This window comes from Pseudonaja textilis, chromosome 13, assembly GCF_049901715.1.
Source record: "Pseudonaja textilis isolate UNSWEBS1 chromosome 13, rPseTex1.2, whole genome shotgun sequence".
In the NCBI taxonomy this organism is placed as follows: Eukaryota; Metazoa; Chordata; class Lepidosauria; order Squamata; family Elapidae; genus Pseudonaja; species Pseudonaja textilis.
In genome coordinates, this window is record NC_142002.1 from 17,112,261 (window position 1) to 17,256,439 (window position 144,179).

The 144,179-nt window shown below is 44.6% G+C and overlaps 1 protein-coding gene across 5 annotated transcripts; it reads right to left on the reverse strand.

The window, feature by feature from the left end:
• Window positions 1–502: 502 nt before the first annotated feature.
• On the reverse strand, window positions 503–69,248 carry INSYN1 (inhibitory synaptic factor 1). 5 transcript variants are annotated; one of them, XM_087941507.1, is made up of 3 exons: window positions 68,584–69,248; window positions 67,050–67,978; window positions 503–1,222 (listed from the first exon to the last, which is right to left on the reverse strand). In XM_087941507.1, exons 2-3 carry the CDS (start codon window positions 67,209–67,211, stop codon window positions 524–526), a joined length of 861 nt encoding a protein of 286 aa, XP_087797633.1. In that variant the 5' UTR covers window positions 67,212–67,978; window positions 68,584–69,248; the 3' UTR covers window positions 503–523. The 5 variants fall into 5 exon arrangements, with proteins under 5 accessions (XP_087797633.1, XP_087797636.1, XP_087797635.1 ...); XM_087941510.1 differs by lacking the exon at window positions 68,584–69,248 and adding an exon at window positions 48,382–48,460 and having other exon boundaries at window positions 67,050–67,138; XM_087941509.1 differs by lacking the exons at window positions 67,050–67,978; window positions 68,584–69,248 and adding an exon at window positions 36,829–36,905.
• Between the last annotated feature and the right edge of the window lie 74,931 nt (window positions 69,249–144,179).

Below are 144,179 nucleotides of genomic sequence, written 5' to 3' on the forward strand. Positions count from 1 at the left end.
CTCTCTCTCTCTCTCTCTCTCTGTCTCTCTCTCTCTCTCCTCCTTTAGTCAACTCCTCTATGTTAGTCAAGATCACACAATCATTAACCAGGGAGCAGGAAGGGGGAATAAGCTAGTTTGTCAAAACATGCTATTCTGAAAAACTTGGGGGACTTTGTGGATTTTACTCTTCCTCACATTCAATAGGAAACCACCACCCCCCACACACACTTTGTGACATGAAATGGGGTAAAGTGTGTTTCCTTTTGTGTATAAATAGGCGATGCACGAACCGGGAGAAACACAACATTCAACAAACAAAACAGTTTAAATTCCCTGAGTCCTGACATGACGGTGTTAGGTAGTTAGATGATATCCCGTTTCCGGTTTTTTTTTTCATCATATCATGATTATTTATTGACTTAAATATAGAGAGAAATTTATCTATCTATCTGTTTATAGATCTCTCTCTCTCTCTCTCTCTCTCTTGCTGCAGCTTCTTCTTCTTCAGCCCAGCCCAGCCCTCCCTTCACCCTGCTGGTCCTCAGTTCTTCTGGTTGATTTTCTGCTTGTTTGAAACATAAGGGAGAACTGTCTGAGTACTTTTGTCCGACACTGTCTGGGTACTGCTGTTGCGAGTCACCTTCCGCAGCTGGGCACTACCAAGATGAGGGGACCGCCGCATTGCTGTCTTGGCCACTAACGTGCCCCCCTTCGGAGTTGTCTCGTTGGGCTCTTCCGGAGGGTCATCCGGAAGGGGCCCGCTGTCCGCCTCCTCATCGTCATCGCAGCACAAAGCATGGTAGAGGACTTTGTCACTAAAACGCACCCGCTCCCTGGTGCCCGGCGTCCTCGGATGGGGAGGTTTGTGACTTGGTATGGAGCTGAACGCCTCCTCGCTGGAAGAGTCTGGCGTTTCAATCCGGGGTCCGTTGTAGAGCAACACCCCGCCATTCATCAGCTGATAATCGGGCTGGTGGCCCAGTGGCGGCTGGGGTTGGGGTGGCGGCGGCTGCTGCTCCGAACCGTCGCCCGAATCGGAAGGGGTGGAGGCCTCCAGGAAGGAGCAGAATTCCCAGCTGTCAGAAAGGATATCTGAGGTCATGAAATCCAGGTGCCCAAGGTCAAACAGGCCTCCACCTTTCTCGCTGCTGGAGGTGCTGCTCACCGTGGTGGTCGTCCAATCGTCAGGCTCCAGCTCAAACTCGAAGTCCGAGGTCAACTTGTCGATCTGGCTGACCACCTAATGGGTAGAGAGAAAGAGGAGGTTGTTAAAGACTCACAGAATATCGCGGGGTGTCCTAAGGATCAGTCTCTTTTTCTTTGCCCGACCAATCAGGCAGGAAAAATAGAGAGGGTGGAAGGAAGATGTTCACCCCCTTGAGTTCCTTTTACAGTAATAAAGTCCAGATTAAAAATTAAATAAAAACAACAAAATTCCTTTCAATATATTGGGATCACAATGCCCAGTTTTTTTTTACCAGACACCGTGGCACTGAAGCCCAATCCCCTCTGAGGACATCCAGAGCGCATCCCCCCAAAACCATGGCCTTCCCAGCCTTGATCATCATGGCATTTTTACGACCTCGAAATCCCTTTGCAGGAACGGAGTCCAGACAACCGAACGGAGCAGAGCAAATTATTGGCCGGATGCCCTTCCTGTCACCAGTGCAGAGTTTTGTTCAACAGATAAATTCTCCGTGTGTCCAGAGAGAGAGAGAGAAAAAAAATATCGGCCTCTATCTAGGATTGAACTCACCGCCTCCTGATTGTGAGGTGAGAGTTCTACCTCTAGCCCACTGCGCCACATGCTGTCCTAGCCTTGATCCATGGTTGCTATCCCGTCACTTTCCCCTAACCCCTTCCACTCGCCCCTTATGAGGGATAACTTAAAGCCACGCCAACCGTGGAGCTTTCTCACCACCCTTCTTCTTCTTCTTCTCTCCAGCATCTGGCGACTTGCAGGAGATGTGAAGTCACGCAGAGCTGATTGCTTTTTAAAGCAGGACTTAAGCTTTCGACAATCGCTTTGAGCCTACCCAGACCAAATTCATTTTGGCCATGAAGAATTTCCTTTTTTTGGGAGGGGAAAAATAAAATCTTGTACGCTTTCAAGAGGAGAGTAGAAAATAGGCCTCCAACCTCAACATCAGAGCTTTGCTCTCTTCTTAACAGAATGAAAGGGGAAGGGTGGCACCATGCTGACACGAGGGAAGGGACATGGCAAAGGTTGCCAGCGAAAGGAAGGGAAGACAAGCAATATATTTAACGTGCCAGTTTCCTATTAGGACATGATCAGAGGTGGTTTTCAGCCTGTTCTGGCCAGTTCTGGAGAACCGGGAGCGGAAATTGGGAGTAGTTCAGAGAACCAGCAAATCCCGCCTCTGACTGGCCCCGCCCCCATCTATTCTCCGCCTCCCATTGAGTCCCAGCTGATTGGCTGGATCTCCTTGGGTTGCCCTGAACAGAAGAACCTAGCTGGAAAGCAGGTTCGTGTGGTGGGGAGGGAATGGGGATTTTACAGTCACCTCCTCCTGCCACGCCCGCCAAGCCACACCACGCCCACCAAGCCACGTCCACAGAACCGGTAGTTAAAATTTTTGAATCCCACCACTGGATGTGATGCTTTAAGAAGCAACATCTCTTCATCCAGAGAATCTTTTTGTTTTAAATGAAGGGGTGTGTGTATGGAGAAAACCAATTTTGACGTTAATACTTGTCAACGCAGAATGCCAAGCTTCCGATAATGGGTGCCTTTTCTTCTTTCTATTTGTTTTTTTTTTAAAAAAGGTGCTGTGGGTTGCTACAAAATGGAGAAGAAGAAAAAAAGAGATGAAAAGAAAAGTCACAGCTTATCACTTTCTGCTCCACCACGGAGAACAGAGTTATGCAATTAACTGAACCATCAGAGAGAATTTAAATGATAGCTACACAAGTCAAGACAAGCTACGGGCCTCCTATGAAGAGACAGAATGCAGCTCTTCTCTAAGATGGAGCTGAACGGCTTTGGAAGGGAGGAGTGACCTAATCATCATTGTTATTGACAAGGAAAGCTTCATATAATACCAACAGAAGAGAATTCTCTTCATATATATTTATGTTCACATGTTAAGGTAAATCTCAGTCATATCTTGATGGATTTCAAAGACCAGTCATTGTGCAGGGTGCCAAAATGTCTGACTACTCACGTAGTGTTTAATCCTTTTATATGGTTTTCCACAAGTAGCAAAAGGCAACGTAGATACAACATTAGCATTGGTGAAGCCCCTCACCAATCCTTAAGAATAGTGATGATCTTAACAGGTGAGATCATTGCGCCAGTCCAGGACTTACCAGCCTGGGACAGGGAGTGAGATCATGCAAAGAGGCCCATGTGTATTAGGCACAGCAGTATGCTGCGTGCGCCCTCTACAGGATCTCTATTGCTACTACAGTATCTTCGGGTTCAAATATTATAGTAAAAATGTTGAGATTCTGGAAAAAGTGCAGAGGAGAGTAACAAAGATGATTGTGGGACTAAAGGCTAAAACATAGGAAGAACGGTAGCAGGAACTGGGTATGTCACATCTAGTGAAAAGTAGGACTGGGGTGGCATGATAATATTTGAGGGGCTGCCACACAGAAGAGGAGTCAACCTATTCTCAGAGGTGGGATTCAACTGGTGTTACTACAAGTTTGGTGATTATGTTTTGCTGCGTGCACGTGTAATACACCCTAAGCTGTGCTGCCTGGACAGCTGATAAGAGCTGCGTGCAGGTGTGCAACATTTGAAAAGCCACTTTTGACTGCTTTTTCAACCTCAGCTGTACTGCACAAAGCAGCTGAAGTTGAAAAACAGGAAATAAAAGACAGGTAAGAGCCCGGGCGGGTGGGTGGGCCAAACAGCAGTGGACACAGAACTGGTTTGGTGTCTGCTGCTCTCCAGAGCTACCGCCTCTATAGAACCGGGTGGAACCGGTACCATCCCACCACTGCCTATTCTCCAAAGCAACTGAAGGCAGGATAAGAAACAATGGATGGAAACCAACCAAGGAGAGAGAGAAGCAACTTAGAGCTAAGGAGGAATTTCCTGACAGAACAATTAACCAGTGGAACAGTTTACTTCCAGAAGTTGTAAGTGCTCCAACACTGGAGGTTTTTAAGAAGAGATTGGACAGCCATTTGTCTGAAATGGTATAGAGTTTCCAGCTTGGCCAGGGGGTTGGACTAGAAGATCTCCAAGGTCCCTTCCAACTCTCTTATTCTGTTAAAGCTGTCCCACGGGCATTCTCTATTTTTCCCAAGTTGAGCTGTCCATGGTAGTGAAACATAGTATGTCTCAGCGGATTAAACCTAGGATCTTCCAACTTGGCAAGTTCAACTCCCAGAATTCCTGAGCTAACATGACTGGAGGAGGAATTCTGGGAGTTGAAGTCCACAAGCCTTAAAAGCTGTCAAGTTTGAAGACCCCTGGAAATTCTTATGGATCAGGACACCAAGTCAAACGTCCCCCTACCCAACACCCAGAATGTAGGAAGAAAAAAGAAAAAGAAAAAAAAATATATATATAATTTGTGGCTGGATCTGTGAGGTTTGTCAAAACCTAACTATGGGCTGAACCGACTCCTCTGGTGTTCATCCATAGAAAAACCTACCCCCAAATAAGTGACGAGAGGAAGATGTCCATAAAAAGAGCCATATTTCCAAATGTGGCATTCAAAAATAGGTCTCTCTGGAGGGCCTTGCATTTTAATACGCATCTATCAGAGGAATTTATTTAAAGCAAGAAGTACCTATTAAAAAGGCTGTTTAAAAACAGTTCTCACAGGAATGCAGGTTACTTACCAATAGACACACACAAATATGCCACTCTGCCTTTTAAAGAAGGTCAGAAATGACAGATTATTTTAATGAATCTTAAAAACAATCACACGGAGAATTCATTTCATAAAACCCATGACCATAAAACCCAAGTTAGAAGGAACCTCTACGTAAACCAGGATGCAAACAACCAGAGAAGGGATTTCATCCGCACTTCCATGTCAACGCAGGATGAGATTTCCTGCATGGGATGGAGAGACACATAATCTTCTGCTAGAATAAATCTCTTTTTAGTGTCGCAGTCATCTTGGTTGTTTCTGCAGCACTGAAACAGCAGATGGCAGATAAAAATTAACCAAATGTCAGTCTGTTAAAAGTATAGATCAACTCAAAGGCATGAAATAATTCTGCGAGAAGGTCTGAATAACAAAGGAAGGTCTTGTCTGAAATCCTACAAGGAAATTGAAAGTATCTGCAAAGGCAAAGAGGTCAGTTTTGAAAGTAAGGGTTGCCCATTAAGAATATTAAAAATGGTGTTGGTGAACCTTTACAAAAGGCTATGGACATGAGAAGGACACGAAACCTCTTGAGCCTATTTACACAGAACTCTTGAGCAGATCAGTTGAAACCTGGCAGCTTCACAATATGCCAGAAGTGATTACTGTTAATCTTGGGTTTTGTTGGCTGGGCTTTCCGGATCTTTTTGGGTGATCTGACAGTTGTGTGATTCAATTGAGCAAAGATATAAATGAGTTGATCCCTTAAGGAGGTTCAGTGGGGTTGTGTAACCAATAGCACCCCTACCCCCCACCCTTGCCTATGATTCGCTTTGCGTCATTGCGAGGTGGTCATGCTTCTGAAACAGGCCAAGTGCTTCTGTAGAGCTTAATCAGACTCTTTGTTGAACACTGGATAGATCAGATTAGAAGTATTGCACCCAGTTCTGGATGCAACATTGTAGGAAGGATATTGATAACAGAGAGTATGTCCAGAGGAGAACAACCCCAAGGATAAGGAACTTGAAAACGAAGAGTTTAAGAGCAAATATTTGGCTACGTTTAGTCTGGAGAAGAAAAAAAAAATGCAAGGAGTCATGATGGCTGTCTTCAAGTATTTGAAGACTTGTCGTGGGGCAGAATTGTTCAGAGCTGTTCCAGAAGGTAGAACCAGAAACGATAGGTTTACATTAAAAGAAAACAGATTTTTGCCTGGACATCAGAAAGAATTTCCCTGTGGTTCATCAATGGAATTGATTGCCTTCCCAGGTGGTAATTTTCCTTCCGTTGGTGGTATCCAAATAAAGGGTGGATGTCCACCTATTGAGGATTCTGTAGGAACAAATTCGATCCTATTTTGATCAACAGCCACACGAAAAAGTGCCATTGTCCAATAGAATAGAATAGAATAGAATAGAATAGAATAGAATAGAATAGAATAGAATAGAATAGAATAGAATAGAATAGAATAGAATAGAATAGAATTCTTTTATTGGCCAGGTGTGATTGGACACACAAGGAATTTGCCTTGGTGCAAATGCTCTCAGTGTACATAAAAGAAAAGATACATTCATCAAGAGTCAAGAATAATCAGGTACAACACTTAATGATAGTCATAGGGTACAATAAGAATAGAATAGAATAGAATAGAATAGAATAGAATAGAATAGAATAGAATAGAATAGAATAGAATACTTTATTGGCCAAGTGTGATTGGACACAAGGAATTTGTCTTGGTGTAAATACTCTCAGTATACATAAAAGAAAAGATACATTCATCAGGAGTCAAGCATCAGTCCCTTAGATTTTGAATTTTTGATTTTAGATTTGAAGTCGCTATGTTCTTCTTCTGCCTGGACCTTCATCTGCCTTCAACCTTTCCTTGAAGTGAAGGATGCCATATGTCAACTCGTAAATCATTCCTATGCCTGTTTCCGAATTGCCATAAGAAGGGGGGGGGGAGAGCCTGAGGGAGCAGTGCAGCAGTTGAAAGCCAGAAGCACATTCCACACTTATCTTGTGGAGATTGTAGCCTAGGCTGCTGGATGATAGTAGTACTGGTGACAGTAAATTACGTGTCTTAGAGTTGGCTCCATATGGGCTAGTGCCAGACATGTTACTCCTAATAAATCTTTCGGATTCCTTGGAAGCTTGGCCAGAGGCTCATGATTTAATTAGGGCAGGAGTCTGCAACCTTAGACACTCAAAGAGCCATTTGGACCCATTTCCCACAGAAAAGAAAACACCGGGAGCCAATAATCTGACAATCAGTGTGACTGGGTGGGCATGGCCAACTCGAGGTCACACACTCCCACCCAGTCACCTTCTGCTTTGGAATATGGAGCGAGTCTGCATCCTCAGCCCTTACCCTTACCTTCACAGGCCAGGCGAGGAGTGACGGGGAGCAGCCAGTGGCAGGATCAGCTGATGGGGAGCTGCAGCAGAGGGTCAAAAGAGCCGCATGTGGCTCCAGAGCCACAGGCTGCAGACCCCCTGAATTAGGGCAATCATCAGAACCCTGACACCGTATTTTTCTGGGTATTGCATCACATGTCCAAACTATTCTAACTTTCCAAAATATTCTAACTTTTTAATGGTTACGACGATTCCCCTTGGCTTTCTCAGGCAGCTTATCACCTCCCCATTTCTGATTTTGTGAGGCACACTACTACTGAATAATATTTGCTGAGCAGAAAGTGTTGCTTTTCTGTTCTGCTTCGGCTCTGCCTGGATCTGGTAGGGTTCTCTCCTCCCTTACTGCTGGCCTTCACAGCTTTTTCTATAAGAAAACTCAAAGCGTCCAACCTCTGCAGCTTTTCAAAATCAGCCTTTGATCACCGAACCTCTTCTGAGTCATTTAGGTATCTCCAAAGTTGTCCAGCTTTGCAACTCAGGTCTCTGAATACAAACACATTTAGCTGCCCTTGTCATGTTGAATAATGAATGCCTACTTATGTCCTTACACATTTGGTTGGGTTAATAAATATTCATGCGTTCACTGCACAGCACTACAAGCATCGAGAGAAGGGACTCTTGAACTTTAGCAGGAGAGGAATGGTGGCTTGACCATGGAGCTGAGGGCAGGATCTTGCTTCGGGAATGGAAATGAAATAGGGGCTTCCCCAAGGAGGCAGAAGGATGTGCGGGGAAAAAATAGGAATCTGGCTAGGTGATAGCATCTAGCTGGCTTTGCTGATCTTCCAGGGTGTGATGACCCAGAGTGTAACACAAACGTAACAAAATCCAAAACATAAATAAATGTCCTTCAATGCCTCCAACTTGGCCCCACTGTTCAATAATTCTCAGTTGGAGATAAAACTTACTCAAAAATAGTCTTCAAAAGAAAGCAATACAGTCCGAACTTAATGAGCAGATAGAGGTGAAATAAAAAACCAAACAAACTATAATGATGAAATTTTCACAACGGACCAGGATAATTAATTACCAAATTCAAGGAGATAACAAGGCACAGTCTTTTGGAAGAATGCCAACCAAGATAACTTCAGACCAAAATAAAACATGCTTTGCTTCTGGCAATGCTGTGTTGTAATCATCTCTCTTGTATACTAGTCTCCCCAGCTGCAACCAATGAGGAGGATCATGGCCACTTCCTCTCTCATAAGCCAAGTTGTTCCCTTCTCCATTCCTCCCTGTGTGTCCTTGGATGAAGAGGGGATGGGCCTGGTTCTTCCTCTGACTGCCCTGCCAGCCTCTGCCCTTCCCCAGCCTCCTCCACAACCTCCAGAGCCACACTTCTACTCCCTGTTGGCTGTTCCTCCTCTCCCTCAGAGTCCGACTCTAACAAGGGCATGACACAGGGATTACCCACTCTCCAAGATCCCACTTTGAGAGATGAACCCTGAAAAATGACTAACAGGGACTACCCATTGTTTGAACAAGGGAACTTCCAAAGGAAAAATGTGCAAGAGAGGGAGAGAGATAAAATAGGATGAATTGGCAGCGACAGCGGCCAGAGAAAAGATGGGGAAATATCTATTTTTTTCCATCGAAGATTGAACCAAAACAACTGCATGCTATCAATATTTTAGTTAGAAAAAGTGAATATAGGGGGATTAGTTTGGTATGAATGGATTTAGCAGCTTTGCTTTCTTCTAGAATCTGGATGATAATGAAGAGGATGGAGGAAGAGGAGAAGTTTACATTCTACTTTTTCTACTTCTAATTCCTAACTAATCAATTAATTCCTAACTAATCAAGGAGAGAAGCAACTTCCTAACAGTGAGGACAATTAACGGGTGGAACAGAAGTTGCTTTCAGCAGTTGTGGGTGCTTCATCCCTGGCAGTTTTTAAGAAGAGGCTGGGCAGCCACTTGTCTGAAATGATCTAGTAGGGCCTCCTGCTTGAGCAGCGGGTTGGACTAGAAGACCTCCAAGGTCCCATCCACCACTATTCTGATTCTAATTTTTATCCCCAAGAGCTCAAGGCAGCATTCAGTCTTCCTTCCTCCTATTTTATTTTCACACCAGCCCTGCAAAACAGGTTGGACAGAGAAAGGTCATTGACCAAGGCTGGACCAAGGCTAACCTTCTACTCTTGCCCCAGGAAATTCCATTAACCTGTGTGAAACAAAGCCGCCCTACAAACACAGATTCTCAAATATTTGGCACCCCTTCTACAATTCTGCAGCTCCCTCACCAGCTCCCCACAAAAGACCTGGCATTTGCATTCAGTTCCCCCCACCCCACCCCCTGCCAAGTGTCTGTGGGAAATTCATTGCATCCAAAGGTGGCGTTGAATATTCATTTCTGCTCAAAGGCAAGATGAAACTCATTAGGGGTATGAAAATGAGCAAGTTGAACTTGGAACTGAAAGAATGATTTCCTCGGGGAAATAGAACACGTTCGTCTGCCTGGGGCTGTTAAAAGTTGCAGTCAGGTGGTCGGTAATATGAAAAATCATCTACAGGACAATTACACATGTTCAACACATTTTTAGCCCTCGCTGATGAGCAGGAGTGATATGGAACCACTTTTGGAAATGCAATGTAATTATAGACGTACAGCACAGCGGTGCATTGACTCTTGATAATGCCACAGGGATTTCAGAACCCGTGGCTGTAATTCCACACATGTAGGAAAAAGAAGAGGCAGAGACTGGGGAGTGGAGTCAAGAGAGGAATTAGCCTGGAGTTCATCGTGTTCCCACAAGTGATACCAAGTCCAACCCTCTTGAATTCTGTTAACTCTTATCTAGGCCCAATTTAGTGCTGATTGTCAGGAACCCTAAATTCTATACTTGCACTCAACTTGTTTTTGCTCTGCACAGGTCACTTTCAAGAAGTGAGGGGAGCCTAATGTCAACTTGTAAATCATTCCTACACTTGTTTCCAAGTTCCCATAAGAAAGAGGGTTTTTTTCTTCTTCTCAGACTAGAGAAGCATAGGCAAATGAACTTAGAAGCACATTCCAACCTTATCTTAAAAAAGATTGTAGCTAAGCTACTGGAGTTTTTGCCCCCGAAAAACTTTAATTGGAGAATGTGATGGATGACACCGAGCCTGTGTATGTGCTTAATTGGAGAAACTGATTTATGGCACACCCAGGTGGAAGGGGGAAGCAGCGTGACAGGTGAATGCAATTACGTATGCCAGAATCGGCTTCATACAGGTCATGCCAGTATGTCGCTCCTAATGAATTCTTTGAAGTTTTTTGAAGTTTGGCTCAAGACTCCTAATTTAACTAGGGCGATCGCTGAAATCCTGACACTGAGGTCAACCCTGAAGCTGGCCTAACTGTGGCCATTTTCTCCTTGTAGCTTTCCTCTAAGGAAGTTTCTCTTTGCATTGCTTCAGGGCTGACACAGCCTGGAGCGAAGGAGCCAGGGAGGATATAGCTGGAGTGTTGCAGCCAAACTAAGATTCTTTCCCCTGGGAATCAAGGACATTCATGCAGGTGTTCGAAAGGTGGAGACCGAGGTCACCTAGCAACTGGACTACATGATGATTGGACCATGTGACTGGAGACTCTGGGGGGGAAGTGACAAAGTTTTACTTTTAATTGGTATAAAACCGGCGGGAATTTAGAACAGGTTTTCCACCAAGTCTGTGCCAATTTGATGTGTTAAGGTAATGAAGATTTAAAAGCTGACCAGCTACTGTAAGGCTGGTGTAAATGCGAATGCAATGAGGATGAGTCAGCAGGGTTATTGCCGCTTTAAGACTGAGGATAGGTCAACAGGGTTATTGCCACTTTAAGAAACTGTCTATATGAGGGAGGCCATGAGAAGATCTCTCTCTCTCTCTCTCTCTCCTCGTGTTCTATCTCCATTGCAGTTCTCTGTGTAGAGTTGAAGATTGATTACTTGCCTGGTATGTGCCTAACACATGTATGTATGTATATAGCAGTCTTATATATAAGCCACTGTTAAAAGACAAAGCCTCTGTGTCTTGTGTTTTGCTCCTGGATTGTCTCACGATAGTAGTCACGCTGCAAACACCCTGATATGATACATCCCAATCAAATGTCCTTTGAGGAATACGACTGCCTCGGAGTTCTCATTGGAAGGGATGTATTGCTTGGAACCTTGATAGCTGATGTTTGACTAGATTCTTGGGTATAGTTATGAACTGGAGCTTAAGGTGTGGCCCTGACTCTTCTCACCTGACAACACAGGACTTCAGGGGTGGAGACAAACTGGGAATATAGCGGTAGAGTCGTAGCCTTGGATGGAGGCGTTTCCTGCTCTTTCCACACAGACCTAAGAAAAAGCCAAAGGGCGGCGATTGACATAACATCTTCCTTCTTATCTTATTTAATTCCAAACGTTCTGATCTGCTATGTCTGCTCTCCCACTCAGTGAGTGAGTCACATGATTTCAAAATTCTTGGTGGCTTTTTTCCTTCCTGAATTCAGGAAAGTACTTTGTCGAGGGCTTGACCTGATACGGTAAACGTTTAAGTGGGATGTGTATATATGAATGTTGAATTCCCTTTGGCTTCCATTTCCTTGCTTGAGGGATAGAAAATGTCTGTTTGCATCTAAAAATTGCTGCCTTGGGTAGGTGCCAGATGTTACACATTTAACACATTTAAAGTTGAACCAACATTGGCTTGGACTAAAAGACTTCCAAGGTCCCTTTCAACTCTATTATTCTTTTATTTTCTATTCTATTCTCTATTCCAGGGGTCGCCAACCTTTTGGACCTCAGGGACCACCAAACTCATAATTTTAAATCCCAGGGACCACTAACCGGTTCTGTGGGCATGGCCTAATTTGTGGGTGTGGCTTGGTGGTCATGTGACTGGCTGAGCATGGCTTGTATGTAAATATTATAAATATTTATATAAATATTGAATTTTTTATAAAAAAAAGAGAGCAACTTTTACCCAAAATCAGGCAAAGCAGGCAGGCAGATTGAGTTGCTCACAGAATCATTCAGTGATCTATTTATCTGCCATCGGCTAGTTCAGTCTGTCACATAAAATTTGCTTGCCGTGAGTCTGCGCTGAATAATAGAACCTTCAGTCCTAAGGGAGGTTCGGCGGTGCTTAAAAGCAGAGCCAAAGATCTAAAGACTAGCTAGAAAGCAAGAAATCCAACCATTTCCTGCTTTCTAGCTAATCTAAATCTCCCAGAATAGCATAACAGATGATGGTCGTAAAAAGGAAAAATAGCAATTTAGCAGGCAAGTTTGCCGGGTGAGGAGTGAATGAGCGGGAAGGGTTCCCGTGGACCACGTGGGCGGCGCAGCCTTGTGTTTCTGCGCAGCTTGGATTAATTGCTTTGGGGAGGTTGCTCTGGGCGTGAGATTTCTCTGCGGTCCACCAAAATTTTCTCAAGGCCCACCAGTGGGCCACGGCCTACCAGTTGGCGACTGCTGGACTAGATGATCTCCAAGGTCCCTTCCAACTCTGTCATTCTGTTAACTTGGGGTCTCTCAAGCTCTAATCCAGAGGCCCAGTTGGTGCTACAGAGATCACAAAATATAATTCTGGACCAATGGAAAAAAAAAATCACCTCCAGCTGCTAGAGGCCTGTGGGTACATGAGAAATCTGGATCAAAAATTGGCAGCCAAAGGAAGTTTGCAGCTGTGATACCGGCTTGTAATTCTGGTCATTGTGTCCCCACACAAAAGAACACTGGCCATTTGTGCCATTATTGTAATTGTGTGCACTCTCAAAAATAGGAGGTCAGGCTAAAGGGGTGTGTGTAACCATGATGGACATTGGTTGATATGTGAAAGAAAAGAATAGGGCATCTACATACCACCACCCTGGATATCAGCTGCCAATCAGCTATGCCTAAAGCGATCACAGTCAAGCGTTGCAAAATTGGCCTCTTTTGGGCCACTTAATTCTAGCTTGGCCCGATGTCGCAGTGAAGGTTTTGATTGAGAGGATATGGATCTCCCTCAGAAAATACGTGGTGTCTTTTTTTGGGTAGACCATCCATCAATTCATTTTATTTTGGCCACAGACCAGCCGAGAATTAATAACGCCGCAATTACTCTAAAATAGAAATACAAATAAAAGAGTCATCGCGACAGGATAAAAAGATGGTAAAGATTAAATTATTAAGGTAAAATTACAGAGGTCAGGAGTTAAAGCTGCAAAAGAATCCTATAAAATGAATTTTATAATGAATAATCGTAATGCTATAAATAACTAGCGGAGATAACTCTTCCCCCCCCCTCCTTCTGTTCGGTTGTGTCTGATTATCGGAGGCTGCCTGGATATGTTCCGGGGTCCAGAGGAGGACCCAGGCCCATCCCCTATCCATCCTAGGGCACGCAGGGAGGTGAGGATCAGGATAAAACATGGTCTACTCAGGAGGAGAGGGCCATGATCCCCTTCATGGGTTGCAGGTGTGATGTTTGCATAAGAGTTTGGACCTGCATGCTAACAGACGCTGGAGACAAATTAGTGTTTGATTTCTAAAGAAGGTTTATCTTGGTTGGCGTTCTTCCAACGGACTGTTCCTGGTTATCTTCCTGAAGTTGGCAATTATCTATCCTGGTCTGTCGTGGAACTTTATTCAGTGCGGTATGTTTTGGTTTTGCTTTGAATGTAAACTGTGTTTCTTGCCTTTGAAATGTTATTTTAAAAAATAGTTTATTCTTCCACTGTGAACAATTAAACAGTGAAGCCAAGTTGAAGGCATTAAAGGACTTTTAGTTACGTTTTGGATTTTGTTCTATTTCTGAGATACTCTGGGCCATCTCAGACCGGCCCGAGCTCATCTAATTGGCTTTGTATCCAAGACAATCCTAGAATTCACAGTCTCCCAGTTTCTAGCCTGACGCCTTAACCACCACACGAAACTGGCTCAAAAGAGGATATAAATAATACTAGAACTTATAAAACATTGAGAAGGTAAGTATGCCCTCATCGGAGCCTGGATCTGTAGAGGAAGACCAGCCGGAGATGGAGCCCGTTGGAGCCGACGGAGATCGAGTAGGCGGCTTCATTGGCTTCGGAGGAATGTGAGGAGGAGCAGGCTGAGAGAGGCCAGGGCCTTTCAGGATTGGGATGGCTTGCAGGCAGGGAGAAACAGGACAGGATCACCAAGAGAGGGTAACCAGTGAACATGAGTGAGAGAGATCCGGCGATGAGCAAGGACCACCCTCTCTTGATCCCTTAGCACGGAGAGTAGAGAGAAGGCAGGAACAGCGCAGGCTGACCTGACGACTCGGGAGGCGAGGGGCCCAGCCCTCTTCCCAAGGCAGACCTGGAAACTGAGCTTTGAGGAGATGCCGTGGGGAATGGTGCTTGTCGGGAACAAACACTGAATTCCTGGAGTTTTGTGGGCCGTTGCCAACGTTTGGAGTTTCCTGGGCTCCTTTCTTTCTTTCTTTCTTTCTTTCTTTCTTTCTTTCTTTCTTTCTTTCTTTCTTTCTTTCTTTCTTTCTTTCTTTCTTTCTTTCTTTCTTTCTTTCTTTCTTCCTTTCTTCCTGGATTAACTGCCTTGTTCCTTTGCTTCCTGGACTCATGGAATTATTCCTTTGCCTCCCCGGATTTCTTGCTTTGGAGCCTTTGTGGTTACAGCATTTTGCTGGACTACTTGTAGCCAGAGGCTGCTGGAGCGGTGTGTGTGTGTGTGTGTGTGTGTGTGAGAGAGAGAGAGAGAGAGAGACAGAGACAGAGAGAGAGAGATCTCTTTGCTCTGGGACTTAACGTGGAGCGTTTGGGGTAAAGTTGGAGCAATAAAGGGGTGATTTTAACTTTTTGAAATTCCAACATTGTCCAATTTTCTCTGCATCCTATGATTGCATTTTGGGCATATGGCAACAAATCCACATTTACGGCTATTTTGCAGGAGTCCACAGGCCTGTGACTTGATATACAGCATTTTTGGTGGAAACGGACATTTTAAGAATTATATTTATTTACTTATTTATTTAGAGAACTGATACGGTCTTGCATCCCGACTGACAGCATCCCGACCGACAGCCATAATTGCCAGACTCAAATACCGTTGTAAGTCGAGGGCTGCCCATCTTTGCCGAGATCCTGCGAAGATGTGTTGGGATTGGGGTTAAAAGTCAAGCAGCAAAAGGATCGTAGACCTCAGATTAGGCCAGACCGAAATAAAACCCATTCCTATCGTGGCTTCCACTGTGTGTTGCTTGTAGCCTGGCCAGAGAAGTAATATTGAAGATAAAAAGGCGATCGTACGCACAGCGGAAACTCCTCGGAAAAAGCCCGCGGACATCTATTAAAGGAATGCAGAGGAAATATTAAGCCCTTCTCTTTGAGCTGTTTCCATTCCAACTGTCACAATAAAACACAAGTCCTGGTTGTGTCGCAGAATTGCATGTTCATCTCAGCCTGGTCTCAAATCCAAAAAAGCATTAAACATTAACAGCTAGGCACTCGCGATTCCCTCTGACCTATTTTATGTCTCCTATTGGGTAATTTCAGTCGCAGCCTTCAGGAAAGCTGTGTGCCTTTTTCTTTTAATTGATCCAAAGCCAATCCGCAACTTATTTATTTATTTCCTGCTAAAGGGTAGACCTTGCATTGGTTCCCTTGCGTTGTTCCGGTTTCACGGAGGTTTTGTTAGCTGAGTGTATTTTAGTTTGTTTAAAATAAAATAAAGTTTATTCTTTTCTTCTTTGGGGGTAATTTTCTTTGTCGCAGAAGTGCAATTCTTTAAATTTGCGGGGGGGAAAAAGGTCTCGAGTTGTTTTGCAGCTGGCCAGCCTACAAATTAATTAATCAATTCAATCGCGTGGAAACCAGCAAGCAAGCAAGCAAACACTTCTGTAAAATGAAAAAGCTGCACGTGTTGCAAAATTATGTTAAAAAGGACACGTGGGGATCGCGAACCACCCTTAGGTTCATACTGCTGTTGTTGGAATGGGTTGTCCTCAGAAGTTGTGGCTGCCCCATCAGAGGTGGGATTCAGCCGATTCTGACCCGTTTCTGGAGAACTGGTAGCAGGAGTTTTTGAGTAGTCCGGAGAACCGGCAAATCTCACCTCTGACTGGCCCCGCCAACCCCATCTCTTCTCAGCCTCCCATTGAGTCTCAGCTGATCGGCTGGGTCTTCTTTGGTTGCCCTGCACAGGAGAACGGAGCTGGAAAGCAGGTGAGTAGGGTGGGGAGGGAATGGGGATTTTGCACTATCCTTCCCCTGCCACGCCCACCAAGCCAAGCCACACCCACAGAACACCACGCCCACCTGATCAGCTGATCGGCTGGGTCTCCTTTGGTTGCCCTGCACAGGAGAACGGAGCTGGAAAGCAGGTTAGTGGGGGTAGGGAGGGAATGGGGATTTTGCAGCGTCCTTCCCTGCCACGCCCACCAAGCCAAGCCACACCCACAGAACACCACGCCCACCTGATCAGCTGATCGGCTGGGTCTTCTTTGGTTGCCCTGCACAGGAGAACGGAGCTGGAAAGCAGGTTGGTGGGGTGGGGAGGAATGGGGATTTTGGCGTCCTTCCCTGCCACGCCACCAAGCCAAGCCACACCCACAGAACACCACGCCCACCTGATCAGCTGATCAGCTGGGTCTCCTTTGTTGCCCTGCAGGAGAATGGAGCTGGAAAGCAGGTTAGTGGGGTAGGGAGGAATGGGATTTTGCAGCATCCTTCCCTGCTACGCCCACCAAGCCAAGCCACCCACACGAACACCACGCCCACCTGATCAACTGATCAGCTGGGTCTCCTTTGGTTGCCCTGCCCAGGAGAACGGAGCTGGAAAGCAGGTTAGTGGGGTGGGGAGGGAATGAGTTTGCAGCGTCCTTCCCTGCCACGCCCACCAAGCCAAGCCACACCCACAGACACCACGCCCACCTGATCAGCTGATCGGCTGGGTCTCCTTTAGTTGCCCTGCCCAGGAGAATGGAGCTGGAAAGCAGGTTAGTGGGGTAGGGAGGGAATGGGGATTTTGCACTATCCTTCCCCTGCCACGCCCACCAAGCCACACCCACCAAGCCATGCAATGCTCACCAAGCCATGCCCAAAGAACACCATGCCCACCAACTGATCAGCTGAGTCTTCTTTGGTTGCCCTGCCCAGGAGAACGGAGCTGGAAAGCAGGTTAGTGGGGGTGGGGAGGGAATGGGGATTTTGCAGCGTCCTTCCCCTGCCACGCCCACCAAGCCACGGTCACAGAACCAGTCATGAAAAAATTTGAATCCCACCACTGTGCTCCAACCCTGGAGGCTTCTAAGAAGAGACTGGACAGCCACTCGCCTGGGTGTCCTGCTTGTACAGGGGGGGGGGGCTGGACTAGATGACCTCCAAGGTCCCTTCTGTTACTCTGTTATCCCGTATCCTCTATCCAAGGGGAAGAGGGCTGCATTCTGCTTCAGCTATCGTGCCTCTCTCTCTTCCCGCTCTCACCGGAGGCATTATCCAATTTCTCTTGCATTGATTAAGAGGGAGAATGCGCCTGAAAAGCAAGCATTATCCAGCTCTGTGGGCCTGGAAGGAATTAGAAAGACAAACCCAACTCTAAGTAACGTCTCTCTCTCTCCAACGTCCCCAGCGAACCCACAGCTGAGCCAGCGGTAACTTTATACCCAACTATAGCTTGTCAGAGAGGAAAAAAACCAAAAACAAAAAAGACCCAGCAGGTAGCAAGCAAATTATTCGGCCACGGATTCAGAGGTGAACTGCATTTCTTTAAATTCCCTTCTTCGCCAGATAGCTTTCATCCCAAAGATGGACCGATCGGGCTGCCCCACAGAGGGGCCATCCAGGAACGTGAGAGGGAGACGCGGTACGTCTGAACGAAGCGCGGTGACATTGCGGCACAAACGGTTCGGGTCACGGCATTCTCGTTCTTTGCACAATGATAACGCCGTTCCGTGGTGGGATTCAATTTTTTTTTTTTTACTACCTGTTCTGTAGGCGTGGCTTGGTGGGCGTGGCGTGGCTTGGTGGGTGTGGCGTGGCTTGGTGGGCGTGGCAGGGGAAAGCTACTGCATAATCCCGTTCCCTACCCACTCCACACTAACCTGCTTTTCAGCTCCGTTCTCCTGTGCAGGGCAACCAAAGAAGACTCAGCTGATCAGTTGGTGGGCGTGGTGTTCTGTGGGCGTGGCTTGGTGAGCATTGCATGGCTTGGTGGGTGTGGCTTGGTGGGCGTGGCAGGGGAAGGATACTGCCAAATCCCCATTCCTTCCCCCCAACCCACTAACCTGCTTTCCAGCTCCGTTCTCCTGTGCAGGGCAACAAAAGAAGACCCAGCCGATCAGCTAGGACTCAATGGGAGGCAGAGAAGAGATGGGGTTGGCGGGGCCAGTCAGAGGTTGTGTTTGCCAGTTGCCCGAACTACTCAAAATATCCGCTACCGGTTCTCCAGAACTGGTCAGAACCAGCTGAATACCCACCTCGGATGTCGTTGTGGTGTCATGGTGCCATCCTGTGATGTGGGAATGACCTTAGAAGGCAGGGAAGAGCCACAGCTGGGAGAATGGTCAAACAAGAGGCAACTTAGCCCCGCCCTCCCAAAAAGACAAAAGTGGACATAACAAACATCTAAGAAGGGACCATCCCTAGTTTCTTGTAAAGACAAAGGGCGAGTAGGGAATGGGGACTTTGCTACTTGCAAGATTGATATCGGGCTAGCGAAGCAGTCCAGACAGGAAGCATTAACCTATGGACTCATTCTATCTTGTTGTAAGGTTCCATTCACAGAATAACCTGTAACATAGTGGGAAGGGACTTTTGAGGTCTCCTAGCCCAACCCCTCACTGAAGCAGGAAATCCTGTATCATTTCAGACAAATGGTTGTCCAATCTCTTCTTAAAAACCTCCAGAACTTCTGGAGGCAAGTAGTTCCACCGATAGATTGTTCTAACGGTCAGGAAATTCCTCCTTAGCTGGCTCTCCTGTATCGGTTTCCATCCACGGTTCTTTGTCCAGCATTCAAGTGCTTTGGAGAATAGGTCGACGGGGACTTCTTAGATATTATTATATATTTCAATATTTGATATTAGAAGAGGGACTTCTTAGATATTGGAAGACTGCTATCATGTCACCCCTAGTCCTTCTTTTCATTAAACTAGACATACTCAATTCCTGCAACCGCAATTTTGTAAGTCTCAAAGTAGGCTCAAAATCACCTCTATAACCCAAGGATCCCTCCTGAAATATTTATTATACCTACATATTTTTTTTTTGAGAGCTGAGCTATTTCTTCTCTGACCCTTCCCCGGATTGTAACTTATTCCCCTGGTTTTTTGAGGTCATTCTTACATGCCATTACTCATGGATGATGTCATTACAGTTGGGCTCTTTCTGTCAGTTTTATATTGGTCCGTTCGTCAGAATATACCTCTCCTTTTTTGAATGTGATGCGTGGTTTTGGCTTGTGTCTCTCTGTGTGAAATGCTTGCACAAAATCTCATGTTTCAAATAGAGATTGTGGAACATTTCGTTCACCAAATGTGCATTTTTAAAAGGCATTGATCTGACAGCCTCTGCCGGAATAGTAAATAGCAGAGTGCAGATCAAATTAAATCTGGCTCCAATAGACGTCTTGTACATATTCATTTGTTATTCTACTCTATCACATTTCCTATGAGGGAGGAAGGAAGGAAGAAAGACATGAAACCAAAAAAGGAAGGAAGGAAGGAGGGAATATCTGCGTGCTTCATCAGAATAAATTCACCACGAAGCTGCTTTTAAAACGAGTGCTCCAAATAAACCACTTTTTAAAATTCAAATCTCTTTTATATCTTATGGTTATTTATAAGATCCATTTTTAAAAAGTCCCCTAAATATTTTTACATATACAATATAGTTATTTTGGGAAATGCTTTAAAAAAATATACATGGCTGTGTAAGGATTTTTTTTTTAAAAAAAAGCTGAGGATGACATATGCTAGCTGTATCCTTACACCAAATTGTAACTTGTTATTAAGGATGATATTCTGTGCCTTTCCTTTCTCCCTTCTGTTCCTGCCTTGTTACCAGCAGCAAGATCACTTTTCATTCAGAAATACACACACCACAGAGAGAGAGGGGGAGAGAGGAAAAGAAGGAAAGGGGGAAAGGGAAGAGAGAGTGAGAGAGAGAATGAGAGAAAGAGAGAAAGAGAATGAGAGGAAGAAGAAATGAGAGAGAGAGAGAGGGAGACTGAGAGAGAATGAAGAGAGAATGAGAGAGAGAGAATAAGAATGAGAGAGAGAGAGAGATGGGAGAGAGAGAATGAGAGAGAAAGAGAGAGAGAGAGAGAGAGAATGAGAGAAAGAGAATGAGAGAGACGGAGAGAAAAGAGAATGAGAGAGAGAGAGAGAGAGAAGGGGAAACTGAGAGAGAGAATGAAAGAGAGAATGAGAGAGAGAGAATGAGAATGAGAGAGAGAAAATGAGAGAGAATGGGAGAGAGAGAATGAGAGAGAAGAAAAGAGAGAGAATGAGAGAAAGAGAGAGAGAGAGAGAGAAAGAGAATGAGAGAGAGAAAGAGAAAGAGAATGAGAGAGAGAGAGAGAGAGAGAGAGAAATGAGAGAGAATGAAAGAGAGAATGAGAGAGAGAGAGAATGAGAGATAGAATGAGAGAGACAATGAGAGAGACTGAGAGAGAGAATGAAGAAGAGAGAATGAGAGAGAGAGAATGGGAGAGAGAGAATGGGAGAGAGAAAGAGAGAGAGAGAAAAGAGAGAGAGATGAGAGAGAATGAGAGAGAGAGATGAGAGAGAGGGAAAGAGAGAGAATGAGAGAGAGAGAGAAGGGAGACTGAGAGAGAGAATGAGAAGAGAATGGAGAGAGAGAATGAGAATGAGAGAGAAAAATGAGAGAGAATGACAGAAAGAATGAGAGAGAAAGAGGGAGAATGGGAGAGAGAGAATGAGAGAGAGCGATAGAATGAGAGAGAGAGAATGCAAGTGAGAGGCAGAGGGAGGGAAGGAGGGAGGGAGGAGGGGAGATAGAAGCATATGCTGAATTTAGCTCATCCTGATATTTATACATCTGTGTGTTCTGAACAAACCACACACCGAACATCCGCCGATTGCCAGGAACTTCCAGCTCCTCTTCATTTTGGCTCCGACCACCCCGTGTCCCCTGGACATAATTATCCAGCCAGCTTCTTGGCCCCCCCGGCTGTAGTCAGACCTAAATGCGGATCTCCTGACCTTGCTTGCCATATGCTGCGCGGAATGCAAGAGAGCGGTGGTGGCCAAGGAGGTTCCGATCCCCGTGCGAAAAGAGAGTCCAGATGTGGGAAAGGGGACCCGACTCCTGAATAGATCCGGCTGGATTTGGCCACCCACCCCCTGCCCCACCACCATCCCATCCTAATATCCTCCCTGATATCCTTCCCAAGAGCTCAGGAGTAGGAAGGTTTAAGGTCCCACACGGCGCAGGGCTCAGCGTTTTTTTTTTCAATGGGTTTGCAAGACTTTGATAGCACAATATCATTAAAACAACAACATCAAACAACACATACAGAGTGGGGTATTCTGTCAGTTCTGACCGGTTCTGAAGAACCGGTAGTGGAAATTTGGAGTAGTTTGGAGAACTGGCAAATCCCACCTCTGACTGGCCTCATTCCCCCCCTCCCCCATCTGTTCTCCGTCTCCCGAGTCCCAGTTGATCGGCTGGGTCAGTGGTGGATTCAATATTTTTTACTACCGGTTCTGTGGGTGTGGCTTGGTGAGCGTGGTGTGGCTTGGTGGGTTTGGTGTGGCTTGGTGGGCGTGGCAGGGGAAGGATACCGCAAAATCCCCACTCCCTCTCCATCCCACTAACCTGCTTTCCAGCTCCATTCTCCTGGGCAGGGCAACCAAAGAAGACTCAGCCCAGAGGTAAGTATTTAGCAGGTTCTGAGCAGTTCTGGAGAACCGGTAGCGGAAATTTGGAGTAGTTCAGAGAACCGCAAATACCACCTCCGACTGGCCCCGCCAAGCCCACCTATTCTCTGCCTCCCGAGTCCCAGCTGATTGGCTGGGTCTTCTTTTTCTTATTTTCTCTCTCTCTCTCTCTCTTTCTCTCTCTTTCTCTCTCATTCTCTCTTTCTCTCTCATTCTCTCATTCTCTCTTTCTCTCTCTCTCTCATTCTCTCTCTCTCATTCTCTCTCTTTCTCTCTCTCTCTCTCATTCTCTCTTTCTCTCTCATTCTCTCTCTTTCTCTCTCTCTCTCATTCTCTCTCTCTCTCTCATTCTCTCTCGTTCTCTCTCTTTCTCTCTCTCCCTCTCATTCTCTCTTTCTCTCCCATTCTCTCTTTCTCTCTCACTCCCAATTAGCTGGGACTCGGGAGGCAGAGAATAGATGGGGTTGGCAGGGCCAGTCAGAGGCGGGATTAGCCGGTTCTCCAAACTACTCAAAATTTCCGCTACCAGTTCTCCAGAACCAGTCAGAACCTGCTGAAGAACCACCTCTGGGCTCGGTTTCCTTTCGTTGCCCTGCACAGGAGAACGGAGCTGGAAAGCAGGTTAGCGGGGTGAGGAGGGAATGGGGATTTTGCAGTATCGTTCCCCTGCCACGCCCACCAAGCCACGCCCACAGAACCAGTAGTAAAAAAAATTGAATCCCACCACTGAACAGATCCCCGGAAAAGGCCTGGGCTCATCTCATGTTCACCTCTTGCTCAAGATTTGAATCTCCGACATGGGAAAAATAAATAAGCAGCGAATAAGGGAATTCAAGGACAATTGGCCAGAAGTTGGAGGAGAAAAATGAAAAAATTCAACCCAGCTCTTTGGTCCTCGGGACTGCGTCCTCGCAGTTGTATCGGACCCGTTTCAGAACAAGGACCTATAGTCCTCGAGTTACAACCGTTTGTTCAATGACCGCTCAAAGTTACAGCGGCACTGAAAAAAAATGGGACCGTTTTTCACAGTTATGACCTTGTAGGATCTCCACAATCACGTGGCCAAAATTCAGATGCTCGGGAAATGGTTCATACTTATGACCGTTACCGCGCCCCGTGGTTAAGTGATCCCCTTTTGAGACCTTCGGACACGCAAAGTCAACAGGGAAGCTGGATTTACTTAACAACCGGGTTACTAACCGAACAATTGCAGCGATTCACTTAACGACAATGTGGCAAGACAGGTCATAAAATGGGGCAAACCCCCCCTGGGACCACCGTCTCGCTGAACAATGGAAATTTTGGCTTACTAACTCACCAACGGCAGTGATTCACTTAACGACAGTGGCAAGAAAGGTGGCAAAATAGGGCAAAACTCACTTAACAACAGAATTTTTTTCTGGTCGTATGTCAAGGACTCCCAGCATATCCTTACTTCTCTCCCATTTCAGCCCGGAGATACCTCGACTTACAGCCATTCACTGAGTGACTGTTCAAAGTTACAACAGGCGCTGAGAAAAAGTGACTTAGGCAGCCCCCTTGTGGTCCCACGATCTAAATTCGGACGCTTGGCACTTATGCCGGTCATAATAAGGGTCACCAGATCCCTTTTTGCAACTTTCTAACAAGTGAAGTCCATGAGGAAGTCAGAGTTCACTTAACATCTTGTTACTAACCGAACAATTGCAGTCATCCACTTAACAACAGTGGCAAGAAAGGTCATATATCGGGGCAAAAGTCACCACTGAACCACTGTCTCACTTAGCAACAGAAATGTTGGGTTCCATTGTGGTCATAAGCCAAGGACCACCACCCCCCTGTATCCTCTTCGCTCCAACTTCACTGCAGTACCGATCAACGTGAGTCCAAAACGTTCTCTCGCCAGATTGCATTAGGAAGCCAATGTAGCATCAATAAAAGCTGGGTCTCATCATCGTTTAGCTCTGGAAATGCCAGCATCCCTCAGCCTTCCCTCCGCTCTCAGATTATTCCTAACAGCTTCTCCTTTGGATGGGAACGGTTGGTCCTACAGATGGTCCATGGCTGCAGCTTCCCAATACTGCCCCCCCCCAAAAAAAATTGCTGGGGAAAAAATAAAAATTGATCAGGAGGATGAGAATAGAACAGAATAGAACGGCATAAGGAATGAGGAATAAGGAATAAGAATAGAGTAGAGTGGAGTAGAGAAAATAGAATAAGGAATAAGAATACAGTAGAGTAGGATAGGATAGGAGAGGAGAGAGAGGAGAGGATAGAAATGAAATGAAATGAAATGAAATGAAATGAAATGAAATGAAATGAGAAATGAAATGAATAGAATAGAATAAATAGAATAAATAGAATAAATAGAATAAATAGAATAGAGTAGAATAGGGATAAGAATGGAATGGAATGGAATGGAATAGAATAGAATAGAATAGGATAGAATAGAATAGAATAGAATAGAATAGAATAGAATAGAATAGAATAGAATAGAATAGAATAGAATGGAATGAATAAGACAGGACAGGACAGGATAGGATAGAAATGAATAGAATAGAATAGGAGAGGAGAGGAGAGGAGAGGATAGGATAGAAAAAGAAATAGAAATGAAATGAAATGAAATGAATAGAACAGAATAGAATAGAATAGAATAGAATAGAATAGAATAGAATAGAATAGAGGAAAAGAATGGAATGGAATGGAATGGAATGGAATAGAATAGAATAGAATAGAATAGAATAGAATAGAATAGAATAGAACAGAACAGAATAGAATAGAACAATGAATAGAACAGAATAGAATAGAAATGAATAGAATAGAATAGGACAGGAGGATAGGATAGGGTAGAAATGAATAGGATAGGATAGGAATGAATAGAATAGAATAAGAGTTGGAAGGGACCTTGGAGGTCTTCTAGTCTGGCCCCCTGCTCCGACAGGAAACCCTATACCATTCCAGGCAAATGGTTGTCCAGTCTCTTCTTAAAAGCCTCCAGTGTTGGAGCAGCCACAACTTCTGAAGGCAGGTAGTTCCACTGGTTAATTGTTCTGTCAGGAAATCTCCCCATAGTTTGAGGTTGCTTCTCTCCTTGATCAGCTGCCATCCGTTGCCTCTTGTCCTGCCTTCCGGTGCTTTGGAGAATAGCTTGACTCCCTCTTCTTTGGGGGCAACCCCTGAGATATTGAATCACTGCTATCATGTCACCTCTGACCCTTCTTTTCATTAAACTATTAGACTATGCTTAAGGAAAGAACTTCTCCTCCCCTGAACCCAGACATGGAGCTAAATGCATCTTTCCAATGCAATTCTACGTGCTGTAATTCGTGTCTTTCTCACTTCTTGCTTTGACCATTTCCATTGTGTTTTTTCTTTCTCCTATAAACAGAATATATTCTGCCTCTTGACAGGAATAGATCCAAAGGAAACAAGGAAGGAAGTTTTTGTAGATCATGGAAAGGAATTGTTTCACCCAAAGGGACAATTTGGAGGAAATTCAGAATAATGTCGGTGAAGAGTTAGGGTAAGGGAACTGGGTATCCAGATGTGTTATTCAGCAGGTTCTGACTAGTTCTGGAGAACTGGCAGTGTCCTTAGAGGTTCAGGAGGCTGCAAAGGGTGCAAGGCATGGCTGCCCATTCCTGACCGGTGCGAGTGGTGTAGTAGGAGGACGCTGGTATGGTGGAGGTGCACCGGGGTCTTCCAGCAGGCCTCCAGATCCTAATCAAAATGCTGGTTGCTACCTACAAAACTCTTGGTGGCTCAGTTCCCGGTTCTCCTCAGAACCATCTGCCTCAGCTGGAAGCTTCCCATCCCATTTGCATTGGCCAAGGGGGCTTCTTTCGGCGGGGATCCGTTCTCCAAGCTACACGGAAGCTTAAAAGCAAAACAATTGTTCGGGTTAGGATTGGGTTTGCTTGTTGGATTGATTGATCGTTTCTTTCATTGGATTTAGGATTAGTTCAGGGTTTTCGACTCGAAAGAATGGTCCCTGCTGCTTAGGAAGGCTGTGAGGGTGCAACATGGTTAGGAACAATTGTTCAGGGGGGAATTGTGGAGGGAAGGAGGGAGGGAGGAGGAGAAAGAAAGGGGAAGGCAAGGGAGGGATTGAGGAAAGGAGGAGAGGAGGAAGGAAAAGACAGAAATAAAGGAAGGAAGGAAAGAAGGGAAAAGAGAGGGAGGGAGGGAAGGAAGGAGATGAGGGAGGAAGGAAAGGAGAGAAGGAAGAAAAAGACAGAAAGGAAGGAAGGAAGGAAGGAAAGAGAGGGAGGGAGGAGGAAGGAGGGAGAGGAGGTAGGAGGGAGGAAGGAAAGAAGGAAGAAAAGACAGAAATAAAGGAAGGGAGGAAGGGAAGAGAGGGAGGGAAGGAGGGAGGAAGATGAAGGGGAGGAAAGAAAGGAGAAAAGGAAGAAAAAGACAGAAAGGAAGGAAGGAAGGGAAAGAGAGGGAGGGAGGGAAGGAGGGAGAGGAGGTAGAGGGAGGAAGGAAAGAAGGAAGAAAAAGACAGAAATAAAGGAAGGAAGGAAGGAAGGAAGGAAGGAAGGAAGGAAGGAAGGAAGGAAAGAGAGGGAGGGAGGGAAGGAGGAAGGAGGGAGGGAGGAAGGAAAGAAGGAAGAAAAGACAGAAAGGAAGGAAGGAAAAGAGGAAGGAGGGAGGAGGAGAGGGAGGAAGTAAAGGAAAGAAGGAAGAAAAAGACAGAAAAGGAAGGAAGGAAAGGAACAGAGAGGAGGGAGAGAAGGGAGGGAGGGGAGGAAGGAAAGGAAAGAAGGAAGAAAAAGACAGAAAGGAAGGAAGGAAGGAGGCAGGGAGTATGGGAGGGAAAGAAGGAATCGGGGGAAAAGGGAGGGAGAGAAAGAAGGAGGGAGAGAGGAAGGGATGGGGGAAGAAAGAGGGAAATAAGAAAAAGACAAAGAAAGGAAGGCAGAGCAGATGGGAGGGAAAGGAAGGAAGGAATCAAGAGAAAGGAAGGGAGGGAAGGGAAGGGAAGGGGGGGAGGGGAGGAAGGAAGGAAGGAAGGAAGGAAGGAAGGAAGGAAGGAAGGAAGGAAGGAAGGAAGGAAGGGCGAGGCTTATACTGCAGGGAGGCTGGCAAACAAGACCACAACAAGAGCCGGTGAGGTCAGAATTAGAAAGGATTTCAGGACTCCCAGGAGGCTACAGTCTGATTTGCATTAACAGATGGCAGCAAATCATCCGCCTTGCAGAAATATGCTTTGGAGAATGAGTCCAAGCCACTGAGCGCTTCCCATGCCCAGGTTCCAACCAGGCGACGGCCCAAAAGCACCCGATCAGCTCCCAATGTTTTCAATGGAGGCTCCATTCAAACATCCCAAGGACTAGCCTCCTGCGTTCGGGCTTTTGAGCCATCACCAAGTCTACCCTCTTTTTTTTTCCCATGCTCTGATCTAACACGATACAATTACGGTTCGAAGCCAAGAGAGGAATCTAGAGCCAAGCCTAGGATAGTCACGATGTAAACCAGGAACCCCCCAAGAGGAAGGCCAGGGAGAAATCTATCCGAAGGGAGAATGAATGGAGGTACAAGCTGGACTACCATTTATTCTTTTGGCGTCCGCCGCACTTTAAGGTTTGGCGATGCATTTATTTTATTTTATTTTTTAAAAAATCACATGTGCCTTTGGAGAAGCGCCATGAGAAATTTGATGTATTGGGAAAATTGCAGGCCAATTGCACAGGCAAGGAGAAATTCTAGGCCCAATATGGATGGCCAACTTTGGATTAAAATGGCACAGCTTCTTATAGAAGGGAGAGAGGCGTCCAAGTTAATATTGTCCAGCCCAGAAATGAAAAAAAATGTCAAATCAAATAGCAAAGAGGCCACGGGAGGGATTAGAATTTCCCAGACTCAAATAAATGTGTCTAAAATTTGGCGATCTCCTCGATGCTCAGCTTTGATTCCATCTGCGAGAACCAATTTACAGAGAGGAACATGTTAGAGTGACGGAAAGGGAAGAACGTGCATACAATGATCTCTAGTGAGGAAACAGGAGACCCAAAACCAGGCAGCTATTTTTAAAAAGGCCTCATCAGAATATAAAACCCTGTTAAAACTCAGGGAACAGGGGATGTGGAGGGTGGGAAGGAGAAACGTTTGCAGCCAGCCCTGTCAAAGAAGATATAAAAAGGAAGAAGAGAAGAGGAGGAGGAGGAGGAGGAGAAGGAGGAGGAGAATGAGGCATATTTTGCCAAGAGGAAGCTGCAATTCACATGAGAAGCAAACCAAGGGATATTGGCATCCTCATTGTAACGGAAGGGGGGAAAAGGAGGATTTTTGTGTCACGGAGAGACTGGAGCAAAAAAACAACAACACAGTAACAAAAGCCCTATGTAGGGGGTGTGAATCACTCATGCTAAGACTGAACATTGAAAAGCCATGCATGGTGGTCCCACCCTTGCTTATTTGGCTCAAGGACTCAAATCCAAACAGGGGGAAGCAGAATTCAGAACCCTGGAGAGCTCCTGATGAGCTAAATGAGAGTCGGAAAGACTACAGGCATCCTTGACTTATGACTACACTCGGGAGGGGCACGTCCATTGCTAAGCGAGACCGTTGTTAAGTAAGTGGAGCCCCATTTTATGACTGTTTTCACCACAGTGACATCGCTGCGGTTATGAAATGAATCCAGCTTTCTCTATCGGCTTTCCTTGTTAGAAATTGGTTGGGAAGGTCCCAAGCCGTGATCCCATTGACTTCAAGGTGCTGCAATCATTGTAAATCCGTGTCAGTTGCCCAATTCTGATCACGTGATCATGGGGACTCTGTGACAGCCGTAAGTGTGAAGAGCAAATGAAAGTCACCTTTTTTTCCCAAGACCGTTGTAATTTTGAATGACCATTCAACCATTGAATGACCATCGATGGTTATATAAGTCAAGGACTATTCTGAATTTGGAGTTGTAGAACAGGGGTCTGCGACAGAGTTGCATGTCATGTTGTACTTCAAGGGCTTGAAAAGCCACCTCTAGCTACTCTCTGCAGAACCCCAATATCAAAATTCTAATAATAATAATAATAATAATAATAATAATAATAATAATAAGAAGAAGAAGAAGAAGAAGAAGAAGAAGAAGAAGAAGAAGAAGAAAGAGAGAGAGAGAGGAGGAGGAGGAAGAGGAGGAGGAGGAAAAAGAGGAAGAGGAAGAGGAAGGAGGAGGAGGAGGAGGAAATAAAGAGAGATGAGGAGGAGGAGGAAAAAGAGGAAGAGGAAGAAGAAGAAGAAGAAGAAGAAGAAGAAGAAGAAGAAGAAGAAGAAGAAGAAGAAGAAGAAGAAGAAGAAGAAGAAGAAGAAGAAGAAGAAGATGATAACAAAATACAAAGACCTACAAATAGAAGTAGAACAATTGTGGCAAAAGAAAGCAAAGATAGTATCAACAATACTAGGCGCCTTGGGTACAATCTCAAAAGGACTGGAGCATCACTTGAACACCATCATCACTGACAAATTCACCATCGTGTCAATTGCAAAAGGCAGCTTTGCTTTCCTCAGCTTACATCCTGTGACAAAACCTCTGTAACCCCATCCAACATCCACATCTGCCTATCCTGGGTCCTTGGAAAGGACTTGATAGGTAGACCAAAATGCCAAATCCAACCTGAACGTCTGGCCGACTGTGCGATGAACCAAAATAATAACAACACAAGAAACCCGGGGGTCTCATTTGGGGCCATAAGGACTTTCAGGGTCTCCGGAGAGAGGCTGCTCAATGACACCAGATGCCTTCTTGTCCCAAGATGAAGGATCCTTTGGATGAAATCTTCCTTTACAAAGAGGAACAAGGGAATTAGATCCCCTTTTTCTGGAATGAACCAGGTGGCTTCTTAAAAGCCCCCCCCCCCTTTGGTTTCAGTCCATTTTCTTTTCTCAAGATTGAAAAGGAGAAGGAGCTGCAGGAGATTCGTCTAAATTTATAAGTGAGAGGAGCGCAGGAAGGAATTTCCTTTATGGGGAAATATAAAAGTGGCTTCCATTCATATCTGTCTGAATGCAAACAGAAACCTCTATGCGGATTTGCAGAAAACTCTCTCGCACGCTCTCTTTCTCACATCTCTCTTTCTCTTTCTTTCTGTCTCTTTCTCTCTTTGTCTCTGTCTCTGTCTCTCTCTCTCTGTCTCGCATGTCTATCTCTCTCTTTATCTCACTCTCTTTCTCTCTTTGACTCTCTCTCACTCTTTCTTTTTCTCTCTCTCCCTCTCTTTCTCACTCTTTGTCTCTTTTTCTCTCTGTCTCCCTCTTTCTCTCTGTCTCTGTCTTTCTCTCTTCTCTCTCTCTTTTTCTCATTCTCACTTTCTCTCTGTCTCTCTCTTTCTCTCTTTCTCGCTCTCACTCTTTCTCTCTCCCTCTCTTTCTCACACTTTCTCTTTCTTTCTGTCTCTCTCTCTCTCTCTGTGTCTCTCTCTTTCTCTCTCTGTCTCTCGTGTCTATATCTCTCTTTATCTCCCTCTCTTTCTCTCTTTGTCTCTGACTCTCTCTCACTCTCTTTTTCTTTCTCTCTCTCTTTCTCACTCTCTTTGTCTCTTTTTCTCTCTGTCTCTCTCTCTTTCTCTCTGTCTCTGTCTCTCTCTTTCTCATTCTCTCTTTTCTCTCTCTGTCTCTCTCTTTCTCACTCTCTTTCTCACTTTCTCCCTCTCTCTCTGTCTCTGTCTCTCTCTTTCTTTCTCTCTTTCCCTCTCTCTCTCTCTCATGAATTTGGTGTCTTTCAGCTTCACATGGATTGGTCGTAATTCAGTTACATTTCTGAATCATTCAGCGATGAAGAAAGAAATAGCAAGAAACATTCTTTCATGTATTTCTGTGCCAAACATATGCAATCGTATGCAATTTCTGAGCCAAAATAACAGCGCACCAATCACTTGTAATTAATGGCTGTTGGTGGTCATATAAAACCTCTATCCTGCTCTTCATTAAAAAAAATACGGAAAAGCAGTGTGCAATAAAATGTGAAACAAAATTAAAAGCAACACTATATAAAAACTGACAGAGCTGTCGGAAGGAGATCAGAGAGAAAGAGGGAGGGAGGAAGGAGGAAAGAAAAGGAGGGAAAGAAGGAGAAAAGGATGGAGAGAGGGAAGAAGAGAAAAACAGGAAGGGAAAGAAGGAAGGAAGGAAATGGGAGAGAAGGAAAGAAAAGAAGGGAAGGAAGAAGGAAAAAAGAAGGGAGGAGGGAGGGAGGAAAGGAAAGAAAATAAGGAATTATATATAAACATTTAAAAATTCTCAAATCCCACCAGAATCGGGGGGAGGGGTGGTGGTGACGGGGGACGGAAAAAATAATCCCAGAAGCCTTTTTCTTAGAAAGATATTGATCATCAGCCCGTATTTCCTTAGATATCACAGAATCATATTATTTGCAGCATTGCCTGTCTGTCAGAAAAATCTGGCGTTTTTTTTTAAAAAAATTTATTATTAGTTTGGACAGTATTGACACATTCCGGTCCCTTCCCTTCGTGGTTGCCATCTAGCGGGACCTAAAAAAATCATTTTTCACAGCATTCTTGGCAGCCAAATGTCAAGGCAAAGAGAAGTTATGTATGACAACTGGAGGGTCTTGAACGAAAACAGAAACCGGAGTCAAGCCACGGGGGGAAATCTAAACTCCGTTAGTACAGTTCGATGGAAGATCTTGTATCTGGCCAGCTGGGCCTGGCTTGAGTAGTACGGAGGAGCTGCCGTCGGCCGGTGTGAATCGGATTCCAGGCTTCAGGGTTTGCATTTCTAAAACAGCTTTAAAGCTAATTGCGCTGGGAAATTGTGCTAGAGGCAGCCAAGCGAAGGACTGATGCAAAGAGGAGAACGGCACACACAACAACACACACATCCCAGGGACACCCACAGAGACACCCACGAGTCCAATGGAGCCAAATCCATAGGAAAGACTTGGCTGTTATAAAGGCGGCCTTCGACTTACGAGTATTAAAAGTAAGAACTACAATGTCTTCTTCTTCTTCTTCTTCTTCTTCTTCTTCTTCTTCTTCTTCTTCTTCTTCTTCTTCTTCTTCTTCTTCTTCTTCTTCTTCTTCTTCCTCTTTTTCCTCCTCCTCCTCTTCCTCCTCCTCCTTGTCTTCTTCTTCCTCTTCCTCTTCCTCTTTTTCCTCCTCCTCCTCGTCCTCTCTCTCCTCCTCCTCCTCCTCCTCCTCCTCCTCCTCCCCCTCCCCCCACTCCCTTCTAGCAGTGATGATGTTACCCAATTGGGTCATGAAACATCTGTAAGAAAACAACCAAGTGCAGAGGACACCGATGATCCCACAATCTTCCTCCTTCTCCTCCCCCTCCTTCTCCTTTTCCTCCTCTCCTCCTCCTCCTTCTCCTTCTCTTCCTCCTCCTCCTCTCTTCTTCTCCTCCTTCTCCTCCTCTTCTTCTCCTCCCCTCCTCCTCCTCTCCTTCTCCTTCTCATCCCCTCCTCCTCCTCCTCCTCCTCTCCTCCTCCTCTTCTTTCTCTCTTCCCTCTCCTCTTCCTCCTCCTCCTCCTCTTCTCCCCTCCTCTCCTCCTCCTCCTCCTCCATCCTATCAACTCAAGGTAGCTATCATAATATTCCTTCCTCCCGTTTTCCCCACAATCACAGCTGACCGAGAGTCGCTCAGCTGGCTGGGAGGCCTAGAAGTCACCGTCTCCTGGTTTCCAGCCCAGCCCCTTCATCGCTACTATCGGGTGGGCTCTAACCAGCTCCATGGACTAAAGTGGTGGAGTTTGGGTCTTCCCCGTTGAGAGCTCTACTAATCAGAAGGGTTCCTCGTCAGCCTCTGACCTCTACCCCCTGCCCGTATCTTGCTTTCTTCTATCCTCAAGGTTGGAAATGCTGCCAAAAGACGGCGCCGGGGCATCTTATTTTCCGCTGGCTCATGGGCACCAGAATCCCTTCCAGCCTTCTGCTAACCTGTCATTCAGCCCAGCAGAACGGATCTTTCCCTGTGCATTTGGCAGGCCGGCCCTGGCAGGGAGGGGCACAGCTGCTGGGTTTCTGAAGGAGGCTTGGGCACACGGAGCTGGCACATCAAAACATCCAGGTGCAAATGCAAAGACCGCAGCAGTTGTCTCTCTGTTTCTCTGTATCTGAATCTCTCTCTCTCTCTCTCTCTCTCTCTCTCTCTCTCTCTCTTTCTCTTGCATGTCACAGGCTTGTTTGGTGAAGATTTATTTCAGAGCAAGTAGGGAAATTTTGGTTTACAGTGACCTGTTTTCTCCCCAGGATTCCACCCTTAGAACTGAAGAAATGAGCAGGTTGTAAAGTAATTGTCAGCCCAACAAAATAGACCAGACTAAGAAACGATGCTCCTTGGCCAGGAGGACTTGGACTGTAATACTGTGTCTGTGGAGATTCTTCAATCATCCAGGTGAGGGTTGTCGTCCCAAAGGTGCTTTTTTTTCTTTCTTTTCCCCAAAGGCAACTGGACTTTCTTGGCTTTTTGCTTGAAGACATTTCACTTCTCATCCCAGAAGCTTCTTCAGTTCGTTTCAGAAGCTTCTTCGGTTCATTTCAGAACTGAAGAAGCTTCTGGGATGAGAAGCGAAACGTCTTCAAGCAAAAAGCCAAGAAAGTCCAGTTGCCTCTTGAAAAAGCACCTTTGGGTTCTACTGTAACAGTAATAGTAATAAAATTTGCAAAACTGAAGAACCAACCTTCCTTCCTTCCTTCCTTCCTCCTTCCTTCCTTCCTTCCTTCCTTCCTTCCTTCCTTCCTTCCTTCCTTTCTTTCTTTCTTTCTCTTTCTCTCTCTCTCTCTCTCTATATATATATATCTTTTTCTTTCTTTCTTTCTTTCTTTCTTTCTTTCTTTCTTTCTTTCTTTCTTTCTTTCTTTCTTTCTTTCTTTCTTTCTTTCTTTCTTTCTTTTTCCCCTTTCTTGGAGGAGCTATCTGAGAGCTTTTCTTGGCTTGGACTCAAGGCCCTCTTATCTGACTGTTGCCTTGGTAACCGCTCTTAATCTTCTCCTTCAAGGCCTTTCCCTCTTCCCTCTGGGGTGATCAAGGTGTCAAGAGAAGAGAATATATGTGGCTTCAGAGTTGAACCTTGGAGTCTTTGGGGCTTCTCTGAGTTTGTCCAGGCAGCCCCAAGGACTCCACAATCAAGAGGTCTCACTCCTCTGTGCTAACAAAGAACCAGATACACAACGTACAGAATACAATCTGCCCAAACCTGATGTGAGCTGAGCAAGGGTCAATATTATTAAACCAATGCAATACAAATCACCAAGGTCCAGAAAAGCAGAGAGAAGAAAATAATGAAAAAAAATATGTCGTCATAAAACAGCTAAAGCTTTCCTGGATCCTGTTAGCTTTGCTAGAATTCAGAAACCCATATTCACAAGGATACAGTATTATTGTGATGTCCCAGGGTGTGGCACAAAGGCAACGCAGTCAAATAATCAAGAAGAGTCATTTTATTATGTCCAGTTTTGCCCACAATGTCCAGGTTACCTTCTGGCTGGAGAAAAACTCTCCCAGGAACAACTTTTAACTGTAGAAAATTCAGTCTAAAACAAGGTACACACAAACTGTAACTAAAAATCCAAACAAACCAAGCTGAAGTAATTAACTTGACAGGGCAGGAGAAGGAATTTCAGACTTGAAAGCACGGCAAAACTCACACAATTGGGAAGACACCAGGAACACAGATAAGCCACGACAATACCAGATAAATTCACATTTGCTCCCAACAATTTGCTGCGCGCAGCTTCCTCTTTTATACACCGTGTTCCCAGCTGCAGCTAATGAAGGGAATCAGGGCCCTTTCCTCCCCCGTAAGCCATGCAACCCACATTGCTCCCTTCTCCGTTCCTCCCTGTGTGCCCTAGGATGAAGAGAGGGTGGGCCTGGGTCTTTCTCTGAACTCCCTCTCCCTTGTTCTCCCTCTTCCCTGCTCTGCTCAGCCAGACTTTGCCCTTCCCCAGTTTCCTCCACAGCCAACGGAGCCACACTCCCACTTCCTGTCAGCTGTTCGGCTTCCTCCTCTGAGTCAGATTCCAACAGGGGCATGACAACTATACTATTGACAAAATTATACGTTCAACCAGATCTTGTCTGCAGCCCATACAATACGGTTAGTCCTTGACTTATGATAATTAAGTCCAAAACTTCTGTTGCCTAGTGAGACATTTGTTAAGCGAGTTTTACCTCGTTTTACCATCTTGCTTGCCATTGTTGTTAAGCGAATCACAGCAGCTGTTAAGTTAGTCACAGGGTTGTTAAGTGAATCTGACTCGGCTTGTCATAAATATGAGTCAGTTGCCAAGCATCCACATTTTGATCTAGTGACCATGATGCAAAGATCGGAAGTGTGAAAAACGGTCACAAGTCACTTTTTGTCAGTGCCGTTGTAACTTTGAACAGTCACTCAGTGAACGGTTGTAAGTCAAGGACTACCTGTAGTGGATTGCGTTAAAAGCCTTCAAAACAGTATGGAAAAAAAAAAGCAAAACGATTCTGTTAAGTCAAAAGTGGAGTAATGGTGATACGCATTAACTGAAATGAGATGTTTCCCCAAATGTCTAGGCGAGAGAAAACAAAGAATTTGGGGTGACATGATAGCAGTCTTCCAATATTTGAGGGGCTGTTACAAAGAGGAGGGGGTCAACTTATTTAACAAAGCACCAGAGGGTCAGGACAAGAAAAAACGGTTGGAAATTGATCAAAGAGAGAAGCAACCTGGAATTAAGGAGAAACCTCCCAATAGTGAGGACAATTAGCCAGTGGAACAGCTTGCCACTAGAAGTTGCAGGTGCTCCATCACTGGAGGTTTTCAAGAAGAAATTGGACAGCCCTTTGTCTGAAATGGGGATAGAGTCTCCTGCTTGAGAAGGAGGTTGGACTAGTCCAGGGGTCGCCAATCTTTTGGACCTCAGGGACTGCCAAACTCATCATTTTAAATCCTGCGGACCAGAGACCCTGGGGAAATCCCCCCAAAAAATTCTGCAGAAAAATTCCCCCACCCCGTTTTCCTACCGATCGATTGTTCTTTATTTGGGATTGCAGGATACCGTCTCCAGCTCTGTTCTCAGAGGGAGAGAGAGAGAGAGAGAGAGAGACTTTTGGCTTCATGCAAGGAAAACAGCAGAAGCCGCAGAAGTCTTTCTTTCTCTCCCCCAAACTCTGCCAGAAATGAGTCTTGCCGGCGCAGCCTCTTGGAACAAGGAGGCCTTGCAGGGTCCCAAAGACTCACTTCTGGTGGAGTTTGGGGAGAGAAAAGAAAGACTTTGCTGCTTTCCTTGCGTGCAGCCAAAAGCAGAAGAAGAAAGAAGCGGAAAGAAGCAGCCCAGTGGCCAGGCCGGGCGCATGGGGCAAATCCCCGCCCCTCCACCCTTTCCCTCCTCCCCTCACTACCTCGTGTTGTTCACAATGCAAGTGACACAAGCCTTGTGGTCCCGCGGGCCGTGTGGGCGGCGCAGCCTTGTGTTCCCACTCAGCCTGGATGAATTGCTTTGGGGGGGGGGGGACAATTCTCTGCAGACCACCAACATTTTCTCACAGACCACCACCGGTCACCGGCCCACCGGTTGGCAACCATTGGACTAGATTGCTTCCAAGGTCTCTTCCAGCTCTATTCTGATTAAAATGCAACAACGCCGGCTGTGCAACTTCAGCTCTGGCAAAGTCTAGTTCATTTTATTTTTATCCTCCCCAGCTTTTAAACCACATCATTTGCTGGGCCCTCCCATTAAGGCAGCTTTGCCCATATCCCCATACAGTAATGACTGCTTAAAAATAATTAGATGAGCAGTTGGTGTTTAGGGAAGTCGCTTTAATGTGTTAGTTAATAGCCATGGGTGGCATTATTATTATTATTATTATTATTATTATTATTATTATTATTATTATTATTATTATCTGTTCACCACCATGTGAAGTCACAGCTGCGAGTTCATTAGCTGCTGTTGGTCTTCCTGGGCGCTGCCTTCAGCCCCCCAAAAGCCGAGGATACTGTTCTGTATTAACATTCTTGAAGACTCACATTCTGATTGGTCCACCCAGACCGCAATCCGATTGGTTCGCTGAACGCCTGTGATTGGAGCGCTAAGAATCCAGCGCGATTGGCCGAGCCGATCGCAGGAGATTCAAAGCGCTGCCATTGGCCGCAGAGCCGCCGGCCGGCTGTAAAAAGCCAAGCGGTTCGCACACTTTAAACTGTCCTTATTCAGAACTGCAATAAAGAGCTGATTGTTCACTTTCGCGTCTCGCCTCTTATGTGACCCGATCCACCGATATAACAGTTACCATCCTGCGTAAGTGTGGTACCTTTGCAGATCGAAAAATTGCAGCCTTTTGCAACTGGCGGATGGGACATTCTGTCAACTTGTCCTCGTTTTTAAATCCTATTTTTATATTCCATTTATATGCTGCTGCTGTTGGGCAACTCTGGGTGGCTTAACAATGTCACAAAAAACAATAAATGAGAATATTTTGTAGCTCAGGGTTGACATGAGCGGTCCTTAATGCCCTCTGAGCATGGGATGTTTTCTTGCAGACGTTTCAGGACCCAAACTAGGTAAACATCATTGGTACTAGACAGGAGTGGTTTGTTAACACTCTGTTTATATATCAGTGGCTTGCAAACCTCATGTCAGCTTTGGAATCGTTATTAAAAGCTGCCACATAGCTGCAGAGAAATGGAGGGGGCTGATATTATTTGAGTAGCTTTCAGTAGACAAAATAAATTCTTTAGTAATTCAAGGTCAATGTGGATGGCGCAGAGAGAATTGGAACTGAAGGGGGATTGGTTCACGTGACGTACGATGCGGGGAAAAGAGGAAGGGTTATCGGTTGGGTCATTGTGGGAAGTCCAGGGGACTAACACTGATGGTGTTCCCTAGTTGGGTCATGAAATGTCTTACATTAAATGATAATGTTATAATGATAAGATATATATATATAAGGTTGAGTACGTTGTAACATGAATGTAATTTCAGTGAGAAATGTATACAAAATATAAACATTTACACAAGGTATATGTACCCAGTCGATGCACTGTATAATGGAAAGATGGAGTTGTTTTAAAATAAAAATAAAAAACTTTTTGAAAAAAAAAGAATTGTCTTTAAGAAGACAACCAAGCTCAGAGACCACCAAGGACCCCCGTAATCTTCTTCCTCCTCCATTCTGCAAACCCCACTTCCTTCTAGCACTGAAGATGTTACCTAATTTGGTCATGAAAGGTCTGCAAGAAAACCATCAAGCTCAGAGACCACAAAGGACCCCACAGTCATCATCATTCTCCTCCTCCTCCACCACCTCTTCCTCCTCCTCCTCCTTCTCCTCCTCCTCCTGGCAAACCCTCCTCCCTTCTAGCACTGATGATGTTACCTAGTTGGGTACTGAAACGTCTGCAAGAAATGAGGAGAAGGACTAAGGGTGACGTGATAGCAGTCTTCCAGTATTTGAGGGGGGTCTCAAAGGGAAGAAAAGGTCAATTGATTCTCCAAAACACTTGAGGGCAGGACAAGAAACATATGGGTGGAAGCTTCTCTGAGGGAGAGCCAACCTGGAACAAAGGAAGAATTTTCAAACTGTGAGAAAAATTAATATTTGAAGTTGTGGGTCATTCATCACTGAAGGTTTTCAAGAAAAGTTTGAACAACCTATTGTCCAGGATGGTATGAGGACTTGGGCAGAAGGGGTTGGACTAGAAGACCTCCAAGGTCCCTTCCAACTCATAGACCAGCATGACTGTTAGATCTTAGTTTGTCTTTACTACATCCGCAAGGCTTACATTGTTTATTATATGCATAAGATTTATTTTACTTACTATTTACTACTCTATTCATAACTCTTTTGTATGTCTTTATTATATAAAATAGATGATTGAATATTTGTTTTTAGTTCTTACAGTAATCAACCTTGTTTCAAGATTGCCCAGAGAAATCTAGCTTGTATATCAACCAGCAGGTCAAAGAGATCAGCAATTACCTCCAAGACCTCAATTTAATCCAATCTCTTCTTGCTTATTTGCATTTTAATGTTATTGTCCTTCGATTTTGGTTCTTCTTCTTTGGAGTGAGTTGGTCTTAAACAGATCCTGCTTTTTATTTATATTTATATCTACATCTATATATCTATATTTCTCTCTCTCTCTCTCTCTCTCTCTCTCTCTCTCTCTCTCTCTCTCAAATTACAAACAGGTAGATGCTTTGTTCCTGCTTTTTTCTTTCTTTTAAATGTTCTTTTTCTTTTGAGCAACAGATAAATTAGTGTTATTTTACGGCTTAGCCAAACATCTAAGGAAAGAATGCAGTCTGAAAAAACACAGCAGGGCCTCCCAAATAAATAAATAAATGAAATTCAATAAGCTGCTGTAATTTTCTTGGAGATGTTGAAGGATCACATCTCCCATTTTCCTCACTCGTGGTCCATGTTGGATGTGTGTGTGTGTGTGTATGTGTGTGTGTGTGTGTGTGTGTGTGTGTGTTTGTGCGGGGCTACTGGGGATTGCAATTCGAGAGGCTGAAGGCACCAGGTGTTACTTACTACCTACATGACCTATTTAACGAAATGGAGAAGCAGCCAGGAAACCTGCCAAAACCAGCTTCCGAGAACAAGAGCAGCTGGTAATTGCAGACAATCTCGTATTAACTTTGTTCTTCCTCCTGTTAATCTTCCCAATTAAACTCTCCTCCATTGATCCCATCAGCAAGGAGCTGCGTCAAGGCATCAGCAGGAAAAAGCCAAGCTGGGCCTGGATTCATGCTGTAGGGTCTCCAAGAGCTAACAAGACTGGGGTCAGGTCAGACGGATTCAAATTGCCCATTTTGGCGGCTTGCATTTGTCTCAGGACAGATGTTGATCTGCTAAGGCAGGGGTCCCCAATCACCGGGCCACGGACCGGTACCAGTCCGTGGAACATTTCCTACTGGGCCGCCGGTTTGCTGGGCACCGCCATCTTGTTTGACGAGAAAGTGCTTCCGGGTGAGCTTTTCCGGTTGGAAAGCGGCGTTTGAAGGAATCCTCGCGCCTTAGTTTCATCGAAGGGGGGCGGCTTCGAACGAAACTAAGGCGCGAGGATTCTTTCAGCACCCAAGGCAAGGCGAGCCGAGCGACCGTCCCAAAGCCGTCCCGAAGCGAAGCCCATCGACAAAGGTACAAAGGAGGAGTTGAAGGTGGCGGGGAGAAGCGGGGGACGGCTGGCTGGCCGGTCGCTCGGCTCGCCTTGCCTTGTCATGCGTGCTGATGCCGGTACCGGGCCGCAGATCATTTTGTGATGCCGGTACCGGGCCGTGGCACAAAAAAGGTTGGGGGCCACTGTGCTAAGGCAAATTGTTCCATACTAGCAAGGCTTGTAGGCCTGCCTTCCTATTGGTCCGGAAAAGCCGGGCCGCGATTGGACAGAACTAAGCGTTCTGATTGGTTCTTATTCGGCTGCCGCGATTGGGTAAAACCAAGCGTGGCAAGCTCAAAGGCATGTCATAGGCTGCCTAGCCGCAGCCAGCTCTATAAAAGGAGCTGCCTCGGCTGGGAGTCTCGTCTCAGTATCTGGTTTCCTAATAAAGAGCTGTGGTCACTATTTCGAGTCCCGTCTCTCCTTGGGACCCACCGCCCAGACTTAACACAAGTGTTTCCAAATCAGGACTCACTTCCATCCGGGAAGTCCTATATACATATTAGTCCACCCCACTAACCTGCTTTCCAGCTCCGTTCTCCTGTGCGGGGCAACCAAAGAAGACCCAGCCAATCAGCTGGGACTCGGGAGGCGGAGAAGAGATGGGGGCGGGGCCAGTCAGAGGTGGGATTTGCCAGTTCTCCAAACTACTCAACATTTCCGCTACTGGTTCTCCAGAACTGGTCAGAACCTGCTGAATACCCACCTCTGATCTATATATATATATATATATATATAAGTGAAATACCATTCATGCACCATCACAAAATCTCCAGAACCATAAAGCCTACAAACTTGAAATCTGGCATGTTGCTAATTCTGTTGGCTTCTGCGCTTGGGAGGGAAAGAAGAGGACAATTTCCTTCACCCTCTTGCTTCAAAAGTGGGGAAAAAAAATGATATTCTTGAGGTATAGCTGCTTTAAGAGTCTCTCTAACTTTAATGGATGGCTTTCTAAAAGCAGGGACATATTTTTCCCCAGGTTCCAACAGCAAGCTGGAAACAAGAGGCTGTTTTAATGAACGAGGGCGGATGTCTTCAGTGAATTTCTGAAGCGTTTATATATCAATGCGCGTGCTCTGCTAGAATTGGTGCTAGAATAATAATCTGTGTGTATTTATGCCAGAAATCAGGAAATGGGGATTTCTAGCGCTGCTTTAGGCATAAAGGCAGCTGGGTGACTTTGGGCCAATCCCCAGGAGACAGTGAGTTCTAGTCCCGCCTTAGACATGGAAGATGGCTGGGTGACTTTGGGCCAATCCCCAGGAGACAGTGAGTTCTAGTCCCACATTAACCATGGAAAATGGCTGGGTGACTTAGCCATGAAAGGTGGCTGGGTGCCTTTGGGCCAATCCCCAGGAGACAGTGAGTTCTAGTCCCACATTAACCATGGAAAATGGCTGGGTGACTTAGCCATGAAAGGTGGCTGGGTGCCTTTGGGCCAATCCCCAGGAGACAGTGAGTTCTAGTCCCACATTAACCATGGAAAATGGCTGGGTGACTTAGCCATGAAAGGTGGCTGGGTGCCTTTGGGCCAATCCCCAGGAGACAGTGAGTTCTAGTTCCGCCTTAGACATGGAAACTGGCTGGGTGCCTTTGGGCCAATCCCCAGGAGACAGTGAGTTCTAGTCCCAGCTTAGACATGAAAGCTGGCTGGGTGACTTTGGGCCAATCCCCAGGAGACAGTGAGTTCTAGTCCCACCTTAACCATGAAAAATGGCTGGGTGACTTTGGGCCAATCCCCAGGAGACTGTGAGTTCTAGTCCCGTCTTAGACATGAAAGCTGGCTGAGTGACTTTGGACCAGCTACCAGGAGATGGTGAGTTTTTAGTCCTGCCTTAGGCATGAAAGCCAGCTGAGTGGGCCAAACACCAGGAGACAGTGAGTTCTAGTCTGACCTTAGACTTGAAAGCCAGCTGGGAGACTTTGAATCAGTGCCTCTCTGTCAGCCCAACCCATCTCACAGGGTTGTTATTGTGGGGAAAATAGGAGAAGGAAGGAATATTATGCATCTTTGCCACCTTAAGTTATTTCTAAAGTAAGGTAAAGGTTCCCCTCGCACATCCGTGCTAGTCATTTCCAGCTCTAGGGGGCACTATTCATCTCCGTTACAAAGCCGAAGAAGAGCCAGCACTGTCCGAAGACGTCTTCGTGGTCATGTGGCTGGCATGACTAAACGGCGAAGGTACATGGAACGCTGTTCCCTTCCCACCAAATGGGTACCTATTTTTCTACTTGCATTTTTTTGGACGTGCTTTCGAACTGCTAGATTCACAGAAGCTGGGACAGGTCATGGGAGCTCACTCCATCACACGGCGCTGGGGATTCGAACCGCCGAACTGCCGACCTTTCTGATCAACAAGCTCAGTGTCTTAGCCACTGAGCCACCGCGTCTCCTTTTTCTCTCCCCCCTTGTTCTTTTGGGGGGAATCTTCTTCTTTGGAGCAAGGTCTGGAGCAACCCCATCATCAGATGACTTGATCACAAAGATGGGGTCCTGGGCTGAGGCAGAAACTACCCGAACTCACTTTCCTCTGGGTCAAAGTGTTGTATGAATCTCAGAGTAAGTCAGGTTGAGAAGCCTTAAGTTTTGGCACATGGTAGATAGCAGGAAAAAAAGAGCATACAGTAGCAAAGGGGCTAATAGGTGATAGCACAGGTGATGTTACCTCATTGGGTAGTGAAACGTCTCACAAGCAAACTGCAAAGCTCAGAGGCCCAAAGACTCCACAGATCTGCAGTTGTTCTGTTTCAGTAACAAATCTTATATAGGGAAACAGTATTCAAAAGGTCAGTTATTTCTGTTCCTTCCACTCTATAGGATAAGTATTTTGCCTCCTCTTAGAAGGTTCCTAGTTTCCATCTCTCCATTGTTTCCCCAAATATTGGGCTCGCTTTACTGTAAAATAAAATATTACGGGTTTTACTGCCTGCGTCAGGGACAAGCTCACACATTGGCGTTGCTGCAACAGAGCCACAACTTTTCAAGGAGGTTCTAGAACCTCACCCCAAAGCAATAGGATATGGCTTGCAGCTACTTACTGGCCTCGAGGTTGTGCCTCCCCTCCCGCAAACTCCATCCGGTGTGGCATCTGGCAAACTAATCATCTCAACCAGCTGGCCTCCTTAACTAACTCCGAGTCTACATCACAGTGTCCTTAAGTCACCATCTGCCCTTCAATAAAACACTGTCCGGGCTGCGTGGGAAAACTCTGTTCAGAATGTATTAGGCTTCATTGAGCAAAATGGGAGTGGAGGCAAAGTCGCAGTGGGATCCTCAGTTTGCCTCTGCTGGTCGTAGATACACCCAGGCCAGGGGTGGGATTCTACAGGTTTGCACCTATTCGTTAGAACCAGTTGTTAACATTCTAAGTAGTTCGGAGAACCGATTGTTAGAAGAAATTACAGGGCTAATCCTGTAAGGAAGGCAGGAAGGAAACATTCTGGTGTTGCTTATAGAAACTGCCTCTCCGTTAACCCTTATTACATTCTTGGCAAGACTAGACTTCCTGTCTCAGGAACTTCTCTGGAGTTCTTTTCCCCTCCTTTGCTGGTACTTTGCTTGTGTGGAGTGACCATTCAAAGTTACAGTGGCACTGAAAAAAGTGACTTATGACCCTTTTTTCACACTTACGACTGTTGCAGCATCCCCACAGTCATGAGAGGCCAGGCGAGGAGATATGCATGCCTTGATGTGGGTGATGTTGAGTTGGCCACACCCAGCCAATAACATGACCACCAAGCCATGTCCACCCAGTCACATGACCACCAAGCCATGCCCACCACCTAAGCCACACCCACAGAACTGGTTGTTAAAAATTTTGAATCCCACTGACCCAGGCAGTGCCGAAACTCCTAATAAATCCTTTTGAAGTTTTGGAAGTTTGACTCGAGACTCAGGATTGAATTGGGGGTAACTGCCGGAATCCTGACAAAGCGTTCGGTAGCAGTAAGAAGCCTCTACACATATAGTGGATTCTTAAATATTTTAACAAGACATGTGACTGTGGCATTTCCTAGTAACAAACATCTTCATACCTAAAGGTGATACGCCACCTTCCTTACAACTGGGCTCCAAATTTATCTCGAAGCATGAGAGAGAAGCGGAAAAGAACCACAATTCCAAGAATTTTTGAAATGTTCTTAGAATCATCTTACGAACCAACGAGATGATCAGAATTACAACTTCTGGAGGCGAATCCAGATTAATTGTTCTCATTGTCAAGAAGTTCCTCCTTAGTTCTAAGTTGCTTTTTTCCTAGATTCACTTCCATCCGTTGTTTCTTGCCTTGCCTTCAGGTGCTTTGGAGAATAGCTTGACCCCCTCACCTTATGATCAACCAAGATTACTCTGATTTCATTTATCTTCTGGGGATCTGGAAGGAAGACAGCTTCACCTGTCTTCCTTAAGACCTTAGTTAGCTACAAGAGAAGAGAAGAGAAGCATAGCACAGCCCGAGAGCCCTTCATGAGTAATTTAAAAGAGAGACATGCAAAATGTTTTCCTTGCCTGGAGTTACATTTCACGCCAAGGAGCCTCGTGTTCAATGAAAACTGGGATTATTCTTGGTCAGTAGAAACCGTGAAATGTCCCTACTACCTACCTCCTACCTACCTATCTACCTACTTTCTTTCTGTCTTTCTGTCTGTCTGTCTTTCCTTTTCTTTCTTTTCTTCTTTCCTTTCTTTTCTTCCCTTCCTTTCCTTTCTTTCCATCCTTCCATTCCTTCCCTTTCTTTCTTTCATTTTTTCTTTCTTTCCTTCCTTTCCTTCCTTTCCTTCCTTTCCTTCCCTCCTTTCCTCCCTCCCTCCCCCTTCCTTTCATAGACTGGCATCACTCTGGCTAGCCCACAACACCTAAAATAGACAGCAAAGGCGAGGGTGCATTTATTCAACACATTTTAAACAGGTGGGGAAATAGGTTAATTTCCCGCCTTTGTCTCCTGCACACGTTTGAGGGTGGGAGGGTGGGTTGGAGTCAGGAGCAAACCCTGAGCCTCCATTGTCGGAGATCAGTAGTCTACCCTACACACAACTCTAGAGCACAATGCTTGAAACGCAGCTTGCACGGCAAGCTCCCTCCAACCTAATTATATACACAGAAGCACACTCAGGAGAGGCGAAGAAGGCGGTGGCAGGGAAATCAGGAAGAACGGGGTAATAAAAATACACACACACACACACACACACACACAAGAATAAAAGAGATGAAAGAGCTGGGTTGAAAAGGGGAAACCGATTGATCTTGGCTGGTTGGGCTCCAAGAGGTTGGACCTGTCCTTCAAGGTCAGCAAGAAGAGAAGAGGCCCAAAGAAATAGGAAGGCCATCTATCTAAAGCGGCGGTCTCCAACCTGGCAACTTTAAGTCTGGAGGACTTCAACTCTCAGAATTCTTGAATAGAATAGAATAGAATAGAATAGAATAGAATAGAATAGAATAGAATAAAATAGAATAGAATAGAATAGAATAGAATAGAATATGGAATGGAATGGAATGGAATGGAATGGAATGGAATGGAATAGAATAGAATAGAAAATAGAAAATAGAAAATAGAATAGAATAGAAAATAGACTAGACTAGACTAGACTAGAATAGAATAGATAGACTAGAATAGTATAGTATAGTATAGTATAGTATAGTATAGTATAGTATAGTATAGAATAGAATAGAAATTAGAATAGAATAGTATAGAATAGAATAGAATAGAATAGCATAGAGAATAGAGAATAGAGAATAGAATAGACTAGAATAGACTAGAGAATAGACTAGAATAGACTAGAATAGAGAATAGAATAGACTAGAATAGAGAATAGACTAGAAAATAGAATAGAATAGGATAGAAAATAGAATAGAAAATAGAATAGAATAAGGAATAGAATAGAATAGAATAGAATATCAGAGTTGGAAGGGACCTTGGAGGTCTTCTAGCCCAACCCGCTGCCTAGGCAGGAAACCATACACCACGTCAGACAAATGGTTGTCCAACCTCTTCTTAAAAACTCCCAGCGTTGGAGTATTTCCCAACTTCTGGAGGCCAGCAGTTCCACTGATGAATTGTTCTCCCAGTCAGGAAATTTCCTCCTTCGTTCTAAGTTGCTTCTCTCCTGGATGAGTTTCCACCCGTTGCTTCTTGTCCTGCCTTCTGGTGCTTTGGAGAATAGCTTGACTCCCTCTTCTTTGGGGCAGCCCCTGAGATATGGGAACGCTGCTATCACGTCCCCGCTTAATCCTTCTTTTCATTAAGCTAGACACACTCAGCCAGCTTTGTCGTGTAAGAATAGAACGGTATTGCATGAAAGAGGAATCTACCGAAATCAGCTGCCTAAGCAGGCCTCCTCTCCCTGTTTCATGGCTGCCAGACTTCAGAGCAACAGATGAATCTAGATCTTTTCCCCCCCTGCAGAAGAGAATTGCGGTATCGTAGAGTTGGAAGAAAGAGGCACCTCCGAAACAAGACAAGAAGCAATGGGTTCGTCTTCGTCGTGTCTTTATTTTATTTTTATCTTATTTGGTTTGTCAATTGCTTACTAATCAAGGAGAGAAGCAACGTAGAACTAAGACATTTCTTGACCGTGAGAACAATTCATCAGTGGAACCACTTGGCCTCCAGAGGTGATCTGTGGTCCATCGCCAGAGGCTTTTAAGAAGATCTTGGCCACTTGCCTGAACTGGTCTAGGGTCTCTTTCTGGAGCATGGGGTGGACTAGAAGACCTCCAAGGCCCCCTTCCAACTCTCTCATTCTTTTAATACTGCAGCAACACCAGTAATAGCCCCCTGGGGAAAGAGGAAGCGGAAAACCGACAGCGAGGGAAACGGGAAAGAAATTCTCAACCTGTCTGAGAACGAGGCAGAAAAACAGAAGCCTAATTCCCAGGGAAAGAGCCCCCTTGAGAAATTCCGCAGCCAATGTTGGCACGACATTATCTAAAACGCCAACCGAGCCACGAGGACCATTAGTGGCCACAATTTTCCCCTCTGTAGGTGAGTCACATTGTGTTGCTATTTATAAGGAGCAGCCACAGAGTTAATACACATCTATCCGCAAAACAACACACGTCGGCGTTAGAAATTAGTCACTCCTTTCATTGTCGGCTTCAGGACAATATACTTAAGGGCCCAATTGGATCCCTTTTCACAAAGGGGGAGGATTTACCAGGTGGGCCCCCTTATAACAGGAGGGATGGCACAGGCTCCCTGTGGACGATGCCTCCGCCGGGCAGCCTGTTTAGAACAGTCTGAATTTGATGGCAAATCAGCATCTTTCATACTTTGCTTTGGGAAAAGCAAATGGGGAGAAGAAGGAGGGAGGGAGGGAGGGAGAAATAGAGGGTGGGAAGGAAAGGAGGAAACAGGGAGGGAAGGGAGGGGAGGAAGGAAGGAAAGAGAAATAGAGGGAAGGAAGAAGGGAAGGAAGAAATAGAGGGTGGAAATAGAGAGAGGGAGGGAGGGAGGAAGAAAGGAAGGAAGGGGGAAGGAAAGAGGAAGGAAGGAGGAAGGAGAAATAGAGAGTGGGAATAGAGGAAGGAAGGAAGGAAGGAAGGAAGGAAGGAAGAAGGAAGAAGGAAGAAGAAATAGAGGGTAAGAATAGAGAAAGGAAGAAAGGAAGAAGGAAGGAAGGAGAGGAAGGAAGGAAGGAGAAATAGAGGGTGGGAATAGAGGAAGGCAGGAAGGCAGGAAGGCAGGAAGGCAGGAAGGAAGGAAGGAAGGAAGGAAGGAAGGAAGGAAGGAAGAGGATGGAAGGAAGGAAGGAGAAATAGGGTAGGAATAGAGAAAGGAAGGAAGGAGGAAGGAAGGAAGGAGAGGAAGGAAGGAGAAATAGAGGGTGGGAATAGAGGAAGGAAGGAAGGAAGGAGAGGAAGGAAGGAAGGAGAAATAGAGGGTGGGAATAGAGGAAGGAAGGAAGGAAGGAAGGAAGGAAGGAAGGAGAAATAGAGGGTGGGAATAGAGGAAGGAAGGAAGGAAGGAAGGAAGGAAGGAAGGAAGGAGAAATAGAGAGCAGGAATAGAGGAAGGAAGGAAGGAGGAAGGAAGGAAGGAGAAATAGAGGGTGGGAATAGAGAAAGGGAGGAATGAGGGAGGGAGGGAGGAGGAAGGAAGGAAGGAAGGAGAAATAGAGGGTGGAAAGGAAGGGAGGAAGGAGCATACCAGCACTCAAATCCAGAAACCTTTGCCAAATTGGAAGCTTGATGTCTTTCTTTTTTTTCCCTTTTTAATTAATCTGACTTGACTTCAGAGGAAAGAGTCAATTAAGATCCTGTATTTAACACATCTGAGAAATACTGGGAATATAAATCACACGGTTCGAAAGAACTGATGTTTGCTTTAGGCTCCGCGCCATGGTCACTGCAATCACTATGGCAACAGCTGGGAGAGAGGCCTGTCACAAAAGCAAAAGGAGAAACTGAATCAATGTCGGGAGTGGAAAAGCTGCTGGGGGAACAGAACGGGGGTGGGGTGTGGAGAAGTTTGGGGGGGTTGCAGAACTGGGACGCTTCCCACCGCCTCCAGCAGAGGGCGCCAGGCCGGAGGCTGCGCCCCGAGAACATCAAAAGGGGAAAATGCTGGAGGGGACAGTTCAGAAAATAAACTCTTGCCCTGTTCTTGCCCTGGATCACGTCGTCCCTCCTCTCTGGCTTCGGGGCTCCTTTGAATGTCACTGCCTTTTGCTGGGGACCTTCAGGCCTGGAGCCTCAGCCCCCCCACCCGCCCCTCCAGGAGGGTGCAGGCGGCTGGGCAGAAGGAGGCTAAGCCCGCTAGGTTCATCTGGGCACCCGATGGGTTGCTTCCCTTCTTCAGCGGAGTCGAGCAGGGGGCTTCCACTGAGAGCGCCAAGGCTCCGGGCCCAGGGGGATGGGGGAAGAGGGGCCTTGTGGGTGGGGTCCCTGGGCTTCTAAGCCAGAGGAGGAGGAGGAAGAGGAGGAGGAAGGGATGGGGAGCAACTCTCTTGCCTTCGAGGGGGAGGGAAAAACATCTCCCTTCCTGAAATTTCCCCCCCGAGTTCTGCTAAATGCTTGGAAACAAGATGGGAGTTGAAATCAGAGAGCCGGCTTAGATTCTTATCGGGATTTTTGATCGACCTATTTTTTTTGGAAGGAAGGAGAAGGAGAAGGAGGGAGGAAAGAAGGGGGAGGAAAGAAGGAGAAGGGGGTAAGGAGGAAGAAAGGAAGAGAAGGAAGGAAAGAAGGAAGGGGAAGGAAAGGAAGGAGGAGGAAGAAAGAGTAGGAAGAGGAAGGAAGGAAGGAAGCGAAGGAAGGAAGGAAGGAAGGAAGGAGAATGAGGAAGAAGGAAGGAGACGAGGGAAGAAGGAAGGAGAAGGAAGGAAGGAGGAGAGGAAGGAAGAGAAGGAAGAGGATGGAAGGAAGGAAGGAAGGAAGGAAGGAAGGATGGAAGGAAGGAAGGAGAATGAGGGAAGAAGGAAGGAGAAGGAAGGAAAGAAGGAAGGGAAGGAAGGAAGGAGGAGAGGAAGGAAGAGCAGGAAGGAGGATGAAGGAAGGAAGGAGAAGGAAGGGGAAAGAAGGAAGGAGGAGGAAGAAAGAGAAGGAAGAGGATGGAAGGAAGGAAGGAAGGAAGGAAGGAAGGAAGGAAGGAAGGAGAAGGAGGAAGGAAGGAAGGAGAAGGAGGGAAGAAGGAAGGAGAAGGAGGGAGGAAGGAAGGAGAAGGAAGAAAAGAAGGAAAGGGAAGGAAGGCAGGCAGGAAAGAAGACAAGGAAAGAAGGAAGGGGAAGGAGAGGGAGGGAGGGAGGAAGGAAGGAAGGATGGAAAGAAGGGAGGAAGGAACCAAGGAAATAAAGGAGAGAAAGGGAGAAATGGAGGAAGGAAGGAAGGAAGGAAGGAAAGAATGGAGAGAGGGGGGAAAGGGGAGTGAGAGCGGGGAAGGGCAGGAGAGAGAAAAGAAGGGAATGGCAGAATATCTGAATAACAGAATTGGAAGAGACCTTGTAGGAAGAGACCAAGCAGGAGAACCTACGACATTTCAGACAAATGGCTGTCCGGTCTCTTTCTAAACGCCTCCAGTGACGGAGCACCCACAGCTTCCAAAGGGAGGGAGGGAGGGAGGGAGGGAGGGAGGGGAGGATAGAAAGGAGAAAGAACTACAATTTCCCAGGATATCTGGCTGTAAGGCCTCAAGTTGGGGAAAACACGACTCATTTACCTCTTGAATTCCCCGCTTAACCTTACTTAAGTTCCTTCTACCGTTTTGCGAAGTGGCCCAGCATCCATTTTAGGAAAAGGGAGAACCAAAGAAGAAAAATGGATGCCACTCTTTTCCATATTTGACCTTTCCTCCTCTTGGATCTAACCTTGCCTTTGCCCTATTTCATTTTTCCTCCTGTTCCTCCTCTGCTTTTACTACCTTTCCATCTGTTTTCCCTACCCTATAATGTCCGAAATCTTGGAGAAGATCGACCAAGGGAAGAACGCCTCCTCCTCTTCCTCCTCCTCCTCCTCCTCCTTCTTGTCTTCTCTTAATGACCAACATCTTTGACAGGTTGGCTGCTGGAGAATCGTCAGGCCAAAGAGTTGAGAAATATTTTTTTGAAATGTGGGGCATAAATTGCGACTCTCTCTCCCCCCACCAGGTACGTCTGCTGTGATCAGCTTGTCACAATTTCTTCCTGGGTTTTGCCAAGAAGACTTTGGTTTCCTGGAGGAAGACATTTGTCAAAAGACAGAGAGAGATGTCCCCTTAGTGGTATCAAAGAAAAATACACATCACACGGGGAAAAGGGAGGCTGTTGGGCTGTCATAAAATGGGAGGTGTCCGCTGTAGACCTCAGGACGGGATAATTGTGACCACGAAAAGAGCAGAAAAGGATGTGTTCTCTGGAACACTTGCTCAAACGCAACGACACCAAAAACGGGGAGAAAATGACACGGAAGAAGCAAGGATCTCCTAAATTGTGCTACATGTTTATAGACATAGATGTAGCAGTGTTCCAATATCTAAGAGGCCGCCACGGAGAAAAGAGGGTCTACCTATTGTCCAAAACATCTCAAAGCAGGACAAGAAACCACGGATGGAAATAAATCAAGAATTAATCAAGAAGCAACCTGAAACTAAGGAGAGATATCCTGACAGAACAATTAACCAGTGGAACAACTTGCCTTCAGAAGTTCTGAATGCTCCAACACTGGAGGTTTTTAAGAAGAGATTGGACAACCATTCGTCTGCAATGGCAGAATGTTTCCTGCCTAAGCAGGGGGTTGATCTAGAAGACCTCCAAGGTCCCTTCCAACTCTGTTATTCTATTAAACCATATGACCTTTTTTTAGACACACTTGGATCGTAACCATCTTTTTTTTAAAAAAATGTTCTGCTAGAATTATTCAATAAACCAAAATTATGAAAATTTAAGAAGAAAAATGAAAAAAACCAAAAAAACCACCATAGAATCTTCATTCTTTGTTCTTCATTCTACTCCCTAATTGCCATCTTGTTCTTTCCCGTTTCTCTTTCACTCTTTTAAATCGCCAAATCAATTCCATCTTTCTGTGTTCAATGAATAATCCATATAAGGTTTCCAATCTTTCTTTTTTTAATTTATCTTTTTTTTTTTCCTCTGACCAAACTGGTCAGCTCTGCTATTTCTGCGAGCTCCATCAATTTTATAATCCAATCTTCTGTAGTGGGTATTTCATTATCCTTCCATCTTGGTGTGTACAATAACCATTTTGCCTCAGATGGCAACCATGTGTTACTGAATTTATAATGTATTTACTTAGTGGATGGCATAACAGACAGGGCCTAGCAATATATGTTAATGTTTCACTTAGATGAACAACAAAATATAAATGTTAAAAAGACCCAAGTTCAAAGGCCAATGTCTAGGCCATCTATCCATTGATGCGCAGCATCATTTATATTTTAAAAAAATATCAAAAACTGGACCTCAACTTAGAGCCAGTTACTGATAATGAAGAATTTATTAGAAATCTGAACTCATTGGTAGCCTCACAATGCAACAAACAAAGACATGCCTTTAATTTTGCAGCTACTAAGATTGTCGGACAAGCAGGTACAAAAACAGCCAGGTAAGAGATTGAAGCCTGGGAAACATCCATCAACAGGAGTCCTGATTTACCGCCGGCACATCAATTACTTAGGAAGCAAAGGGCTTGGCAGCACAAGGAAACAACAGCTTACTAGCCAATCATCAATACCCCAATCAACAACTAAAAAGCTGTACACAGCACAAGCACTGTATAAATACCACACACTGAATAACCGAAAGCATGCGCTCTGCTAGAGAGGAATTCCCTGAGGATCGCCTCCAGCCCGAGTCCAAATGAGTTCAGAAGACTAAATCTCTGGTCCCACTGACCGACCCAGAGTGGATCCTGCAACGTTATCCTGGGATAGATACGTACACCTTTATTCGCTATTAGAAACCTGCTTGATTAGATCATCTTGATGAGCCATGGTGGCGCAGTGGTTAGAGTGTTGCACTGCAGGCTACTTCTGCTGATTGCCAGCTGCCTGCAATTTGGTAGTTTGAATCTCACTGGCTCAAGGTTGACTCAGCCTTCCACCCTTCTGAGGTGGGTAAAAGGAGGACCCAGATTGTTGGGGGCAAGAGGCTGACTCTGTAAACCACTTAGAGAGGGGCTGTAAAGCATTATAAAGTGGTATATAAATCTAAGTGCTATTGCTATTGCTATTCCTTCCTTCCTTCCTTCCTTCCTTCCTTCCTTCCTTCCTTCCTTCCTTCCTTCCTTCCTTCCTTCCTTCCTTCCTTCCTTCCTTCACTCCCTCCCAGTGATTAGAATGCAGTATTGCAGGCTAACTCTGTCCACAGCCTGGAGTTCAATCCTGACCAGGCTCAAGGTTGACTCGGCTTTCCATCCTTCTGGGGTGGGTAAAATGAGGACCCAGGTTGTTGAGGCAAAGATGCTGACTCTATAAACTGCTTAGAGAGGGCTGTAAAGCACCGTAAAGTGGTATATAAGTGCTATTGCTATTGGTATTCCTTCCTTCCTTCCTTCCTTCCCTCCCAGTGGTTAGAATGCAGTATTGCAGGCTAATTCTGCCAACTGCCAGCAGTTTGATCCTGACCAGGCTCAAGGTGGACTCAGCCTTCCATCTTTCCAAGGTGAGCAAAATGAGGACCCAGATTGTTGGGGGCGAATATGCTGACTCTCTTAGCGAGGGCTAAGAAAGCACTGTGAAGCAGCATATAAGTCTCAGTGCTTTTGCTATCTTTGAATGCTGTGGACTGGAGGTTTATCATTCATGTCATGGGCTGGGAAGAGGACTTGGGTGGGGGAGATGTTTTTGGTGGAAGGCTTGTGTTTTGTTCTCATAACAAGTACTAAGGAGAATAATAACACCCTGGTTAGGTGTGCCTCTTGGTCAATAATTCATTTCCAGCCGTGCTGATCTGCTGGCTTTTATCTCAACCGCCATAAAGTGATGAGGATGTGATAGAAGTTGTTTAGAAGTTATTAAGCCATGGAGACAAAGTTTTATCCTAATAAGTACAGAGGCTTTCTAAAATAGAAATTGATGGGGACAGGGGAAAGAAAAAACAGGCAAGGGCAGGGAATGGATCCTGGTGGCAAAGAGGATAAATTAATCACCAGAAGGAACACCAGATTAATATTAATGAGCTTTCCATTCTGAAGTTGAATGTCAGTGTTCAAAGTGACCCTGGGCTGGAGGAGAATTGAAGGAGAACAAGGGATAAGAGATTAGATTGCAGGCAGAAGCCATTCATAATGCAGGAAAGGCCGGGCTAGGAATGAAAAGCTGAAGGGATGCTACAGTCCTTCCTCTGAAGGGGCTGCCCCAAAGAAGAGAGCATCAATCTGTTCCCCAAGGCAGGGCAAGAAGCAACGGATGGAAACTCATCAAGGAGAGAAGCAACCAAGAACTAAGCAGAAATTTGGAATTGGGTATGTCTAGTCTAGAAGGACTAGGGGTGACATGATAGCGGTCTTCTAATATCTCAGGGGTTGCCACAAAGAAGAGGGGGTCAAGCTATTCTCCAAAGCATTTGAAGGCAGGACAAGAAGCAATGGATGGAAATTAATCAAGGAGAGAAGCAACCTGGAACTAAGAAGAAATTTCCTAACAGTTAGACCAATTAATCAGTGGGACAGTTTGCCTCCAGAAGTTGTGGATGCTCCATCACTGGAGGTTTTTAAGAAGAGATTGGACAATCATTTGTCTGAAACAGTACAGGATTTCCTGCTTGAGATGAGGGTTGGACTAGAAGACCTCCAAGGTCCCTTCCAACTCCATTATTCTGAGTTCCAAGTAGAGGTCCATGGTCTTTGGTTTCCATGGATTGGTATCCTGATCTATCAGTTGAAGCCGACCAAGTGTCTATGTCAGCATTCCAACTAAGGAACTCTAAACCCATAAACTCCGAGACAAGCATTTCCTCAAAGTTTCATTTTATTAGATTTGTCATATTGGCACTTCTGGGAAAGCCTGAATCTGAGAATTCTGGGTTCTGGATCCATCCCCTGAATCCACCAGTCCATCACACGGACCAATCAAAATATCGTCCCAACTGGAGACATTCATCCAAACACTCCCCTCCAGGTGCAGGGCTACAACATGTCCTTGATTCTCTGAGAAAGAATGTTGTTGGGTCTAATCTTCCCCCTCTCTATGAAATTCCCCCCTCCCAAATTCCCAGGCGCTGAATGGGGCAGCCTCGAAGCTTCAAAGCAAAAAATAGCTTCCAAGGCTCTACCATCTATCCATCTCAACCCAGACTTTTGTAGAACAGCTACATGAGCCTTTGGTATTCCAGACTCTGAAGGAGTGTGGTAACACCTAACACAAAAAAATCTAACATTTTTGCTTTTTTTTTTCCATAATATCTGTTGGTCTGAAAAAGGGCTACCAGGTCCCTTCCGCCCTCCTGAATCCAGGATAGGAGGGACAACCGCCCTTTTCCTCTGCTACATCCAGGATCTGAATTCCAAAATGCATTGCCTATGAAACTAGAATCTGCATTTATTTTCCCACGCCGCCATTGTTTCCCCGCACTTCAGGCGGAAGGCAAGCGACGGTTGTCTTCCCTTCGGTTGATGTGAAGTGCTGAGAAGAAGAAGAAGCGAAAATCGCTGCCTTGAGCCAATGCAGGCTTTGCAGCAGCAAAAAAATCCCCTTACTTTCATGCCATTAAAACAAAACAAAAAAGAGGAAGGGTGGAGAAACAAATCCAGTGGACAGATGCTTTCCACAGCACCGGTCTATTGCTGAAGGGAAGGAGGAAACGTAACAAAAGCTTTTCAGTTTAACACCTGTTCCTTTTCTCTGGGGGTACTAAGAGGCAGCTGCAAAACCAGCCAGTTAGCTCTTCCCTTACAGGGCCCGAAGCACAGATGCTCGGAGGATCAGCAGCACCCGAAAAGGAAACTTAGTTTTGGAGATGTCTATGGAGATGCTCGGTCAACCAGACCCTTGATTGTCCCAAAGATACTTTTTCAAGAGGCAGCCTTCTGTTCAGCCTTCCTTTGACAGAATAGCTCCAGAGAGGCCTGTTTTGGAATGCCAAGTTTGGAAATGTGGCTCTTTTTATGGACATCTTCCTCTCTAATCACTTATTTTTCTACGGAATGGACACGAGAGGACTCTGTTCAGGTTTCTGACAAACCTCACAGATCCAGCTACAAATTGGTTTTACACACACACACACACTATATTTTCTTTTACCTTCCTACTCTCTGGGCGTTGGGTAGGGGGTGCATTTGACTTGCTGCTCTGACCCACAAGAATTTAATCTGCAGAGACGTTTTATGTTTCAGTACCATGGACAGCTCAACTTGTGGGACAAAATAATGTCTGTGGGACAGATTTAACAGAATGACAGAGTTGGAAGGGACCTTGGAGGTCATCTAGTCCAACCCCCTGCTCAGGCAGGAGATCCTAGGCCATTTCAGACAAATGGTTGTCCAATCTCTTCTCCAAAAACCTCCAGTGTTGGAGCATTTATAACTTCTGGAGGCACATTGTTCCACCGATCAATTGTTCTCACTGTCAGGAAATTCCTCCTTAGTTGTCGGTTGCTTCTCTCCTTGATTAGAGGAAGTGATGTGACACCACTATCTCCTGCTTACAGTTCCAAGAAGGTCACACACTTGTTTGCACCATCCAGGTGACCCCAGGACACAGATAAACCTCCAAGGGGCCTCAACGACTCTCTAAAAGAACGCAAATGACCAGCTGTCTACAAGAAATATAAATCCTTCCATTCCCCACCAACCAGTCAGAACTTGAGAAGCTTCCTGGATGAGAAGCAAAATGTCTTCAACAAGAAAGTCCAGTTGTGTCTTTAAAAAGCACCTTTGGACTAGCTTTGGAGAGATTTCCAGCTCATCACAACAGAAGCATCATAAACCAATCCCGTCATAGGAAGGGCACATCCTGTTTCAAACCAGGACAGGTAATATGTGCTATGGTTTCCCCAGTTTCTGCAGAGGTGAGCCAGATGTGGCAATCCTGTTTTTCCTGCTGAGGATGGCCAGTATGGGGGAGAACCTTGGTGTTATCACCTGTAACCTTGGAGAATTAAATTGTCCACCCCAATCTGGACTGTGGATCACGTACTTTACAAAGCAGCCAAGATTCATGGCTCTTGTTAATGGATAGCGAGTTTGCTCCCTGCTCTAAACCCCCTTCCAAGATTGAATTTACACTTGGAGGCCAATGAACAAGCTGTCAGCAACCCTGGAGGTAATTTACGAGCCGGGGTTGATCCTTACTGGCACCAGGGACCCAAAGCAGCCTTGCTGGGAATAAATATTGCAGCTCATTCCCACATCCTTGCTGACAGGTTTCACTCCAGCTTTCAGTTTCCTCCCAAGGAGACAGCAAATGTCCTTTCATATCCTTCGGGGTGGACATTTATTTATTTATTTGATTTGTCAATCGCTTACAAGAGAATAGGTATAAGTATATACATAGTTATGAATACATAAAATGGGTACATATAAGAAAAATAAAAGAAACAATAGGACAGGGACAGTAGGCACGTTGGTGCGCTTATGCACGCCCCCTACAGACCTCTTAGGAAAGGGGTGAGGTCAATAGTAGACAGTCTAAGGATAAAGTTTTTGGGGTTTGGGGAAGAAACCACAGAGTCAGGTAGAGTATTCCAGACCTTGACCACTCTGTTGCTGAAGTCGTATTTCCTACAATCAAGTCTGGTGCGGTTTACCTTGAGTTTGTATCTGTTGTGTGTCCCATTTCCTTGGTTGAAAACAAGCCATAAGAAGCCACAAGGGGAAAAATAATAATAATACATGCTTTTTTCCCCCAAGGCTACCATCCCTTTGCAAGAAATATACACACAGCCAACCCTCCACAATTGAGCCCAAAATTTCTGTTGCTAAACGAGACAGTTCTTAAGTGAGCTTTGTTCCGTTTGACGACCTTTCTTGCCACAGCGAATCCCTGCAGCTGTTTAAGTTAGTCACACGGTTGTTAACTGAATCTGATTTCCCCGTTGACTTTGCTTGTCTCACACAACTCTTGGACAGTGCATCCGTCGTAAATACGAGTCAATTGCAAAGTGCCTGAGTTTTGATCTCGTGAGCACGGGGATGCTGCAATGGTCATAAGCGTGAACAGCGATCCTAAGTCACTTTTTTTCAGAGCCGTTGTAACTTCAAACAGGTCACTAAATGTCGTAAGTTGAGGGCTACCTGTATTGGAAACCAATGCATCAAAACCTCCATTTATACGTGTCAGGGTTCCGGTGATTGCCCTAATTAAATCATGAGCCTTGAGCCAAGCTTCAAAAGAATTATGAAGAGCAACATGTCCAGCACTAACCTGTATGAACCCAACTCTGAGACACGTAATTTATTATCACCTATGACCCTGTTTCCCCACCCCCACCCCACTGGGTGTGTCATAAATCAGATTCTCCAATTGAAACACATTCACAGGCTGGGTGTCATCAATCACATTCTCCAACGAAGGATTTTCAAGGGCAGAAGATCCAGTAGCCTAGGCTATAATCTTTATAAGATAAGTGTGGAATGTGGTTCTGGCCTTCATCTACCGCACTGCTCCCTCAGGCCTTTCCTTCTCCCTCGCCTCCGTCTTATGGCAACTTGGAAACAGGCATAGGAATGATTTACGAGTTGGCAATAGGAATGTCTATGTATAAAATGAGGAATACTAAGAGTAATTATTTTACAACACGTATGCCAGGAGCGCCAAGAACAACAATGTGCATTGACGAAAGTTGCAAATGATGACATATATAGCATTTCTTCATACATATGTGTGTGTGTGTGTGTGTGTGTGTGTGTGTGTGTGTGTGTGTGTGTAATTTTGGGGATCAAAGTTCAAAGTCCTCCAGATCTTAAATTTTATACTTTTTGAACTAATTGAACAATTTAACCTAAGAAATGTTACTGGCTATTGGGCTTGTATATATAGTATCACTGATACCGCCATGTTATACTGCACCGTATTACTGTTGACATAGTTTTAATATCAAAATGATAATTTTGTACTATTAGATCTAATGGCATTCTCATTTAAGAATCTTCTATTTATAATTCTGGTGTGTGGCTGTTTTCCCCTCGTTTTATATCTTTAGCATTTAGGTGACACACTTGAGCAATGCATTACGTTACACTGCAGTGTCCGCCATCAATTTTAACAACCTCATGATCTCGTAGCAATGGTGGAAAAAATCTGAGTTTTAGCTATTTTTCGCAACATATAGGCTGGGCTCTTCAGATTGGGCGGGTTGGAAAATTGTCATCTTCTGATGTTGTTTTATGCCGCTCCCTGACTATTTTAAGATTGATTGATGGGACTTCCTGATCTTATGGAGAGTCACAGAAACCTGTTGGGTGATACAAAGACTTTTTTTTTTCAATTTGCCTTTAAAAAAAAAAAAAGTCTACATTTGGGAGATGTTAAAAGTGGAGGTTAATGGAGAATAGCTTTGGGAGGTGCATCACAGTCAAGCCTTTGTTTAAATCCTCACCAAGATCTCAAAACAGACCCAAACTATACCTCCAAAATGAGACCAATTGGCCACCAAATTTTGGAGTGGTTGACAGATAAGCAATAGCGCTTTAAGACTTATATACAGCTTCATAGTGCTTTACCCCTCTCTAAGTGGTTTACAGAGTCAGCATATTGCTCCCCCAACAATCTGGGCCCCCATTTTATCAACTTTGGAAGGATGGAAGGCTGAGTCAACCTTAAGTTGGACAGGATCAAACTGCTGGCAGTGGGCAGAGTTTTCCTGCAATACTGCATTCTAAGCACTGTGCCATCACAGCCCTTCTCTCCTTTCTTTCTTTCTTCTTTCTTTCTTTCTTTCTTTCTTTCTTTCTTTCTTTCTTCCTTCCTTCCTTCCTTCCTTCCTTCCTTCCGTCCTTCCTTCCTTTACTGGGTCCCTCTCTCTCTCTCTCCCTCCCTCCTCCCCTTCCCATTTAGCAATAGCACTTATATTTATACACTGCTTCACAGGGCTTTCCAGCCTTCTCTAAGCAGTTTACCGAGCCAGCCTCTTGCCCCAACAATCTGGGTCCTCATTTTACCAACCTCAGAAGGACAGAAGGCTGAGTCAACCTTGAGCGGTCAGGATTGAACTACCTGCAGTGGGCAGAGTTTCCTGCAATACTGCATTCTAAGTCTGTGCCATCACCTTCCTTCCTTCCTCCCTTTCCTCCCTCCCTCCCTCCCTCCTCCTTCTCCCTTTCCCACTTAGCAATAGCACTTAGATTTATACACCACTTCACAATGCTTTACAGCCCACTCTAAGCAGTTTACAGAGTCAGCCTCTTGCCCCCAACAACCTGGGTCCTCATTGGACCCACCTCGGAAGAATGGAAGGCTGGTTTAATCTTGAGCCTGGTGAGATTTGAACTGCCAAATTGCAGGCAGCCAGCAGTCAGCAGAAGTAGCCTGCAGTGCTGCACTCTAACCACTGCGCCACTGTGACGGCTCTCAAAATGAAGAGAATCTTAAAGGAAGAGAAGGAGGTTGGTGAAGCAAGAAGCAGGATGGAGGTGAATAGAAGACTTCCAAGGTCCCTTCCAACTCTCTTATAGGACAAGGGAAGGGAAGAGAACCAAGGATAAGAGTGTCTTCTCCTCTGTTCCATACCCTGTATTCAGGAAGGAGAGATCATGCTAGTAGAACTTCTTTAGAACACCTTACAAAAGATCTCAGATCAAAATCAATCAACCATCCATCTCAGTTGGGCCTCAAAAGCTGAGCATCTACAGGAGAACGAGAGAATGACTCCAAGGGAGATATGAATCCAGCAACACATCAGCAAGCTGCTCAAATGGAGCACCTGGAACTCTACAAATCCTTGCCAGAGGGGAGGTTTACAAACCTGGAAGTTGCACAACTCCGCCTTCAATGAATAATTTGTGGGTTTAAGGGGAATATATGGAACAGCAGCAACCGGATGCGGTGGGAGTTTAGCTGGTTTCTTTAATTATTCTTAAAGGGGTTTGAAAAGTGATTTTTAAATGTCTTTTAATGTGCAGCAGGTGGAGGAAAGATAGCAGCCAATGCATGTAATAAGGAGCATCTGCAGAGGGAGAGATAAATATCCAGATGTTGGCTGCAATTGCATGATCCTTGCAGGTAAAAAAAAAAGAGGCCGAGTTTCATTTGCACAGCTAAAGACATTATCTTGACCCCCTTACTTGCCCTCTTCTCATTAACATGCACATAATCAGCAAAGGGGGTCACAGAACAAGTCTTAGTTTTCATGGATGAGACTTCTGGAAAGCATCGGCTACATTTGGCAGTCATGACTAACCACAGTTGGTCAACCATAGGATCGGTCCCTTTCCCCCTGAACCTGCAAGTTCGGAACAGCAGCTACAAAGAGACCAGAAGCTCAAATTGTGAAGACACACAAGCTAACTTCATGAACCACAGTGCTGGGTGGGGGTTGTCTCCAGCACACCAAGGTTTCAGTGAACCATGGTTTCTGGCAGAGGATCCTAATTTCAGTTGGCTTGAAGATCAACCCTGGCTTTAGAAGCTTCATCGAAGACTGCATCCCCAAAACAGGCAGAACTAATGCCAATTTTCTGGGAAGATTTTAGGATTTGTAAGAGGTGAAGAGGGAGTCTTAAACATCTGCGTCAAAAGGAATTAAGCCAGAATGTCCAACCGTGGCAACTTTAAGACTTGCAGACTTCAACTCCCAGAATTCCCCAGCCAGTACGGCTGGCTGAAGAATTCTGAGAGTTTTGAAGTTCACCAGTCTTAAAATTGTGGTCCACAAGTTTTTAAGTTGACAAAGTTAGACACCCCTGCGTTAAACTGTCTCTGGGGGAACCAGACATATTTGAGAAAATATGTGAAGATGACACCTTGTGAAGATGGCATCTGAGATGCTGACAAGTTGAACCCGTACTAGCCCATTTTTAAAAGAGCCCAGACATGAATTCTCAGCAAGGAAAGGATTTCTGTGTAACCAGGCAACCAACCAACCAAACATCTATTCCGTCTACCTGCTTTTAACCTGTTGCTACAAGAAATCCCGGAATAATTGAATTGCTGAATCATGGTGAAGCTAAACTTGGCTTGTTTCACTTGAGGCCTTCCCTCCTTGTCACACAAGCAGCTTTTGGTAGCAAACAGAAGAAGCGAGGACGGCTGTTCCTTTTTTCAGGCTGGAATTGAAACGATAACATGTAGAGCAGTTTCCCTCAACCTGGTCAAGTTGAAGATGCGTGGACTTCAACTCCCAGAATTCGCTCGCTAGCCATGGAGTTGAAGTCCACGCATCTTCAACTTGACCAGGTTGAGGGAAACTGCTCTAGATGGTCACCACACTTGTGATAGCAGCGTTCCAATATTTGAGGGGCTGCCCTGTGAGAATCAAAGATAGAGCTTATTGATTTATTAGATTCAATAAGCCCTATGGATGATAGGAGGCCCCAGAAGAAAGAGACACAAACCAAAGTTTTCAGCTAGAACCGTTTGTAATCCTGCTGAGCCGTTGCTAACTGTGAAAATATATTTTTTGCAAAATAGGCACTTGGATGGATAAATTTAAAACAGGAAGAATGAAACTGCTGGAAATGAAGAACTGAAAGTAATATACACAAGTGTTTAAGGAAAATGATAATTAGTGAAGTTGTGAAGCATGTATGTGGTTAGAAGAAAAGTATAAAGGATAGGATTGGAGATCAGCTCCCTGAGCAGGGGTTGGACTAGAAGACCTCCAAGGTCCCTTCTAACTCTGTTATTCTCCTGGGAAATGTGTCAGCTATAACAAGTAATTCTTTGAAGAAATGGTAGAATTATCACCATGCCCACATGTGCAAGGGAAGTGTGATGTCCCATGCATCATGATGTCACCCCACAAATGAGATAACCTCTGGAGTCTATGCGAGATTGCATGCAATGTCAGGTGTCCAACAAAGTTATCCCTCTCCTTTGCATGATGATGTCATAATTTGCTTCATGGGCAGGATGATCTCATGGGGTACATGAAGTCATCAAAGTCCTTATTAAATCCATGTATTATTGAATAGAGCAAGGGTCTTCAGACTTGGCAGCTTTAAGACTTGTGGACTTCAACCCCCAGAATTCTTGAGCTAACATGACTGGAGGAGGAATTCTGGGAGTTGAAGTCCACAAGTCTTAAAGCTGTCAAGTTTGAAGACCCCTGATTTATCACCTATCAATCCATCATATCTCTCTCTCCCTCTCCCTCTCTCTCTCTCTCTCTCTCTCTCATCTATCTATCATCTATCACAAGGGTCTGCAAACTTGGCAAGTTTAAGACTTGTGGACTTCAACTCCCAGAATTCCTGAGCTAACATGACTGGAGGAGGAATTCTGGGAGTTGAAGTCCAAAAGTCTTAAAGCTGTCAAGTTGGAAGACCCCCGATCTATCATCTATCAATCTATCAATCTATCATCTCTCTCCCTCTCTCTCTCTCTCTCTCTTGAACATGGGAAGGCTGCAAACATCGTAACTGTGAAAAAAACGGTCCTCCTAACCAACATTTTTTCAGTGCCGTTGTAACATGGAACAGTCACTAAACAAAGTGTTGTAAGTCGAGGACTCTGAACAACAGCAGTTCATTTTAGGTAGCTGTGTCTTTCAGTTTTGAGTTGCTTCTTCTGTCTGGCTGAAGCTCTTATCATGACAAGGCCTCCAGTGAATATTGTTCCACTTAATAGTTAGATTTCCTATTGATTTTTTAAAAGTGTGTTGTAAAGTGATATGTACCCTGCCAATTGGCATGCACTGGGGGACTTTGGCAGAAGGAGGACATGGAGGAGGAGAAGGAGAAGGAGGAGGAGGAGGAGGAGGAGAAAGGAGGAGGAGGAGGAGAAAAACAATAAGAAGGAAGAGGAGGAGGAGGAGGAGGAGGAGAAGAGGAGAACAACAACAGCAGGAGGAAGAGAAGGAGGAGGAGGAGGAGGAGAAAAAGAAGAAGAAGAAGAAGAAGAAGAAGAAGAAGAAGAGGAGGAGGAGGAAGAGGAGGAGGAGGAGGCGGAGGAGGAGGAGGAGGAAAAGTAGGTGAGGAGAAAGAGTTGGACCTTGCTAGTACTTGCTAGTACTTGCCAAGTACATGTATACATCCGAACTAGACTGTTGTTTCTCTGTGTCCTAAAATATATGTGGATATATGCATAATTTTTGGGTCATGTTTATGTAGTGTATAGTGGAAGTGGTGTCCCTTTGAGAGCTGAAGACAACAAAATGTCATTTTAACGTATGCCAATTAGTGTACATTCAGTGTGACAATGAGGTTATCCTAACCTGAAGGAAAAATCTCCCATTGCCTAAAAACTAAACCGAGAAGCTGAAAAGAGAAGGTCCCCATGAAGAAAAACAGCCGCGAATCCACTTTTAGGTTGTTGCTAGGAAAACAACATATTTTGGGAGTCATTAGGGATCAGACCTGACTCCAAGAAGTCTATGGTTTTACTCTGAAAGGCAGGCCAGAAATCTATTTCATAGTGGTAACTAATAAATATTAACTTGTACTGACTTTTATTAAAAATAAATAAATAAACTACAACAAATAAGGAAAGAAGAGGGTCGGGAAGTTTAGTAAGGAAGTGGTAGCATATTTTACAACTCGGGTCCTAAATTAGAAAAAGAGAAGGGAAAATGTCTACCTAGATAGATATTATAGATAGATTAAGGTTCCAGGAACTCATGCGGGCCCTAAGAATGACATGTATGTGACTCTCCAAAAGCTGCTTCCAATTGAGATTTTTTTAAATGAAAGAAGGAGAAATCTTAATGCCCAGAGGAAAAGCATAAGGTCCCCATCTATCCACTGACTTCTGGATTGGATTAAAAAAAAACACGGATCCAATTTGATTCAATTCCATTTGACCATTTGACATCGGTGTCCAAACTGGTTTAAGAGCACCTGATTTGCTGGGAGCCTGCTGTTGAATTTAGTAGAGAAAATTAATTTCGTAGCTCAGCAGAATCACCTTGCAATCAAATCTCCCAGCCGAAGTTCAGCATAACTGTTGCCGTTGTAATCCTGGATATCCATCAAATTATGACTTTGGGTTGGGTTGGCCTTGACTCATCCCAGAGGTTTATCCTCCTGACCTCTCCTACTTGGAGGATCGTGAGGCCAGGACACCAGCTCAAAGGGTTAGAGTGACTTTTGGACATTTGAAGGCTGTACATCCCTGGATTATTATCTCTCCCTTCCTCCCTCCTCCCTGCCTCCCTCCCTCTATCCATCCAGCGGGCTTTTTTTTGTGAATAGAGGCTGAACTGAGAATCCCAAAGACGACAAAACAGCACAAAGCTGTCAAGACTCCTTGAAGATCCCTGATCGAGGTAGACATTTTCCCTTTCCTTTTTGTAAACTTGGACCCTCAAGTTGTAAAATATGTTACTACCCCTTTGCTCACCACTCGTTCAGCCTCAGCCAATATCTACTGGTTAATTTTTTTTTTAAAGTTTCTCCCACTCACTCCAAATGGAGTTCAGCATTAGAAGGAATTGATGGGCATATTGTGCAGGTCAAGGGTCTTCAAACTTGGCAAGCTTAAGACTTGTGGACTTCAACTCCCAGAATTCCTCCTCCAGTCATTTTAACTCAGGAATTCTGGGAGTTGAAGTCCACAAGTCTTAAACTTGCCAGGTTTGAAGACCCTTGACCTGGAGAGATACCATATATCAAGGGTTTTCAAACTTGGCAAGTTTAAGACTTGTGGACTTCAACTCCCAGAATTCCTCCTCCAGTCATGTTAACTCAGGAATTCTGGGAGTTGAAGTCCACAAGTCTTAAACTTGCCAGGTTTGAAGACCCTTGACCTGGAGAGATACCATATATCAAGGGTCTTCAAACTTGGCAAGTTTAAGACTTGTGGACTTCAACTCCCAGAATTCCTCCTCCAGTCATGTTAACTCAGGAATTCTGGGAGTTGAAGTCCACAAGTCTTAAACTTGCCAAGTTTGAAGACCCTTGACCTGGAGAGATACCATCTATCAAGGGTCTTCAAACTTGGCAAGTTTAAGACTTGTGGACTTCAACCCCCAGAATTCTTGAGCTAGCATGACTGGAGGAGGAATTCTGGGAGTTGAAGTCCACAAGTCTTAAAGCGGATAGGTTTGAAGACCCCTGCTATACATAGATAAAAGGCTCCAGGAACTTATATGGGCTAACTCTCCAGGGACAACTCTCCAGGGACAACTCTCCATGGGACAAGAGTTACACTAATATCAAAGAAATAGTGGAATAGAATAATTAAAGAAAGGATGTCAAAGGAGGGACAAAAAGAAAAGAGAATGACAAGAATTATAATTTTGTAATCATTTTAAACAATTAGATTGAATTGTTGAATTGATCTGCAGTCAGTTGTCCCATGGTGAGTTGACCATGGTGAGTTGGCCTGTGGTGAGTTGGCCATGACGAATTGACCATGGAGAGTTGGTTATGGCAAGCAAAGGCCCCCTGTTCTTTTTGGGGTGGTAGATGTGCTTTTGGAGGTGGGGAGAGGGTAAGATTTGGGAGTCATAATTGATGAAATTCACATGAAACCCCATCCTGTTTTAGGCAAGTTCTTCAAGAGACCCAATGCAGTTTGAAACTGAAAGGGCTTTAGTTTGGAGGCTACCAAATTGAGAGAAGGTTAGAAGTTGACCTTGTAGGACATTTGCAAGGCCCATCAACCCATTAGCAGTTTTTGGACTGGATCACTTTGGTTTGCATCTTCCTGGCTACGGTACACTTTCCATCTCCAGAAAACAAGCTGAAGGAAAGAACCTATCTAGGACAATGAACATGTTGATCCTAGAAGGAAAGGCAAGAGAACATCTTGCAAGAGAAAGAGAATCCAGCTAAGTTGGTGGTGCTGCCCAATCAACTTGGAAGCTTCATGTACCATCATCTAGCCAAGATTTAACAGCCAATACTTTTCTGATCAAGAATTTCACAAAAAGACTATATTCCAAGCACGGTGGGTATGGTCACTTTTGAGTACCACTCTACAACCATTGATGGCCCATGTTTCACCATCATCTCACTCCCATCCATTTACAAGATATTGCCAACTGAACCAACAGTTATATTCTTTGTTTGGTCTATTTTTAAGCTAAATCACCTCATAGTGTCCACAGTGGTCAATGCAAAACCCCAGAACATCACATTTGGCAAAGAAACATTTTCACAATGTGAAGAATACACAGACTATTACCCAGAGCCACCAAAAGTCAGAAGTGCACCAAGAAAACATTTTGGCAACCTCGGGATGATCACACCTTTGAGGCATCGAACTTACATGCTCCCAAACAACCAAGATCCTTAAAATAAGACAAATCAGGATCAAGAACAAGATAGAGCTCAACACAACTATAGGCACTTTTTTTTCTGGCACATTTCTGCCCAATCCACTTCCTGCAACTTCTCTAATCCTCTTTACCCACAACCATTCGACAAAAGCACAATCAGAGCCTTGTTCCAGGTCGTTTAGCCCCATCCTAAGTTTGGACGCACATCAAGAACCAGACTTACGTCTCGAAGTTCCTTCGCCACCTCCTTGAGTTCTTGCAGAATGCCTTCTAGCTGCCCAATCACCATTTTCATGCGCCCTCGGATGCGCTCCTTCTCACTGACGTTGGGGCCGTCTGTTGTGTTGTTAGTGCGCTTCCTATCCTGCAAGTCCCGGTTGTTCATTCTTCACAGGGTGCCGGGGAGCTGGGCCAGAGCTGTGTTGCACATTCTGCTGTTGCCCAACCAGAGTGTGCCTCCACAGAGCCTCTCTTGGGTGGGGAGATCTCCACATCTTAACGCTCCCCCCTGCCCAGAAAGTCCCAGCAGCGCACTCACTTCCTATTCTTGGTTCTCCTTAGGGTAACTGGAACGGGCCAACAAAGCCAGAGAGAATGGGATGGGATTGAGGGGATGATGCATCCATACATACATCTCCTCCAACATGGGCACCAACCCATCTAGATAGCCAAGGTTTGGAATCACCATCGGTCCACAAACCGGTTTGGGAGAGAGAATGCCACAGACCATGAGCTTTAAAAAAAAAAAGGTTAAGGTGTGTTATTTGTGCTCTGCTCTGCAGAAGGAAGCCAGTGGTCCCTGCCAGTCTCTACGCCATGTTCTCCTTCCCAACAGAGAGGGCGCCACCTCCAGCTACTTCATCACTGCTCTCGGGGAGAATCCCTGGGAGATCTCGGGTCTGGATTCCTTCCTCAGGGTCTTCTCCACCTCTGCTGCCCAGGAGTCTTCTGCATGGGTAGCTTGGTTCGACTGCCATCCGTACAGCTTGGGCAGACAAAGAGGGTCATGCAGCAATTCCAGCCCAGCCAGGATTTGGAGGTGTCTTGTTGAGATCTTAGGAAGCTCCTTAAAAATGAGGAACATGGGGAGAGTTAGCCTTCAAAGGGGGCATTGGGGTGTTGCTGGAAGCACGGAGTATTGCACACCATTTCCTGCAGTGTTAGAGAAAGAGAGAGAGAGAGAGAGAGAGAGAGAGAGAGAGAGAGAGAGGAAGGAGAGGAAATTAGCACGATGAGAAACTGCTTTGGGGAGGACACCACCAGCCTTCCAAGTTGCTGAACTTCAACTTGACTGGGTGTTCCCATGGTGACTCCTGGTTCTCCTTCTTCCCCCGAGAAGAATTACCTTCTGCTCACCCAGAAGAGCCACCAATGGAGTTCAGCGCTGTCTTTCAAGGAAACCCTGAGTCAGAAACACTCCTGCTTTTAGTGGGGCTCTCCTTCTTTGGGTCTTCCCTTCTTCAGGAAGTCCTCTTCCCTATGAATCATCCCAAGGTGATCCCACCTGGAATGGGAAACCCTGACCTGCACGGGCAACACTCAGCCACCCCAACCTGTGAGCGAGTGCGCTGATTTCTACACACCGTCCAACGGAAACTTTTAGACCTCCTCTCTTCCTCGGGGGGCCCCTGATCGAGCAAAGGTTCTGTGGTTCCAACCGATTTTTTGGGGTGGGGGGTGGGGTGGGGTGGGGGGAGTCCAAGAAAAGATCAGCTCCCTTTCCATCCACTAAGACAACTTAAAAAGCGGCAACTTACAACCACAGTAGCTGCTCGGGAACCCACTTCATACTAAGTGGATCTCTTGGCTCTTCCTTTCAGCAGCACCTTTGGATGCCGGCCGGATTCTCAGGTTCCAATCCTGTTCTCTGAGACCAAGCGACAGTGGACATTGGTGGTGAGGCATCAGACACATCCAATACAAAAAAATAATAATAATAGAAGATTAAAAAAAATAAAATAAAACCACCACGTAGAACAACCCTCCCCCACGGTTTCTCAGGTTGAATCCTTTGGCTCTTGAGGATACCTCTTGAATTATTGCTTTCTGGTTTCCTTTAAGCAAGATGGGAGAAACGTGAAGATATTTCCCCCCTGCCTCTTGCTAGAGGGAGTAATCTCTTCCGTTCAGTAGCTCTGGCTTTGCAGCCTGGCCATCTGCAGAGCAGAAGGGTGCGATCCCATCGCTTCGGTGGCCCCCCAGGCCTTGAGTCCACAGGTGACCATGGTTCCCAGCTGGGGACAAGAGGGAGCCCTGGGAGCCCACGGGTGGTCCTTAATGCATTGGACGCCAAGGGTCAGGGATCTCCCAACAGCGACTGGAAGCAACTTGGAAGGGCCAAGCCAGGGGGGATGGAGAAACAGAGGAGGAGGGAGATACTTCTGCTTCTGTTCAATAGATGCTCTTGGAGACCATGGCTTGCATCATGGTAAGAAGAAGGAGAAGGAGAAGAAGAAGAAGAAAAAGAAGAAGGGCTTGGAGCAAAAGAGCTGGAGAGAGCGAGAGACAGAGAGAGACCGGGAGAGAGAGGGAGGGAGGGAGGGAGAGAGAAAGAGAGAGGGAGAAAGAGAGAGAGAGAGAGAGAGAAATACACGTCTTCTTTAAAGCTCCCAGACTTTGAGTGACAGCTGAGGCAAGTCCAGTGTCCGGATTCCAGTGCTTGCAGGGCCGGCTAGAAGGCAAGGAAGCAGATGCTGACCACTTTCGCCCTGGTCCTCTTCCCACTTGGGTCTCCTGAGATCTGCTTGAGCGTCTTGCATCGGCCGCAGCTGCCCGACACCCTTCCTCCTCCTCCTCCTCCTCCTCTTCCTCCTCCTCCTCCTCCTCTCTTGCTAGTGAGCGGTGGAAAAAATTGCACTGGAGGCTTCTCCCTCCCTCCTGACATCCTCACAGTCTGCCAGCTTGAAGGCGATTGCTCAGCTCGGAGATGCTAAGCTGCTGCTGTGTCAGAAAAGGAGGCAGGGCCTTGGTGGTACAGGGGGATTTAAAGGGCCAGAACCTCCTGCATCCCAGCTGGTAGCTGCAAGCAGGGGAAACCCCTCCCCCCTGGCCCAAAACCTTCCTGGTGTGTGTGTGTGTGTGTGTGTGTGTTTAAGCCAATTACAAGCGTAGTTAAGAAAGGTACAATTGGAATAGATCTCTGGCCAACGGTATGTATGCTATAACAGAATTATAGAACGGCAGAATGCAAGGCTGGGAGGAGACTCTTGGAGGGCACCTAGTCCAGCCCCCTGCTTAGGGCTGGAGCCCACTTTGGTAGCTTCTTCCTTAGAGGGCCATCCCTTTAAACATCTCCAGCAGGATTGAGCCCCTTGTACCTCTGTCCTTGCTTCTTACCCTTTGCAGATCATTCCTGATCTTCAACCAACATTGACCTCCTTGCAAGCGGTCTGGTCTTCTGAAGAATTGTTTTCTATGTGATGTTCCTTCAGGTAGATACAACATGTGACCATTCACAGTTACAATGGCAGTGTTAAAAAAAAAGTGATTTATGACTGCTTTCCACTATTAGGACTTTTGTAGCCTCTCCATGATCACAGGATCAAAATCCAGACATAATTGGCAACTGGTTCATATTTATGACGGTTGCAATGTTTCCTGGAGTCAGACGAACCCCATTGACCAGTAAAGTCAATGGGGAAGCCAGATTGACTTAGCAACTGGTTAGTAACTTAGCAACTGCAGTGATTCATTTAGCAACTGTGGCAAGAAAGGTCATAACACGAGGTGAAACTCACTTAACAAATCTCTCACAGCAACAGAAATTTGGGGCTCATTTGTGGTGGCAAGTCAAGGACTATCTTTGTAAAATTGCAGTGGTGGGGGAAGGGTCTTAGAGAACATCTAGTCCAACCCCCTCTTCAGGGCAGACATCCACTTTTTGTAGCTTCTTCCTTAGAGGTCCATCCAGCTTCTTCTTAAACATCTCCAACATCATTGAGTCCCTTGTTCCTGATCTTCAGCCAACATCTCTTTCCTCGCAAATTAAACCTCTTGGCTTTTGTCTGGTTTCTGTTTTCTACATGGGGGTCCTTCAAGTAGTTATTCAGTCTCCAGGGAGCCTTATTTCCTCTAAGGTCCTCTAAGGTCTCCAAGGTTTCCAACCCTCTTCAAAGTCTCCTTGTCATCTTGGCTGCTCTGTTTAGAGCATGTTCCAGAACCTCTCAGGAATCTTCTCAACTCAGGGTTAGTAAGCTGTGAGCTGAGATGTTTCCTGCCAGGTGGGAAAAGATCAGGTGCACACATGAAGATGCAGTTAAACTGATTTATTGCTAGTCACATCTATGCATAGCACCTGTTTAGGGTGAGATATGGATCAGCAGAATTCAAGGGGGGTTGTACCGATTTTCCTTGTAGCGATAATTGGGATTCCTGATCCCTCTTTCATTCTGCTTCCAGGTTCTGCCACTTCTTCTCCCACTTCTTTCCAGAATGAAAAAATAATAATATTCTGGACCACTTTGGTGCTTCAAGAAAGGAAGTGCTATGTGTTTATGTCCACTACCGTTCTTTTTCCTGGTAAAAGATGAATTTCAGAAACCTTCCTCCAACATTTACTGGCATCCACAGCATGGGGTTGACAGAACAAGGGTGTCATTATGACACCCCAGATGTTGCTGACTCTCAGTTGCCCTAGAAAGCAGGATCAATGGTGAGGAATTTGGGGATTTAGACTTCAGGCACAGCTGAATCCCACAAGTCTACCCTAGCGTTGTATCACTGATGGAATGGAAAAATAGGAAAAGGGACTATACTACTGTCTTTTGCCTTCTTTGCTCTCGTCACACAGGACAAATGCTAATTCCTGAAGTTCATTCAGGTATAAATACACCTGCTGGCATATCCAGAGATATTTGGCCTTATGTTCAGTAAAGATTAAGATGTCTGTCCTTCATAATATGATTCTATCTGTCTGTACGTTCGGCTCCAATTTCCCGTAATTAACACCATTGCAGTTCCTTGTCATGTTGTTTCAGAGATGGGAGAAATTGGAATAACAGCCCGTCAAGAAATTCTGGGATGTCCACTTAGACATTGATTATCCAGAGAAGGGATGACACCTTTCACTCATCCCCTTCCTTTTACTGGGTGATCTCCTCTTCCTTCTCCCCCACCGGCTCAGAAAAACCCTACAGAAACCCCATATACACATCTAGAAGGTTTGCTGCTTTTTATAGCTGATGATCACAGGATATTCGGGGACAGTATATGAGTCAGTGGTGGGATTCAAATGTTTTTAATACTGGTTCTGTGGGTGTGGCTTGGTGGGCGTGGCATGGAGGAACCTGCTGATTCACCACCTCTGGTGTGCGTATCCATGTTTGTGTGTTTATGAATTTTCAGATCAACACCTCCTTGACCAGATGAAGAAAGGCTGTTTCCATATTAATCCATTCGGAAAAACAACGAGAGTCGCAGCCTTCCAAAAAACTAATTTATGGGAGGTGGGATTTGGGATGTGATGTTCAAATGCCTCTCCCAGGTGAGTTTCATCTGTACAGGAGGTTAGGAAGAACCAGGCTTAGGTACGGCCTGGAAAGATGCTCTGCAAACCAGGACAGGTAATCTGATATTTGTGTTTATCCAATTTGTATTCCTAAGAGAAGGATCGCATCAATGTGCGGTACCGAAAAGTAGATTTGAGTCTTTATTATTCTGTAGTGTAGGTTGTACTTTCAGAACTGATGACTAGCAACCATGGAAGGATTAATCACCCAAAATTGTTTTGGGAGTTGCATTTTATGTCCTCTCACCACACTCTCACTTCCTCTCCCCCTCTCTATCTTCGTTCCATGTTTGTTTATGTTTTTTTTTTTTGTTAGAACATGATTCATTGGGTGCTCTGCTCTTGAGGGAAGGATGTAGAGTTAACAGAGACAGTTTCTTGCTCTCCTTTCTGTCTCTTCCGAGCTTCCCTGCCACAGAATCTCAAGAATTTATCTGAGCCCTCCAGATTGGCCCCCAAATCCCCTAATTTCACATATATCTATCAATCCTAATCCCCAAACTGTAGGATGGCATCCAATCCAAGTCCTTTGAAGAAGTCTTCAGCTATCAGGACGTTGCTAGCTAAGTTTGAGCTGTTGAAGAAACATCAAGCTAACCTTTTTGGACTAAGAAGGAAGTCCATTGACTTGCAACCATTTGTTCATTCTACTTGATCAATTTGAGATGATGGATGGATGAATGAATGGCTAGAAAGATATAGATTGATGATCATGATAGATAGATGGGTAGACAAACAGACAGGCTAATAGATACAAATAGATACAAATGGGTAGACAAACAGACAGACTAATAGATACAAATAGACAGATTGATAGATATTGATAATAGATGATAGATGGATGGACAGAAAGACACACAGACATACTAATAGATAGACAAATAGATGGATAGATATTGATTGACAATATATAGCTAGACAGCTAGATAGCTAGATAGCTAGACAGCTAGATGGATGGATGGATGGATGGATGGATGGATGGATGGATGGATGGATGGGTGGGTGGGTGGATGGACAGACATACTAATAGATAAATAGATGGATAGATATTGATTGATAATAGATGGATAGGTAGATAGATAGACAGATAGACAGACAGACAGACCAATTTGAGGGACTTGTGAACATGGTTAATTATTTTAATTCAGTAGCATGGTTTCCTCTGAAGGTTTCATAGCTGAACACCCACACAGCAAATTAATCAATAATCTGCTGAGTGCAAGATTAATTTCAAATAATGGAGCTGAACAGGACGCACTCTGACAGATGAGAAACAAATGAAAATGAGAACCGGCAATTGATTTAAATAAATAAGAGATAAATAAGAAATGCAGGGTATTTAACCATGTAATAAAAACGGAGGAGGAGGAGGAGGAGAAGAAGGAGAAGGAGAAAGAGAAGGAGAAGGAGAAGGAGAAGGAGAAGGAGAAGGAGAAGAAAAGACAGGTGTAGATGCCTTTAGATAAGAAACGGAGCGTAGTATGGTACAGTATATTCCTATAGTAGAAGATCACTTTGTCGGGATGACATTATCAGACCTATTAATTGCTCAGCCAGGCTAAGCTACAGGTGAGTTCAGACAAGGCAGCGAGCTGGTTGTTAGTTTGCTATTTTTGACTTTCCTTCTAGAAAAAAAAAAAAGAGCAATAAAATCCACGATATTGAACCTGTTATGGTAAGAGGGGGGAGGGGTAGAGAGACATTTGAAGAAAAAAAACCTGTATTATGGAATTGCATCTGTCTTGACTCAGCAAAGCTTCTTGCCTGCTGAACAGGTTCTTAGCTGGTGACAGCTGGTGCAAAACAAGGATATATATACACACACACAGACACACAGACACACACACACGGTTAATTGTGCATGTAAACCATTAAAGTGGTAACAGATGGATAAAGGTGAAGCCACTTTGCGGAATATAAGCGCACGTAGAAACAAGGTGTGAGGCAGATGATTGGGTTCAGCCAGCTTTTCCAACACAGGATTGTCGCCTGACGCAACAGCTCTGCAAATATTGTGGGAGAATAACTCTGCCCATTCTGAGCTGAAAACTTCGCTGTCCTTCCAGAGTTCCTTTCCTTCTGAGTCCTACGATCAGGGGTGGGCTTCAAAAAATTTTTTAGCAAAGGGTTCTCTGCCTGGTGGCTGGGTGGGTGCGGCCATGGTGGGCGTGGCCTAGTCGGCCTCCTGCACTACAACAGGGTGGTGTTTCTTGCCTTGCCCGGAGTCAGGAGGCTCTCTGGAAGCTGGAAACAGGCCCATTTCTGGCCTTCCTGAACTTCCGGGGGCCTGTTTTGGATGTAGGTAAGTGCAGGATGCACGCTACCTACATCCAAAACAGGCCATGTGGGGACTCCTGGGAAGGGAGGAGTGGGCGGGGCCAACCAGGAGTGGGATTTGGGTGTTCTCCAAACTGCACAGTATCTTAGCTTAAGGGGATCTCCCGAATCCTGAAAAACCCCAATAGTCCACCCCTGCCTATGATCCGGTTGATGAAGTTCAACCTTGGCTTCTGCATTCTGCTTGGAGCGACCGGTGACATTGAGGGAGGGGCAGTCACCGTTGGGTGATGTCACTCGGTGAAGTAGGAAGCGTGAAAGCACCTCTCTTGAACCCGGCTCCATCACAGTGGTTTGGTAAATGTCACATCAGAAGGATCAGTCCCTAGCTCTGAGTTTTCCTCTAGATCGGAGGTCTCCCAACTTGGCAACTTTAAGACTTGTGGGCTTCAACTTCGACATAGCTGGCTGGAGAACTCTGGGAGTTGAAGTCCACAAGTCTTAAAGTTGCCAAGCTTGGAGGCCTCTGCTCTCGATCTAGCATGGAAGCACCGTTGGTTGTCTATCAGCCTAGTTGCCCTCAATTTAGCTCGAATCGAGCAGCCCTCACAACCTTGGCGCTTCAGAGAGTGTAAGACATAAGAGCACATTTCAGAAATGCACGTTTAATGTTGATAGGGGTGTAGCAATATCTGTAGCTCTCTTCTATTCGGTGTCAGCATGACAATTTCATGTACAGAGACTCGAAATACTTTATGGAGAGCTTGTGAGTTAGAGGACTTTTTCGAAATCCTCACGCCACGTCTATGCTAAATAGAGTGGTAGATGAGATGGCTTTGTGTGATCGGTTCACCGACTCTTCAATGCCCTTTTGTTTCTAAACGGCTGTGATCTTTATATTTTGCCTAATAAATAAACATCCATGGCAGAGCGGGGATGTTTTTAAATGTCAGTTTCTGTGCTCGGTTACCAAATTTGATAGCTTGTAAAAGACTTAGATGGGGGAAGGAAGGAAGGAAGGAAGGAAGGAAGAAGGGAGGGAGGGAGAAGGGAGGGAAGGAAGAAAAGGAGGGAGGAAGGAGGGAGGAAAGAGGAGGGAGGGGAAGAGGGAGGGAGGGAGAAAGGAAGGAAGGACCCTCTGATGAACATTTCCTGGTTGATCATCTTGTTAATTGGATGGTTCAATTTTTCTGGGATACTACGAACAGATCCAACTCATTTTATGAAGAACTATGCCAATGGAAGGCAAGGCCATCAGAACATAGAATAACAGAGATTGAAGGGACATTGTGGGGTCATCTAATCCAGTCTAAGCAGGAGGACCTATGGCTGTCCAATCTCTTCTTAAAAGCCTCCAGTGATAGAGCTTTCACAATTTCTGAAGGCAAGTTGTTCCACTGGTTAATTATTCTCACAGCTAGGAATTTTCTCCTTAGTTCTAGGTTGCTTCTCTCCTTGATTGGTTTCCATCCATTGCTTCTTGTCCTGCCTTCAGGTGCTTTGGAGAATAGCTTGACTCCCTCTTCTCTGTGGAAGCCCCTGAGATATTGGAAGACTGCTATCCTGTCACCCCTAGTCCTTCTTTTCATTCAACGAGACCTACCCAATTCCTGCAACCATTCTTCATATGATTTAACCTCCAGCTCCCAATTATCTTTGTTGCTCTTCTCTGCATTTTTTTTCTAGAGTCTCAACATCTTATTTATATTGTGGTAACCAAAGCTGGGTGGAGTATTCCAGGTCTGGTTTTACTAAGGCTTTGTAAAGTGGTATTAATATTGATTCTATCCCTCTGTTAATGCCGCCTAAGACTCCGTTGGCTTTTTCAGCTGCTGTTTTGACTGTAAGCTTCCTTCAGTTCAATTTCCATAACAAAGTTTTGAGCAGCAGAATTTCCAAAATGGAACATAAATCATCTCTAGGGGGTTCTGATCAAAGCTGTTTGTTTAATATTGCATTGTTCTTAGCAAAGGGGAGGACTCTTACACCACTCATAATTCAAACACATTGTGCTGGAGAGCTGTTCTTGGGTTTCGCCAGTTAAAAAAAGAAAGTTGGCAATTAGCCCTCCTGAAACCTCAGTTAGTGTCCTTATTCTGCTGCTATTTATGGAGTCCTGATTATTTTTGATGACTTAGAACTGGGATACTATTAGCAAATGACTTTGCTTGAAAAATACCGAACAATTTGTATGCCTGTCAATAGCATTAATGCCTGCCTGCCTGCCTGCCTGCCTGCCTGAGTGGGTTATCAGCGTACATATATAGAACTCAACTAATATTGTTCAAAATTTGTCCTGTCTAAAGATCATGAATTTTCGAAGGGTCCCACAGCCTCATTCCCCTCACCCAATTTCCCAAGTGGGTTGCCAAGCCATAAAAGGTGGGCACCATTGCCTTATGACACAAAGCAAGGCAGTTGTGTTTTGTTGACTTATAAAACCTTAGTAAGAGCTCTAATACTGTATCCTATTTTGGTCCCCACATTACAAATGAGGAATTCTGGGAGTTTTTAAGCACACAAGTCTTAAAGTTGCCAGGTTTGCAGATCCCTGATTTAGATTTTAGATCTCCAGCCATCAGAGGACACTAATTCAAAAGATTAGATTCCTTCTGATCTCCACAACAAAGAGTAAAAATAGATAGACGCTTGAAACTAGCAGTATCTCTAAGATGGATACTGGTGTACTTTTTCCTTCACAGCTGTCGTTCCCTTTTCATGGGGCTTGATGCATCACTGTGTAATCTTGCGCATATTCTTTTGCCACCTGTCACTAGAGTAGACATAATTTCTAATTAAACACAATTATTTGTTGAGTGATATATTTCTTTGCTCTCTTTCTCTCTCCCTTTCGTATTTTATATTTCAATGCCAGTCACTCTATCATGAATTTGTCAAGTCTCCAGTCCCAGAAGATTATCTTTGAAAAAATATGGAAGCGTAGACATACCTACTTCAATTTCAGATTCGGGAGCACAACAGTTTCTGCAGCTGTGCTCCGAGCATCTGAATTCCACGTGAATCCTAATATGAATAGGCTTGTTCCTACATTTATGTGACAATCCCAAGCATAGTGGTGCCTTTAGGATGCCAGATGAGAATGAAATACTGTCGAGCTTTATGGGACTAAAAAGATCGTCATGTTAGTTACTGTCTTTCTTTTCCCATTTGCTGAATTGTCTCTTGGAGTTCTCCCACCCTAGAATTTATTATTCATTTTGGCAAAAATGCTTTTCAAATTCCATATGGGAAGAGGGAGGGAGGAAGATGGGAGGGAGAAGGAAGGGATCCCCAAAAATCAGTGGATTAGGAAACATCAAAGGGAACATGCCAAAGAGATGGGATGTGTGTTGCTGTGTTGCTAGTCTAGTGAAGAGAAGGACCAGGGGAGACAGGAGAGCATCTTCCAATATTTGAGGAGGGGCTGCCACAGAGAGGAGGAAGAAGGGGTCAAGCTGTTTTCCAAGGCACCTGAAGGCCAGACAAGGAATGATGGATGGAAACTGAACAAGGAGAGATTTAACTTGGAAATAAGGAGAAACTTTCTGACAGTGAGAACAATCAATCAATGGAACAGAAGTTGCCTTCAGAAATTGTGGGAGCTTCATCACTTGAGACTTTCAAGAAGAGATTGGACTGCCGTTTGTCAGAAAGGGTGTAGGGTCTCCTGCTTGGGCAGGGGGTTGGACTAGATGACCTACAAGGTCCCTTCCAGCTCTGATTATCTGTTATCTGTGGCATTATAGTTTGCTGTTTTCTGGGGTCCTGTAAAGGTATTTGCAATGACCTTTGGAGACAGCTGGAAGAACTACAGACTAGACAACAGGTAAAGGGCAACTGAGTCCATGGAAGGAGTGTAGGCATGGCAGACAACTTAGAAAAGACCTTCCCAAGGAGGAAATGTGCTTTCAGCTTGCAAGATTCTATTAGTGTAATCTTGCAATAGAGATACTAATTCTAGGAGTACTTTTTGTCTGGACTATCTCCCAAGCTAAACAGCCTTTTCCCTATGGATGCTAAGGATGCTAACAGAAGCCTTCAGAACACAAAAGTATGTTGAATCCAGCACCTGGACTTTGAGAAGAAGAGTAACTATGGATGAGGGCTGATCGAGGCTGATCAGAACTGCATCCCTCTCTCAATCTCATGAGCCTTTGGTGGTAGCCCTGTTGTGGTTAGCTGGCAACAGGTGCGGATGGCTGAGGAGAGCGAGGACTCAGATGAGGGGCCAGGACCATTAGGGAATGGATTACTGCCTTCAGATATTGTGGGGGCTGGCAGCAGCAATGAGGAGCTTCCCGAGGAGCCTGTGCCAAGTGCGTGTGCGTTCAGGGTTGCTCGCAGGAAAGAGCAGCTACAACAGCACGGGTGACTCGGGAGTAAGGCTGCAAGATAATGGCCCCTCCTTCAAGAAGATAAAAGCCAGCTGTGAAAGGAACGTACTTTGCAGAAGGCAAAGACATTTTGAAACTCCAGCCTCGTGGACATTCCAGTATCCTGAGTTTGTCTTTGAAGATTCTTGTATTGCAAATTATTTCTTGTTCGTTATCTTTTGGCAAGTCTTGCATAGTTTTGGCAAGCCTTGTGCTTATCACAGCTCATTATTTTGCCTAAACATTACAAGGTTTCTGTTCCTTTTTGATTGTGTTTGATTTTGTCGGAAAAGGGCGTGGGTCAGAACATAGCCATCAAATGGTCAGCAACCCTATAGGTCCCACAGTCTGACATCTGTTTTGCTAAGTAGGTCAGTTGTCTGTTCTGGACCAAGTGACAACTAAAAAGAAGTCTATTTTTTTAGTTTTTCACTCTGAGAGTTGAGGCTAGAGACTTATGATCTGAACGGGAGCGTATGTCAGAGTCCTGACACCAAGATGGCTTCCAAAGATCTTGGGAAGTGGAAGTAGGGGGAGATCAATTCTGTTTCGGTCTTCAGGACATCATGTTCCCAATTGGGGCAATACTGAATAACAGAATAACACAGCTGGAAGGGACCTTGGAGGTTTTATAGTCCAACCCTCTGCTCAGGCAGGAAACCGCATATCATTTCAGACAAATGATTGTCTCTTCTTTAAAACCTCCAGTGATGAAGCACCCACAACTTCTGGAAGAAAACCGTTCCTCCAATTAATTTTGCTGACTCTCAGGAAATTCCCTCCTTCGTTCCAGGTTGCTTCTCTGGTCCAGAGATCAAAGGAGAAAATAAGTTATTTTACCTGGCAAAGCAAAACGCTCTCGGTAGGGTGACAGTGAGGTCTCACCTGTGACAGTTCAGGAGAAACAGGCCAGACTTTTTTACCATCTCCTACAGCTGCGTGACTCTCCAACCCAAATTCTGGGAATGCTAATATTATGAAATACAAAAGGGAAGATATCCAAAATCAACATCCCTTTCCTTCACTTATTAATTCTTCACCGAGGGAAAAACACATAGAATTTGCATTGAACTATGAAATGAAGTATTCAGGGAGGAAAGAGAGCAAATATTAAAAGCTCTTAATGGCCTTTTGTTTTAGCAAGAAGCTCCATTAATCACCCCGCTGCGTGAAGCTCCAATTCTTGCCGGAGATCTTGTTCGATAGAGTTTTGGTCCGTGCAAACTCTGGGCATGGAGGAAAAACAACAACAGGGATATCTGGACCGACGCTAGTTCTGTACGAAGTTAGCACCCACCCTTCTCCTAGAAGATTGAAATCGCCTAGGAAATATTAAAAAGGCAGAATATTTCCTCTAAACAGATCAGAAACTCAGAAGCAGAAACTCACCCCCACCTTTGTTAATGGGTGGGCCATTAAGGCCTGGACCAGAATACATAACAAAGATCTCCAGGTAAAGCTATAGCAATTGCCAAAAGCCCTTTTAAGGGCATAATGATCCATCAAGGCTCAACCAAGCCTGGAACTCAGGACAGCCTACAGAGTTGCCCCTCATGGGAGTCTGACAACCAATCAGGATACAAGCTTCAATTCAAATCCTAACAGAGGGTATAAAACCCAGGCACTCTCTGCACATCAGCCCTTCTTTCTTGATCTCTTCCTTCACCTTGAAGCATGTGATCATCCTTCCTTTTTACTCTGGAGCTAAAGGCCACGTGGTCCTGTCCATTGTTAAACCTTCCAAACAGCCTCCATGTGTCCAGTGTCTTTTTCCCCACTTGGGACTGAACCCAGAAGGATATTTCTTCCAACAGTTCCTAGCCAGAAGGCAATTTGGATTAAAATAAATAAATTAAACCCAATGTCCATATCTCCTTCAACTTCTTGGTCAGGCCAGCTTCACAGCTTCTTTCCTCAGCTTCTTCGTGGGAATGTTTTCATCGTTGAGTGTAACCAGACAGCCTACGACCCACTGGGTCATCTCTTGTCAATATTTATTTACCTAAAGAGGTAAACTACGAAAAACCAGACACATCGCTAGAAGCTAAAATCATAAGGCCACGTCTGATTTACTTTAGCCGTGTCCTGCGGGCAAATTCATTGCAGAAGGCAATGGGAACGAAGAACGTCTGGTGGAGATTCTCGGTCATCCAGGTCAGGGTTGTTTCCCAAAATTCCTTTTTCAAGATGCAAGATGGACTTTCTTTGTTTTTTCCTGAAGATGCTTTGCTTCTCATCCAAGAAGCTTTTTCAGTTCTCTCTTCTTCAATTCAGCTTCTCGGATGAGGAGCGAAAACGTCTTCAAGGGAAAACCAAGTCCAGCTGCCTTTTGAAAAAAACATCTTTGGGATGCGAGGAATGGTTAGAGGCACGAGAAGAAGGGGCAAACAAAGAACTCAATTTGGTTTGATGACTTCAAATGTGGTGCAATGTTGAACAGCGGCAGTGATGTGTTCACCATTAAGCAGACTAAGCACGTGCTTAGGGCACCAGTGATCCTTAATAGAGAAAAGTAAAGTCCTACACTTAGGCAAGAAAAACCAAAAGTACACACATAGACTGGGTGAAACTAGGCTCAATAGCAGGAACTGGGAGAGGGATCTTGGAGTCTCAGTGGACAACCGGCTAAATAGGAGCCAGCCGTGTGCAGCAGCACCCAAAAAAGCAAATGCAATCCTAAATTGCATTAACAGAGGGATACAATTGAGATCAAGGGAGGTACTAATGCCACTCTATAAAGCCTGAGTAAGACCACACCTAGAGTACTGCATCCAGTTTTGGTCACCACACCATAAAAAAGAGGTTGAGACTCTAGAAAAAGTGCAGAGAAGAGCAACCAGGATGATGAGGGGACCGGAGGCTAGAACATATGAAGAACGGTTGCAGGAACTGGGCCTGGCTAGTCTAAGTGAAGAGAAGGACCAGGGGAGACAGGGTGGCAGTGCTCCAATATTTGAGGGGCTGCCACAGAGAGGATGAAGGGGTCAAGCTATTTTCCAAGGCACCTGTAGGTCAGACAAGGAATGATGGGTGGAAACTGAACAAGGAGAGATTCAACCTGGAAATAAGGAGAAACTTTCTGACAGTGAGAGCCATCAACCCATGGAACAAAAATTGCCTTCAGAAGTTGTGGGAGTGCCATCACTTGAGACTTTCAAGAAGAGATTGGACTCTTATCTGTCAGAAATGGTGTACGGTCTCCTGCTTGGGCAGGGGGTTGGACTAGATGACCTACAAGGTCCCTTCCAACTCTGATTATCTGTATCTAATCCGCCCCTGAACAGTGGTGAAAGACAATGTGGTTGATAGGGTAGCATGGTGCCTGTAAAGTCACCAAGAGAGAGACACAACTAAATGGTTAATTATTATTACCTTTGTTATCAGAGTACAACGTGCGTACAATGAGATTGGCTGAGCCTCCCTTTGTGCACACACACCCCTAACACAACTCACAGTGAGGACAGAGGTCCCTAATCCAGTCCCAATCTTATTACGCTAGATGACCTTGTTGCACAGCAGCAACCAAAACAACAATAAAGGGGTAAACAGAATAACCATGAATGGGGGGAGGGAAGAAAGCCAAGGGATCAGATTTCCAATCTTTTGCTAGACCAATACTTGAATACAGCTCATCAGTCAGGAACCTTCATTATGTATCTGATATTAGTACAGTGGAGAAAGTCCAGAAATATTTCACAAGAAGAGTTCTCCACTCCTCTACTCATTGCAGAATACCTTATGCCACCAGACTTGAAATTCTAGACCTAGAAAACCTAGAACTACGCCCCCTTCGGTCCGATCTATGTATAGTACATAAAATTATCTACTGCAATGTCCTACCTGTCAATGACTACTTCAGCTTCAACCATAACAACACAAGAGCACACAGTAGATACAAACTCAAGGTAAACCACACCAAACTTGATTGCAGGAAATACGACTTCACCAGCAGAGTGCTCAATGTCTGGAATACTCTACCTGACTCTGTGGTTTCTTCCCCAAACCCCAAAAAGCTTTAACCTTAGACTGTCTACTATTGACCTCATCCCTTTCCTAAGAGGTCTGTAAGGGCATAAGAGCACCAATCGTGCCTACCGCCCTTGTCCTATTGTTTCTTTTTTTTATTCGTATCCATTTCATGTATTCATTTACATTTGATTCGATTTGTCAATCGCTTACAAGGTACAGGTATAAGCAATAAATATAGTTTTGAATCCACGAGATAGATACTTATAAGAAAACTAAAAAAAACATAATAACATAAGAAAACATAATAATCACATTTAAGCATTCATAACCATGCTTATACTTATACCTGTTATCTTATAATTGCTTGACAAAATAAATAAATAAAGCAAACTTCCTGTTGCTTGTGGGAAGCTGGAAGGGAAAGTTGAAAATCATGGCAGTACGACCATGGTTGGCCAGAGCGTTTTGGTGGCACCGCAGCAGCCGTAACTCTCCCTATAAAACAGATCTGAAAATCCTTGAAATTTCAATTCCATGGGAGCAATGAGTGCCGGAGCTGGTACACGTTCTTTAAATGAGACCGTTTGAAGCAGCTTGATTCCAAAGTTGTTGTCCTGTGATGCTCCGTTTCAGCTCATTAAAGGTGACAAACAGACAGGAGCTTTTTAATAGCATGTAAAAGCTAGATCGGCGGCAGATGAAACCGATTTCCTCGCCAGCCGCTGTTCAACAGAGGGCTGGTGGCTGTGGAGGGGCCTGCCCTTCCTGCGGCAGTTGGGCAAGGCTGGGAGTAATCCTACCACAGGCAGTTCGGATATATATACATTTGCAACTGTAATTAAAACGAAAGGTGGACGACACGGAAAGTCTGAAGCTGGTTTGTGTCCTTTGCAGAGGGGGTACCCAAATGGTTCTGACCGGTTCTGGAGAACCGGTAGTGGAAATTTTGAGTAGCAAAATGCCACCTCTAACTGGCACCACCCCCATCTATTCTCCGCCTCCCATTGAGTCCCAGCTGATCGGCTGGGTCTTCTTTGGTTGCCCTGCACAGGAGAACGGAGCTGGAAAGCAGGCTAGCGGGATGGGGAGGGAATGGGGATCTTACAGTATCCTTCCCCTGTCACTCCCATCAAGCCATGCTCACCAAGCCCTGCGACACCCACCAAGCCATGCCCACAGAACGCTACACCCGCCAAACCATGCCCACAGCTGATCAGCTGTGTCTTCTTTGGTTGCCCTGCACAGGAGAACGGAGCTGGAAAGCAGGTTAGCGGGATGGGGAGGGAATGGGGATTTTACAGTATCCTTCCCCTCTCACTCCCACCAAGCCACGCCCACCAAGCCATGCCACACCCACCAAGCCATGCCCACAGAACGCTACACCCGCCAAACCATGCCCACAGCGGATCAGCTGTGTCTTCTTTGGTTTAACCATGCTGGTTAAACCTTTTATGCAGAAGGGAGAGGCCAACAAGTTGTCTTTTAGATGGGGATTGGCATCTGGGAGCCAACTCCGACCTTCTTCTGCAGAAAGCTGGGCTTTTCTAATGTCATTGGAAGGCTGAACCTATTACATTTAAAATAATCTTATTCACATTTAAATGGAAGGAAATCAAATTTATATTCTGAGATGTCTGTTGTTGTTTTTTTTGTTATTGTTGGTGGTGGTTTGGAGCACAGCCTCTATTCAAAATCCGAGTGGCTGTTGGCCCAGAAAGTGTTGGCTTAAAATTAACTGCTTCGGATAGATTTAGAGTACATATTTTAGCTGATACATCAGGTTACTATCCAGTACGGTGTATAGGTTGAACATGTTGGACCATGACCAAAGAGAACCCATTTCAAGTCCATCTCCAGCCATGGAAGTTCACCAGGTGATTTGGGGCCAGGAAACGGTTGTTTCTGTGGGTCAAATTAAGGGAGACTGAAGGACTAGGGGAGACGTGATAACAGACTTCCAATATCTCAGGGGCTGCCCCAAAGAAGAGGGAGTCAAGCTATTCTCCAAAGCACCTGAAGGCAGGACAAGAAGCAACGGATGGAAACTAATCAAGGAGAGAAGCAAGTTAGAACTAAGGAGAAATTTCCTGACTGGGAGAACAATTAATCAGTGGAACAACTTGACACCAGAAGTTGTGGGTGCTCCAGTACTGGAGGTTTCTAAGAAGACATTAGTTAGCCATTTGTCTGAAATGGTATAGAGCAAGGGTCTTCAAACTTGGCAAGTTTAAGACTTGTGGGCTTCGACTCCCAGAATTCCTCCTCCAGTCATGTTAGCTCAGGAATTCTGGGAGTTGAAGTTCACAAGTCTTAAACTTGCCAAGTTTGAAGACCCTTGCTCTATTCTATCTATCTATCTATCTATCTATCTATCTATCTATCTATCTATCTATCTATCTATCTATCTATTATTCTACTATTCTATTCTATTCTATTCTTCTCTTCATTCTATTCTATTCTATTCTATTCTATTCTATTCTATTCTATTCATTCTATTCTATCCATTCTATGCTATCTCTGTCTATTCTACCTCTCTTTATCTATTCCAGGGGTCTCCAAACTTGACAGCTTTAAGACTTGTGGACTTCAACTCCCAGAATTCCTCCTCCAGTCATGTTAGCTCAGGAATTCTGGGAGTTGAAGTCCACAAGTCTTAAACTTGCCAAGTTTGAAGACCCTTGCTCTATTCTATCTATCTATCTATCTATCTATCTATCTATCTATCTATCTATCTATCTATCTATCTATCTATCTATCTATCTATCTATCTATTCTATTCTATTCTATTCTATTCTATTCTATTCTATTCTATTCTATTCTATTCTATTCTATTCTATTCTATTCTATTCTATGCTATCTCTGTCTATTCTACCTCTCTTTATCTATTCCAGGGGTCTCCAAACTTGGCAGCTTTAAGACTTGTGGACTTCCAACTTCCAGAATCCCTCCTCCAGTCATGTTAGCTCAGGAATTCTGGGAGTTGAAGTCCACCAGTCCTAAAACTTGCCAAGTTTGAAGACCCTTGGTATAGAGCTTCCTGCTTGAGGAGGAGGTTAGACTAGAAGATCTCCAAGGATTATTTCCAACTCTTGTTATTCTGTTCTGTTATAGTTGCACTTTTTCTTAGCTTACTTTACTTCAGAGATGGTCTTCAGCAGGTTCTGACCAGTTCTGGAGAACCGGCAGCAGAAATTTTGAGTCGTTCGGAGAACCGGCCAATCCCACCACTGACTGGACATTTTATAGTATCCTTCCCATGTCCACGCGCACCAAGCCACGCCCACAGAACCGGTAGTAAAAAAAAAAATTGAATCCCATCACTGCTTTATTTGTTTGGGTGGCTATATTTTTTGGTGGTGGTGGTGGGGGAAATGGAGAAAGGAGCTTTATGTATGCCAAATTGGACTTTTGGACAGAACTGTTAACAATTGAGTAATTAAAATCCATCTCTTTGGGAAACAGAGCTTGTTGGACTGAGAAAATCTACAGAAGTGAAGCCGTTGCTTTCTGGCTTTCTGGCTTTTTCCGTCTCATTAGAAGCTTTAGAAGTTCTGCATAGGAAGTCTGTCCTAACTCACATCAGCCTTCCCCTGGGTGGTTTTGCTGGTTCTTTTTTTTTAAAAAAAAACAAGTGTCTGGTATGATCTTTTCCACTCCCACTACCTCTGTCCACTGGTGCCAAATGTATTTATCATCATCATTCCCTCATTAGCTGGAACACATCAATAAACTCCAGCTCGTGCGTGCTAATCACAGCTTTGCCCAGCCTTCGCTAGTGTGGGAGCTGTTTTTGTCACAGTTGGAAGGCAGAGAGAAGCGGTGCAGAGCAAGAGAGATTGCAGCCTAGCGTTTGTGCACGCGTGTGCATTGTGCAGCACAGGGAAGGGCAGCAGAGCGTTGGCTTTGGGGCAGCATCTCTACCTTGGCCAGTTTTTTGAGGACACGAGAAGACAACCTGATCATCCCTGGGCCATTCAACAGAATGTCACCAGGGCAGGGTAGGACTGTTGTTGTCAGACACAAAAACCTGAACCCACCATCAACATTGTGACAGATAGCAAGCAAATTGACCCAACCAAAAGCAAGCACGGCCGAGATGATCCAATCTCTGAATGCAAAACTTTTGTGAGTGCATCATTTCAGCACTGATGGGGGCAAAACCAGATCTAGCTAATTCCCACCCAAACCCACATAATTAAAGCATAGGGTTCTCCTTCCCCCTATTAGAGTAAGTCACATTGTCCAATGGAGCCTCATTGTATTGTTATGAGAAAAAGTCTTTGGCTTTGGCAAACACCTGCTCAAGTGTCCTTGGCTCTCATGGCTATCTTCTTGATGTCCGGAGCCTATATTCCGTCTCCCCCTTCCCTTCCCCCTGGTTCGTTGGCAAACTGAGAAGCGATGATGGTTGCAATAGCCTACGCGTGCTTCAAATTTGAAACCCACATGTGTAGAGCTTAGACTAGCTACTTCATTGTTCCATGCCAATTTCACGGGAATCTTCCCAGATTGATAGATTTGCTTAAGAAAGACTAGATAAGACTCAAAAGAATTCAGAGGGAGTCAGGCCTTACCCACTTGTGCTAACATAAGGAGTCCACGCTAATTCCCTGTTTGATCCCTCCTCCTGAGTCAGACAATCGTTTTTCAACAGCTGTCCCTTAATACAACTGAAGATAGCTGTATTTCTAGATTTCTGTTGCATTTTTTTGAAATGTGTAGATCTGGGAACAGAATCAGACATGATCACCTTGACACGATCCCCTTCAGACAGAGGTCTTCATCAAAAGGCTGGGTGGTCATCTGCCAGTTAGGATCAGTTGGTCCTGCAAGTACAGGATCAGGGTAGATCCATGTTTCTCAACCTTGACAACTTTAAGAGAATTCTGGGAGTTGAAGTCCACGCCTTTAGAAGCAGAATAACAGAAGGGACTTTGGAGGTCTTCTAGTCTGACCCCCCCCTGCTCAGGCAGGAACCTCTATCCCATTTCTGACAAATGGTTGTCCAATCTCTTCTTTAAAACCTCCAGTGATGGAGCATTTACAACTTCTGGAGGCAAAGCTGTTCCACTGGTTAATTATTTTCACTGTCAAGAAATTTCTCCTTAGTTCTAGGTTCTCTCCTTAATAAGTTTCCACCCATTTCTTCTTGTCTTCAGGTGCCTTGGAGACGTTCTCCCCTCCTGCTGGATCCTTCTTCCAACTCTATAATACTGTGATTCTCTTCTGCAGGAGGAAAGGGTCTCTATTAATCATGCTTGATGCTTTTGATGCCTCTGATATCTTTCAGCTGTTCAGTCAGAGCTCGAGACTTTATATTCTCTGCACAATGCTTGCTATAGTACATGGACACACTGTACAAATAATATCCCAGCAAAAGAAAGTTAAATTTAATTTAAATTTAATTACATTTCAGCTGCAGGCCTTTTTACAGATTATCCCAGGAGTATGCATTAGCTGCCGTGGTGGAAGCAGATTTTTGGATCACAGGAGCCATGAAAAATTATAGAAGTGGCAAGTGAATCAAGGTTGACCAAGACTATTATTCTTTCCCTGCCCCTTGCAAATGTCGAAAAATATCTTCTAGGCAACATCAGGCTAAACCTGGTGGGTTTTCAAAGTCATGACTGCATCTGGGACCTAGGAATTGTGACAGTGAGGACAATTATAACCAGTGGAACAACTTGCCTCCAGAAGCTGTGACTGATCCATCACTGGAGGTTTTCAAGAAGAGATTGATGGACAGCCATTGGTCCAGAATGGTATAGGGCAGGAGTCTGCAACCTTAAACCCTCAAAGAGCCACTTTGACCTATTTCTCACAGAAAAGAAAACACCGGGAGCCAATAATTTAACAACCAATGTGACTGGGTGGGCGTGTGGCCAACTCGACATCACTCGCCTCCTGCTCTGGAATATGGAGAGAGTCTCCATCCCTTGCCCTCCCCCTTACCTTCGCAGGCCAGGTGAGGAGTGACAGGAAGGAGAAGGGCCATCCAGTGGTGGGATCAGCCAACAGGGAGCTGTAGCAGAAGCCTGAAAGAGCCGCACGTGGCTCCAGAGCCACAGGTTGCAGATCCCTAGTATAGGGTCTTCTTCCTGAGCAGGGTTGGACTAGAAGGCCTCCAGGGTCCCTTCCAGCTCTGGTATTCTGTTAATTGAATGAAGTCCAGCTAGAACTGAGATGACACTAGGTTGCTCCAAAGTTAGTGACATGAAGAAGTAAGCAAAGCATTAAAAAAAAATCAAGTCAAACTCTTTCCCATCCTTTAGATCTCCATTTAAAATGATCAAATCTCGATTGAATCTAATGGATTTCCTCCCTACTGGTTACTTTTTCTGGTCTCCCTTTCTCTAAAAAGCATGAGACCACCCATGTTGAGTGCACACAGAGACCTACTACACAACATTTCACACTTACAACCATGAATATCTGTGGAGATTCTCAGTCATCCAGGTCATGGTTGTTCCCCAGAGTGCTTTTTTTTCCAAAGGCAAATGGACTTCGTTTGTTTTTTTTCCTTGAAGACATTTCACTTCTCATCCAAGAAGCTTCTTCAGTTCTGAAGAACTGCCTCTCCGCAGAACTGAAGAAGCTTCTTGGACGAGAAGCGAAATGTCTTTAAAAAACAAAAAATCAAAGTCCAGTTGCCTTTGGGAAAAAGGCAACTTTTGGGATTACAACCATGAGCTGTTAAAAAGAGGTGGGCACAAGGTCATAGACCCCCAAGTCATCTCTAGTTGGTGATTGGAATCTATATCACCTGTGTTTTAGTCTAGTGATTCAGCTTGATTTTTTTTTTAAAAAGGGCTATTCCTCTCTCTAATGGGAAGATTTCACAGTTACTTAGTTAGGAAAATGTTTCACGCAGGCTGTAAACCTGGCAGGGCCTGTAATCGTCCTCTTGTTGAACACGGGCACCCTCTTCCATGATGATTTAAGTCCCTGGATATCAAATCCAGGATAATCACCTTTCTAAATGTAGAATATAAGTTGTCTGAGGGTTTTTTAAAATTTCTTTCTTTTTGCCCTGCAAATCTTTCGTTTTATATGTATCAAGGTTGAAGGTAAGGGGGGAAAAGGAATCTAAAATGCCGATGTTAAAATTTAGTAGTTGCTTTTTGGAGATAGAGGCAGTTTTGCATAAAATATTTTGCAGATGAATATTTTAGACAGGCTTGAGTAGGCTGCTAATGGGTTTTTTTTTTTTCCACAGCTGATGAAATTAAAGATAGTTTCCAAACTCTGCATGGCCCTTTGAAGCTAGAGACCCACGGGCTAGAAGAAGTTGAGAAGATATTTCTAAGTCGGGGCTTTCTTTTGTAGTTCTCGACTTGGTTCCCTTGTGTGTGTGTTTGTGTATCTAGAAGGGTTGTCTAAAAAAAAAAAAAAACCCTTCTTTGTGACAGTGAACAATGGCTCCCCTTGGATTTCCTGATAAAGAAGGAGTAGCAATAGCAATCGCATTTAGACGTATATATCACCCCACTAGTGCTTTACAGGTTCTCTCCTTGATTAATTTCCACCCATTGCTTCTTCTTGTCCTGCCTTCAGTTGTTTTGGAGAATAGCTTGACTCCCTCTTCTTTGGGGCAACCCCCGAGATCGGGGTGGGATTCAAAATTTTTAACAAACGGTTCTGTGGGCATGGCTTAGGTGGTGAGGGTGGCTTGGTAGTCATGTGACTGGGTGGACATGGCTTGGTGGTCATGTTATTGGCTGGGCGTGGCCAACTCAACATCACTCACATCGAGGCACGCATCTCCTTGCCTGGCCTCTCGTGACTGTGGGGATGCTGCAACAGTCGTAAGTGTGAAAAAGGGTTTTTTCAGTGTCATTGTAACTTTAAATGGTCATTCCACACAAGCAAAGTACCAGCAAAGGAGGGGAAAAAAAACTCCAGAGACAGGAAATCTAATCTTGCCAAGAATGTAATAAGGGTTAACGGAGAGACAGTTTCTGTAAGCAACACCAGAATGTTTCCTTCCTGCCTTCCTTACAGGATTAGGCCAGTAATTTCTTCTAACAACCGGTTCTCTGAACTGCTTAGAATGTTAACAACCGGTTCTAGCAAATAGGTGTGAACAGGTAGAATTCCACCTGTGCCTGAGATACTGGAACACCACTGTCCTGTCACCCCAGTCTTCTTTTCATCAAACTAGGCATACCAACTTCTAGCAACCGCTCTTCACATGTTTTAGCCTCCAGTCCCCTAATCCTCTTTGTTGCTCTTCTCTGCACTCTTCCTAGAGTCTCAACATCTTTTTGGACTGTGTAACTTCAGATCCAATTCGGAAGGAGACCTGAGATAACCCTAAGTGTATGTGGGTTCTCTTCTGGCTGCAAGCTCTGTCTGGATCTTCACTGAAGATCCTCTGTGTCTTTCCCCTTAGTGCCCATGCCAACTGGGGTGTGAGGAAGCTTTGTTATCAGCTGTCAAAGAGTGCAAAGTCAGGAGATATGAATTGTCTTGTTGTCTGGCAGCCAGAACAATTTTTGTTCCAGGGACTCGGTGAAGATGCCAATTTTTTTTTTTTAAGTGACATGCAGATTCCCCCATGCCAGCTTCCTGAAAAATAGACATCTTTGGGAGCGACGGGGTTTCTTGATTGCAGCTTCGACCTGTTGGCCCTTCCTGAGTCCTCATTATCCACGGTTGTTTGTTTGTTTTTAAGTGATTCCTTTAAAGGACCTCAATGAATTCTTGACCCTTCCAGGGCTGGACTCTGATCCAAACAAAACCAAAAGGGCATGAAAGATCCCTTGGGAAAATTATGCCAGCCTAGGCAAAAATACAGAAATTGCTTCTGGGGACTTGTCGAAATGGATCTAAAAATACACCTAGATTTTGGAAAGCCAGGTGAACTGAAATGAATCGAGTTCTTTGACAGACGCAGAAGCCTAGTTAAACTTTCCCACTTCTTGTGGCACAGGGTGGGATTCTTTGCTCAAGCAGGAATGCTACCCTTTTTCAAAATCTTTCGTTCCTCCCCAGTTCCAACCCCTCAGAAAGAAAACTCCACTCAGAATCATCCAGAGGACAAAACAGGGATTTATATTTTTTATTTTATTTTATTTTTGGTCAAGGAAAGGGCTGCGCAAAATGTCCCTCGTCCAATTTGTTTTTTTAATCTGATTCTCTGGAAAGGGATTGACAGCAGGAATCAATGTATCATTCACATAGCAGAAGAAATCTTTGGAAAGCTTTGGGGCTGTGTTGGGGAGGAGCAACGACCTCTGCAGAGGGGTCAGCGATGCAAAATGGACGAAGTCACATATTCTACAGGCAGCAAGACAGCTATTCTCCAAAGCCCCCAAAGGCCAGATAAGGAAGAATGGATGGAAACTGAACAAGGAGAGATTCAACCTGGAAATAAGGAGAAACAGTGGATTTCCCTCCCCTTCTTTATGTTTTATGACTCTATTAAGCTTATTTTAGTATTTTCTAGGTGGCAAAATGGCTTAAAGATGCTGAGCTTGTCAAAGGGAAAGCTGACAGCCCAGGTTTGAGACCCAAGCACCATGTCACGGGGTGAGTTCCCATTCCCTGCTCCATCTCTTACCAACCTAGCAATTCAAAAACATTTTATTTTATTTATTTATTTTGTCAAGCATGCATTTGATAATATATATAAGCATAAACGTGATTATGAATACATGAAATAGATACAAATAAAAGGGAACATTAGGACAGGGATGGTAGGCACGTTGGTGCGCTTATGCACGCCCCCTCACAGACCTCTTAAGAATGGGGTGAGGTCCACAGTAGACCGTCTAAGGTTAAAGTGTTTGGGGTTTCGGGAAGAAACCACAGAGACACGCAAATGCAAGTAGATAAATAGGTACCACTTTGCAGGGAAGGCAAAGCATTCCGTGCACCTTGGCGAATAGTCATGCTGGCCACACAACCATGGAAGTGTCTTTAGACAAAGCTGGATCCCTTGGCTGAAAAACAGAGATGAACACTGCTCTCTGGAGTTGGACACACCTGGACAAGGGAAAACCTTTACCTTTTAGAATAGAATAGGAATTCTTGATTGGCCAAGTGTGATTGGACACACAAGGAATTTGTCTTGGTGCAAATGCTCTCAGTGTCCATAAAAGAAAAGATACATTCGTCAAGAGTCAAGAATCATCAGGTACAACACTTAATGATAGTCATAGGGTGCAATAAGGATAGAATAGAAAATAGAATAGAATTGAATAGAATAGAAAATAGAATGGAATGGAATAGAAAATTAGAATAGAATGGAATGGAATAGAATATTGGAATGAAGAATAGAATAAGGAATAGAAATAGAAAATAGAATAGAATAGAATAGAATAGAATAGAATAGAATAGAATAGAATAGAATAGAATAGAATAGAATAGAATAGAATTCTTTTATTGGCCAAGTGTGATTGGACACACAAGGAATTTGTCTTTGGTGCAAATGCTCTCAGTGTACATCAAAGAAAAGATACATTCATCAAGAGTCAAGAATCATCAGGTAAAACACTTAATGATAGTTATTGGGTACAATAAGCAATCGAATCATACTAGGAAACAGTCCATATAAATCGTAAGGATACAAGCAACAAAGTTGCAGTCCTACAGTCACAAGTGGGAGGGGATGGTTGATAAGGAGTGATGAGAAGATTAATAGTGATAGTAGTGCAGACTTTGTAAATAGTTGGACAGTGTTGAGGGAGTTATTTGTTTAGCAGAGTGACGGCGTTCAGGAAAAAACTGTCCTTGTGTCTAGTTGTTCTGGTGTGCAGGGCTCTATAGCATCGTTTTGTGGGAAGGAGTTGAAACAGTTTTATGTCCGGGATGTGAGGGGTCTGTAGATATTTTCACAGCCCTCTTTTTGACTTGTGTAGGATGCAGGTCCTCCCTGGAAGGCAGATTGGTAGCCATTGTTTTTTCTGCAGTCCTAATTTTTACCTTAGTATTTTCCACTCTAGAACTTCTGCTACTGAGTAGCCCTTCCATGGATGTCCATATGGTTCCTGAAGGAACCCCAAATGTTCTCCTTCGTTGGTTGCTCTCTTCCCTTTTTAATTTGGCTACGTTCACGACTGGAATGCAGCTCCTCTTCTTCTCCTAACCAAGACAAAGACTACATTCACTTGGAGGGACCTTGAGAAGATTACCTACTCAGGCAGCGCTTCGAAATATGACATGTGAATTAAGTTCAGCTAAGTGTTAATAGATTGGTTCTTACCCCACTTGGATGACTTCTATAAAAAGGAAATAGGAACATTTACATTCTCCTTTCCATTTGAGCATTTCTTTAACTTTATTCTATTTCTCCACATCGCGCCCCCCCAAAAGCTGGGAATATTCCAAGCCATTTGCATTTGATGAGTGCTGCATATCCATAATTATGGTATCATTTAACCTTCTCTATGATAAGTTTAAATCACAATATATCGGGCTTCGGGAATTTCTTGCCGGCAAGCCTGTTTTTCTGCTCCAGGCTGTGGTTCAAAGAATGTAAAAAACATGAAAAGCAGAAATGCTGTGTAGGTTGTGTGGAGGGTGAGAGGAATTTGAAAGTGGCATGAAGGCGAGAGACCACGATTGCACTGAAAGCAGGTTTGGAAAATGGTTTGTGAAATGACAGAATTGCCTCCCCAGGTCTAGTAGAAGAGGTGGAGGGAGAGTGGGGAGGAAATTAACGTTGATCGGGGTTTAGCCCTGATTGCAAATATTTTAGCTTTTTAAAAAATTGGAAAGGATGAATTGAGGGGGTCCTGGGTGATCTCTGAGCTTGTTTGTTTCCTTGGAGATGTTTCTTTACCCCACTAGGTAACCTCATCAGTGCTAGTCCTCGCTTTAATCTAGCATAGTCATTAGCACTGATGAGGTTATCTAGTTTGGGTCATGTAATGTCTCCAAGAAAACAACCAAGCTCAGAAGACACTAAAGGCCCCACTAAAAGCTCCTCTTCCTCCTCCTCCTCTCCACAAACCCCACTTCCTACTAGCACTGATGATGTTACTTAGTTGGGTCATGAATCATCTGCAAGACAACTACCAAGCTCAGCAAGCCGCAAAGACCCCATAGTTCTCTTCTTCCTCCTCCTCCTCTTCCTCTTCCACTCAAAAAACCCACTTCCCTTCTAGGACTGATGATGTTACCTAGCTTGGTCATGAAACGTCTGCAAGAAAACCACCAAGCTCAGAGAGCACCAAGGACCCCTCATGTCAACCCCGAGCTGCGCATATTCTCCTTTAAAGGGTGGCTTGGTGGGCAAAGTGTTTGAAACAAATTACTTACAACTGGTCCTCACATTTAACAATGGTTGCGGCGTCCTCACATTCACGTGGTCAAAATCTGGCTGCTAGGCAACTGCCCTGGATGGATGACCAGGGAACAGGGAAGCCATTTAGCCACCGTGTTACTAACACAACAGCCGAAATGATTCACTTAAAGACAGTGGCGAGAAAGGTCATGCCCTGGGACAAAACTCACTTAACCAAGGTCTCACTCAGCGACAGATTAATTGGGTTCGATTATGGTCGTACATCAATGTTCCATATTAGCAGGCTTGAAACCCTGCATTCCTATTGGTCTAGAAAAGCCAGATCGTGATTGGATGGCTTGAACATTCCTGATTGGCTCATACAGGGTTTGCTGCGATTGGCTGAAACCAAGCGCGGCAAACTCAAAGAGTTGTCATTGGCTGCCTAGCCGCGGCCAGCTCTATAAGAAGAGCTGCCGCGCGCTAGGGTTTCTCAGTCTCAGAATCTATCTGTTAAATAAAGAGCTGTTGTTCACTACTCAAGCCTCGTCAATTCACGGGACCCCCCGGGCCATACATAACAGTCAAGGACTACCTGTCCTTGGAGTCTTGCTCAACGTCAGCCAAATTTGCCGCATTGTGTTCCTTCCCGACTGCTTCACTGGGACCAACTTCTCTCACTGCACCGGCTCCCTTGTAATGCAAGATAGCCAGCATGTCTGACTTTGCCAGAAGATCATTGGCAAGCTGGTCACATCCCCGGATCGGATCGATACTCCCCTCCAATGCCGATCCGAGCCAAGGGAAGGCAAAGATTGCGAGACGCATTACTGATTTTCCAGGCCCCATTAAGTCCTCCATTTTCGTAGGGAGAAACCTTCTTGGCACCAATGCTGCTCTCCCCAGCCACCCACCCCACAAGTAACTCAGACTGCATTCATGCCAGATTGTGCATCCTTAAACATCCTGCAGATGTTTCACCAAGCCAGGCTTTCAATTCGGGACATAAAGGCAAAGAGAGACGAAGAGGAAACTTTTGGCGTTCGTGCACGCGCGTGCACACACACACACACACACACTCATACAAACACACACACAGCAGATGGAAAGCACCACTGCTGATTCACAAAAGACTTTACTGGCATCACTCTCGGCATATAAATTTTAAACTCTGAGTAAGCAAACTTTCTGGGGAGACAAAGACATTTTGGTACGGAAAGTGCATGGGCGTGAATGAAAAGCCCAGTTTTGGGGGCCCTTTCTACTCAGAGTGATCTGGTCCCAGTTTTTCTCTTTCTGGGAATTCACTGGTAAGGTTCGAAGGACATCAACCCACTATGATCTTCCCTACCACTGGGCCACCCTGAGGAAGTCCATAGTTCTGCTCCCCAAAGAATGCTCAGAAAGGCAGGTGGATGCTTATCTCAGGACTGATTCCACTTCTTGAGATCAGCAGAGCTTCAAGATCTATCCGTGATTATCTGGGGAGTAACTAACTATGATCTATGGGCTGTGGTGGTGGTGGTGCAGTGGTTAGTACTGCAAGCTACTTCTGCTGACTGCTGGCTGCATTTCAGCAGTTCGATTCTGACTGGCTCAAGGTTGACGCAGCCTTCCATCCTTCCGAGGTCAGTAAAATGAAGGCCCAGATTGTTGGGGGCAAGAGGCTGACTCTGTAAACTGCTTTGAGAGGGCTGGAAAGCACTATGCAGTAGTATATAAGTCTAAGTGCTATTGCTATTTTCCTTCCTTCCTTCCTTCCTTCCTTCCTTCCTTCCTTCCTTCCTTCCTTCCTTCCTTCCTTCCTTGCCAGTGGTTAGAATGCAGTATTTCAGGCTAATTCTGTCAACTGCTAGCAGTTCGATTCTCACCGGCTCAAGATTGACTCTAAGCAGTTTGCAGAATCAGCCTGTTGTCCCCAACAATCTGGGTGGTATATAAGTCTAAGCGCTATTGCTATCTATCCTACCACCATGCCACCAAAGAAAGTCTGTATTTCTGCTCCCCAATGAGAGAGTTCAAAAGGACAGACTGATTTCGCTTCCTGGGAACAGCACAGCTTCAAAATCTATCCATGACTGTCTGGGAGTAACTTACTATGATCTATCTCATCACCATGCCATCAAAAGGAATCTATACTTCTGCTTGCCAGTGAGAGTTCAGAAGGATAGGGTGATATCTACTCCAATTCTTGAGATCCATCCAAGTTTCAGGATTGATCCATGATTATCTGGAGTAACTCTGACCGCGGAACTCAGCGATTCTTGGACAAGCGTCAGGATCTTCTTCATCCACCAGGGTCACAACGCTTTCCTTCCAGTTTATAGAGGGCCCCCCACCCTGGAGCTTTCATTTTCAAAAGGCTAGCGTGAAATGGATGCCATCCCGAAGAAAATGAGAAAGAGGCCGCTTTGATTATTCCTCCTGTTCTCCCCATTGATCCTCTACATCAGTAGCAAAGTGAAAGCATCATTATCATCTCATTCCCTTGGCTGAACAAAACGGGTCAATCAATCACCCAGGCTCTCAAGTAGATGATATCATCCCTAGTCCTGAAGGAAGTGCCAATCTCTCTCTCTCTCTCTCTCTCAACTTTAAAAGATTACAAGGCAGGCAAAGAAACAAAAGAACATTGTCTCGGAAAACATATTGGCTGCACTCCGAAAACATGCTCAGCTTGATCGGTAAAGACCCAGAGCCTTTATTTCCACCATTTGGGAAACGGCAAGTAGTCCCGAAGTGACGTCCAAAATTTCTCTTGCTAGGCGAAAAAAAAATGTGTTCAGCAAGTCTGTCCCTCTTTTACAACTTTATTTGTCATTCACTGAATCGCTGTGGTTGTTAAGTTATAGGTAAAGGTTCCCCTCGTACATCCGTACTAGTCGTTTCTGGCTTTAGAGGGTGGTACTCATCTCCGTTACAAAGCCGAAGAAGAGCCAGAGCTCTCCAAAGACGTCTCCGTGGTCATGTGGCTGGCAGGACTAAACGCCAAAGGCGCACAGAATGCTGTTCCCTTCCCACCAAAGGGTCTCTATTTTTCTACTTGCACTTTTTACATGCTTTCGCACTGCTGGGTTGGCAGAAGCTGGGACAAGGAAACGGGAGCTCACTCCATGACATGGCGCTAGGGATTTGAACCGCTGAACTGCCAACCTTTCTGATCGACAAGCTCAGCATCTTAGCCACGGAGCTGCTGCATCCCATTCAAGCTAAGTTTGCTGGACAGAAGGTCACCAAAGCGGATTGCGTGACCCTGGAACAGTGCAGCTGTCGTAAGTATGAGGCACTTGCCAAACATCTGAATTTTGATCACGTGATCCTGCAAAGGTCATCAGTGTGAAAAAGGGTCCTAAGTCTCTTTTTTGGCGGCTGTAGTAACTTCGAATGGTCACTAAGTAAACTGTTGCACGTTGAGGACTACTGTAATTCTGAAGTTGTAGCAGCACTAAAAGAAATGGCAAGCAACCAATGCTTGCAGTATCTCTGGGCTTCAGCAGATAATCGGTTTAATTGCTAAGGTTATTTCTATTGAAATATCCTTGCTAAATGGAGGTGTTGATTACCTGGCAGAACTCCCATTCCGATCAATACATGCTAAATTAGAGAACAATGAGCAATAACTGGGTTGAATTATTTCTCTCCCCATCTCTTCCTATCGCCTTGAAGGTCTAGGACAACTTGCCACAGCTTCCATCGCCCAACCGACTCGCCATGGGAGAATTCAACGCAGGATAACTCAAGAGAGGGACAAGCGAATTTGTCTTGCTTTAAGGTTTGAGCCTTAAAAGCCTAAGGTTTTAAGAGACACGGTGGCTTAGCAGCTAAGACGCTGAGCTTTGTCGATAAGAAAGGTTGGCGGTTCGGCGCTTCGAATCCCTAGCGCCGTGTGATGGAGTGAGCTCCCGTTACTTGTCCCGGCTTCTGCCAATCTAGCAGTTCGAAAGCACGTAAAAAATTCAAGCAGAAAAATAGGGACCACTTTGGTGTTCAGTGCGCCTTCAGTGTTTAGTCCTGCCGGTCACATGACCACAGAGACGTCTTCGGACAGTGGTGGCTCTTTGGCTTTGTAAAGGAGATGAGCACCACTCCCGAGAGCCAGAAAACGACTAGCACGTATGTGAGACGGGAACCTTTACCTTAAGGTTTGAACCTTCTCAAGTTAGAAGTTCTCCAGGATGGGGTGAGTTGTGATTCTACTTGCCCCTCTCCTGAGTTATTCCCTCATTGAATTATCCCATGGTGAGTTGGCTGGGGTGAGTTGTTTCTGTGGTGAGTTGGCCAGGGTATGTTGGCCGGGGTGAGCCGACCATGACGAGATGGCTGGGGAGCATCAGCCAGGGTGAATCATCCATGGTGAATTGTCCCAATCTGCTTTTTGGTGTCCTAGAAGACAATTGTGCGACTCTGGAAAACTCCATGGTAGCTTTACATTTTTTCTTCCAGGAATGATTCTTGTACTCTTAACAGGTTGCACAGAGGAAGATCAGTCTGGGTTTTTCTAAGTATTTCCTACCATTTTTGGCAAGGGAGAGAAATAAGGCTAGAAGGCATCTGAATTCAGCGGAGAGCAGCCTGCAGGTGTGTGACTCATAACAATAGCCCACCTCGATGAGACTTCGTGTTATATTTGAAACCAAAATATGTTGTAGGAGAGGATGAAATCATATTCTGGGTAGTTGGTGCTGTCCTCCTACTATTGAAATCTTACCTTCCTTCCTCCTCTTCCTCCTCCTCCTCTAATTTTATAATTTTATTTTGGAATCACACTGTAATGCCCAAGAAGCTATAAATACTATAGTCAGATGGATGAGTATTTTTTGGCGAGACAAGAAGATATGCTTCTTCGTTGGTGGAATTTTATTAACTCGTGTGAGCAGAGCTGAATAGTCACAGGGGCAGAAGGACCCTAATGAGCTTTGGGTATTTGCTATTTGATAAACAGCAGGTTGCTTGGATTATCACAAGGATTATCACAAGGATGTAGACAAAGCAGAAGTCAATTGAGGATCAAATCAGAATAACAGACTCACAGACTCGGAAAGAAACTTGGAGGTCTTCTAGTCCAGCCCCCTGCTTAGACAGGACACCATTGCAGACAAATGGTTGTCCAAGACTCTTCTTAAAAACTTCCAGTGTTGGAGCATTCACAACTTCTGCAGGCAAGCTGTTTAATTGTTCTAAATATCGGGAAATTTCTCCTTAGTTCTAGGTTGCTTCTCTCCTTGATAAGTTTCCATCCGTTGCTTCTTGTCCTACCTTCAGGTGCTTTGGAGAATAGCTGGACTCCATTTTCTTTGTGGTAGCCCTTGAGACAGAGGTGGCATTCAGCAGGTTCTGAATAGTTCTGGAGAACTGGGAGCAGAAAGTTTGAGTAGTTCAGAGAACCAGTAAATCTCACCTCTGACTGGGCCTGCCCCTATCTCTTCTCTGCCTCCCATTGAGTCCCAGCTGATCAGCTGGCTCTTCTTTGGTTGCCCTGCACAGGAGAAGAGAGCTGGAAAGCAGGTTAGTGGGGTGGGGAGGGAATGGGGATTTTGCAGTATCCTTCCCCTGCCACGCCCACCAAGCCACACCCACCAAGCCACACCACGCTGACCAAGAACAGGTAGTAAAAAAATGTGAATCCCACCACTGCCCTGAGATATTGGAAGACTGCTATCATGTCACCCCTAGTCCTTCTTTTCAACTAATCCTATTTATTGTTGGGGCTGATTGTATATGTGAAGATTTTGAGTGACAAGGTTGACAAAACAGATGTGTACTGTAACCACCAAAGAGGAACCAGAGCTTCTGATGATAGTTGACCCATTGATGGTTGCGTGGGTACAGGCTCAAATGTGTGAAATGTGTCCAGCCTTCAGGCGCTTGGATAGGTTGACCTTTTCTTTTTCGTGGCAGCTCCTCAAGTATTGGAACACTGCTCTCACATCAGTGCTTGTCCCTTTTCTTTAATTTAATTTTTGATGAGACACTGTACAAACGCAAATAGAAAAAAAAAAAAACCAAACCAGGGAACTAAAAGAATAAAGAAGAAAGGAGTAAACAAGTGATCTGAAAAATAAAAACCATCAAGGGCGTCCAAATATATCGTTAGTAAATCATGAATGACTGAATGTGGCACTTTAAATGAGGGGAAAAAAAAAAAAACCACTCTTGAGCTTTAAGCAAAGATAAGCATCAAGAACAATGATCAACACAGTATAAATCATCACGTCACTCTCTAGACTTTCCGTAGGTTGAATCAAAACTCAAAATCTGGTCTGCTTTCAAGGTCTTATGAGACTGAAGGATAGGCTCCAATACACGGGGGTGGGGTGGTGGGTGGTGGTGGGGAACCACCTCAAATTGTGGATGAGGCAAAATGTGCTAAAATATAATCTAGAGACGGTTTCCCCTTTGAATTAAATTTCACATCAGATTTATTTTGAAGGTGTGCAAAAAAAAAAAAAAAAAGGAAGAAGCGATGTCTCTTTTCACAGCCCATCTCCCTTGGATACTATTCTGCTACAGGTAAGTCTTCCACATTTCAGGCAGAGTTTGGGAGTAATTTCCCCCCATTTTAGAGCAGTAGAAAAACTCTCTGGAGCCTCCTAAAATAAGCTCTTGCTTTAAGTGACAATAAACTGTTTTATGTGCAGTTGAAATGGATTCTACATTACCATGAGTGACTCCTGAGTATTTTACCAGCAAGGGGCACATTGTATTTCGGTCCAAACTTTGACCACCTGTTAGGCTTGGAGGAAGTTACCAGATTCAGTCTCCCAAAAACCTGGAAAGCTGGAACTATAATTTCTGAATACATATGCTTCTGAACCCTGGAAATCGTCAGGGTTCAGAAATACTTATATATTTCACAGGGACACACACAGAGAGAGAGCTGATGTCAGGTTCCAAGGACTAATAAAGATATGTGGAGGGCATTCTAAGCACTTTCTTTATTGTTCCTCACCTGTAGACAGAATCTTGCCAAGCTAAAGCAGACTACTAGCACTTTTATGTATAGACTCCAGGAACTGCAAGGCAGGAGCTGTCTCAGCCCTCTTTTTCCACACAATCTTAACTCTCTTTCTCCCACACGATAACTGGGTGTAAGGAACCACTGTATGCAACCTTCTGTTCTGTGCAATAATCATCTTCCAGGCAGCCATAAACAATGTCTATCCAACCTGTTGTTTACACCGTTCAGTGAAGGCGCCCTTACTAACACTTTGATCATGGTTTCCATGTTGAATTGCCTGTGCCATTAATACATTTATCTTAAGCTTCAAGTGGGTTTGCTTTTTGCATATGGCTAGTCCCCGACTTAAGGCCACAACCGGGGCCAGAATTTTCGTTGCTAAGTACGATGGGGCTGAAGTCAGTCATGCCTGATTTTACGACCTTTATGGCCACAGTTGTTAAGGACATCACCACTATTACACGCCCCATCATTAAGGGGCATGCGTAGGTGCACAATCGTGCCTACCGTCCCTGTCCTATTGTCCCCATTTATTTGTATGTCTATTTCCTGTATTCATGCTCATGTTTATACTTATACCTATTATCTTGTAAGCAATTGACAAATCAGATAGATACATAAAATAAAATCATCACAGTTGTTAAGCAAATCCAGCTTCCTCCACTGACTTTATTGTAAACCAGCTGGAAGGGTCACAACTGGTGATCACCCTGGGATCTTGGAATTGTAGTAAATATAACCCATGTGCCGAATGTTGATAACATGGCGACGGGTATGCTAAGAACATGCCTTATTATAGTAAGAGTTCTAACTTCAGATGTTCTTGGTGTATAGACCTCACTGCCAGCTTAAAGGCTTTTAAAATGGATTAAATGCCTTCATGATAAGCCTATCAGTAGTTACTAATGATGGTTATTTAGCACCTCCCATAAGAGGGCCATATGTTTCTTGATAATTCTAGTAGACAACGCAAATCTCCTTTCCGATTTCCCAGAAGCCTCTGGTTGGCTGTGTAATCTGGGTGTTCCCCAATACAGGTAGTGTTCAACTTACAATTCCAACTGAGCTAACGTTTCCTTAGCAAGACAGCTAAGTGAGTTTGGCTTCATCGTACAAACTTCCTTGCCACGGTTGTGAAGTGAATCGCTCTGTTAAGTGAACCGCTGGTCACTAAGCAAATCTGGCTTCTCTCGTTGACTTTGCTGTTTGGACATTGGCTGGGAGGGTTACAAATGGTGATCGTGTGACCCTGGGACATTGCAACTGTCCTGAATCCATGCCAGTTGCCAAGTATCTGAATTTTGATCCCAAGACCAGGGGGATGCTGGAAAGGTCATAACTGTGAAAAACAGCCAGTCAGATTAGTCACTCCTTTTTTTTAGTGCCATTGTAACTTTGAACAGTTGCTAAATCAATGGCTGTATATTAATGCCTGTCAGCCATTTTTCCTGAGTCTTCATGCCGCCCAGTTGGCAGGTTGGCATTCGGTGCTCAGGAGCTCCGGATAATTCCAGTTCCTGGGAAGCTCCTTGGAGATTTAGAGATTCGGGTTAATGTCAGCGTTCCAACTAACCAACCCAATAAACTCTGAGACAAACAATTCCTCAAAGTTCCATTTTATTAGAGTTGTCATATTTGCATATCTGGGAAAACTCAAATCTGAGAGTTCTGTGTTTTTCCCTTCCCAAAAGAGAAATTCAAAGATCCACCCCCTGCACCCGCCAGTCGATCACATGGCCCAATCGTATCATCGGCCCAACTGGAGACCTTCCTCCAGACACTCCCCTCCGGGCACAGGGCAACTTGTCCTTGACTCTCTGAGAAAGCATGTTGTTGAGTCTAATCTTCCACCTCTCTATGAACTCCCTCCTCCCTAATTCCCAGGCACTAAATGTGACAGCTTCGAACCTTCCAAGCAGTGGTGGGATTCAATTTTTTTTACTACTGGTTCTTTGGGCGTGGCTTGGTGGGTGTGGCTTGGAGGGTGTGGCCGGGGAAGGATACTGCAAAATCCCCATTCCCTCCCCACCACACTAACCTGTTTTCCAGCTCCCTTCTCCTGTGCAGGGCAATCAAAGAAGACTCAGCTGCTCATCTGGGACTCAAGAGGAGGAGAATAGATGGGACAGGGCCAGTCAGAGGTGTCAATTGCCACTTCTCCGAACTACTCAAAATTTCCGCTACCGGTTTTTCCAAAACTGGTCAGAACCTGCTGAATACCCCCTCTGTTCCAAGTAAAAAAAATGGCTCCCAAGGCTGACAAGGCCACCTCTATACTCATGCCACCCTAAACCATGTAGTAGTCATCCTTCTTGAATAAGAGTCCAGGATTTTTTTGTGAATCCTGCCTGGGAGACCAACACGTTGGCTAATGGACTTGTATTCCATACAGCGCAGTTCGTCTTACATCGTTATGTCCTTCCTTCCCCGCCCCCCGAACGTGATTGAAGAGTGGAGCAGAGAACCACCTAATAAATGTATATGTTCATTGTCGTCGGAATAGATTTATTTGATTCCCTGCTGCCGCCTTGGGAAAGAGAAAATCCCTCTTTGCACAAGAATTCAATTAAAAAACAGTTGAACTGGCCTTCCTGACTGGTGCCAGATGCGTCTTCTTGATATGGCATGAAAGAGATCCTTTTATCTGACAATTATTAATTTTCTGTGTACCATTTCAAAGTCAATTAAACGGGGTAATTGAGCATATTTGGAGCATTCTGTAAATCCATTTTTCTCTCTGAGGTGGCCGTGGCAATTTCCATTTCGTCGTATCCACCTTCGGTATATTCGCGGTGTCGTATTTGTCACTTAATTATCAACAATGCTCGGCGTTCCAGGTGTCCCTTTTGACCACGGTTCCAAAGGCCACAGAAACTGTGAACTTCGGAGATCGCCAGACTCCGACTCCCTTAATCCCTGGCCTTGAGGCCAGAGTCAGACAGCTTAGTAGAACATCAAGAGTCTCCATCAATGACCTACAAGAAGGAACGATGTCATCGGGACACCAAAAGTTTGATTTTTTTTTTTACTTTTGTGGGCGGAAGGTCAGCTTGTTTGGCTTCATAGAGTACATCCACCTACTGCAATGGATAGACCTCCTTACAGGTGTCAATCGAGGACTTTCTGTAGGCTATAGGTAATCCTCAACTTACAACCACAATTGTGCCCTAATGTCATGGCCCTGTGGGAGTCTGAATCCAAGGAAGAAGACGAACAGCTGACTGTTGGCTTTGGAGGAAACTGGGGAAGGGTAAAGGCCAGCTGGGCAGAGCAGAGAAGAGGGAGAATAAAGTTGACAGCCTTCCATCCTTCTGAGGTTGATAAAATGAGGGCCCATATTGTTGGGGACAATATGTTAACTCTGTACAACTGTTTAGAGAGAGCAATATATAAATCTGCCATTGCTCTTTGGCCGAAGGAGCATAGTTCTGGCTTCACTATCAAAAATGTATCCTCAGATGGCTCCTCAAAGGTGTGATTTTACTGTTGCAACAGCTGCCCTCTGGAATTATATCCCCCCGAGGTTTGAATCATCCCAATTCTGCTCTCCTTAAAACGGGTATTGAATATCTGCCTTTTCCTCCAGTGGGCTCACTGCAGGAATTTTATGAGTGTGTCACTATTTTAATCTCTGGGCTATCACTTCCTTTTGTTTGCACAAGGCTGGAGCGGTTAATCTCGCACGCCACACAAACACTCGACATGATGTGGGCGGCCTGTAACACTGGTCACTCAACAAATACGTACCCAGGCTGGAGATGTGTAACTGAAGGGAACGTGACGATTGGGAATGTTTGCACAAAACAGTGTGCCCACAACTGTCTTAAAATCAAGGCATTTTCTCCAAGGTGTAACTGCAGAAGACTAGGAAAGGGAATACAGGGGTGTGTCTTTCTATAGCTTAAAAAGCACCAGCAGAGACATTCTGGGAGTTGAGTTAAAACCGTGAGAATTTAAGGTGAGAAAACTGGCTTAGATCAACACAGCAGCCCTATCGTACATTGGAAAGTTCTGGAATTCCCTGCTTTCATGCCGTTCAAACCTAGTTGAAGTCTGAAATACGAAAAAGAAACAACTTGAGGGCTGCTACAGGAGTAGGTGAATTGGGCATTAGTGAAAGAGAAGGGGTGAAGTTAAAAGAGGGATCAACCTAGAATCCCTATGTAGCCACAAGTGGACTCAATCTCCCAAGTAATGGTTAGCACCTCCTTGGAGGTCAACAGGGTCAACAGAATTCAAGGGGGATTAGACTTAGTTCACTTGTGGCTACGTAGGGATTCTAAGCCGCTCCCTCTTTTGATTCTGTCCCCAATAATGCTGCTCTCCCTACAATAATTCATTCTCCTGATCTCTAAAAAGATCTTAAGGGTGACTCCCTGGAAGGTAGGAAGATTCAACCCACAAGGCAAAACAAGGGTGAGCTCAGATTAACTGCCTCTTTCTTTGATCTCCTTTTTTATTAGCCCGTTCCTCTCGCTTTCAAGCATAATTAACACTTCCCTGATCAAAGACCCAGCATAAGCCAAGAATGAACAATCCTTGTTTTATTGCATTCCCCTATTAAAATGTGAATTGTAGCATTCAGCGCAAGAGAGAAATGGGAATGGATATAATTGTGGAACTGGTAGTAGTACCAGCTCAGGAAAATCAATTATACAAGAAAGGCCTTTTGATTTTTTTTTTTTAAATTTTAGAATCAAGAATAATACGGGTTAAGAGGGGCTATTTCTTTCAGCCTTGGTCTCTATCCTCATAGCTGAATGGAAGCATCTATAGTTACTGCATTGGTTTCTTAGATTCAAGCCCAGATGGGAAACATTTCTCTGTTTTGGAATAACCCTAACCCTAATTGCAGGCAGCCGGTAGGCAGCAGAAGTAGCCTGCAGTACTGCACTCTAACCACTGCATGGCCATGGCTCATATCTTACCAAACAGGCTGAAACAATGGGGGAGGGGGAATCTGTCTTTCACATAGACCAGGGGTCCTCAACCCCAGGGCCATGGACCGCAACCAGGCCATTGGTCATTTGGAACTGGGCCGTGCAAGTGGCTGGCGACCATGTGTGTGCACACTTGCATGAACTGCCACTCTCACACAACCATCCCTTCCCCCAAGCCAGAAAGGTTGGAGACCACTGAGATAAACCATCCCTATCCAGCAACTCTTTGTCCTATCTTACGAAGGTAAACCTATTTGTCAACTCTGCTGGTAGGACATTTCCTCTGAATGGTCTCCGCTCCTCTCTCTTGTCTATGGAGATTCTCAGTCATCCAGGTCAATTTCATGAGCGCATGGTTGCCATGTCATAAGCGCATGGTGTAACATAGTAGAATAAACACACCGGGACTAGATTCAGCAGTCCAACTGCAAGACACAGGCCCCTCATTTGAAGACAGCAAAGTCCACATTTTGGACAGAGAAGACCGCTGGTTTGAAAGAGAGGTCAAAGAGGCCATCTAGGTCAAAACTGAACAGCCCTCCTCCCTCAACAGAGGGATACAACATCCTCTATCTCCAGTCTACAATGCAGTCCTTCCAACAGTTCCAAGAAGGCCCCACACCAATTTGCACCACTCAGGTGACCCTGAGGACACAGGTAATCCCCCATGTGACCTTAACAACCCGCTAAAAGAATGCAAGTGACCAGCCGTCTGCAAGGAGTATCAATCCTTCCATTTCCCACCATCCAATCAGACACGAAGAAGCTTCTTGGATGAGAAGTGAAACGTCTTCAAAGAAAAACCAGAAAGTCCAGTTGCCTCTTGAAAAAAGCGTCTTTGGGTCTCTTCCCTCCTCTTTTCTGTCCTCCCGATGGCTTTGCCCTGAACCGCCAACCGCCTTTGCCGTTCTCCTTCCAGTTGGTATGATGACTGGCACAACTCCTGGGTGGGTAATAAATGATTGATTGTCTCTATCAGCATGGATTCTCCCTGGAACGGTATATTTTTAGTGCTCAATATTGTTTTAATAATAACTACATGCACCGTTTGGCAAAGCATTATTTGGGGAGTTGCACTAACAGCACTCCTGGTCCCCAAGATAAATCGGATGCCAAGCTAATTGCTTTGTGGGGTGGGAGGGCGAGGTAAGTTCTCTTCTGCATATTGTGCTGATGTTCACCTTGTGCAAAGAATGGCTGTTTTAATCATTTGTCATCTCGGAGCACAACGTTAAGTCTTTGGCCTGCTAAACACTTTGGCTTGCTTCTTCCCTTCTACAGGTAGTCCGTGACTTACAACAGTTCATTTATTTAGTGATCATTCAAGGCGACAAAGACAGGAAGGATACTGCAAAATCCCCCTTCCCTCCCCACCCCACTAACCTGCTTTCCAGCTCCGTTCTCCTGTGCAGGGCAACCAAAGGAGACCCAGCCGATCAGCTGGGACTTGGGAAGCAGAGAATAGATGGGGTTGGTGGGGCCAGTCAGAGGTGGGATTTGCCGGTTCTCCGAACTACTCAAAATCTCCGCCACCAGTTCTCCAGAACTGCTCAGAACTGGCTGAAGACCACCTCTGTTCCCATAATGTGTCCGACCGTTGGACAAAATAAGGCAACTGTCTCAGGCAGGCGATACTAGACGGGAGGTAATGAAGTCCACCCATTTTAAAATTGCCAAGATTGAGAGATATGGATCTAAAATTAGATGCCCAGCTTTTATTTTTAATCCTGTTATGACATCACCTTGGTCTCAGATTGCATAAGAGAAGAGCAGACAGAGTTGGGGACGGGGGGCGGGGGAGTCAAGTAAGTCATCAGTCTAGAGTCATTACATTCCCACAAACTAATCCAACCTCTCTTGAATTCTGCTCATCTTTATCTGGCACCAATTTAGTATTCAACGTGAGTTGATTAGATTCTTATGTATCAGTTTGAGGAATAAATCTTGGCTGCAATTTAATGTATAGCCCTGATTACTTGTGCCTGACAACCTGACAGGTTTTGATTTGACAAAGGATCCTTCTTTAAAACACCTTCATTGAGCTTTTAAAAAGCTTTTCAATCATTGGTGGGTATGTTTTAATCAGAACTCGGGAATTTGCTCGAATATTTACACGGACATCTGCTTTCCTCAGCCTTCAACAGCCGGTTGAATTTATTTATCTTGTATTGTATTCTAGGAACCGGGTTTCCTTGAACCTGTATTGAACCACTATTCCAATGAATATTTCCTCTCCCCACCGCCACTGCCCCCCAAAAATACTTCAAATTCTAATTGCTGCTATTCCCATAGCAACTTGGTTCTCTCGGTTAGCTAGAAAATTCAGTTTTGGCCGTATGAGACCCACACAGATCTGATAGAAAGGAAATGGGTTTTGAACGGCAAAGGTTGTTAACAAGCATCTGGTTTGTAAAGCAGAGATGTAAAATTAGAAGGACAAATGGCAAGCATGAAAAAAAAAAGAGGAGATATTATAAAGGTGGAAATGGTATGTTCTAGACTGTGTGTCTAGATTCAGGTGTCACACTAAACCAAAACATGAAATGCATAGATTTGGCTTAACCAATTGAATGAACTCAATTCGTCTCTGGCTGTAAAGGCAGAAAAGATCAGGAGTACTTGTAAGGTTGTAATATATGTAAGATTTACACACAAGGTTTACACAAAGATTTAAATGCTTATACACAGGAATCTGGTCAACTAAAGTGCAACAGTAAAATGGCACCAGATAAGGGTCAATAGAATTCAAGGGGTGACTGGATTTGGAACACTTGTGTGAACACAACAACTCTAAACTGATGACACATTTAACTCCACCTTCCAGCTCCACCTGCTCTTCACCTACACTAATTAACTAACTAACGAAATAATGTTTTTAAAGAAAAACTTCATAAATGCATTGTAAGGTCAGTTTTTATGTACTGAAGTCTACTTCATTAAAAGTTGACTGCGTGGTATAATAAATGAATGCTGAAACAATTTTGTCAGTCTTAAAAGCCACAAAACTCTGTGTTGCAACAAGCTGCCCCTCTGGGGACACATCTAAACCATGTTGTTATGCCTCTTTTTTAAGAAAAAATGGGAAATGCAAACTATTTCAGAAAAAAAGAAGGTATGGATTGGTGTGTGAACACATATATGTAAAACTGGAATGGCTTGGAACATCTGTACATCCTATGGTAAGATTAAATGAATTATGCTTTGGAAAATAATGTCATTCAGTGGATTGCTTGTTCCCAAGAAATTATGAATCTTGGTTTCGGACAGGAAACTAAAGCAAACTTTAAAAAAGAAAAACACCCCCCCATACCAAAAAAAAAAAAAAGCAGAAAAAAGGGATTTGTGGACCAGAATAAAATCTCTTGTTACAAATGACATTTCCATCTGCCTTTATGGCACTTCATCACCAAGTATGTCCTTGGTTTTCTTCCCTTGTGTTTCCTTGCAATGGCACCAACTTTTTATACACATCATAGTTCAAACTGGGGGCTTGGGTAAAAACAGCCATCGCGATGATTCTGTCATAAATTGACAGCACAAGTGTGAAGCCAGAGAACTGACACCAAATCCCATACGGTGTAGCCCTGCACTGCCAGCAGTCTTTCGGGGCACTATGGGAAGACTGAAACCATGCTCAGATAAGATGTGATGGGCCTCTTGGTCAGAAACCTATGGGGTCCTCTTCTCCCCTTCCTTCAGGGGATTGGAGAAACCCCCAATGATTAAAAGGAGTCATGTTTTGGAGGGCACATCTTTTTTCATATGGAGCTGGGATCATGCAACATATTAATTGGGTCAATCATGGCTTAGCGCGAGCCTTGGTTTTATTCCTTGAGGGCTTAGGTTGCTGTGTTCACTGTTTGATTTCTGTTTCAGTATCTTGAACAAACCCCAAACCTGATGAACTGAGTAAGAGTTATTGTGGTACTACTCCTTCAGTGTAAGAAATTTCTGAAATTCTGCAAAATATGCCCTGGGATACGCTTCCAATCTTTTACTTTTTATGCATATACTGGGAAAGAAGGGAAGGGACGGAAGGAAGGAAGGAAGGAAGGAAGGAAGGAAGGAAGGAAGGAAGGAAGGAAGGAGAAGGAAAAGAGGGAAGGAGGGAGGAAGGAAAGAAGGAGAAAGGAAAGAAGTGTTTATGTGTGTAGGTACGTAGGGAGGGAGGGAGAGAGGGAGGAAGGAAGGAAAGAAGGAAGGAGAAAGGAAAGAGGAATGTATATGTGCAGGTATGTAGGGAGGGAGGGAGGGAGGAAAAGAGAGGGAGGGGGGAAGGGAGGAAGGGGAAAGAGAGAGGGGGAAAGGAAGGAGTAGAAATTGGCACCACTGCATCCTAAGGGAAATCATGATCAATGGTGACCTTCCTAAGACCAAATCAAAGAAGCTGCAGTGCTGTTTCTAGCAGTTGTTGGAACAATGCATCCCGCTTCTCAGCTCCCTTCCAACCTTCTGAAATTTAAGGAGAGTGAGTGCCTTACTGGAGTGATTTTTCCTTTTGTGACCATCAGCCCCTCATTTAACCCTCCCTCTAAATTAAGCTTTACACATAGATGACGGATAGCTGCTTCAAGCTTGGGGAAAATAACACCCCTCTCTTTGTTTCCGATGCCCTTTCAAGCGAGTACGAAATTTTATCACTCATTCAAGAAGATTCTTCAGCCAGGCTAAAACTGCCCCGGCTTCTCACACTCATTCAAAGATATTATTAAGGCATGATTGGCAGGTTTGTATCCAACCCAAGTTTTATTTTTAGCCACTCTAGCAAGCAAACTCAATCACTCGCTTTCTCTCCGGTTCCATCTTCATAAAGAGATTCTCATTTCCTTCTGTTTGTCAAGCTGTATTGTCTTTCTCCTTTTTTTCCCCATATCGTTGCCTCGCCTTTTTATGAAATGTCTCATTCTGCTGTGAGGAGAGGAGTTGGGGGAGGGGGAGAAAAGAAAGAAGAAGAAGGTTTAAAAAAAAGAAAGAAGAGAAGGTAGAGGAAGAGAATGCTTCCAAGAAGAGCACAAAAAAATCCAAGATCGAGAAGAAGATCAAGAGAGAAAACTAGAACCATCGGGAAACTCATCTGGTGGGGTTTGAAGTTTTCCAGAAAAAAATTGGACATTCATTTATTTGTCTGGGATGGTATAAGGATTCCTGCCTCGGGCAAGGGGTTGGACTAGAAGACCGCTGAAGTCCCTCCCAGCTCTATAATTCTGTGCTATGCCTTGTCCTTCCCTGTATGGCCAAGCATGATCTCCAAGTTGTGCTTCTAATGTTTACATTTCCAAAGGATATTGGAGTCCAATGAACTGGATCTCACAGTTCTTGGATCTAATAAGATCAAGGAAATAAGCACCTCCCATACCTTCTTGTCAATCCATCCTGGTAGATCATGGACCAGGTGAAGCACCAGAAGCTAAGAGTAACTCTCATCTTTAGACTTATCTTTATATTCCTCATCTTTAGGTCTCCAGCGTTAGAGATAAGGGAATGGAGACCGAAGGATCCAACGATCACTGTTCATCTCCAGATTTCAAGTAGTTTGTTGGAGCTAATCATTGGTGCTTCCATTGTAAATCTTCTAAGATCCATATCATGTCCAGCTCAGGTCAAGATCACATCAAATGATTCTTCCAGCTTGCCTTTTTGTAGTGTTACAATCACTTCGGATGCTTTATGATGCCATAACATAGCAAGGAATGGCAAACAGAAGTTCTAGTGAGGATCCAGATGAGGGTTTTAGGTCACACCATGAATTCCAACAAGAATTTCAACTCAAGAGATTCTTCAAGTCTAAACCATATCCCGAAGAGGCATTTTAAGGATTGTTGGCTCATGTATGGGCATTAAAAGATCAGAGGTTTTTTTTTTCAGTGACAATAAATTCAAGATGGAGGCCTTTTGTAGTTGAAATTATTTTACTTCAGTGAAAGGTACAACTCTTTAGATTGAGAGCTTGGAATCCTTAGATGATAGTGGTCAGATTGTGAATCAAATCTGAAAAAGCGAACAATATCTAAGCTCCTCCTACACATGCCCTAAAGGGAAATAACCGTGTCTTGTTCTAAATTGAACTAAAATGAACTTGTATTCTAGGAGCTCGGATTCAAATCAGTCAACCCATAAATCTCTTCCAAACAATATATGAATTCAATCTGGATTCCAATGCATAATAAAATTAGCCAATTTTCCTGCTAAGGGATGCTTTATGTATCAATTCATCTAGGGATATGATATGATAACCATCCAATTTCTGGACTATTATAACATCTTGACAATCAGGGGTAAACTCAGAGGTGGTATTCAGCCGGTTCTGACCAGTTCTGGAACCAGTAGCAGAAATTTTGAGTGGTTCAGAGAAGCGGCAAATCCCACCTCTGACTGACCCTGCCAACCTCATCTATTCTCTGCCTCCCAAGTCTCAGCTGATCGGCTGGATCTCCTTTGGTTGTCCTGCACAGGAGAACGGAGCTGGAAAGCAGGTTAGTGGGGTGGGGAGGGAATGGGGATTTTGCAGTATCCTTCCCCTGCCATGCCCACCAAGCCACACCCACAGAACCGGTAGTAAAAAAAAATTGAATCCCACCACTGGGTAAAATTAACTGAATTGAGGAATATCTTTGCTATCTATTATGAACATTGGAAGTAAATAAAAGGAATACACATTGGTAACCAATATGTTTTTCCTATTGTTATATAGGGGTTCTACTAAAGACAACTAAAACTGGTTCTAGAAAAAAGAGAGTTTTCTGCCATTTGTAGCATTGCATTTATGATTCTGGCTTAATAATTTTGTGCTGATAGTTTCTCGCCACGTGGAAAAGATTTGCCTCATGCAAACACCACATTCCCAATATTTAAAGCACAAATACTCACAAGTGACAAATCTCCTTAGGAAAATATTTTGTATTTTGTTTCGCAAACTAAGAAACGTAGGAAGTCGAGTTTTAATAAAGGTAAAAATGTTTAATTGGCCTCCCCCTGGCATAATTATGACTCAGACTCTTTCCAAATTCTCTTTAAATGTGTACTATAAATTTCAGTTTTACACTAGAACTATATAGCCTATTGTAATTCACTGCCAAGGGATCCTTAGAACAGAGATTCAGCTTGGAATCCCCTGGAGTCCAAAATGTGTAGATTTTCAGCGTGTTTCTCCCTCCTAATTCAAGTAACATGAATGTTAATCATGAGAGTTTAAAATCCAGAATTTACTGCTTTAACTCAGGTTTGTTGACTGAGCCACAAAACAATGCAAAGTTGAAATTATCCCATCTACAATGGTCACCCTGATTAATTCAAAAAATCTCTCCCTCCCTCCTTCTCTTTTTGTCTGTGGTACATACTGGTAGTCCTCAAATTACAACTGTAATTAAGACCAGAATTTCACTCATTAAGTCATGCTAATCATTAAGTGGGTCACCGCATGCCCTTACCTTATTTTACCATCTTTTTTGTGGCAGTCGTTAAGTTAATCCATTGTCCACAGTGGGCATTTTTTGACAGAAACTGGAAGCAAACACCAATTTATGAGTATAAACATCATAAATCATGGCCACATGACTGAGTGATGTTGCAAAACATCATCAGTGCAGGCTGGGCACCCCAAATACAATTAACATGACTGTTTGAATGTTGACCTTTGAGTCCAGGTCATAAATACCCTCCCTGCAGTAGATTCAGTCGCTAGGCGATCAGTCATAAGTTGAGGATTCCGTGTATAGCACAGAAATAAATAAACTCATTGCAATCTGGTCTGGGTTGGAATATTGTTTTCTCTTCCAACTTTCCCCCACACCAAGGATATGGCTAGGCTACCGTTTCTCAGGGATCACTCCTAGCCAATCTCTACATTTTCTATTTTGTATTCCCCACCAAAAAAGGTTAAAGACACTATGTCAACTCATAAAATATTTCTATGGTCTTTTTAGAATTGCCAACAGAAAGGGAAGGGAGAGCAACGCAGCAGCTTGCAAAACTAAACTGCATTCCATAAATGTTTTCAAAGATAGTAACTAGGTGACTGAAGTTTCTGCCGTGCAAAATTCTAACTGGAGAGCATGTTCGGTGACTCTTGGCTATGGAGGTGTCCCGTTGGAGAATATGAGTTATGATACACCCAAGGGGTGGGGGGAAACCAGGATGAAGGGTGACAATGAATTATGTCTCAAAGTCGGCAGTGCTGGACCTTTTAACTCCCAATAAATCCTTTTGAAGTTTTGGAAGTTTGGCTCAAGACTCATGATTTAATTGGGGTAACTGCCAGAATCCTGACACACTGAGCTTGTCAGCTGGAAAGCCGGCAACGCAGGTTTGAGGCCTGACATCATCCAACTGGATAAGTTCCCGTCCCTGGCTCCAGCGCCCGCCAATCTAACAGTTCAAAAACATGCAAATGTGAGTAGATAAATAGGTACCACTTCAATGAGAGGAGAACTGCATTCTGTGCACCTTTGGCTGGCCACATGACCATGGACAATGTCTTTGGACAATGCTGGCTTCCTTGGGTAAGAAACGGAGATGAGCACTATGCCCCAGACTCGGACACGACCGGACAGGGGAAACTTTTACTTTTACCTTTATTCCTGACCGACACCCCCAATTAAAAGAGGGCCATTATAGTCAGCGCTGCTTGCTAAGTGTTTACTTAATGTTACTGCTCTGTTTTTGTTTGTTTTTTTAAAAAAAATTGACTACCCCATGTTCTTTGAAAAAGTATTTAAAACAGTAATCCATTGTCTCCCGTAAGATCATAGGGGTGGGAACCATTATTTTTAATTTTGATGTCATGGCTCTTTTACACAGGTTAGTGCTTTTTAAAAACACACACCCATACACGCGCAGTGAAATGAGGTGTGAGAATGAGATGGCTAGTTAGTCTCTGTCAGTTTATGGAAAACCTCTAACTCATCAAAGACACAATCCCTGCAGCTAATTTGGGATTATTGTTCCCATCTTTAAAAAAAAAAAAAAAACGCACGCTTTTGTGCCTGACGCTATTAAGGCAAGGCTATTATGCTTCAGCCATTCTTTCTGCTAATGCCATAGAATCTCAAGTGAATCATGTTGCACTCCAATGCTAAAAGTGCTTTGTGTTAGAGTCAAATGAAAGGAAGTTGTTGTGCAAATGCCATGCATACCAGATGGATCTTCTCCCTTTAGGATCTTTCATCCAGAGGAGAGGAAAGGTTCTTAAAATATAATAATAATAATAATAATAATAATAATAATAATAATAATAATAATGAGGAGGAGGAGGAGGAGGAGGAGGAGGAGGAGGAGGAGGAGGAGGAGGAGGAGGAGGAGAAGGAAAGGAAGAAGAAGAAGGAAGGAAGGAAGGAAGGAAGGAAGGAAGGAGAAGAGGAGAGGAGGAAAATAAGAAGAGAGGAAGAGGAAGAGGAAGAGGAGAAGAGAAGAAAGAGGAAGAGGAAGAAGAAGAAGAAGAAGAAGAAGAAGAAGAAGAAGAAGAAGAAGAAGAAGAAGAAGAGGAGGAGGAGAAAGGAAGAATCTGTTGTCTTCCAAATTCCATTATCTGTGTTTTGCACAGTGTTGGTTTCATGCAAGCCTTCTTGGAGAAGGATCCGATTGTGGTGCTCTCTAAACTTGGCTGTTTTCTTGCAGATGTTTCAGGACCCAGCTATGGAATATCATCAGTGCTAGAAGGGAATGGGGTTTGGTGGGGGGGAGGAAAAGGAGGATTATGGAAACCTTGATGGTCTCTGAGCTTGATTGTTTACTTGCAGACATTTCATGACTCAACTAGATGACATAATCATTACAAGAGGGAGTGTGGTTTGTGGAAGGGAGGAAGAGGAGGGGGAGGAGGAGGAGGTTGAGGTTTAGGGAAACCTTGGTGGTCTCTGAGCTTGGTTGTTTTCTTACAGACATTGTATGTCACCAACTAGGTGACATAATCAGTACCAGAGAGAGTGGGGTTTGTGGAAGGGAGGAGGAAGAGGAGAACTGTGGGCTCCTTGGTGGCCCAGTTTTCTTGCAGATGTTTCATGACCCAGCTAGGCAACATCATCAGTGCTGTAAAGGTGTGATATATGCTCTCTGTTTATATACAGTGCTTTGCCTTGTCACTGTTGGTAGAACTGTTGTTTTCTTCTTGGTAGTTCCTTGATAAGGCTGTTATTTACTGTTTGTTTGATTGTTTGTCTGAGTTGCTAGTTCCTTGATTGGAATATTGTTTAATCCTTGATTGTTGGTATGATATTACTGCTGGCATTCATCTCTGCCTAGCTGGGTGTGGATTGCTGGTGAGGCTTTGTTGGTGTGCCACCCAAAACAGTTGTGGCATGTCACTTTTGACACACATGTGATAGGTTCGCTATTAGTGGCCTAAATCCTTCAAGTTATGTGTGATCTCCTGATGCAGGCTCAGAGGACCCCAAATTTTAGCCAGCCAAATTCAGGAGCAAATCGATCACCTTTCCTGATCGTAGATCGCTTCCTATCTTCCCTCTCGATTGGATTAAATTTCTACATGGCCGGTGAAAGAGCCAGACCAGAATTTGGAATGACGCCAAGTGAAAGCAATACAGAATTTTCACTCCAGCCTTTAAATCTGGGGTGTTAAAAACAGATCAGGAGCGCATCGATTTGCAAAACAGATGGAAACCCAGTCCAAGCAAAGAATGTTTTTGAAGCTTCTCAAACCTCTTCTTTCATATATATAAACACCCGCTTTCAAGCCTGACCCTGATATACGAGATAAAAAGAACGTGTCAGCCCTTTGGAGAGAAAGGGAATAGGAACAATCTCGGGGAATTAAAAAAATAGCTCAGGATTGTGGGGAATTCTTTCAAAAGGAGAAGACCGAGCAGAATTGCAAACAACTGCCTGCAGGGAGAAGTCAACTGAACCCTGCAAAAACAAAAATGCAACAAAAACCTGAAAATAATATACAGGGGGAAAGAAGAAGGTTAACTCGCCACATGTAAGTACATCGGAGTAACTTGGATTTGTAGAGAAGGTGTCGAGAAATGAAAGGTCAGGATGAGGTAAGTTTAGAGTTGAATGCTAAGAACAACAAAAACTTGTTTTCAGAGCGGTTGAGAATAGCAAGCAGAGAAACAAAAGAGTATGCCAGCTGCTCCTGGAAAATGCCAAAAGGCTAACAGGTAACAAGAGAAAAAGCAGTAGATATTCAACTTCTATTTTGGCTCGAGCTTTTCTAAGAAGAGAATAAGTCTTATGTTAGTTGGACTGTTTGCCTTGAGTTTGTGGAAGACAGAGGAATCCAGTCTCTATTTGATCGGAACACAATCCAAGAAAGATGGGTTTTCTTCCTTCTCCAGCTCCAACTTTAGAGTTGGGTCAAAGGCATCTGTTTGTGGGTAAGAAACTGAACTGGCAAGGCCAAATCTTCAGATCCAACCAATGCTATCATCACTTTACATGGACCTCAGTCCACCCGCAAGTTCTTCCACAGTGGCAGAAGATCCACAGATGCCTTCCGTGTTCAACCGGCACAAATAAGACTTCTCTTCTCTTTCTCTACCCATCAACCAGGGAATACATTCCTCCTGTTAGATTCTCCACTCACACACTTGTGGACCAACTCCACAAGTTGCCAAGTTTGGGGACCCCTGATCTGGAGTCAAACCCAAAGATACCGATATGGTCATGGGTTTTGGCACAGATTGGAGTGAGATATCAAGAAGGGTTCCAAGGAGCTTAGCTCAGAATCAGATGTTCCTCAACATTTTGGATAATGGGGTTGAGAATGCCAATCAGATCTCCAAATGATGCAAAACTGGAAGGGAGGGGTGGTAGGAAGAGTTAAAAACACTTTGATAAGTTAGAGATGTAGAATGAAAACTGCACGACAACATTTTTTGAGAACACTGAAATGGTCTTCGCTCTGGAGGCAGAAATCAAGTTTACCAATAGAGAAAATAAGATGTGTGGTTGGGTGATCATCTGTGTGAAGAACATCTTGGATCTTGAATAAGAGTCAATAGTGACCGTTAAAAAGGCCAATGCAATATGAGGCTTCATCAACAGAAGTAGAACTTCTGATATGGGGGGAAATCCCCAGTAAGAGCAGTTCAACAGTGGTACTAATGACCAGGATGGAGGTGGACTTATCTTCATGAGATGTTTTCGACCAGAGAGTGGATGCTCTACTGCTTTAATGAGGACTTCTCCAGACAAAATCCATCTCGGTCTGTCACCAGGATTGGAGGCTTAGTTTTCTGAGCTTTCAAACTTGTGTTGGAACTCATCCTCAGGGGATTTCTTTCTAGCAGAGTGTGCACTTTGGGCTAGTCTGTATGTGGTATTTATACAGTGCTTGCTGTGTGTGGCTTTTTAGTTATTGATTAGGGTGTGGATGGATGGCTATTAAGTTGTGGGTTGTTGTTTCCTTGTGCTGCTGAGCCCTTGCCTCCTAAGTACTTGATAAGCTGGTGGTAAATCAGTATTCCTGTTGACTGACGAAAGGCCTGTTTCCCAGACTTTAATCCATTCCCTGGCTGTTTTTGTCCCTGCTCATCCAACAATCTTAGTAGCTGCAAAATTGAATATATATCCTTGTTCATTGCCGTGTGAGGCTATCACGCTCATCAGACCTCTCCCTTGTGTTCTTGCAATCTGGTGGTTGGCTTCCTCCCCACCTGTGCTACATAGTCACGGGACAATTCACTTCTTCGGGGACTTGGGAGATTAGACTGATGTCCTCGGTAGCCCCTCTTGGTTCTGTATTTAGACATTGTATCCTCTCTCCCTCCATCCCTTATTTTCAAAATCAACAGGGGACTAGCACCCCTTCCCCAGGCAGTACAATTTGAATTCATAGCTGTGGAACATCTCTGCTAAATCTCCCTTAGATTTATTTCTTTCTCTTTGTAAAGGCAAAATGGGATATGATTTATGACTTGGCCTTCACGGGGAAGTGTTTATTCCATCAACATGTTAATCAAGGGGATATTTTTTCATAATACTTCTGCTGTTCTGTGGAATTCTGGAGAGATTTGTCTCCTGGTGATTTTCTTGCCATCTTCCCTGCTGAGCTTTCTCTCCCCCTCCATGCATACAGACATACACACACACACACACACACAGAGAGAGAGAGAGAGAGAGAGAGACAGAGACAGAGACAGAGACAGAGACAGAGACAGAGACAGACAGAAACAGAGAGAGAGGAAAGGAAGGAAGGAAAGAAGGAAGGAGGGAAGGAGGGAGGGAGGGAGACAGAGACAGAGAGACAGAAACAGAGAAAGAGAGAGAGGGAGAGAGGAAATGAAGGAAGGATGGAAGGAAAGAAGGAAGGAGAGAGGGGGGGAGAGAGAGAGAGGCAGAGACAGAAAGAGGCAAAGACAAAGGGAGAGAGACAGAGAGAGAGACAGAGAGAGGAAAGGAAGGAAGGGAGAAGGGAGGGAGGGAGGGAGAGAGAGAAAGAGGAAAGGAAGGAAGGAAGGAAGGAAGGAAGGAAGGAAGGAAGGAAGGAAGGAAGGAAGGAAGGAAGAAGGGAGGGAGACAGAGACAGAGAGACAGAAACAGAGAAAGAGAGAGAGGAAATGAAGGATGGAAGGAAAGAAGGAAGGAGAGAGGGAGGGAGAGAGAGACAGACAGACAGACAGAGGAAAGGAAGGAAGGAAGGAAGGAGGGAGGGAGGGAGGGAGAGGCAGAGATAGAAAGAGGCAAAGACAAAGGGAGAGAGACAGAGAGAGAGACAGAGAGAGGGAAGGAAGGGAGGGAGGGGAGGGAGAGAGAAAGAGAGAGAGAGAGGGGGCGGGGGGGAAGCACCACCTGATGAAGAGAGACTATGGTTTTCTGCTTCTAGTCCTACCCAATCTTAGGAATCTGGGTTATTCATTCCAGCAAGGCTGATAATTTGTGGCAAGCCACTGTTTTCCTGCCTAGACACAATATGCACCAATGACAATGGATTTACTATTTAATATTGAGTTGCTACCCTCCAATTATAACCTGAGCATATGCCATCACAGCGTCCTGGTTCCTCAGCACAGAATACAGGTAGTCCTTGATCTATGACCAAAAAATTGGACCAGAATTTCCATTGCCAAGCAAATCAATTGTTAAGTGAGTTGTGCCTGATTTTATGTCCTTTTTTTTGCCACGGTTGTTAAGCTTATGGCTACAAGTTGTTGTTGTTTTTTAAAAGAAAGAGGTAAAGATAAAGGTTTCTCTCTCCAGTTGTGTCTGACTCTAGGGTGCAGCATTCATGTCCGTTTCATGGCTGAAGGAGCCAGCGTCAGACATTTTCTGTGGTCATATGGCCAGCAAGGCTATATGCCAGTGGTGGCTAATGTTTTTGGGCTCCTGTGCCAAAAATTGTGTGCACGCTTGCACTCGTATGCCAGAACCCAGAAGGCAATGTGCGTCCCCCATGCCCTGTACACATGCATGAGCAATCCTCACAGATCCCCGCTACCCCCATACCTGCACTGTGCTTCACAGCTGATTTTCGGCTTGTTTGAGGCCTTTTTCGGCCTCCCAGAGGCTTGAGGAAGGCTTCTGCAGGCTTTGCAGGCCGAAAACTAGCCCCGATTCGTCACTTCCGGTATTTCCAGAAAAACAGGAAGTGATGAAACAGGCCTAGTTTTTGGCCTGAAAAGCCTGCAGAAGCCTTTCTCAGCTGTGAGGCACACACATGTACAGTGAGCTAAGTTTGCCTGCAGCTCGCATGCCGGCACATATGGCTCTGCGTGCCACCTGTGGCATGCGTGCCATAGGTTCGCCATCATAGCTATATGCCAAAGGTGCACAGGATGCTGTTACCTTCCCACCGAAGTGCTACCTAATTGTCTATTCATGTTTGCACACTTTTGAATTTACGATGTGGGCAGAAGCTGGAGTGAGGAAGTGTCATGCCCCTGTCAGAGTCTGAATCCGAGGAGGAAGCCGGACAGCTGACAGGGAATGGGAGTGTGACTCCGTTGGCTGTGGAGGAGGCTGGGGAAGGGCAAAGTCTGGCTGGGCAGAGCAGGGAAGAGGTAGAACAAGGGAGAGGGAGTTGAGAGGAAGATCCAGGTCCACCCACTCTTTATCCTAGGGCACGCAGGGAGGAATGGAGAAGAGAGTAATGTGGGTTGTGTGGCTTATGGGGGAGGAAAGGGCCCTGATTCCCTTCATTAGCCACAGCTAGGAAGACAGTTGATAAGAAAGGCAGGCTGTGTGCAGCAGGCTGCTGGGAACAAATGCGACTTCATCCGGTGTTGTCGTGGCTTATCTGTGTTCCTGGCATCTTCCCAACTGTGTGAGTTTTGCTGTGTTTTCAAGTCTGAAATCCTTGCTCCTGCCCTGCCAAACTAATTATTTCAGTTTGGCTTGTTTGGACTTTAAGTTACAGTTTGTGTTGCTCATGTTTTGGATTTAATTTTCAGCAATCAAAGGCTACTGGAGCCTTTGGAGTTTTTCTCCAGCCAGAAAGACATTGGAGGCAAAGTTGGAGATAATAAAGGGACTCTTATTGCTTATCTGATTGTGCTGCCTTCGTGACACACCCCAGGACATCACAGGAACAGGAACTCACCCTGTCGCGCAGTGCTTCGGTCTTAAACCCGGGCTGTCAGCTTTCCAGCTGACCACACCAGTGTCTTTAACCACTGAGCCAACATCCGCCCATGATTAAGAGAATCATATGGCTATAAAGTAAATTTGGCTTTCCCTTGATTTTGTTTGGCGGAAGCTAGCTGGGAAGGTTGCAAATGGTGGTCACATGGCCCCACATGGCCGCTGTTCATCTCCAGTACGTTCCTTGCAGCTTGTTGATCCCGCCGCATCCAAGAAGAAAAAGCAGCAGTGGATTGAGGGCTGTCTTCTCAACGCATGACATAAAGAGCTGTTATTTCTGTGTTCCTGCTCTCTCTTGTCCCTCCTGGGTCCTCCCGACCAATTGTAGGTAGAGACTGGCTTCAAAAGAAAGAGAAACACAAGGACAATGGTTGTGTAATCAGCACTCCTCTCCAAAAGAGGGAGAGAATCACTGAGCATGCCAACCTCGTGAGCCCCCAAGCAGAGTTTCTCCAGCTCAGGCATGTGACGGAAACAGCGGAGGAAAGAAGAGGAGGAGAGTTGTAAAAACATAGTTTGCAAACAAGAACAAATCCTCCCTCTTCAACCCCCACTTTCTAGCTTCCTGGGAATACATACTAGCACCCTCTTGAAGAATCGAGGAAGAAGAGAAGCGTACCCTTAGTTGGAGGTTCATCTCACTAGCACGTTGTTTCTAAGGCCGGCCAATCGAATGGGAAGGAGAGAGAAAGAAGGCTTGTTGTAGTTATGCTCTGGAGGTGTTTCATCTGACTAGCTATATTCTCAAGTGATGGGTGTTGACAGGTGTCCACCTCTTGCCTTCTAGTGACTTCTATGTTCATTTCTGTGACTGAACTTGGTTCAATTCTGGAGCGAACAGGAAGAGCTGGCAGACAAGGGCTACCTGAGAAATAAGGAAGACAATGAGAAGAAAGAGGAGGATGAGGAGAAAGGGAAAAAGAAAGGAAAGTGGGAGATGATCAAGAGGCGAACAGCAATCTTCCTTCTTAACATCCAGTGAGAAACTGACAAGGTGGGGCTTTTTTTTGGAAAGACAATTGGATTTTCTCGGTTCAATCATTTAGGTCATGAGAAAAGGAGTTTCTCGGATAAGAAGGGAAATGTTTTGAAAGGGAAAAAAAAACCCCAAGAAAGTCCAGTTGCTTTTTGGAAAAAGCACCTTCGGGTCAACTATGATCTGGATCAATGGTGGGATTCAAATTTTTTTTACTACCGATTCTATGGGCGTGGCTTGGTGGGCGTGGCAGGGAAAGGATACTGCAAAATCTCCGTTCTCTCCCCACCCCACTAACCTGCTTTCCAGCTCCATTCTTCTGTCCAGGGCAACCAAAGAAGACCCAGCCGATCAGCTGGGACTCAATGGGAGGCGGAGAAGAGATAGGGGCAGGGCCAGTCAGAGGTGATATTTGCCAGTTCTCCAAACTATTCAACATTTCCACTACTGGTTCTCCAGAACTGGTCAGAACCTGCTGAAGACCACCTCTGAGCCCATCACTTACTAAACAATCAAAAGATTACTTCTAACTTAGGATCTCCTAATACTCAGCATGGGTCTCTGATGACCATCAGATCAGGAAAGACTGGAGGAGTTGAGATCTCCAGAAAACAAAGACTAAAGAGATCTACCCTTATAGCACCTTCAATAGAAAGTGAACTTCAAGTAAACATTAAAATGGAATCCATTTCCCTTGATTGAGGGGTGTTCGAATGTTAAATGTTAGGGTGCGCTTCATGAATTGTACGATTCAAGGTGTAACCCGTAGCAAGAATTTTTGACTTTGGTAGGACGTCTCTCAAATAATTATTCATAAAATTGTGCTTCAACCATTTTGCTTCGATTATATCATCTCTCCAGAGTTGGTCAGATCTTGTTCTTGCTATCAGCCATGGCTTTCTATACTTCCTTTCCACTTCCATTTCCACAGAACCTATTGAGTGACCTTGACATTCCATCTTGAAGAGTCAACAAAGAAAAAATTAAGTCCAGTCATCTATTTACTGTATATTTAGATTTGCTGAGTTCCTCTGAACCAGAACTCCCAAGGAAGCACCAAACAAACTTCAAGATTCTTCAAATTATTCAGGGTCTTCGAATAATACTGTTGGCAGATAGTATAAACAGTATGTTGACTCTTTTTGAACTCCCTGTTCTTGCGACACAAATACAAGCCAAGCATGACCTGCACATGATGTTCTCAATTATAGCCCTGGGTTGGTAAAGAACAAGCTGATATACATTTTTATCTATCACATTAAGAGGTGTTGGAAGAAATATCCTTCTGGGTTCAGTCCCAAGTGGGGAAAAAGACACTGGAAACATGGAGGCTGTTTGGAAGGTTTAATGTTGGACAGGACCTCATGGCCTGGAGCTCCAGAGTGAAAAGGAAGGATGATCACATGCTTCAAGGTGAAGGAAGAGATCAAGAAAGAAGGGCTGATGTGCAGAGAGTGCCTGGGTTTTATACCCTCTGTTGGGATTTGAACTGAAGCTTGTATTCTGATTGGTTGTCAGACTCCCATGAGGGGCTCTAAAAAGGCAGAATATTTCCCCTAAAAAGAAAAGTAGAAACTCAAAGAGGCAGAAACTCACACACATACACACACCTTTGCTAATGGACCATTACTCTGGCCTGGGCCAGTCTATTTTACATAACAAAAATCTACTCCAGGTAGAGCTATAGTAGGAATTGCCCAAAGCCCTTTCATTACATCATCATCCAGCAAGGCTCAACCAAGCCTGGGACTCAGGACAGCCTACAGAGTTGCCCCTCATGGGAGTCTGACAACCAACCAGAATACAAGCTCAAATTCAAATCCCAACAGAGGGTATAAAACCCAGGGACTCTCAGCATCTGTTCCATTCTTTTCCTCCACCCAACACCTTGAAGCATGTGGTTGTCCTTTTCATTTTGGAGCTCCAAGTCATGTGGTCCTGTCCACCATTAAACCATCTTTCCAAACAGCCTCCATGTTCCCAGTGTCTTTCTTCCCCACTTGGAACTGAACCCAGAAGGATATCTCTTCCAACAGTTGTCCATGGGGTCACAACGAACCCATTGTGACCCCCATGGACAAGTGTTGGAAGAAATATCCTTCTGGGATATGACTTTGCAACTAACAACAAGAAAGAACAATAGGGAAGGACCCCACCATTTTAATCTTTACAGAGAGGGTGATATTATTTCCTGTTGAGTGACTCCATTTCCATGGGCCTCTTAAGTCTTGATCATTAATTCTAGCTTTTTCCTAAAAATAAGATGGTTGCCGGGAAGTCCTGATCATAACAAGCTCAGAATCTCTTCCCATCATTATTGGAGAATATGGAGTGCATTTACAGAGCCTAAATTGCTTAGCTCGGCCTTTTCCTCGCTGCTGTTTTTATCTTATTCAAATGTCTACTATGTTCTCGGGCCTCTCAGCAATCAACGCAAGCACTTTATACCATAAATATATTTTTATGGCCATTGACAGATCAGCTCTTTCTTTCTTTCTTTCTTTTTTAACAAGCTGATTGCGGAGTAATAGTCCACAATGGTCAGCTGATGTTTCATCAATGGGAGCTAATGGACAGAGATGGTCTCTTGATAGCCTGAGATTATTTGCAAGCTCTCCAGAATAAGATGCCCATCAGACCTTGAAGAAAATAATAGTGCTGGAGGAGGGGAGAGGGGGGTGGACAGAGAAAGGGCAAAATAAACAGTCTGGGTGGGCCAAGAAAGGGAGGGGGAAAGAAGGGGTTTAATTGGAAGAATTCTCCGTTTTTTGGAGAGGTGCCTCTAATGGAAAAGGCTGAGTTTCCCCTATGATGATTACCAATAGCTCTAAAAGGTATTGTAGGTGTCCAAAAGAGTTTCCTCAAAAGGGAAGGAAATAAGAAAGGGAGCGAGAAAAGAAGGAAGGAAGGAAGGAAGGAAGGAAGGAAGGAAGGAAGGAAGGAAGGAAGGAAGGAAGGAAGGAAGGAAGGAAGGAAGGAAGGAAGGAAGGAAAGCTATCCAGATAAAAAGAGTTTTGGAATATAATCCAGTTTAAATGTTAGAAAACATAGGGAGGGAAATAATTTTTCTTGCTGATGGAAAAAACATATCTTATTGTAGATTGATGATAGAGAGAGGGGGGAGAGAGAGAGAGAGAGAGGATAGAGATAGAGATAGAGATAGATAGATAGATAGATAGATAGATAGATAGATAGATAGATAGATAGATAGATAGATAGATAGATACACACATACATACATACGGTAGATAGATATGGTAGGTAGGTAGGTAGGTAGAGAGAAAGAAGTAGATAAATAGATAGATAGATAGATAGATAGATAGATAGATAGATAGATAGATAGATAGACAGAGAGAGAGAGAGAGAGAGAGAGAGAGAGAGAGAGAGAGAGAGATCAAAAGAAGTGGAAGTGGAAAGGAAATAACCAGCACAACAACAAGCATAATAAACATCATCTTGGCTAAGAAAGAAAGGATGAAGATGATGATGAAGATGATGATGATGATGGTGGTGATGATGATAGGACAAAAGCAAGGGACAGCTCTCACTCCACAGGAGAAAAACTCAAACTTTGAATATTCCAGCCTTGTTCCCTCGCTTCCCTTGTCAATTCCGGAGATCAGGAGCTGGTATTAAGCATTCAGCGATATCCTTCACTGCCCTTGATGACTGCACAAGCTGTGCTATTGTTTCCCAACGCAATGCCATTTATCAAGCTGAGATAGCATTGCATGGACACCTTGGTTTGCATCCAGTAGCAGCAGTGGTGGGATTCAAATATTTTTTGCCACCGGTTCGGTGGGCGTGGCGTGGCGGGTGAGCTTTGCCCGTGTGCACACAGTTTGCATGCACGCACACACGCACCAAACACACACTTTGCACAGGTGCAGAGGCATTTGTGCTGGCGTTCTAACTCACCTCCTGCAAGCCTGCATGATCCTGGCACTATTCTGTGCCACGCAAAGTAGCTGCGCTTCAAATTCAGCAGATAGAGGTGAGTATGGGAGCCCAAGCGGGTGGGTGGGCTCAACAGCAAAGAAGCAGAGAGAACCACTTCAGTCTCTGCTGCTCATCACTGCTACCGGCTTGTCAGAACCGGGCTGAACCGTTAGAATACCACCACTGAGTTGCAGCGATTACCTGCCATGGCCACTAATCAAAGTGGACACCCCGGTTGGTGAGGCTCAGGGGTGGGATTCTACCAGTGCGCACCTATTCGCTAGAACCACTTGTTAACATTCTAAGCAGTTTGGAGAACCGGTTGTTAGAAGAAATTACTGGCCTAATCCTGTAAGGAAGGCAGGAAGGAAACATTCTGGTGTTGCTGACAGAAACTGCCTCTCCGTTAACCCTTATTACATTCTTGGCAGGACTAGACTTCCTGTCTCAGGAACTTCTCTGGAATTTTTTCCCCCTCCTTTGCTGGTACTTTGCTTGTGTGGAGTGACCATTCAAAGTTACAATGGCACTGGAAAAAGTGACTTATGACCATTTTTCACACTTACGACTGTTGCAGCATCCCCACGGCCATGAGAGGCCAGGCGAGGAGATGCGTGCCTCGATGTGAGTGATATTGAGTTGGCCATACCCAGCCAGTCACATAACCACCAAGCTACATCCACCAACTAAGTCACGCCCACAGAACCAGTTGTTAAAAAATTTGAATCCCACCCCTGGTGAGGCTGGCAGGGTGGGGCCGAGCAGCAGGCATACAGCACCCAAGGGGTGGAGTTAGGATCAGTCCTCAAGTCCAGCTGAAGGCTTCATGAGCCCTGCATGTATTGGTGAGGAAGAAGTAAAGAATAAAGGAAAAAAATGGAGCCCCAATGAAGGAAGTTATGGAAGGAGAGCTAGCGAGTGGAACACCATCTACACCAGGGATCGCCAACCTTTTGGACTTCAGGGACCACCAAATACATCATTTTAAATCCCACGGACCACTAATATGAATTTTGACTGATGGCGGCTTGCTGATGTTGGTGGGAAAGTCAGTCCACTATTCCAGAGCTGCAGGAGTCACAGGACTGGCCCCTTGGTCATCCCAGAGCAGCTGCTCCTCCACCAGGGTGCACCGGCCTGCCATGGACGGGAGGAGCTGCTCCGGGATGACCAAAGGGCCAGTCCTGTGACTACTGCAACTCTGGAATAGGGGTCTGACTTTCCCACTAACGTCAGCAAGCCACCCCGGGTGGATTTCCCTCCCCCGTCGTTGGTCTTACCTTCCAGTCCCAGCTCATGTGGCTCTACTCAAGGTAAGGTTTGCACTCGGCCAAAGGGTGGGGGACAGTGGGTGGGTGGGCCATGTGGGTGGCGTAGCCTTGTGTTTCCACACAGCCTAGATTAATTGCTTGTGGGGGGGACATTTCTCTGCGGACCAGCAAAATTTTCTCATGGACCAACAGTGGTCCCTGGCCCACCAGTTGGTGACCACTGATCTAGATGTCAGGATGACAGAATAAGAGAGTTGGAAGGAACCTTGGATGTCTTCTACTCTAATCCCCTGCTCAGGCAGGAGACCCTATCTCATTCTGGAGAAATGGCTGCCCATTCTCTTCTTGAAAACCTCCAATGATGAAGCACCTACAACTTTTGAAGGGAAGCTATTCTACTGATTAATTGTTCTGTCAGGAAATTTCTGCATAGTTCTAAATTGCTTCTCTCCTTGATAAATTTCCATCTGTTGCTTCTTGTCTGCCTTTGGGTGCTTTGGAGAATAGGTGGACCCCTCCTTCTTTGTGTCAACCCCTGAGATATTAGAAGACTGCTATCATGTCACCCCTAGTCCTTCTTTTCATTAGACTAGACATACCCCATTCCAAATTTCTCCTTAGTTCTAGGTTTCTTCTCTCCTTTGACGAGTTTCCATCCGTTGTTTCTTGTGCTGCCTTTGGGTGCTTTGGAGAACAGATTAATGCTCCTCTTCTTTGTGGTAGCCCCTCAAATACTGTCACACTGCTACCATATCACGCCCAGGCCTTCTTTTAAATTAGACACACCGAATTCACACAGCTGGATGAGCTAAAGAAAGCAAGAGTGTTGCAGATTTCAGTGGGTTATCGCTTTTGTTTATCTTGGAATAAATAGCTTTTGAACTTGCAATGGGGATTTCCTGGCCTCACTGCTAGCAAGTTCTTTAAAGTAGAGTTTCTTTGAAGGAGTTGAAATGCTGCTTCCCAGGTTGCTTACTAGCCAGGCATGACTCCTGTTTATAAGAATAGCTACCACCAGACTTCCTTTTAATCTTGTGATTATAGAAGTCTCCTCTTCCCTTCCCAGCCCCTTAATCCCTCCCCATTAAGGGCAGACCTCCAATTCTGTCAAAATCCTTTCTCTTCTCCTACAGGAACTTCACACAGCCTTTGCCTAAGGAGATTCTCAGTCACTGGGATTGTGGTTTTCCTAAAGGTGCTTTACCTGTCTTAACCTACCCACATTCTTTCCTTATACATGTTGGAAGTTGTGATTCCCCTCTCTTCTAAGAAAACATTAGAAGGGGAAGGAAATTTCCCCTCAAAAAAGAAAGGAAGAGGTGAAAACACAAGTAGGGTTAGCTCCATCGGCCCCCACCTTTTGTCAAGTAGGGCTATTCAAATAGCTGAGCCCAGCTTACTTTTCACAACAAAGGCAGAAGAAAATTACAGGCATGAGATGCAGAGAAAAAACCCTACAAACTAGCTAAGATCCTTTCCCATAGAAATCAAATAGATGGCAAGCTATATATATAAAAAAAAAAACTTATGAAAAGCAAACCAAATGGCATGGCAGGAAGGAACCATGCTAGCAAACAAGCAACTACAAAGGATCAGGACCATAAAACCAAGATCCCAACCTCAAAGAGACAGGAATTCAACATACACGAATCAAAGACTTTATTTCCAAATCAAAGGACCTGGAAAAGTATAAGAAAGGGGATTTCTTACCCACTTATTAGATTAATCCTAGGAACGCTGTGAGATTTCTTCTTATCGGCCTTCCTACGTATTAATAAACTGATTCTGATTTTCAACACAGCTGACCAAATCATTTTGCATTTCTCCCAGCCAGGAAATTTGAACCTACAAAGGGAAGAACTTTGCCTATTCCTTAAAGGGCAAGGCTTCTTTTTTTCCTTTCCTCATACAATAAAAGTGAAGTAAACAAGATGGGCCTTCAGAGTTCTCCAGAAGATTATCAGGGAAGATGTTGAGGTAAGATGTCCATCACACACAGAGAAGAGCAACAAAGATGTCTAAGATAACATAGATTGTCTAAAATAACATAGGACTTCCTGTTTGAGTAGGGGTCCTCCAAGGTCCCTTCCAGATCTATTCTGATCGATCACTTGATTGATTGATTGACTCAAAGAATGAAACAGTATTGTGTCTACTTCCTTGCAATTTCCTGAATGCACAGAATTGGGATAACACAACTATTCTTCCATCCAGGGTACCTGCAATGCTTGCCAGAGTGGCTAAGCTATCTTGAGCCACTCTGGCAAGGATATAGGAAATTCCACAATAGATCCAGCTACCTTGAGGATTTGTGGCAGGGCTTAATATACTTTTCCCATCCGAGAGCCTTTGGGGCCAAGTGTCTCCTGCCAGCATCCCAGAGTTCAAGCATTTTTGCAGCACCTGGGACGCAGGTAATATGCACTCTGCTTTCAGATCATTATGAGTTGCTATATTATCAGCCAAAGGACTCTGGAGTGAACTAAAACGGAAAGCATGCTAAGCATCAAGCTATTTCCAACCACTACAAACTATGTTTTCACCGTCAGTCTGGATAGATTTTCAGAGCTGAGTCAGACATTTCTCAAGGCTGTTCTTCTCCTCCCTCCCTCTCTCCCCCTCTCCTCCTCCTCTCTTAGTTTGAATGGATATCCATTCAAGGGATATCCATTCAGGGAAGGGAAGGGAAGGGAAGGGAAGAAAGGGAAGAGGAGGGAAGGGAAGAGGAGATGAGGGGAAGGGAGGAGAGGAGAGGAAAAGAGAAGAGGGGAGGAAAAGAGAAGAGGGAGGAAAAGAGAAGAGGGAGGGGAGAGAACAGGACAGGACAGGAAAGGACAGGAAAGGAAAGGAAAGGGAAGGAAGGAAAGGAAAGGAAAGGAAGGAAAGGGAAGGGAAGGGAAGGGAAGGGAAGGGAAGAAAGGGAAGAGGAGAAGAGGGGAAGGGAGGAGAGGAGAGGAAAAGAGAGGAGGGAGGGGAGGGGAGAGTACAGGACAGGAAAGGAATGGAACGGAACGGAAAGGAAAGGAATGGGAAGGGAAGGGAAGGGAAGGGAAGGGAAGGAAGAAGAAGGGAAAGAAGAGAGGAGAGGAAAAGAGAGAGGAAAGGAGGGGAGGGGAGGGGAGGGGAGAGGAAAGGAAAGGAAAGGAAAGGAAAGGAAAGGAAAGGAAAGGAAAGGAAAGGAAAGGAAAGGAAAGGAAGAAAGGGAATAGGAGGGGAGGGGAAGGGAAGGGAGGGGAAGGGAAGGGAGGAGAGGAAAAGAGAGGAGAGGAGAGGAAAGGTTCGTTTTCTATGGCACAACAACCAAGAGTCAGTTCACCCAGCCACTTTCCTTCCTTGATCCTTCTCTGAGTCTCTTTTTGCAGACTTTGTTGGGTGTGGAGAAGCATTACAATAAGAGAAGGTGAAAGAGAAAAACAGTTCTCCCGATAAATATGCAGATAATATTTGACAGGACCTCATCTTTCTCTGTGGCACCAAAGCTGCCGTTATCTTCCCGAAACTGAATTCGGGGAAGTTATGTCTTTTGCAACTGAAGCGAGAACATTCAGTCCAAAGAACTTCTTAGCTTTCTGGGTGTCCTTATCATGGGCTGTAGGCCTTCCACGTGGGATCCTCGCAACAGGCGAAGCTGCCAAGAAGCAAAAGCGAACCAGAAAGCCCAACCCAGGCTATTGCTGGCTAAGCTTAGCCTGGTTTTCAAATGCACCCGCTTGATCTTTGATGGAGCAGATAAGGCACATTGCATGCGTGAGCAGGTGGGTTTCCACAACAGGTAAAGTCCATGAGAAAGTCCGCTTGGCCTAGGGGTGAAGGCACTAGAGCGGATACCAGGACACTGTGAGTTCTAGTCCTGCTTTAGAAGCTGTTAGTAATGCTGTGGTTAGAATGCAATTTTTCAATATCGCTAAGAAAAACCGGTTGCTTCTTGAAAAAACATTTCTGGGACAACGGTGATCTGGGTGGCTGAGAATCTCCATGGACAATACCTCATCCTAACTCTCTCCCACAGTCGGGAGTTCAATCCTGATCGGCTCAAGGTTGACTCGGCCCTCCATCCTTTTGCAAGCTGCAAGCCAGCACGCTCTCTCCCTCATTCTTCCTGACGTATAAACCCCTTCTCTCGAGGGCAATGTGCCACTGAACTGGGGCTTAGCAAAAGGATATTTGGAAACCAGCAAGATGTGACAAACAGCTTGAGGGAGAAAGGGAAGTGGAGTGAAACGCTTGGAGCAGCAGCGTTAACGCCTGTTATGGTTGCTGGAGGGGGAGAAATGAAAGTGTGTGTGTGTGGGGGGGGAATTTATGTCCCAAACTCAGAAGGGATTCTCTCTCTGGATAGGGAGGTTGGTGGACGGGAAGGCGTAATGCAATGACCTTTGGAATAAATCAAGTATTTTCAGCATTGCGGTTCTTGTTCCCCATAATAACCACTACGTCTCTCTTTTTCAATCCCCCCACCCCCCATCTCTTGATGTGACATAATTAACAAGGATGAATTGTTATTACATGAAAATAGATGATGTTGCTGCAAGTTTACATAATAAACCAGAGCGTCATATTTTCCTCCCGAGGAGCTGGGCAAGTGCCAGGGTGTAAAAAACAGGGAAGAAACAGGGCTGAGCAGGTAAGGAGCTTCTCTCCCTTGGGAGCCAAAAATACCCTGGGAACAGATTGATGGTGGGCTTTACCTTGGAGGGTGTGGGTCTCTGCCTCTATTCAATGGCTAAGGTGGCCCATTTGTTGGTCCAGGGTGTGTCCCCAGGGTGTTGATTCCTGATGATTCACGCAAACAGCATGGTCATGAAAGCCACTGTCAGACCTGTCCCATTTGGGGTGCTTAGGAAAGAAAGACCCTCGACTCCATTCATAGTGAAAAGTGTGCTTCTGCTAAAGCCAAACGGTTACAGCATAAGAAAAAACAGATCTGATTATTCCCATTGAATTCCCCGAGAAAGGGGATAATGCATTGCTAGCACTGTTGATATTACATAATTGGATAATAAAACATCTTCAAAAACAAAACAAAACACCAGATCTGACTATTTTCAGGTAAAACTGATAGTTTACCTTTCTCCTAGATGGGGTGGGGCCAGACAGAGGTGGTATTTGCTGGTTCTCCGAACTACCCAAAATTTCTCCTACTGGTTCTCCAGAACTGGTCAGAACCTGCTGAAGACCACCTCTAGCCAAAGCTGCATCCTCTCCAACATCAGCGCTTAGGAAAATTAGTTGGGCAAAGTGTTTTCCTGTCCCATTTGCAGACGGTAAAGACTGACCTCAGCTACGTATGTTTTTGCCAGATTAGTAAGTCTTTCCACATCTCTGCCCTTTTCGGTTTCTCAAATTTCAGCATGAACAGCTTTGTAGGTCTTAGGCCTGGGCCAGCCAGCTGAGGAACTACCACTTGATGGCATCAATGCATCTCTCTACAACGTGACATTTAGTTCTTGGGTCACAGTTGGCTTCCTTTTATGACTTGCAACGCCTCCCTCCTGACCTTTTCATTGTCACACCGAGAGCAGCCAAAATCCCCAGTGTGTACCTGGACACCGTTCCTCTTCAAGCCCTCTCGTCCTGCATTATTTACTCGGTGTTCTTGGTGCAGACAGGTAAAAGGAAGTGTTGCTTTTAATAACAACCTGAGCCACAATGGCTCATTTGCACGGAGAGAAGTGGGAGCCATGTCTGCAGACAGGTTCATTATAGCAATTGGCTGGGAGGGTTCTGAGAAATAATCCCAGCCAGTAAATGTCAGTGACTTAATTCCATTTGCATGAAGACAACTGACTTCTGTTTTGCTTGTTCTTTGAAGAATGAACACAGAGAAGGATTACATACTTCAGGAGATGCCTTCAAATCAAAGACAGCCTGAAATTTGGAGCATTCCTCACTGCTGTCAAGACAGGCTGGGCGTCAAGATTTAAGAGTGAGGCGGGGAATGCATCTTGTATTCTTCTCTAAGACCCTGTTTTCAAGGAGTACTCAGCCCATAATTTATTTAAAGAGAAGGTCCCGTTACTCACCCAGAGTAAATGGTATCTATACAGTCTATGAAACATGTAAGGAGTTGGACTAACTTTTTTGGGAGCGGGGAGAGAAGCCCCCATCTGTGAAAAGTAGACTTGAATAGTTCCTGCTTCCAAGAAACTAAGAAATGCATCCAGAAGAAAGAGACAACTTAACCTACTTATTGTCAACTCATAAAGCATTCCTACGCCTGTTATAGTGTTGCCATAAGCAACGGAGGGGGAGGAATCTGAAAAAGCAGTGCGGCAGTTTAAAAGCAGAAGTACATTCCAACACTTATCTTACAAAGATTGTAACTAAGCTACCGGATCTTCTGCCCATGAAAATCCTTAATTGGAGAATGTGATTGATGACACACCCAGGGGGGAGGGGGGAAACAGGGTCACAGGTGACTGTAAATTACATATGCCAGAGTTGATTTCATGCAGGACAAGTTGCTCCTAATAAATCTTTTGGTTTCTTTTGGAGCTTGGCTCAAGACTCATGATTCAATTAGGGCAATCGCTGGAATCCTGACACCTATAATCAAGACCGCCATGTTGAGTGGCCTTCATCTGAGCCAACTCAACAATGAAGGGATGGGGAGCGGCAGCCTCAATTCCTGAAAGCAGAAGAACAGTGTCTTAGAAGTCAAATCTTGAGGACTTGACTGGGTTCCAACTGATCAGGTTGCCAGGCAGCCTGAAGGGGAAGACTGGGGAATTCTGGGAATTAAACTTCACCCTTCTTAGACCCCCAAGGTTGGGAAACACTGATCTAGAGGGATGTGAGAACTTAGCCTTTAAGGATTGCCAAACCAAGATCGGCATGGAGCTTTTGTGAGTCATAACCTCAGTCCTATTGATCAGTTGCAGTGATCAACTGATCAATGAGACTCTTCTTGAGTTGTCTTGGAAACCTAATTCCTGCCAGTTCATGACAATGAAAAACAAAAACAGAACAAATGTTGAATGGCTCTTTCAAAGAGCAAAATAAGCCAACCTGGTTACAAGACACGTAGCCTTTGGATTTGCTCTGTCTCTGTCTCTGTCTCTGTCTCTCTCTCTCTCTCTCTCTCTCTCTCTCTCTCTCTCTCTGCCTCCCTCCCTCCCTCCCTCTTTCTCTCTATTCCAAAGTCTTCCTTGCTTAGACTTATGACTAACCCAATAGGGTTGTGGTTAGCAGCAGGTGGAGATGGCTGACTCAGATGAGCGGTCAGGACCATTAGGGAGTGGACTGCTGCCTTCAGAGATTGTGGGGGCTGGCAGCAGTGACGAGGAGGTTCCTGAGGAGCCTGTGCCAAGTGCACGTGCATGATGGATTACTCGGAGGAAAGAACAATGACAGCAGCACAGGCGACTCGAGAGTAAAGCTGCAAGGTAAAGGTCCCTCCCTTAACAGGATAAAAGCCAGGTTTGGAAAAGCGTTCTTTGCAGATAGCAAAAAAGCTCTGAAGCTCAACTGGTGGACATCTTAGTTTGTGAATCTTGTACATTAGTTCTTATCTCTGGATTTTTGGCAGCCTTGACAAACAACTTGGCAAGGCTCTTTCTTGTTGGAGATAATTGTTGGAAAGCAGCCTTTTATCTGTAACAGATAAATTTCATTCGTGACTAAACCTTGAAAGGTGGGGGCTGCTGCCTTTGTCTGTGTTTGCTCTCTGGGAACCCAGTTGGGTCAGAACACTCTATGCAGAGTCAAGCAGGAGGAGCTGTGCCAAATTAAAAAGGTGGCTTAGCCAACGGAGACCTTCTGTTAAATCCCCTGGGAACTATGATCAACCCAGAAGTTTTCTTATCAGCTTCCCTTTCAGGCCATGCTTGCGGAGGAACCCTTGTTAGTTCTTTCCCTCCCCACCTGGCTTGCTAGCTCGGAAATAGCACCACGTTTCCAAACAGAACAGTTTATCCACATATAGGATCCCTGGAGACTTCTCCTAACACTTCTTTGGAGACCTCTAGTCTCTTCTCTCTGTTTGGATGCTCAAGGAATGCAAAATAACCCAAGGATGGAGGAATAACAGGAAATGAGCGTCTTCATTCTTCATTCTGTTCTCGATATCTGTCCTTCGAAAATGGTCTCTCTAAACCCTCCTATGCTTTATGCATAGCCTTCTTTTGGGAGCTGACCAGGAAAGAAAGCAAAAGGAAGAACAAGATAAGAAAGCCGGACAATACCGACTTAAATATCAACTGGCATCATTCAGAGAAGCTAAACAGAAACGAAGGGAAGAAAACATATATATTGTTTGGATTCAGTGGCCAGAAAACAAGTCTGGAGAGAGAGAGACAATAAAGTGTAGTGGTTGCAAGCAATAGCCAGGAAACTAGGAGACTGTATGTTCCAGTTTTATCTTGGGCACGAAGCCAACTGGGTGACCTTGGGCCAATCACTCTCTCTCAGCCCTAGGAAGGAGGCTGTCATGCCCTTGTTGGAGTCTGATTCTGAGGGGGAGGTTGACCAGCTGACAGGGAGTGGGAGTGTGGCTCTGGTGGCTGTGGAGGAAACTGGGGAAGGGCACAGTGCAGCTGGTTATTCAGAGGAAGACCCAGGGCCACCCCCTCTTCATCCTAGGGCACGCAGGGAGGAACGGAGAAGGGAGCAATGTGGCTTCCGGGAGAGAAAAGGGCCCTGATCCCTTTCATTAGTTGCAGGTGGGAGAACAGGGTATAAGAGGGGCGTTTGCACACAGCTCCTTGCTGGAAGCAAAGCGTGCATTATCTTTGTCGAGGCTTTCTGGGTTTTGGCGTCCTCCCAACTGTGGGTGCTGAGTTATCCTTTGAAAGTCTGCCATTTATCATCCGGGCCTGCCGTGTTGATTATTACTTCAGTGTGGTTTGTGTTGGTTTTTTTTTATTATTTCTAATTATCTTTACTTTCGGTTCGGACTGCATTTCTTCCCTTCGTAGACTGTTTTTTGAAGAGTTTGATCTCCAGCCGAGGAGAATTGGACATTGTGGGCCAAGTCGGAGGCATGAAAGGGAATTTATTCTACTTTTGTGACTTTGTTACTTTTGTGTCACGCCCCAGGGCATTACAGAGGCAGTGGCACACCACTTCCAAAGTCTTGCTGAGAAAACTGTAGCAACTTTTTCCTGGTAGTCTCCAGGAGTTGACACTGAGGAGAGGAGAGGGGAGGGGAGAGAAGAGGAGAGGAGAGGAGAGGAGAGGAGAAGAGAAGAGAAGAGAAGAGAAGAGAAGAGAAGAGAAGAGAAGAGAAGAGAAGAGAAGAGAGGACAGGGGAGAGGAGAGGAGAGAAGAGAAGAGAAGAGAAGGGAAGGGAAGGGAAGGGAAGGGAGGGGAGGGGATAGGAGAGGAGAGGGGAGGAGAGGAGAGGGGAGAGGAGAGGGAGGAGTTCTTCAGAAAGCACTCAAAATGAGAAGGAAAGGGATATGGCCAGAACCATGGATTAATTTGGGTAAGAACCATCATGGATACCATGGCCCTGCTTAGCAACATAAATTCTGATTCTAACTGTGGTTATAAGATAAGGACTACCCATATAGGACTACTCCAATCTGCTGCCCTCCACGTATGTTGGATTTCATCTCCCATCATCCTCCAGCCACTACAACTATTGAAATTCTACCCAGGATTATGGGAACTGAAGTTCAACAGCTCCTTAAGAACAAGATGGGTAAAAGCTAAGAAGACGAGTACTTGTTCAATGCCTACAGTCTAAAACAGGTGTGTCCAATTCTTGGCAACTTTAAGGCCTATGAACTTCAACTCCCAGAATTCCCCAGTCCCTCTTGGTTGGCTGGAGGATTCTGGGAGTTGAAGTCCACAGGTCTTAAAGTTGCCAAGGTTGGACAGCTCTGGTGTAAAACTGTCAAAAGGGGAGCTAACAGGCTATGCAGGTATTAGGCTTGGTTGTTGCTTAAAATTACATCACAGAAGACACACACACACACACACACACACACACACACACACACCCCAGAATGGTAAATTCATCTTCTGCAAAGACAGACACCCCCCATGCTACACAGCACCAGCCTTCCCCTCAATTATCTTAGCATGCCATGCATCACTTACCGTGAGACGGCAGAAAGTTTTCACCAAGTTTTCTTGTCTAATTAAGAGACTCACAGATGCTGGATAATCAACCCCTCTGCTTTCTTAATTAAAGCAATGGAGGCAATTTTCAAACTCCGTTTGAGGATTAATTTTCACCGAAAGTCGGTTTCGCAAGAAAAGGTTTGAGATGCGTTTGCTTAAGACACAGGAAGCATACGATCCTGCAGGGCAAAAACAGGATTGTTTAATGTTGTCGTTTTATGGCTACTTTAGCCAAACAATCGCTCAGGGATTCCAAAAAAAATCTGAGTTTCCATATTTCTGGAATCTCATAGTCCTCCACATATTTGGAATCGAAGATGATAGTAATAGTTACGTAGAACATTTACGAGCTTCTGTCAAATGTACACCCTATAAGAGAATTATCTTTCGATGCTGATATTGGCAATTAAAGCATTTCACATATTGCCTAATTATAATGTAAGCTTGTGATGAAGTGTATGACTCATACACTTATGACTACGCCATTAAGATTTCCAGAGAAACAAATCTTAGGGCTCTGGACATTCATAGACACAGACACAGACACAGACACAGACACAGACACACACACACACACACACAGAGAGAGAGAGAGAGAGAGAGAGAGAGAGAGCTAGTTTCTGGATTTGATCAAGAGCATGCAATTCATTCAAGATCTAATTGGAAGCATCCAACTGATTGGATGAACACAGATGGACTCAGGCTATTGATTGGGGTCAATGAGGTTGATAACTTCAATTTGAACTGTCATCAAAAATTTTGGGTGGGTGGGTGGGTGGCGGAAAAGCATCCATGGATTACAGAAAAGACAATGATGAGAGAAATGACAACCTCTATTAGCAAAAAGACAACATTGATTAGCGAAAGGACAATATCGATCAGACAAGATCTACGTTTATTGCTGATTGGAAATCCTTTATGGAGTTTTTTTTTTATGGGAGATTCTTTGGGGCTTCTTTGAAGTAAAGCAGGCTCTGTTTCTTCTCGTCCTTTTCTCTATATCCCATCAGCTTTGTCCAACCTGCCAGTGGCATTTGAGTAAATCATATTTTACACCTTGTCATAAAATCCTTTCACTCTCAGCTTCCTCCTAAAAACTTGCTGCTTCTGTTAGAATGGTAAGGTCACTGATCAGATAATGCAAGCAAACCAGCAGCCATGGAATTTTCATTGTGATTCACTAACGGTGGTAAATATCAAAGAGCATTTTAACAGAGGTGCCACGGGGGATCCACGCAGCCCATTTTCAGAGGAGCACAAACTGTTTCATCCATGTAAACTAGGTTAACTCTTTCCTTCTCAGCTTGAGATTACACGCAGGCAATTATATGATATTCTATTTTCACATCGGCTTCTCTCCACCCAAGCAAAATTTCTTCCACCTAGGGTCAAACAACTTACTCTCCAATAAACAATTTGGTTTCAGAAAAAAATTGTTCTGCAATTTGCAACTTCTACACTGCAAAAACATATGGACTACACTTCTTGACCAGGGTAAAGCAATAGGTGTAATTTACATTGACTTCTGCAAAGCATTTGACTCAGTGGTACATGACAAACTACTATTAAAATTAATTTCTTGTGGCATTTCCAGATACCGTCACAAGTGGATTACTGCCTTCCTATCAAACAGGCAATAAATAGTAAAATAGGAAATGTCCTATCAAACCCTGCACCAGTTATCAGCCATGTCCCACAAAGGGGCATTCTAGGACCCACATTCTTTACACTCTATATAAATGACCTTTGTGATCACCTTATTAGCAACTGCGTCTCTTCGCTGATGATGTAAAACTATTCAACACCACCGTCAATGCTATCGTCCTTGAAAACGACCTTGATTATGTGTCTGAATGGTCTAACAATTGGCAACTCCAAATATCTACCAACAAATGCTCCGTCCTACACAATGCTAAAAAAAAAAAAATCTATATACCAAATACAAGCTAGGTGGATTTGACCTTGTTGATGACTCTCACTTTGTCAAGGACGTTGGAGTTCTCATATCGAATGATCTAAGTGCCAAAGCTCACTGCAACAGTATTGCCAAAAAGGCTTTAAGAGTTGTAAATTTAATTTTATGAAGCTTCTCCTCTGGTAATACTGTTTTGCAATCTAGGGCATTCAAAATCTTTGCAAGACCAATACTTGAATTCAGCTCTGCTGTCTGGAATCCACACTGTATATCAGACATAAATACAATTGAGCAAGTCCAGAAGTATTTTACCAGAAGAGTACTACATTCCTCTGTTCACAACAGAATACCCTACAGCACCAGACTTGAGACTTTAGGCTTAGACAATCTTGAACTATGCCGACTAAGATTAGACTTAAGCATAATACATCATATGTTACAACGTCTTACCCATTAATGAATATTTCAGCTTTAACAACAACAACACAAAAGCACTCAATGTAAACCACTCCAAACTCGATTGCAGGAAGTACGATTTCAGCAACAGAACGGTCAATGTCTGGAACTCACTACCTGATTCTGTTGTCACCTGCTCAAACCCCCACTCCTTTACCCTCAAACTAATCTCTATTGACTTCACCCTATTCCTAAGAGGTCTGTAAGGGGCATGCATAAGCTCACAATAGTGCCTACCATCCCTGTCCTATTGTCCCCAATTGTTAGTTCCCATTTCTTGTATTTAAACATACGTTCATTCTTGTTTCTGTTATATTGTAAGCTTTCGACAAATAAATAAATAAAATAAAAATAAAGTAAAATTTCCTCTAAGGCCAATTTTCCAAGATGTTTGAATTGAGGTTAAGTAGACCGATCCACCCCTAGCCTTCCAGAGGCTGTGGGGATCTTGGTGCTCTCTGAGCTTGGTGGTTTCCTTGCAGGTGTTTCATGACCCAACTAGGGAACATCATCCGTACTAGAAGGGAGTGAAGTTGGAGGTGGTGGTGGTGGTGGTGGTGGTGGTGGTGGTGGTGGAGGAGGAGGAGGAGGAGGAGGAGGGAGGAGGAGGAGGAGGAGGAGGAGGAGAACTGTGGGGACTTTGATGCTCTCTGAGCTTGGTGGATTTCTTGACGATGTTTCATTACCCAGCTAGGTAACATCATCAATACTAGAAGGGAGTGATGTTTCCTCTTATTTTTATATATTATTGGTTTGCCCTGTTAATGTTGGTGGGACTGGTCTTGGTGGTTCATTGGTTAGGCTGCTGTTGACTGTTAGCTTGTCTGCATTGGGGGGTCCCTTGATTGGGGTATTGCTTACTTCTTGAAGGTTGGTTTAGTGTTAATCTTGGTGTTAACCTCTGTTTCTCTAAGTATTGATTGCTGGTGAGGATTGATTATTTTGGTCTTTTTGTTTCCCTTTCGGGCTTTTTGTGTGGTGTGTATATGTTGTTTATTTCTATGTGTCTGTCGATGGCAGATTTGTCTAAGTGCTGGGATTCCAGGAATTCTCTGGTGTTTTTGGACTTGGTTTGATCTAAGATGCTCACAGTTTCCCACTTGAAACTACAGTTGAACCTGTCCACATACTGTGAAATTAAGAAACATTTTGTGTCTTCTGACTGCTAATTGGTGTTCATGAATACATTCTGCCAGCAGGGCTAGTAAGATGATAAGGGATGGGGAAATATCTTAAAGGGAAGGTATGAAAAGCTAATTTAGCTCCTCAAAACCTACTATATGCTGTGATGGTGTATAAGCATCCTGATATCATGCCATGCCTATGCCTATCACCAGCTCTACTCCATAGATTAAATAATTGACTCCTTTCCAGCTGTGAACTGACCCACCCATCCATGCAATCATGAAATAGTCCCTGCTTGTTCTTAATCCATAGAGCTTTTTCATCATTTGTTACACTCTTTTGTCCCCATAATTAAATCACAAATATTGTCTTTTTTTCGGGGGGTGGGGGATGAAATTTCTGAATACATCTTTTATCGAAAATGAAACCAATTTACCTATTCCAGGCTATTAACTCCCAAATGCCATCTTAAAGTTTAAAGCAAATTGTATTCAGCTCCTTGGTTTTGCTGATTTTTATATTCCATTTTAATGTATCTTTTTACCCTCTAAACCATATTACAGAAAGCATACTTGTGGAAGCAGGCCATATATTATATTATAGAAAGAAATTTCCTGAAGGAATATAGGTTTCCCGGGTACTGTATTTTTACGTTTTGTTTCATGTCTCTTTTTCTCCCCCCTAGTTCAGGTAGAAACCTTAATAAGGGAAGCCAGAGCATAAAGGAATCTGTGATTTAATTGGAATTGATCGAAAACACAATGTTATCACAACTTGTCATCGTAGTGTGGGACCAGGAGCGATGTTATGCAGCCTGCGTGATTAAACGCTCCGTTATGTTGTGTTTATTAACATGATTCAATGGAACACAAAGGCAAATGTTAAACAAATGCACGCACACGCACTCCATCATGCTTATAAGAAAACAGAGCATCCTCTTTCGAAGATCCATCTGGGCTGTTCGTATGATTCAAAGAAACTCGCATGTTTAAACCGTATGGAATCCAGCAAGGAGAATAAAAGCACCGCTAGTCTGCGTTGCAAATTTTGTGTGATCGATGTCCTGGCAGATGTCGGGTCCTTGGTGCTCTCTGAGCTTGGCTGTTTTCTTGCAGATGTTTCATGACCCAACTAAGTAACATCCTGAGTGTTAGAAGGGAGTGGGGTTTGCAGGGGGAAGGAGGAGGAAGAGGAAGAGGAGGAGGAAGAGGAGGAGGAGGAGGAGTGTGGGATTCTTGGTGCTATCTGAGCTTGGTTGTTTTCTTGCAGATGTTTTGTGACCTAACTAGAAGGGAGTGGGGTTTGCCCTCTGTTTATGTACACAGGGTCTTGAACCACCAAGAACCCTTCCCACTAACACTGATAGGACAAACTACCCTGTATATAAACATACATCAAAACCATTCCCTTCTAGTGTTGATGATGTTACCTAGTTGGGTCATGAAACATCTGGCAGAAAGCAACCAAGTTCAGGGAGCACCGTGGACCTCACAGCCCTTCTCCTTTCTTCTGTTCCTCCATTCTGCAAACTTGACTCCCTTCTCATACTGATGATGTTACCTAGTTGGGTCATGAAACATCTGGCAGAAGGCAACCGAGTTCAGAGGGCATCGTGGACTCCAACAGTTCAACCCTGAGTTTCAAATATTTTGTTTTATGGGACCCGGCAGATGCTTAGAAGAGGTAGGTTAATGTAGGAGCTGAATAGGTTTCATGAGAGATCTTTTTGAATCGATCTGAGCTGATCGAGGTAAATCTTCAAAGACTTCTCTGTCAAGACACAGATGGGCTCTGCTGGATCTGATCAAGCACTT

Bases quoted from the DNA above. Each gene is read 5' to 3' on its own strand.
- INSYN1 (XM_087941507.1), bottom strand. From the start codon at position 67,211: ATGAACAACCGGGACTTGCAGGATAGGAAGCGCACTAACAACACAACA. The intron at 1,223-67,049 runs GTAAGTCTGGTT...TCTACCCATTAG, and splicing joins TGGCGAAGGAACTTCGAGAC to GTGGTCAGCCAGATCGACAA.